The sequence below is a fragment of the Calliphora vicina genome, chromosome 3, assembly GCF_958450345.1.
Source record: "Calliphora vicina chromosome 3, idCalVici1.1, whole genome shotgun sequence".
Classification (NCBI taxonomy): Eukaryota; Metazoa; Arthropoda; class Insecta; order Diptera; family Calliphoridae; genus Calliphora; species Calliphora vicina.
The window spans coordinates 59,631,192-59,775,370 of NC_088782.1; positions in this window are offsets into that span (position 1 = coordinate 59,631,192).

Consider the following 144,179-nt stretch of genomic DNA (forward strand, 5'->3'; position numbering starts at 1 on the left):
CAAAATGGAAACTAAAAGGTTTGCAAGTCAATTTTTTTGTAGATTGTTCGGGAGTTAATCTGATCAGAATATTTCTGTTGAAAATTTAATGATGGACTTTGTTTTCGAATGTTTTTGAACATTATCAATACTTGAACTGTTAATTTTAACGTTATTTTTTGTTTTTCTTTAACAATAAAATATTAAAAAACCGACAACAAAACTTCATTCTTTATATTTTTTAAAAAAAATTATATTATTCGAATAATTCGATTAATTTTAAACGTGTGATCGAATTATTCGAACAAGTTAAAATCTCTTATTCGAATTATTCGTTTTATTCGAACGAGAGAAAAATCGAATAATTCGAATCTATAGCAATGTATTGTAACTAGTATCTATACAAATTGTTCTTCCCGATGACTCCATTGATCTCCACACTCTACGTCGTGTGGAGAAAAGAAAAAAAAAAGAAAAAATAAAATAAAATTTTATCAAAATCGCATAAAATTGTTTATATCCAAGCAAAAGTCTAGAAATTTGGTACATACATTTACTGAAACAAAAACGAAACGCATGCCGAGTTTCAATAAAATCGGCCACACCCAACGCCCACGAAACTCATATATAGATAAGATTTTTTTTTGATATTTCGTTTTATATTCGACAATAAATTTTAACTTTTCGTCCACTCCCGAAAACAATTTTTTTTTTAATCGAAACAAGACACTCCCACCTTTCATTTTACTAAAAAAAAACAGCTTAGGGCTACATTTTTTTTGCCATGGAAAATCAAAAATAAAATAATTTTTAGAGACTTATAGATTTGGGCATATCTTGTTTATGACATCCGCATAATTCTTATTTTATTTATGGAGAAATGTTATATTTTTCAAATATGTTAAAGGTAAATGGTATTATTAGGAAAATTATACATAATTAAACCACTGAATTGCGTGAAAATATAAGTAAATTTTTGTTTAACACCCTTGCATGAACTTTACATAAATTTTTTAAAAATAAAATTAAATTTTTCTTATAACTATAAATGCACATTTCATCTTTAAACATTTCTCTACAAAACTTCATCATTTGATTTTTGAAATTGAGTGTTTGAAAAATTGACTTTTTGACACCAAAATCCTTCTGTGCGTCGCACAGTGGCGCCCGTGGAACAAGTGATGTTGCTAAAATCATGCATGTGCCCCTAAAAAATAAACGATTTCAAATATGCTACTCTTATTACAATCAGATTTTTGGTTTAGAAGATATAGCCCTTCAAAGTTGACTGATTTTCAGTTTTCAAAAAAACAGGCCATCTTTATGTAATTTGGTCCGCTTTCAGATACAATATATCGAAGACTATGTAACGGATCGTCACTATTTTTGATTCTATTGATAGATATATTTATTAAGAATAGAATAAACAAAAATTATACTGTTTGTATTTGTTCAGATAAATCGATATTTACAACTATCCATTTTTTTCAATATTTCTAAACTTTGAAGGAAAAAAAAAACTATCAATTTCTATATTTTGCCATATTTTCAAAATAAGTTCTTTGATTATTCCTTTACCTAATGCAAAATTGTCTAAGTGACCGTTCTTGACCCATTTTTTGCTATAGGTAAAATTTTGAAAAAAGACATGTTTCCAAAATTGACATATAACCGTGAAAAACCAACCAAAAAATGTTTTTTTAATCTTTTCTAGAATAATTTTAAATCATAAAACCTTTAAAATGAAACATAAAAAATGAAAAAAATTTTAAAAAATATTTTATTTCCCATAAAATTGATTTTCTACAAATTTCAACTTTGCTAACCTATAAGTAGGCACTTGAAAGGCGTAGAACCATTTTCAAACACTCATTTCATAGACTGATCAATTATGTACCATATGCTTTTTAAATTTTTTGATTATATCATTTGGTTCAAAAGTTATAATTTTTGCAAATGAAAAAACTCAAATGACACCACTGTGCGTCGGTCTTGCTGCGATCCACTGCCCAGTTGACCACGAATTGATGACCCCTTGCCGAAGAACGTGTATTGCGTACAAAACTATGGGTTTCGGGTTCCCGAATTTCTGCAGAGCACATTCCATTGTAGTATAGATAGAACAGTTAGACACATCCCACATTGTGACGATATTCCAGTGAGTACCCCTGTCACCGATAATCAACTTCGCCATCAACGTGCCATTTTTTTGTTTTCAATGATTTTTATATTTTTGGAAGGCGCTCGGCTAGATCTGGTGCAAAATGTTTGAAGGACGGAGTTTTAAAGTGGCATATTTTTGAATCTAACTGAGATATTCACCCCTATCGGCAATAACATGTGAAATTTTGTTCCCATGAAATATTCATTTCCCTCGAAGGGAAAATTGCTATCGGGAATATCATGATGAACTTTACATTCACAATAGTTGATTTTGTTCGTAACAGCTGTTTATTGTTTACAAAATTCCATCTAAAAATTTCACAACAAGGGGAATTTTTTCACGTGAACAAAGTTGATGAACGAAAAAAGGAAAAGGGAAAATATTTCATGTGAAATATTGATTCGCGATAGGGGTGATTGACTTGAATTTTTTTTGTAAGACTAAAACTTTACTTATCTAAAGAAAAACAAGTAAGAGAGCTATATTCGGCTGTGCCGAATCTTATATACCCTTCACCAAATTATACTTCAAAATACAAACTTTAAATATTTTTAGGTAAACAAAATTTTTTTTTTTTCCAAAGTTGTTTTTTGGATTTTTTGGAAAAATATTTTTTTGGAATTTTTGAATTTTTTTTTTTTTAAATTTTATAAATTTTTTTTTTAAATTTAAAAAATTTGGTTAAAAAAAAATTTCGGGTTAAAAAATATTTTTTCCGATTTTGACCCATTGTTGGTCCAACGTATTATGGTCTTATATACGTCGTTGCAAAGGTCTTTCAAATATCAATCATTAGATATCCATATTGCCTATATTAATGACTTGGTAATCCAGATATAGGTCAAAAATAGATCAAAAATCAAGGTTGTCCTGTTTTTTTCCTCATATTTCAGTCATTTCTGGACGGATTTTGCTGATTTTAAATGGGAAACCTTGGGAAAGCATGTCAGGCAGAATTATTAACGATTTGGATCCCGAAGATATCTGGGGTCTTCAGAAAATTGATTTCAAGAAACAGACGGTCAGACAGACGGATATGGCTTAATCGACTCCGCTATCTATAAGGATCCAGAATATATATATGCTTTATAGGGTCGGAAAATTATATTGTGGAAATTACAAAGAGATTGCCAAATTTATATATACCATTCTCACGAAGGTGAAGGATATAAAAAGTTAATTCGGAATAAATGTGGATCTCGTTTCTACTATTTGCAATCCTATTAAAATTTTGATACAAATTTTAGTTTTAGAAACTCAATAAATATGTAATAAAATCTTTATTTATTAACAAAACTCAATGAAATTTTCAACGTTTTTTAAATTTGTCATTCTAAATAACAAAATAATATTTTTTACAATTTTGCTCATAGGGTCCATATTTCCTTTGGGGCTGGGAAAATACTTTGGGGATAAATAGACAACACATCGAGGTATCCAAAGCTGCTTTCCGTTTTCTGATCCAAGCTTTGGGATTTTAAAACATGTGGTCCAAAGATGAAATTTTGATAAAAAATAGGTCAAATTACAATGGGCGTAGAGGCTACATATTCGAAAAATAGGACAAATTTTTTATATTAAAATGTTCTTCGTAAATATACCTTACAGAAAAATATAAAATTATTATATGTTCCTAATGAACGTTTTTTTAATAACAAAAGAGATCAGTTTTAATCTTCATCCAAAAAACAGCAAAAATTTACAATTTTTTGAATTATTAAATTGAAAATCGTTTATTTTTATACCCTTCACCGTCGCGAGAAGGTGTCTAAGTTTGTCATTCCGTTTGTAATTTCTACATTTTTCATTTCCGACCCTATAAAGTATATATATTCTGGATATTCTGTCTGTCTGTTGAAATTAATTTTCTAAAGGCCCCAGATATCTTCGGGATCCAAATCTTCAATGATTCTGCCAGACATGCTTTCGAGAAGTTTGCTATTTAAAATCAGCAAAATCGGTCCATAAATAACGGAGATATGAGCAAAACAACGGGACAACCTCGATTTTTGACCTATTTTTGATCTATATCTGGATTACGAAGTCATTAATATAGACAATATGGATATATAACGATAGATATTTCAAAGTCCATTGCAACGATGTAGATAAGGCTATAGTAAGTTGGACCTACAATGGGTCAAAATCGGGAAAAATATTTTTTAACCCGAATTTTTTTTTCATTAAAAAATTTTTTTGTCATACATTTTTTTTTCAAAAAAAAAAAAAAAAATTAAAAACTAAAAAAAAAAATTTTAAAAAATTTGGAAAAAACTTTTAAAAAAAAAAAATTAAAAAACAATTTAAAAAAAAAAAATTTTGGAAAACAATTAAACAAAATTAAATTTTGTTTACCTAAAAATATTAAAAAAAAATTGATTTTAAAGTATAATTTGGTGAAGGGTATACAGTGGTGGCCATGAATTTAAGACAAAAATTGTTTGCTAAATCCCACGTGATTGTCAATTATTTTTTCAAATATTTCCACAAATTTGTATGCATGAGGACTGTTTTAACACACAAGTGTGTTTTATTCGACTGTGTCAATTCATACATATTCACCACGAACACATAAAATTTTTCTACAACTTGACCACCATTTTTTTTTTTTTTAAATAAACATATTTTCTCATATTTATATCATTATATTTTTATTATTATCAAATATTCGGACCAAATTTCGTATTTTTAGTTCCATTAGTTTCGGTCATATCATGTTATTAACAGCGGATGTTCGCTGAGGTGGGTCAACGTATTTCCACATATCTTTGTCTATATATCTATGTTTTACCGATTTTTCCAAACATTTTTCAGAAACTAGAAACATTAATAATAAATTTCATACCCTTAGAGGTCCTTTTATTTTGGCTCTATCGCACTTAAAATTCAGTTGATGAAAAAATTCAAGTATTTGTCTTAAATTGGTGGCCATCACTGTATAAGATTCGGCACAGCCGAATATAGTTCTCTTACTTGTTGGATCTATAATTGTCTAACTAACAAAAAAAAATTCGAGTCCATTCCGTCCAAAAGTACGTCCAATATTTTTAAAAAGTAGATCAAGGTATGGCCAAATTTTAAAATTTCAATTTTGAAACGCCTATAACTCGGAAATTATAAGAGAAAAATTCTTTGAAATCGGATGGGCAACAACAAAATGGCACGTGTTTATATATTTTACATGTCGAAGGAAGCCTACAATTTTAATAATTTAAACTCGAATACTCCTTGTCTACGCTGACGTCAAATCGGACTAGCCGTTTAGAAACGCCAGATTTATTTCCAAAACATTTTGATACTGCCACACTGCGCTGGAGTAGGATCATATATGGGAGGAATGCCCAGTTATTGACTGCTCCGTACAAAATGTTGAGGATTGATTTATTCTTACATATAGCTTTTAATTTAGGTAATTTTTGGCTGATAAATTCTGATTTTGGGAGGACATTTTAAATTGGATTAAATGAAATAATGGACCGATTTCTACAAATTTCAATGGTTTCCTTAGTCTCTATTCAACCTTAAAAAATGTGACTTGAACAAACTTTGATTACAAGGTTTACAGAAAGAGGTACTTAATCGATTGGCATACTCTATAGGGTATAAGAGCATTCTTCCCCTTTTTGTAAATAAAAATAACAATTGCTGAGCGCAACATTAAATTCGTTTCAGTTGAATTTATTATTATTTATTTTTATTTAATTACAAGTTTTTTTTTTTTTTTTTGAAAATAATTATTTATTATTTTTGAAACAAGACGACACCCATGGCGTTTCGATTAATTAAATTAATTGTAGATTTTGGTGTTTTTTTTTACAACACTACTTAATTAATATGCGGTAATAAATTATTTTGAAAACGAAGCAAAAACCAAACATAAAGTCTGGTGACATTTAAAAAATTGTATACAACTTTGTTGCAGGCACAATGAATAAATAAAATGTAGCTGATGTGTAATTAATAAATTTTAAACAAAATGTTGTAGTTGTATTTTTTTGAATTGTTATTAATAAGAAGCATAAGTATACATTTTAAGAAACGATTAGCTAAGAAATTAATTTAAAAATATTAATAGGTTTTAATAGGTTTTTATAATTTTTTTTTAGCTCATTCAATTCGTCACAGTAATAAAAGAAATTTAGTTTTTGATTTTATTAAAATAATTTTATAATTTCGAATTTCAATTTTAACATATAACATGTGTATGTATGTACATGAAAAAATAAACAAGTTTTGGTGATTTATAGAAACTAAATTCGTAACAGATTCGTTTTTTAAAGAATCATTCGTTTAGAAATTCGACAATTTTATAAAAACAGGCTGTAATTAGTTCTCTTTAAGTTTTAAAAGCGTATATAGGTTTCGAAATTTGGTCTCAATTTTCCATTATGGGAAAAATTAACAAAAAACGGATTTGAATAGTTTACTTTAATATATGTCTATTTATTTGTTTGTACCTTTTAGGAGGCTAAATCACTGAATTGATTCTCCTAAAATTTTCACTGTATGTTCCTCTATATTTATAAAGAAACAATAATATACTTTTTTATTTTAAAATTTTAAGTAGGCGTGGCTCCTCCCATACAAATTAAATAGTTATTATAGAATATCTGTTGTGACAGTCTTAAAACTTTATACGAATCATTTTCATTCAGCATGAAGATTAACCGAAAATGGGACGGATCTGAACAGTGGGCAATGTAAATGGTTAATTTCGAATATCTAAAGAAGTGCAATTGCAATAGTATTTAAACTTTGTACGAATTAATTATTCTATACGAAGTTTGGCTGAAAATGGACGGGAATAGATTAGTGGGCGTGACACCTATAGATTTCTTATCACTGCATGAAGATAAACCAAAAATGCGAGCTATCGGAGCAGGGAGTGAGTCACCTCCCATACAATTTCTAAATATCTTGAGAACTATAATTGCGAGATTCTTCAAAATTAGTCCGAATAACGCTCTTATCATTTTACTCAGTTTGACCGAAAATGGTCGGGATTAATTAAGTAATTAATTTCGAATATCTTGAGAACAATAATTGTAAACTTATTTTTATACCCTACACCACCATATTGGGGAGGGTATTATGCGTTTGTGCCCAAAAATATTAGTCTAACAGCCACCTAAAAATGTTCGCTGTAGTGTGTTATGCGGTCCACTGGCAAATCGACCACAAAGGTATGTGTTCTTGATGAAAAACTACACGTTTTATTACGTAAAAATCTACGGATATCAGAAACAAGTTCCCTAATTTCATCAGAACACATTTCATTGTAGTACCGATAGAACAGTGAAACTCAGCCCAGCGAATCAATAGAGTTGGATACACTACTGTCACCAATAATCAACTCGCTCTCTTCTGTACGCGGACAAGAACCTCCAAAATAGACTTTGAAGCACCATTTTCGGTCGGATATAGGTGGTTTAAATTGTGAGGAGATCAGATGGAGTGAAGTAATTCCTGCACCCTTTCAGAAAACCGAGATAGTTGCATGCTTCTTTCGACACTTTCACGTTGTATTCTCATGCCCAGAACTACGAGAGCATCTGATTCAAAAATATTTACAGATGAAGTGACATGGTCTGTCGTTCGTTTTTGTGTTAATACGGAGGCTTGCGAGCGTTGAAAGCGACCCTATTCGCACATGCCCATTCAGAAATTGTCAGAAGGCCCCGATTTAGGAAATAATTCATGTTTCGCTCCGACAGCCTTGTTGTGTAAGAGCATGAATATGAATGGCAAATGTTACTGTCATCTGCAAAAGAATAGATAGTATTGGAAGTTTGACGTAGAAGATCGTTTAGAAAAATAAGCAATAGAGTAGGATAAAGAACGTAGCCTTGAGCTACCCATGAATTTATCTTGGACTGGTTTGCAATCTCTGAGGAAGATCGATGTAAATTGAGAGAATTTAATACCGACACCAAAAGCAATAAGTTTTGATAAAAGTGCAGCATGCCACACTCTAAGGAACGCCTTGGAAATATCTAGAGCAGGGAAAGGCAACCTATACTATTGCATTTTACGATTGTATTAGTTATACACTCTCTCCGCTCTCACCACGAATCGGTGTTGCCAGTAAACTTTCGTCTCTTTTCCCCAATTAAAAATGTAAAATCTCATATTGTTCATCATACATCTTCAAAAGTTGGGACATTTTTTTTTCACTGGCAACGCTGATTCTTAAATTGTGCGATAAAAAAACGATACACAACCTGCTTGTTTGAGTTCTCAAGCTAGACTGATTAAAAGTTGTTTATTTCTCTACAATGCGTGTGCACACGTACGTAAGAGAAGAGTAAATGAAAAACGCGGCGCCCATGTTTTGCCTTTCCCTGATCTAGAGCCACATTTTTCCTTCTGCCAACACGATGAATGAAACGGCATCATTTATCCGATATCGATGCTTATGGAGCTACCCCGGATAGCAATAAAAATAATTCTTTTTATTTTTAATGCTATATTACGACTTGAATATTATCCTCCAGAATGGAAGGTTTCACTGGTTACCATGATACCCAAGCCGGGAAAAGATCACACAAAAGTAGAATCATACAGACCCATCAGCCTATTGTCTAATATATCAAAGCTATTTGAGAAGATACTTATGAACAAGTTGTACCCGATGTTAACTGAAAACAATTGTATTCCGAATCATCAATTTGGATTTAGAAGAAAACACAGTACTATCGAACAAACCCATAGACTTGTAAATATGGTGAGAAAAGCGTTTGAAGAAAAGAAATACTGTTCTGCACTCTTCATCGACATCTCTCAAGCGTTTGATAAGGTATGGCATGCTGGATTAATATACAAATTGAGTCAAAATTTACCGGCAAACACACATAAGCTGTTGGAAAGCTATTTAACTGGTCGAACATTTAAGGTTAAAGAGGGAAACTTTTTAAGTACTGCACAACCCATTGAAGCTGGAGTCCCCCAAGGCAGTATCCTGGGACCTTTTTTATATTTGATGTATTCGTCTGATATGCCAACTAACAATCGCACTCATACATCAACATTTGCTGATGATACTGCTATTCTAAGCATTCATGAAAACCCTCAAGAAGCGTCTCGTTACTTACAAAACCACATATTTGAATTAGAAAAATGGTTAAAACAATGGAAAATTAAAGTCAACGAGCAAAAATGTACACACATAACATTTACATTGCGTAGAGAATCATGCCCCCCTATTCATATCAATAACCAAACAATAATTCAACAATCGGAAGTGAAATACCTCGGAATACATCTCGATCGTCGCCTTACATGGAAAAGTCATATAGATGCAAAGTTGACTCAAATGAAATTGAAATCAATTCAAATTAATTGGCTTATTGGCAGAAACTCCACGCTTAGTTTAGATTGTAAACTTCTACTTTATAACATGATCATAAAACCGATATGGTGTTATGGCATACAGTTATGGGGCACGGCCTCAGCGTCAAATGTAGAAAAGATCCAAAGACGCCAAAACAAGTTTCTAAGAATGATCACAGTTGCCCCCTGGTATATCAAAAACGCGAATATACACAAAGATCTAAACGTGCCCATTGTAAAAACTGAAATCTCGAAAAACGTACAAAAATATTTAAAAAAACTTGAAGTTCACCCAAACCCGCTGGCCCGCAACATATTAGATAACCGTGGCCACACTCGATTAAGAAGGAGGGACACAGCAGACCTAATCTAGAAGGAAGAATGCCAATTTAACCAAAACAACCATGAACACAAAATTTTTTCGTCCGGCACTGGCTGGACTAATTAAATAATAATATTAGATATAAGATTTGAACCACTTATTGTTAGTTCATTAAATAATGAAGATACAATAAATAAATGATGAAAAAAAAAAAAAAAAAAAAAATTATCCGATAGGATGGCTAGCATCCTGGCATTTCTAAATGGCTGGTCCTATAGGGACCTTCGTCGTAGCCATGGAGTATTCGAGTTTAAATTTTCCAGGGTCGGCGCAATAGGTGCTCAAATAATTTTTCAAATCCGATTTCAATAATTTTTATATTTTGGGAATACGCTTGGCTAGGTCTTAAAAAAACATGTTTGCGTGTACTATTTATCTCTTATAATTTCCGAGTTATAGGCATTTCAAAATTTCACTTTTTTAAATTTTGCCATACCTTGATATGCCTATTTAATAATGTAGGGCGTACTGTTAGACCGCATGAATTTGAATTTTGTTGTTAGTTAGACAATTAAATTACTAATAATATACAAATGATTTCAGAGCAATATCAATTATAGATCCAAAAATAAACTGTTTTCAATTTAAAAATTCAAATAATTTAAAAATTTGTCTATTTTAGCTGGGATCGAAAAAGGTGCATTAACTCTTTATTTATTAAAAATATACTTTCTTTAAGAACATATAACAATTTTATATTTATCTGTAAGGTATCTTTACGGAGAACATTCTGGTATAAAAAACATGTCCCATTTTTCGAATATGTCGCCTCTACACCCTTTGGAATGTGACCTATTTTCTATAAAAATTTCAAAGCTGGGATCAGAAAACGGAAAGCAGCTTTTGAACTCTGATGATTTCCCTATTTATCCCTAATGTATTTACCCAGCCCCAAAGGAAATGTGGACCCTATGGGCAAAATTGTAAAAAGGCCATTTTTGAGATTTTCGCTCAAATTTTTAGGAATTGCGGAATTCCCTTTGACCTTTTGACAAGTTTTTTTACAATTTTTATGTAGAATAACAAATTTAAAAAAACGTAGAAAATTTCATTGAGGTTTGTGAATTAATAAAGATTTTATTACATATTTATTGAGTTTCGAAAACTAAAAGTTTAATAGGACTGCAAATATTAGGAACAATTTGATCCACATTTGTTTCGAATTATTTTTTTTTTGTTTAGATAAGTTAATTTTTGGTCTTACAAATTCAATTCAATATCTCAATTAGATTAAAAAAAAGCCACTTTAAAACTCCCTCCTTCAAAAATATTGTACTCGAATACTTCTTGTCAAATATTATCCCGATCCCGACCTGTTTAAAAATGCCAGATTTATTTTCACGGTATGGTGTGCTGAACAGATTAGCTAATCGAGCTAACGTCCAGCGCTGGCATGCCATCTGGCCCAGGAGACTTATTTATGTTGAGATCCTATAAATATCTCTAATATCTGGTGATCTGTATAGAGAGAAGGATTTTTATACCCTTCACCATGAGTGCCAAGGGTATATATAAGTTTGTCATTCCATTTCTAATTTCTACATTTTTCATTTGCGACCCCACAAAGTATATATATTCTGGATCGTCTGGATCAGCTTTCCGTAGCCCCTAAATATCTTACATACATGATTCATACATCATACAAAATCGGCCCACAAATAGCTGAGATATAAGGAAAAAACCGGGAAAACCTCGATTTTTGGCCTATTTTTGATCTACATCTGGATTACTGAATCATTAATATAGACAAATTGGATATCTAATGATAGATATTTTAAAGTCCATTGCAACGATGTATGTATATAAAGCTATAGTAAGTTGGACCTACAATGAGTCAAAATCGGGAAAAATATTTTTTAACCCGAATTTTTTTTGTCATAAATTATTTTTTCATCAAACATTTTTTTTTGTCACAAATTATTTTTCGAAAAAAAATTTTTTTAAAAAAGTAAAAAAAAAAAATTTTAAAAAATTTAAATAAAAATTTTTTAAAAAATAAAAAACAATTTCGAAAAGAAAAAATCTTAAAAAAAAATTTTATAAAAAAAAATTAAAATTTTGTTTACCTAAAAATATTTAAAAAAAAATAGTTTTAAGTATAATTTAGTTATATTTTATAATATTCATATTAGTTATATTACTAATACTTCTATTTAATTAAAGAAAATTAAATTTGGGACATTTTAAACATAATCTAAATACATACAAATGTACCTATATTGTACATATGTTCGCATAAAGTGTGCTGTATCCTATTAGTATAAGTAACTGTGACCGTATTTATGTATTTTTTGTGTATTTCTCTTTATTTTAGTGTCATTACACTTTATGTACTGAGAGTGTAATAAAATACCCAACCACATCATGTTTAGAAAAACTATTAATCAGAAACTAAAATACAAAACTATTAATCAGAAACTAAAATACAAAACAGAAAAAAAACTAAACAAAAGAATTTTAGCTAAGAAGGTAAATAAACAAACCAAAAAAAATAAATAAAACAACAAAAAATATATAAAAAAATTCGCAAGGTTGTTGACTTTCAGTTCAAATGCGCAAAAAAAAATACAAACGAAATTGTTAACAACAAAAATATTTTGTTTGTGTTTTTTTTTGCTGTAGATTTTGGACAAAACTTAGAAAGCGTTTTAGTTTCAGCTCGTGTTTGTTTTTATTTATGTGTGTTTATTTGTTTGTTTTTTATTTTATTTTTATTTTGTTTCTTCTTAACTGACTGACTGGTTTTTTTGTTTGTTTTTAATTTTGTTGTTTTTTTTTCGTTTTTATTTTGCTTCCATGTTTTACAGAAGTTAAATTAAAGACATAAAAATAAAATAAAAAACAAAAATGGAATAAAATTATAAAAACAAAAGAAATAAACTAAAATTGTATACCTTTATACATAAGTATTTCGTTGTTTTGGTTTTCTAAATAGAATAATGAAAATATTAAATTAAGTTTCGGCCATAATAAACCAACAAATAAAATAAATAAACTTTTTAAAGTAAGAAATTTGTAATTTGTATGTATTTAGTATATTAGGGTGGTAACAAAAAAGAGGTTTTCTATGTTTCTAATAAAATTGTCTAGGGTAAGTGTAGCACAACTCGATAGTTGGTATAACAATTAAATATTATATATACAGTGAGCCTCAAAAGTGCGTATACACCAAAAATTATTTGATTTTTTTTAAGATAATGAAAATCCTAAAATTTATCTATCGATTAAAATTTAAAAGTTTCGGTTTGTTGGAGAATGGGTTAAATAATATACCTATTCGGTTGTGAAAAAAAAGAGTTAAGTAGGACTATAATGATTTTCGTGATCTTAAAAAAATCAAAAAATTCGCTGGTGTTTACTCACTTATGAGGCTGTGTGTACGTGAATAATGGTAGCGTTTCAGATTAAATGAACTTTACGACCAATAATTATAATCTGAAATACACATATAGTTTGCTTTAAATCAGTTAATGTATTTTTTTACATACTTACTTGTATGATTTATAATGATAACTACAAAAACTTTCGCCTTATTTAACTTTTTTTACACATATCTCATTTGCTATTATTTATTTTGCATTTCTGGTTGACCTAAGTGAATTTCTAAAAAGTGGACTTAGAACGTTTGATCACCAATTTAACAATATGTAAGTATAACAAGTAAGAGTGCTATATTCGGCTGTGCAGAATTTATATACCCTTCACCAAATTATAATTCAAAATTTTAAATGTTTTTAGGTAAACAAAATTTAATTTTTTTTCCAGTTGTTTTTTAATTTTTTGGAAAAAATTTTTTTTCGTTTGTTACTTAAAATTTTTTTTTTTTTTTAAATTTAAAATTATTTTTTTTAAATTTTAAATTTTTTTCTTTTTAAAAATATACGTCGTTGCAAATGTCTTTGAAATATCTATCATTAGATATCCATATTGTCTATATTAATGTCTTAGTAATCCAGATATAGGTCAGAAATAGGTCAGAAATAGGTCAAAAATCGAGGTTGTCTTGAATTTTTCCTCATATCACAGCCATTTGTGGACCGATTTTGCTGATTTTAAGTAGCAAAATTCTCGAAAGCATGTCTTAACCAGTACTAAGTACACAAACTTCTCCCTTTAGAAGGCAGCTAGGAATATTAAGCCACCGGTAGAGGGTCAAAGTCCGATAAGAAAATCTGATGGTTCCTGGGCACGTAGTGCAAAGGATAAAGCCGTAGTTTTCGCTGAACACTTAAGTAATGTGTTCCAACCAAACCCCCCATCAAATAATTTTGTATTGGGGGATTTACCTGTTCGGATAGGAACAGACTCCACACTAATCAATGTTAGTATAGAAGATGTTCAGAGGATCATAAAGGACAATCTTAAACTAAGAAAATCTCCAGGTTATGATTTAATTACACCTTCCATGATTAGAAACCTACCAGATGTGGCAATTATTGTGCTCACAGTATTATTCAATGCGATCTTGTCTCTAGGAGTATTTCCGAATGATTGGAAAATCTCCCAAATTATAATGATACCCAAGCCATTTGACATTGGCATCATCCTACAGACCTATTAGCCTATTGCCTTGCTTGTCTAAACTATTTGAGAGAATAATCCAAGGGAAAATTTTAACATTCTTAAATAGTCAAAACATTATCCTAGATCATCAATTCGGATTCCGTAAATATCACGGAACACTTGAGCAAGTTAACCGCATACACGCAGAGAAAAAATATAGTTGGGCATGGTTTCTGTAACCATTTCAATATTGTTACAAGTTTTTTAACAATATTATAGTCACAGTAACCATTTACATGATTCTGGTAACCATAATATGGTTAATTTACGATTCACATGATTGTGTCAACCATATATATGGTTACAGTAAACAAATATATGTTTGTGACAACCATTCATATGATGAAGGAATTATCATATTATGGTGCTCTCGGCTTAAGGCTTATCATAATCTGAGAACAACATATTATGATAAAATTATTCATCATAAATATGGTTGCCACAAACATATATTTGTTTACTGTAACCATATATATGGTTGACACAATCATGTGAATCGTAAATTAACCATATTATGGTTACCAGAATCATGTAAATGGTTACTGTGACTATAATATTGTTAAAAATCTTGTAACACTATTTAAATGGTTACAGTAACCATGCCCAATTATATTTTTTCTCTGCGTGTAACTGGAGAGATACGAAAATCTTTCGAACTAAAAAAGTACTGTTCGGCAATATTTCTAGATGTTGCCCAGGCTTTTGACAAGGTATGGCATAAAGGTCTAATACACAAGATTAAATGCCTACTGCCTTCTAGTACTCACAAAATACTAGAGTCTTACCTATCGGATCGCTTGTTTAGGATAAAATGCGGCGATTATGTGACAAGCGACTATGCGATCAATGCTGGTGTACCTCAGGGAAGTGTTCTAGGACCAACCCTGTACTTATTATACACCTCAGACTTGCCCGAGTCCAAAGAATTAACCATTTCCACCTTTGCAGATGACACTGCAATTCTTAGTTCTCATGTGGACTTAAATGTAGCATCTAGAAACCGTGATAATTATCTCAGACACGTGGAGACGTGGTTAAAAAATTGTAGAATACAAGTGAACGAAATGAAAAGCAGGCACATAACGTTTTCACTTAGGAGAGGAAGTTGTCCACCAGTGACACTAAATAGTGTGAACATCCCACAGTCTGACCACGTTACATACCTTGGCATTCATTTAGATAGACGTCTTGGCACATAGAAGCCAAGCGGCTCCACATGAAACTAAAAGCTTCTACTTTACACTGGCTAATCCACCACCAATCGAAATTAAGCCTTAACTGCAAAGTCATCCTGTATAAGACAGTCTTAAAACCAATTTGGACATACGGAATCCAATTGTGGAGAACAGCAAGCAATACCAGTATAGATCTTATACAGAGGGCACAATCCAAAATTCTAACGAATCCAAAACGAGAACATCCACAGAGACTTAGATGTACCCTTGGTCAAAGATGGATTCAGAAAAACTCGTGAAGCTTATTTATCAAAATTACATCATCATCCGAACCCGCTCGCAAGGCTACTTACAGTAACTCAAGACAGCTCGAGGCTGCGTAGAGCTGATTTACCACTCATCTAATTTTCCAAATATGATTCTCCACTGAGAGAACAATAATTGTTTAGTTTTAAGATTTAATTACATATTGTAAGGCCTAGAAATTAAAGGCAGGAATAATATTATAATAAACGTATATAAAAAAAAAAAAATGTCTGACAGAATTATTAAAGAATTATCCCGAAGATATCTGGGGTCTTCAGAAAATGTATTTCAACAGACAGACAGACGGACATGGCTTAATCGACTCCGCTATCTATAAGGATCCAGAATATTATAGGGTCGGAAATGAAAAATGTAGAAATTACAAACGGAATGACTAACTTATATATACCCTTCTCACGAAGGTGAAGGGTATAAAAATGCGGATGGCGTAGGTATCTTTTGTATGACGAAGAAACAAATGCAAATTATTCAAATAATTCGTAAAATTTTGAACATGTAATCGAATTATTCGAACAAGTTGAAATCTCTTGTTCAAATTACATATTCGTTTTATTCGAACAAAAAATAAATCGAATAATTTGGATACCCTAGTATATTGTACAGTAGTTAGGGCCTGAAAAAACGTGACAGGCGTATAGCAAAATCGAAATCTACACAAAATTCTAAGAAAATTACCAAAAGAAAGTATGGGTCTAAAATCAAAACCTAGCTCCCGCTGAGAGTCTTCAAAATACACGTTTATGAAATTTCATTGTGCAACAAATTGAGACTTTTTGATTGGAACAGAATAACGACCCCATAATTCCGAATGTTGAGTAGATCGTTTTTGTAGAATCAACTTATTTATAGTCCAGCTAGTCTGAATCTTTTTTTTTTTTTACAGTGTGTGAAAATTTTAATTTTTTGAACAAAGGGAGTATGATACTAACTGAAAAAGATGTTTTAAGTTAATGTCTGAGAGATTCTTATTGGCAGACTTAGATCGTGGAATTTTATGTGGATCATTTATGTGGAAAATCTTAACCCTCTATCTCCACTCTTTAGGGGTCAATTTGACAATTTTTTCGAGAAAATCAAAAAAAGTCCTTTCAAAAAGGTCATTTAAGGATTAAAATATTCTACAAAAATGTTTGTCATAAAATTTCCGTGGGGGTCACCAAAGATACAAAAGTTGTAAATAAAGCCCTTTACTCTTAATTAGCAAAATTGCACGACATGGGTTCTCACATTTATTAAGAATATCTCCAAAAATCCAAGCATGATCCGAATGAGCTGATATTTAAAATATAAATAAGCGTAAAGAGCATGTTAAGCCAGCGATATATTTTCTTCAGATGTCTCATTATTTATTGAGAAAGGTCTTAAGTGAAAATATGGTTGGTCACTGACGAATGCTTTAGATTAAGCAAGAAAAGTTTTAAAAATTGATTTATCGATAGAAAATCGATTTGTGGCATATGTTGACTACAATGCCCAATTGATGAATCCTCAGAATTATTAATTTATAGATTCTAAAAAATTGATAGATCGTGCAAGGCTCTAGTACACAATTAAAAAAATTGCATATGAGACTTTCTGTTTGCTTAGCAACAATATGATTTTAATTATTTTGTTGAGCAAATACGATTAAAATTTTTGATCTATCTCACCAATTACTAGAGGTGGATCATAGATGTTAAAAGACGGGTACAAACGGGGCCCCCTAATGTTCATGTATTTAAACCTAAAACGAAGGCTAATTGTTAAGTTACCAGGGTAATAAATGTAGAAATTGAGCGCAGTATGAAAGACATTTCGTTTGACAGTTAACACTTCCGTAAGTTATATCGGGATTAAAAAATCGCTCTTTAAATGGAGTCGTGGAAATTATACTGAAAGATCAAAGAAATTCAATTTATTGCTGAATTTCAAGCGCAAAGTTCACGTAAAGTTTATATATAATTTAATAACCAGTAAAACGAGCAAGTGGCCGATGAGAAACATGATTGGAAAAGAAAATATTTTGATTTACTTAACCCAATCTACCCATCCTAGTCTGGTTCCAACAATTGGAAAAGAATTCCAAATAATTTTAAAGGTAGAATTTTTGGATTTCCTTTTAATCAGCTATTACCTCATACAAAAATACCGCCCTAAAGAGTGTTAAGCAACTAAACCTACCCAAAGTCTAATCAATCCATTTACCACTGAATTTGTCGAATTATTAAGGTTAATTATGAATAAGCCCCAATATACATATACATTAGGGTGGCCCCAAAATTTAAGTTGCGGATGTTCCCACCTAAAATGAAAATTTAATTCATTCTAAGACTACGTTTTGAATTTTTTTCGTCCTGGGGTCAATATTTGGCGAGCTGGATCGAAGGATAAAAAGGTCCTTTTTTGAGGTTTTTTACATTTTTTCCATATTTCTTCCAAAGGAAGTATATGTAAATTTGGTATCATATGAAAGGTCTTTGAGAGACGCATTCAATTGGTTAAAAGAAATTTAAAAAAAAAAAATTTTAATTAAAAAATTTTAAAAATTTTCGACAAAATTTTAGTTTTTTTTAATTTTTTCATAGAATTTATTCAAATACATAGATGAAATTTCTTGATCAGAAACATCATGTAATTTCACCGAAATGGTTTTTCTCGTTTTTTAAAATTCAGTCCAGTTCAATGTTTATTCAAATTTGTTTAAACCCAATTTCATCCCTATCTGTTAAGCAGTTTTTCACATGTTACTTAAAATTAACAACAACATTCCAAAGGAATAACATTAAAATAATCATTATAGCGCGATGTATAGTAAATGTTTTAGCTTAAATTTAAATATTCGTAGTGTAACAAAAGAAAAGTATAAGAATTTATACATCGATGGAAAGCTTATAAAATTTGAGTTATTTTGATGCCCATACATATACTATGAATTGAGTACAGAGATTGTCAGATAGGGATGAAATTAGGTTTAAACAAATTTGAATAAACATTGAACTGGATTGAATTTTAAAAAACGAGAAAAACCATTTCGGTGAAATTACATGATGTTTATGATCAAGAAATTTCATCTATGTATTTGAATAAATTCTATGAAAAAATTAAAAAAAACTAAAATTTTGGCGAAAATTTTTAAAATTTTTTAATTAAAAAATTTTTTTTTTAAATTTCTTTTAACTAATTCAATGCGTCTTTCAAAGACCTTTCATATGATACCAAATTTACATATACTTCCTTTGGAAGAAATATGGAAAAAATGTAAAAAACCTCAAAAAAGGACCTTTTTATCCTTTGATACAGCTCGCCAAATATTGACCCCAGGACGAAAAAATTTCAAAACGTAGTCTTAGAATGAATCAAATTTTCATTTTAGGCGGGAACATCGATACCTTATTTTTTCTCCATACAAACGGGGCCACCCTAATATACATACATATGTATATATTTCCAGCTACAAAAAGGGGCAGGCCTGTGTTTACGAGTAAAATTTTCAAACAGAGGGCAGGTGTATTTAGGTTGTTCTCATTATTAAGCACACATGTATTGTTTACGATTTAAGCGTAAAATTTCCACAAAAAAAAACAACAAAAACAAATATGACTTAGAAATTTATGTTGTTGTTTTCTTCCTTTTTATGTTTTTATTTTTGTTTTCATTTTTTATTGCTGTTCTTGGTTGGTTAAGTTCAATGAATTTATGAAATTCGTATTTTTGTTTTTGGGTTGGATTTCTATATAAAAATTAAACGAAAAGTTTTGTTACTCTTTCGGCCTTTAATGATTTGTTGTTATTGTTTTTTAAAAGTGGCCGAAAGTTTAATAACACACGGGTAGTGTTGCCAGAATGATATACTTTTTCTTCTTGCCAAGAAGTACTCAAGTTTAAGTTTTGACTAGGAGCTGCGCTATGGGATCTCAAAGCTTTTCATTTTTATCGAGAGCTGCAGAGATACTCCAACAGCATATCGAAATACTAGAAACCAATCGCTCCGGAATGGCTCAATTTATGGTTGATGACCAGACGAACAAGATTTCCATATTTTTTTCACCCCATATGAGATCTGGTCACCCTAGTACTTATAGATATCTGCTATAACTTTGTCATATAATCAACTAATCCGTCGTCATAATTGTTTCGGGTGAGAAGTCTGGTCGGGGGAGTCCGTGCTTTAGTTTTATCCGACACTGTATATTAAAATCGAGATGCAATAAAAAACAGATGTTTTTTAAGGGCCAGCAACGCGGAACCGTTTCAACTAGTTTATGTATATGGGGAATTTCATGTCAAGTGAACCAATTTTGAAATCGATGTCTTCCGATCGGGATGAAAGTAACTCAGACAGAATTTTTCAACAAGATCGGTCTGGAACTCTCTGAGTTAGAGGGGGTCAAAGTTTGACATTTTGGTCAAGCAGGTGTTTTTTCTTATCCATGTAACTTATTACCTATTGTTCTTAGCAAAATGTGTCCCAAATAGCTTAGTTAGCTCTTTCTTCTATCTTTCGAAAAAAAAATATTTAAAAAAATAAGAGACCAAAATTATCTTAAAGGAATGGACCTAAGCTTTCTTTTGAGCAAAAAAAATTTTGAAAAAAAGGGCCCATATTGGAAAAAAGTTCGATTTTGCAAAAAAAAGTAAAAAATTGTATGTCTTGAGTTACAAAATATTTATTTTGATAGATATGCCACTCGCATCCCACTAAGCAACCAAATAGGTCTTCAAGGAAAATATCTAAGCTTTATTTTAAGAAAAAAAAATGGCTCATTTTAAAAGAAAAGTCTAAAAAGTTTTTGATTTCGGAAAAAAATATAAAAATAATAAGATACATGGATAAGAAAAAACACCTGCTTGACCAAAATGTCAAACTTTGGCCCCCTCTAACTCAGAGAGTTCTCGACCGATCTTGTTGAAAAATTGTGTCTGAGTTACTAATAGAACTAGGATAGGTTGGGTTACGTGGGTTGCTCGCAATTTAGCGAGTTCACTCGGAGGCCGTGTGGCCCATTGTGGTACCCTTAGAAATACTATACCCTTATGCTGAAATTTCGTACATAAAGTTTCCCTCCCTAATTTCGTTGACAATTTGATTCCTGTGGTCCTCGTGGGAACCAACCGGTACTTCTAATAAATCTGATCATATTTACTAGTGACACATCTCTGAGACAGTCCAGATCATGGAAAAGAGCTCTACCAAGATGTAGTAGTCTATGCTCTAGTAAGGCTGGGCATTCACATAGAAGGTGCTGTAATGATTCCTCCTCCTCCTCCTCTTCATCTAAACAACTTCTACAATAGCTTCAACGTGGGTAGCCCATACGTTCCGACATATGTCCAATCATACAGTGCCCAGTAATTATACCCGTAAGAAGCCTAATCGAATTCCTGCTAAGAGACTAAAGAGTCCTAGTTCTATCCTCTGTCAGATTGGGCCATAGCATTCTGGATATTCTACAAGTGATGATATTTGACCAACTGAGTTCCGTCTCGCTCAAAGCCCATTCATCTATCAATTTCGATACTGTCACCAGGGGAGTGTGAATATCCCTTTGCGCTAGAGATACGTCCAGGGACGAAGCGTTGGGTGCGCACTCATCAGATACTTCATTTCCCCGGATGCCCTCGTGTCCTGGAACCCAAATCAACTCGACGTGATGTTGTGTCAGTTGTGCCAGTGATTTGATACAATTGAGAAGACATTTCGACCTGATCACGTTGGAGTTAAGAGCCTTGATTGATGCAAGGCTGTCCAAGTAGATATGTATGTATGGTCGAATTTTCGAGATTGAGTTCCCGGATTCTTCTCGCGGCTGTATCGATGGCATAAATCTCTGCCTGGAAAACCGTGCAGGTATCGGGTAATCGAATAGACATCAAAAGGTCCAGCTCATCTGAGAAGATTCCCGAGCCCCTGCCTCTTTCTGTCTTTGAACCATCAATGTAGATTGAGATCACGTCATCCCTAATATCACGTCTAATAGAACTAACCATGGTGCAAATTTCATCCCGATCGGAAGACAACGATTTCAAAAGTTGGTTCACTTGACATGAAATGCCCCATATATAATTCATTTAGGAAAAAATCATAAAATTCTAATATTTTTTTGGAGGGATTATAGGATTTTTGCCTTTAATAGGTCCTGCCTAAACATAGGTATACATAGTTCCTTAATCAGAGAATCGATGGCCTTTGTTAGAAAATGTAAAGTTTTTGTGGATATAAATAAACTAAATTGAAATCAAATTTGACAATTGTGACAAATGTCAAACTAATCATACATTTTAGATGATTTTTATCACAACTTTTCAGTCAATTAATTTAAATTTTTTTTTAACAAAACTCTGTGGCAACGCTAAATACTAACTACGAGTACAACATAAATAAAGGTAATAATTTTGAAAGAACACACGTGCGTTACTCTAACGATTATATCCAGTGTCAATAACATTAAACTTGAGAACTGGAATATACGATATATTTAATGATATGATACGAACATGAATACGACCATAAAAAACAAACGATACCAAACTGTATGAGCGTTTGTTTGCGATTCCCAAGTAAATGATGATGATGAAATACTACAAGTATAATAAATAGTAGTACGTAGATACATATTTATACTACGTCCATTATTTAATAACCCAACAACAACTAGGTATCTACTACTATTACAAGTAAAAAATAAAGCACGTAAATTACTTCTGACGTAGTGAAAATTGTGCTCATATTCAAACAAAACCTATGTATGTATGTCGGTCTATCTGTTCATCCCCTCTGTGTCTTTATGTAAATATTAACCAAGTACGAGTATGTATTCTAGTGCGATTATTTCTATATAAAAAAACCAAACTAAACTAAAAATAAAAAAAAAATGTTATAAAAATAATAAAAATAAATATAAAATTGCGTAGTAAAAAGATTGTTTTAATGACTTACTTGACTTTGCACTTGTAGGTTCTCATTTACTGTTTGTAGTCTGGCGGCCGGTATTCTCATACTCAACGTATATTTGTACAACAATGAGTGACTGAAGACTCAATGACAGACTGACTTACTTGCTGATGGATTTATTTGGTTCATACTTAGTCGTTTGTGTTAGTAGTTTCTTATTTTTTTTAATTTTAAAGCCAGACAGAATGATGATATTGAGTTTTGATGTAAATGCATATTTTGTTCCCTGAGAAAATATTGTTTGTGCTGCAAAAGTGTTACCCAATATGCAGTTTTTATTTATCGTGGGAGTCATACACATACTTCAAAGCTGATTTACATAAAATACTTAAGTAGACAGTAATTTTCTCGAATGTCGTTTTTTGGGTCAATTTACATGTATGTGCCTTTTGTAATTCAAATGGTAGTCAATTGGTTACTTTATGTATCCCAGGTATTCTAGCGAGAAGTCAATTGTCAATTTAGTGTCTCTAAGTCTAGGTTACAGTCACTTTAAACTTCTTTTTTTGTACTGCTTTTAAATAGTGGTTTATTTTACCTACCAGAAGTAACGGACACTAGGTGTGCTCTTATAGTCTTTGAAATCTTTGCAGGGTTAATTTATTTCCGAGAATTTACTTTATATTAAATTAACTAAATAGCTAATTTTGTAACCAGTGGTGACAATAATGATATATAAAACAAATATCTAGAACTGCTGATACTATGGGTGATTTTCGGAAGTAGGCTTTATATGGGAGCTATGGTGAATTATGGATTGATCGCCATGAAATTAGAATTTTATGTGGATACCAACATTTGTAAGAGACTTATGCTCATTAAGGTGATTTTGGAAGTGGGCTTGAAATGCCCATTTCCTTTAATATAAAACATATACAAATAAGTCTCTGAAAGTGATTATGAGTCGATTGGAATAATCTCTGCGAGATGATAAGTTTCCGCTATTTAATTTGCCACGTAAAAAACATAAGGTAGGCATGTATACATCAATGGATAGGTGATTTTGTCTGTTTTTCAAAAATATATATAACATTTGACAATTAAAAAATTCATGGAATATTTTTTTGAAAAATATGACAAAAAATGCTTTCTATAGAGTTTTTGCAAAGATACAGGTTTTTCAAATTGAAATTAAATTTTTATTTATGAGTATTTTTTTTTATGAAATTTCATAGTTATAAAGATTTTTCTATTGAAAATGGAAAAATAAAAACAAATTATGAAATTTGTAATCAGGAATCCCGCAATTCCCAAAAAAGTCTTGCAAAATCCCAAAAATATATTTTTTTAGTTTTTTAGCTATACTATCCATACCAGAGGCGGGGTTATCGGAACCCTTTACAAAATAATTAAAAACATATTTGGCCATCTAAAATGGGTTACTATATTTTGATATCGACTATGCGATTTGAGAATTTTTGCTCTAAAGTTGATTTTTACATAAAAAATAAGCGTTTTTGGGTGGACCTGGTCCCCTCGGTATCAACAATTTTCAATTTTTTTTTTCATTTTAAATATTTGATGTAAAGTTATCCTTTTAAAAAGTATAAATTTTTAATGTATCTTCTTACAATTTTTTTAAGATAACTTAAATAGAAAACAAGTAAGGGTACTATATTCGGCCGTGTCGAATCTTAAATACCCTCCACCTAAATATGATGGTATAAAAACTGAAATAATATTACAATTGTTAGAAAGACTAGTTTACGCAGAAGATATTTTATTTCAAATGTACAAAAAATTGTATCTAATTCCGCAATTTATAAATGAAGATCCTATTAGAACGTATGAAATTTAACAATTTTTATACTCAATAATTAGTTAATACGTTTGGATCAACATTTTTCCCTTTTAACCTCAAGTGAAGAAACAGAGTATAAAAAAGGGTATACAAATATATTTAGACAAATTTCAAAATATTTGGTTGTGGGACTTATGTGGGAGCTATGACCTATTATGATTCGATTGTCATAAAATATTTTTACGTGATTTTTATGTATTTATATGTGAGCTGTGGCCAATTGTGGACCAATATTCACAAAATTCAGTATTATGATTTTTGAATACAAATTACTGATCTGTGTACTATTTTGATTTAATATATGGATGCTATGACTTATTATGGTCCTAAGTATTTAAAGGCTATTTTTGTAGAATTTCATATAAACAACGCTATTAACAAGAGTGGACCTTATATGGGAGCTATGCCGAATTATTGACCAATATTTAAAAAATCTTGTAGTACGATTCTTGGATACAAATTACTGATCGGTGTAAAATTTTGGTTCAGTATAGATTTTGTTGGATATTTGTGCAGGTTAATGTGTTTTTGTCGAATTTTTGCATGAAAAATTATTTATAAGAGATTTATGAGTACTTAAATGATTTTTGGAAGTGGACCTTATATGGGAGTTATGGTCAAATATGGACCGATATTCACAAAATCCAGTAGTATGATTACTGGATACAAATTACTGATCTGTGCGTAATTCCATTTTGAATTTTAGCATGATAAATGTATTTATAATGTACTTAACTGATTTTTGGAAGTGGACTATATATGGGAGCTATGGTCAAATATGGACCGATATTCACAAAATCCAGTAGTATAATTTCTAATTATAAACTACGGATCTGTGTGAAATTTTGTTTTGATATTGATATTTTTTAGATATTTATGTAGGTTATTGTGTTTTTCGGAAGTGGTCCTTATATGGGAGCTATAACCAATTATGGGCCGATCTTCATAGAATTAGGTACAGCGATTTTGGAATATATGGGGATTATTTACGTCGAATTTCAACTTGATAGCAACATTTATAAGACATTTATGCTTATTTAAGGGATTTTCGGAAGTGTACTTTATATGGGGGCTATGGTCAAATATGGGCCGATGCACGAAAAATTTTGCAATATCATTTTTTTACCACAAAACTTATTTTTGCTGAATTTTCTATGGATAGTGCTATTCTGTAGGCATTTTTAGACCATAGAACCATATTTCGGGAATAAATTTGTATGGGGGCTAGGAGAAATCATGGACCGATTCTTATAATTTTCACCAGAGTTACTCCTTTTATCATAAAAGTAACGAGTGCAAAATTTTATGATATTAGCTGCAATATATTTACAAAAATTAACAAAAATATGTGAAAAATATCAATTTTTTTTAGGTTGTCCCACATTTTAATTCATAACTTTGGTTCCACTATACCGATTTCGCTGATTTTCAATACCAAACTGCTTAGGACAATAATAAACATTTTTCTCGCAACTCTACTAAGTTTGTTTGCGTATTTTGGACGTGAGCGTGTTTTACACAGCCGGACAGACAGACGGACATGGCTCAATCGACTTAGAATTTCATAAGGATCAATAATATATATACTGTTGGGTCTCAGATGAATATTTCTCAATGTTACACACGGAATGACAAACTTATACATACCCTCATTCACCACTTATGGTGGTGGAGGGTATAAAAAGTACTTTTTTTTCCAAAAACTAGCGAAAAATCTCCTTTTTAAATATTTTTTAATTCAAATTCATATAACTTTGGAATAGTTCACGATTTTAGTTCTTATTTTGTTTGACATATACATTTGTTGTTAGTCTATTAAAAGAAAAATGGAGAAAATCAGGAAATATTTGGACACGTTGTTATAAAAAAACTGTAGTAGTAAAATGTTGAAAATTAAAATTTCAATGTGAATATCTCCTAAGTTGTAAGAGATAATTGATAGCTACGACGAGCTTTTTGTAGATGAGGAGATTCTACATATGTAATTTTTTGGAAATCGGAACACAGATAAAGAAATAGGATCGTTTTAAAAATTGAATATACCCGAGGTGTCTTACTTTGGGGACCCCTGGACGAACCCCTGGTGAGCCCATGCGGTCAAAACATAAACAATACTTCTTCTTTGCGCGTGTCAAATTGCATTCAAAACCGAGTAATGTTTTAGAAGTTACTGATTTATTTCCATCTTTTTTCTTTACCACATGGCCTTTTAGAAAATTTATATTTTTAAAAGGCCATTTTCTAGCGGAATTTCGTGTTTTTTTAAAATTTATTCAATAAACTAACTAAACCGTTTTTGAGTTACGCGAATATATGTTGTGCAACCGGTACCGTGAAATAGCTCCTAAATGAAATAACTCCCTATGAAATAATTCCCATCAAAAATGAAATAATTCCCAAACTTGAAAAATGAAATAACTACCAAAGGGTAAAATTAAATTACTCCCAATAATCGGCGGTTTCATAATTTTAAAAATATTACTCCCAAAAAAGCGAAATAACACCCAAAAAAAAAGTTTTTTGCATTGCCGGCCTTCGGCCGGGCTCAAAGGTTGGTTCTGCTTTTGCAAAGTAGAACCCAACAAAAATTAAATAACTCCCAATACAGTGAAATAACTCCTAATTCCGAAAATAAAATGAAATGAAATAAAACTAAACAAAAATTTCATTGGGAGTTGTTTCATTCGGAGTTATTGCATTATGAAATAACTCCCAACAAAAAATTATGAAATAACTCCCTATGCGTTAAAAGCTGTTTCATACTGCAATAAGTCCTAAGTTGTATGAAAAATTTGTTGGGTGTTATTTAATTTTCTCGTGGGGAGTTATTTCATTTGGGAGTTATTTCACGGTACCTGTGCAACCTCCTCCATTTTCGATATAACGGTATAACTCGAAAACAAGAGCTAACATAAAAAAACGGTTAGCACCACTGGATTCAGTGTACTCAGTTGCCCCGCTTGACAGAAAAAATAGTTTCAAATTCGAGCACAGTGTAATAAGTCCTTAGCCGACCGAGAGCCGAATCATTTATCTCGTCGGGTTAGCTAGTATTAGCCAATACGTTTTAGTTAGCCCATACAAATTTGTCAAAGGGGGCAAGGTTTATGGAACTTCTGAGGAGTAAATAAAGGCATTTTATATAAGTATTTGATATTGTTGAAAACATTATGACTTGGGGATTGATAATTTAGTAAAACTAAGTAATTTTACAAAATTTTGGGACCTTATTTACCTTAAAAACTAAAAAAATTATAATATGGTGATTTTCCACGAATAAAAATATAAAATTTTAACCGTTAAAGATATCATAACAAAATTTGGAACCAATATAAACTCAAATGTCCTTAATCAGTGGCATTAGAATTTTTGACATTCCTTATTTTCAAATACCAAAATTCCTAAAACGGGGAAAATGTGTTCCAAAGACTGAGTTTTTTTAGAAAAGTGCCTACTGTAACGTTATTTACCGTGTGATAGTAAAAATACTTAGTAGGTATTTAAGAAACATGTGGGGTTATACAAATATGGAGCTTTTGCCTTTTTAGAATTTTTTACTCAAACCGAAATTTTTTTTTAAAATTGGCCAAGTTTGGATAGGTCTCGGGGGTGATATGTCTGCTAAAGTGAGACAAATTTTTCTTTACACGCTTTTGTATTAAGTTATATTTCCGGATCATATAAAAATTCTATATAGTCTAGAAGAAAAATATATGGACTTTTTTGGGAAATAACGTAGAAAATACGGCACTTTTTACAAATTCCGAATTTGATGCGTATAACTTTTTATAGGGAGGAAATAACTGTTAGCAAGTTTCTTTTATTTAATTAAGTATTTTATCGCGAATATAGCTGATATTTTAAAAATAAATTTCGACCCTCCGTATGCCCGCCATATCTAAAAAACTATAAAAAGATCGACCAAAATTAAAAAAAAATAAAGCAATAAACCTGAATATCTCTTCAACTAATTGAGATAACCTACACTTGTTAGCATATTTTTTCTAGATCTTCTCATGGAATATATACATTTAAAATTTCAGCTCATTCGGACCATAAATGGATTTTTGGCGATTTTTTTTAATATATTTGAGACCCGAGGTGACCAAATTTGAGGCACTACGCACTGGCCTTCATTAGCGCTAGGAAACTGAACGAACGTAGATCATCTCGAAAACACCTCAGCTCAAACCATGTGAAATTTCGTAACAATATCTCCAATAGTTCCCAAGATACCGAATTATTTCCAAAAAAAAAGTTTCTAAACCACTGTGAGTAGCTCGTTCTAACTTATAGAGCCAACGAATTCAGCTCCTTGGTTTGCATCCTTTGCATTTACTTTATAATAATAACTGGTTAGCCGACTAAGAGCCGAAGTGTTTATCTTGTCGAATTCTCTATTAGAAGTTTTACCCATTAACAAACATATGACAAAGATACAAGACATCTCTGTGATAAAGAAGATTTCAAATGAAACAAACCTGGACAGACTAAGAAGACCGCGGATGGAAACAAAAACTGCATCCCAATATATTAGGAAGTGTATTTATTAATCCTTAAATAATTTTTTAGAAACTTAAATAATTTATTGTCACGAAAAACTGAAGCTCGCTTTCCTGAGTAGAGCTGACTAACTTATTTTCTGCCTTCAGGGAAAGTCTTTCATTTAACGACAACACAATTCTCGAACCTCCCAAAATACACAACCTTGAAAGTGTCTTAATTAATCCTTAATTAATTTTGTCAGAAACTTAAGTTATTCCTTAAACCTTTTTGTTCCAAATATAGCTGCTTATTATATTTACTTCCCTTAGAGAAAGTTTTTCATTTAACGACCTTTGAGGACAACAATATTCTTGACCTTGAAACTTTGTGTTTATGTTAGCGTTTTAAAATTAAATTAAAAAAAACACATGTACATTAGGTTGGCCCCGTTTCTATGGAGAAAATAATAAGGTTTCGATGTTCCCAACTAAAATTAAAGTTTAGCTTGATTGAGAGGACTATTTGTCAACATTTTTGTGCTGGCTTCAGTATTTGGTGAGCTGGATCATAGGATAAGAATGTCTTTTTTGAAGATTTTTTTAAATAAAAAAAAAAACTTAAAAAGGACCATTTTATCCTTTGATCTCACCAAATACTGAACTCTGAGGACAAACATTTTGTGAAACGGTATCTTAGCATGAATTAAACTTTTATTATACCCTACACCACCATAGTGGGGAGGGTATTATGCGTTTGTGCAGATGTTTGTAACGCCCAAAAATATTAGTCTAACACCCACCTTAAAGTATACTTAGAATCACTTTCTGAGTCGATTAAGCGATGTCCGTCCGTCCGTCTGGTCGGCTGGCTGGCTGGCTGTCCATGTAAACCTTGTGCGCAGAGTACATGTCGCAATTTTGAAGATATTTCGATCAAATTTAGTACATATTATTTTTTTGGCTCAAGGACCAAACTGGCTGAAATCGGTCCATTATTTCACCTAGCCCCCATACAAATGTCCTCCCGAAATTGGACTTTATCGGTCATAATTGTTTAATTTATATATGTATCTCCACAAATTCCGCTTCAAATAAGTTTTATATACACAAAATTCATGTCACCAAATTTTGTTACGATCGGTCCATAATTAGTCATAGCTCCCATATAGACCCGCTTCCGAAAATCACTTTAACGTGCATAAATCGCTTAAAAATGTTGGTAAACACACAAAATTTATCATAGTTAACTTTAATATAGACATAAATCACACGACCTAATTTCATGGTGATCGGTCCAAAATTGGTCATAGCCCCCATATAAGGCCCACTTCCGAAAATCACTCAAAAATATAAATTATTGAAATTTTAAAAGAAACATTTTTTTTCTCTTTTACTTAGTGTAGGGTATTATATGGTCGGGCTTGACCGACCATACTTTCTTACTTGTTTTATTTGGAAACATCCAGAACAATATTTTTTTGTGGAGCCACCCTAATGTACATAGATCTCATCTCCTCTTCAATTGTTTACAAATTGTTGAAAAAGTCCATTGAAATAAACTTATTACGCAGTTTATTATTTTGTCGTTGTTGTGTTCACACACATTCTGACAATTTGATTTGCTGAGGCTTTTACTACTTAACTTTATTTAGTGTAAATAATAGTAGTTATTTTTGTATTATAAATTATTTCTTTTTTTTATTTTTGTCGGTTTTGAATGTTTCGTTGTACTCATATGTTGAAATATGTTTGTATGAATTTCAGATGATGGTGAAATTTGGGTTATTGCGTTGTGCGAAAAATATTCACTCAAACAACAACATTTTATATAATTTTTTTTGGTTGGAAGAAAGTCGACATTAGAGCAAAAAAAGTATAAATAAAACAATTTGGTTTGTATGTGTTTTTTTTTTGGTTTAATTATACACTTTTTAAAGTGAAAATAGAAATATAGATATTGTTTATCTAATGTAAATTTGTTTAAATTTGAAAGTGTATTTTTTTCCTATTTGATGAAATTTGAAAAAAAAAACAATCGAGAAAAACGACGACATTACTTTAATTGGACCTGACATAATTATAAAATCTCCAGCTGTTCTGGGTAAATATTCTGAACTAGTGATTTAAGTTATCATTAGGGTCAATACTGGTTATAGACTTAGCTATCAGATTAGTTATTTTAACAAATATATATGTCCTAGATGAAAGTCAATTGACCCTACGTAGATAAAAAATACTATAATCCGGATTAAAAAAGAACACTTAGTGAGAATTGACTCTTCAATATATTATTTCAGGTGTGCCCTTACTTATAAAATAAATTATAATGACTACACTAGATTAGTATATACTGACCTTATAATTTTGACGTACTTTAAAATGCATATTTTTGATAACTAGCATAACCCGGTGCACTTCGCTACCCCTACCCTGGTAAAATTAAAAGAATATGAATGGAAATACGAAAATAAGACTTCACTTGATATTCGAAAATAACTAACTAATTTTGTATGGGAGATACCACTCCACTGCTCTGATCCCACCCATTATGAACCTTTTATGTAAATATCAAGCTTTACTTTATCTTTCCTTTATAAGGGAGGGATCATTCCTACTACAGGAATAATTTCGTTTTTAGCTAACCTCCGTAGAATGGTAATAAATTGATTGATACAGAGTTTAAATTTTTTTAGAATTATAGGTCTCCAGATATTCAAAATTAATTATTTACTTTGTGCCACAAGCACTAATGCAATTCCGACCATTTTCAGCCAATCTGTGTAAAATGGTAAGAGAGCTTTGCGGACAAAGTTTGAAGAACCTTGAAATTATTACTACTAACCTCCTTTTCCGATCCCTCCCTTTTTGGTTGCCCAGATATTTGAAATCAATATTTACTCTGTATGGAAGGTGCTATGCTATATTCAGCTAAACTCCGCACAGTAATAAGAACTTAATTCACTAAAAGTTTAAACACTTTTACAATTATAGTTCTACAGATATTCGAAATTAATTATATACTTTGTATAGGGTGTGCCACGCCCCCTATTCCAATCCCCAACAATTTCAGCGAAACTATGCAAAATTATAAAAGAGCCATTTAGACTAAGTTTGAAGAATCTTGCAATTATAGTTCACAAAATATTTAGAAATAACTATTTACTTTTTATGGGATGCGACTCACTATTTTTCCGACCCATCCCATTTTTGAATAAAATTCAAGCAGTGATAAGTAATTGATTCCGTCACAATTATACAATTACATATTTACCCTCATATGCATAAACAGTTTTTAAATTTGTCAAAGGTTTATAAAACAAATTTTGAATGGAAATTTTGTTGTATAAACCTTTGATAAATTTAAAAATTGTTTATGCATATGGGAGTTAGAAAATAAAAAAAAACACCTTCAAAACATATATTTTTGTGACTTTAAAATTTAAATTTAAGACTTTAGTAATTTAAAGTTTAAATTACTAAAGTCTTCTTCTTTGTTTTCTATAACAACTCTTACTTAAAACAGAGCGAAATCAATACTGTTTAATTGTTTCTCTTATTTATTTACAACAACAAATTGGACAAACACGATTTGCTTTGTTTACTTTTTAGCTTAAGGTTCACATGTACACGTTTTTGCATATGTGTTAGTAACATCTTTAAACGCTTATAACTCCTAAAAAACTGAACCGATTTCAATAAAATATATATTCTGCACTTCTGTGAATAAATCCCTTTAAAATGGTATATTTCTTGCCCAAATTGAATGTATAATGTATTAATATTATGATGATTCCGTTTAAGAGCAAAGGATTTTTATATGTACAACGTTTGAGCAACATGTATTTTAGTCAATAGTATCAACCAATACTATTTGTATTCTTTGATAAACAGAAGAAAATGTAACTGACCTTATCATTTTGACACCCGGTTGATAAAGCTAACCTTTTAGCTGAATTATTCACAACTAATTATCAGATGCCGGAAAGTGATCAGCCACTGCCCGAACTCGAAAATGTATTACAGTAGTTTTGACTTACCTGCCTTTCACTTAAGAGCATTTTGCATATAAGTGCACAAAACTTGTGTTTTCTATATTTATTTACCAAGCTCCATATAAATTCGTTAATATAAGTGCATTGTTCATACCTGCACATTTAAGATAAGTGCATAATACTTTTGGAAGCTATAACTGGTTTTCATGAAAAAATTTTCATTTAGCTGCCTAATACAAAATTAAATCAAAACAAACTAAGGAAAATACGATTTTGAAAAAATGAGAAGTTTGCAACTTCTTAATAATTTGAAACATAGCTAAAATAACAAATTTGTCGTTATGTTTAGATGGAAAAATCACAAATCTTCATGTAAATTATTTGCCGTTAGCTGCTTTTTTATGCAGTAAACTTAAATGCACTTACCAGCATCAATGAGCACGTAAGTGCATTAAGGTTAACTGCATTTTTATCTTACCTGCACAAAATGTTGTGCAAAGTTGGTTGTGCAGGTAAGTCAAAATTACTGTATTGACTATGCCAAGTATTTTCATTCGAGCTCGAGCTGCTACAAGGGTTTTATCGGATCTCAACGTAAATAAGTCTCCTGGGCCAGATGGTATACCAGCACTGGTCTGGAGGCAGTATTATTCGACGCTAGCTCGTCCCTTAGATGAACTTTTCAGAACCTCATTCCGTGCAGGCTCTTTTATCAAAACTTATTGCTTTTGGTGTCGATAATAATTTCTCTAGATTTATATCGAGCATTCTCAGCGATCGCACTATACGAGTTGTTATAAATGTGATCTCATCAAACGAGTTCAAGATAAATTCAAGGGTATAGTAAGGCTCCGTTGTTTCTCCTGCTCTATTTCTTATTGTTTTAAAAGACCTTCTACGTTAGTCCCTATCTTTTATTTTGTAGATGACAGAAACATCCAGCTCTATTGATTCGCTGGAGTACCGACGCAATGTGGGCTGTGTTTCACTGTTCTATCGGTACTATAATGGAATGTATTCTGATGAAATTAGGGAACTTGTTCCTGATACCCGTACAGGGAAAATTCGTTCTTTAGTCCTCCCCTAAGTGCTGGTCCAAGAAGAAAAAAATTTTTGAGGTTGTTTACCGCTTAGGATATTTTTCATCTCCGGAAATATTAAAAAATAGAGCTGTGCCGAATCATATTACCCTTCACCAAGTTATACTTCAAAATAATAATTTTAAATACTTTATTAAAACTATTTTTTAAATTTTTTGGAAAATTTTTTTTTCGAATTGTTTTTAAATTTTTTTTTTTAATATTTAAAAAAAGATTATTGGTGAAAAAAAATCGGGTTAAAAAATAATTTTTCCGATTTTGACCAATTGTAGGTCCAATTCGGTCTTATATATGTCGTTGTAAAGGTCTTTGAAATATCTATCATTTGATATCCATATTGTCTATATTAATTGTCTGTCGCATAAATCAGACTGAATTTGACCGAAGCCATGCGTAATGTTGGCTTTGAGGGCCGGGTTATTGTGGGTTATTCGCATAGACTTTCGACTTAAGAAACCCCTACAAATCACACGATCTCGGTGGCCAGTTCATATAACCTCCACGTGGCCCCTCAAATTTGGACACCTCGGGTCTAAATTTTTTTAAAAAATCGCCAAAAATCCATTTATGATGCGAATGAGCTGAAATTTAAAATATAAATAGTACTTGAGAAGATCTACTAAAACTACTTATACGTGAAGGTTATCTCCATTAGTTGAAGAGATATTTACGTTTATTGATTTATTTTTCTTAATTTTGCTCGATCTTTTTTTGGTTTTTTAGATATGGCGGGCCAACGGAAGGTCGAATTTTTTTTTTTACAAAATCTGCTATATTGTTGATAAAATTCTAAATCAGATAAAAATAACTCGCTAACAGTTATGTTGTTCCTATAAAAAGTTACATGCATCCAAATTTGGAACATGTAAAATGGGCCGTATTTTTTACGTTTTTTTCCCAAAAAAGTCCCTATATATTTTCTTTTGTAGGAACAAATTTTCTTCGGAACTATATACAATTTGTATATGATCCGAAAAGAGAACTTAATGCAAAAGCGTGTAAAGTAAAACTTGGCTCACTTGAGCGGACCTAGTCGACCCAGACCTATCCCACTTGGCCAATTTAAAAAAAAAAAATTTGGATTGAGTAAAAAATTTTAAAAAGGCAAAGCATTGATCCCATATTATTATAGCTCTATATGTTTCTTAAATACCTGCAAAGTTTGTTTACTATCACATTGTAAATAACGTCACAGTAGGCAGTTTTCTAAAAAAAAACTCAGTTTTTGGAACACATTTTCCCCGTTTCAGGAATTTCGGTATTTCAAAATAAACAAGTAAGAGTACTATATTCGGCCGTGTCGAATCTTAAATACCCTCCACCTAAATATGATGGTATAACAACAGAAATAATATATCAATTGTTAGAAAGACTAGTTTACGCAGACGATATTTTATTTCAAATGTACAAAAAATTGTATCTACTTCAGCAACTTATAATTGAAATTCCTATTAGAACGTATGAAATTTAACATTTTGGAATTCACCCATCGGGTGAATTCCAAAATGTATGTATGCAATGCAGTCGTATCTTTATCAAGACAAAGCAAGCAAACGCGTAGTTAAAATTAAAAAAAAACTTATCATACTCCCTGTTTTTACTTTTTCATACATTTTGCGATATGAAACATTATCAAAGTTTACATGGTTGCGTTAAGAATCGCTCGACTTTTTAAGGTTGCATTGCATACATACATTTTGGAATTCACCCGATATTTTATTTCAATTGTACAAAAAATTTACAATTGAAATTCCCAATAGAACGTATGAAAATTAACAATTTATATACTTAATAATTAGTTAATACGTTTGGATCAAAATTTTTCCTTGTTAACCTCAAGTGAAGAAACAGAGTATAAAAAAGGGTATACAAATATATTTGGTCAAATTTCAAAATATTAGGTTGTGGGACTTATATGGGAGCTACGACCTATTGTGATTTGATTGTCATAAAATATTTTAACGTGATTTTTATGGACTTATATGGGTGCTGTTGCCAATTATGTACCGATATTCACAAAATTCAGTATTATGATTTTTGAATACAAATTACTGATCTGTGTACTATTTTTGTTCAATATATGGAAGCTATGACCTATTATGGTCCTAAGAATTTGAGGGCTATTTTTGTAGAATTTCATATAAACAACGCTATTAACAAAAGGGGACCTATGCCGAATTATGGACGAATATTTAAAAAATCATGTAGTATGATTCTTTGGTACATCGATTTTTGTATATATTGAATAAATTTGTTTCGAATTTCAACCTGATAACTATATTTTTAAGAAATTTATGAGGATTTTAGTGATTTTCGGGAGTGGACCATATATGGGAGCTATGGTTAAATATGGACCGATATTCAAAAAATTCAGAAGTATGATTACTGGATACAAATTACTGATCTGTGCGTTAATTCATTTTGATATCGATATGTTTTAAATATTTTCTAAGTTTAATATCTTTTTCGGAAATGGGCCTTATGGGGAGCTATGACCAATTACCGGCCAATCTGCATACAATTTAGTACAGTGATTTCTATGTATATGAGTATTATTTTTGTCGAATTTTAACATGATAAAGGTATTTATAAGAGATTTATGAGTACTTAACTGATTTTCGGAAGTGGACCTTATATGGGAGCTATGGTCAAATATGGACCGATATTCACAAAATCCTGTAGTATGATTTCTAAATGTAAATTAGAGATTTGTATAAAATTTTGTTTTGATATTGATATTTTTTAGATATTTATGTAGGTTAATGTGTTTTTCGGAAGTGGTTCTTATATGGGAGCTATAACCAATTATCGGCCGATCTTCATAGAATTAAGTACAGCGATTTTGGTTTATATGGGGAATATTTATGACAAATTTCAACTTAATAGCGATATTTATAAGATATTTATGCTTATTTAAGTGATTTTCGGAAATGAACTTTATATGGGGGCTACGGTCAAATATGGGCCGATCCACAAAAAATTTGGGGTTGTAATTTTTTTAAGCACGAAACTTATTTTTCCTGAATTCTGTGTGGATACTGCAATTTTGTAGGCATTTACAGACCATATAACCATATTTCGGAAAAAAATTTGGTTATCCCTTATTTCGGCTAGGAGAAATAAGGGACCGATTCTTATAATTTTCACCAGAGTGTGAATCTATATTTGAGTCTATATTAGTTCCTAATATTGTTATGATATCTTTAACCATTAAAATTTTACATTAATTCAAATTTTATATTTTTCTTCATAGAAAATCACCATATAATTTTGTTTTTAGGTTTTACATGTTCCAAATTTGGATGAATGTAACTTTTTATAGGGACGACATAACTGTTACCAAGTTGTTTTTATATTATTTAGAATTTTACCGCCAATATAGCTGACTTTGTAGGCCCGCATTGGTAATAACATGCTTGTGAAGCAAATTTTTCCTAACTTTTTTTTAGTTTTTTATACCGGAATTGCTTAGAGGCAAAAATTGGAGAAAATAAATATTTTTGGACAATTTATAGTAGCAAATTTTTTTTTTTAATTTTCAAAATTTTTTTTATTTGCATATATATCATTTATAACATCCAATTGTATAAAAAAAATCATTATAATGTCATTACAAGAGTATTTTAAAAGCGTGAAGCGATAAAAGTTAGCATATATAATACGGTAATTTCAAACGCATTCACTTAGGTCAACTTTGAATGCCCCTGGACAAAAAAGTAATAAAGATATAAGCCTAATACTTTTGGTACATGATAATTAGACTGTTTATTACAAACTGTATAAAAATCAGGTAGATCAGAAGACATAAAAAAAATTAATTAATGCCGCCCTTGAACCACTGTGTGTCGTGGTTGTTGAACGCTATATGTGAATACTAAGGTGAGTCAATAAGACCGCCACTATTTGAATTTCCCGCCTTATAACAACACTTCTCCTGTCCACAAGCATTTGTCAGTTGGCTCTTGTCAAAATTTGAACAAACTGCGTCATTTAGTTTGTTTAGTTTGTGACTTGAGGAGAAATTGGAAAAAGTGTATTTCGTCTGCTCATTAATCCTTTTATGCCTGACCCCCGAATCCGTTGACCGATTTGGATGAAATTTTATACAGACAATATTTGGGGCATTTATACTGCCCTCACAATTTTTATTTTTTTTATCTGACATACCTGAGCTGCAGAGTCTGGGTATTTTTCTACCCACTGCGGCATATATGGGTTAAGCATTACTTTGTTGAAAAAAAAAACATCACTCAAATAAAGGATAAGCTTGATAAATGCTATTAGAACTACGTTGGCAGATCTGAGATTGAGAGTGCGAGAGATTGAGGAAGCCATAGGCATTTCACATGGCTTAGTGGTTTCAATTTTGATTGATAACTTGGTTATGAGAAAGCACAAAAGGTGCACAAAAGGCTTACATATTTACAGTTTCCATGGCAAAAATCCATGAAAAATAACTATTTGATAACCTCGACAAATCTTATTTGTTGGAAGGAATAACAAAATTGGAGAAAAATAAAATAGTTTTTTTTATCCAAAATCCTGTGTTCCATTCCAGTCACGAACTTTTTGACCCACCCTCAAAAATGACAGCCAATTTGACAGATGTAGCTTAAACAATATGACCGCTACCAACTATCAAAGTTTGGAAGTCCTTGTTGGAAGACCCTTTATATAAACTTACTGTTCTTTGTCGAATTGGTTTTATATCCATTTTTTATATATTTTTCTCAATTTCAATTTGAAATGTTGTTGTAAATCTTTATTTTAAAAATAATCCAAATAGATAAATTTGAATTTCGAGCTAACTAGCAACAGTGAACGATGCCTTAGATTTATGAATTCTGTAGAGGGCTATTTAAAACTAATCTTTTCTATTTCTTTATACGGAAACCAGAAATTTTCTTACAATTCGATCGCTTGGCCTACAAACTAAATAAATCTTTTGTTCAACAAATATTGCCCGGTGATAATCGCTTTTTAAATTGAGTTGAAATATTTTTTTTTTAAATATGCGTATTGTCTAATTACTTTTAATGTTGCCAAAATAGAAAAATGTGAAAAATTATATGAAAAACAATTTTCATTTGAAATTAACACACACACACACGTATGCACTTGCTTTATCTGTTTTGAGAAATTACTTTTGTGAAAATTGAAAACAGAAGACAACAAAAAAAGACAAATGGCAACTATAATAATACATACAACATTATATCAGGGATTCCCAAAGTGGGTCTAAGTTTCGGCTTCAAAATGTGGGATAATCAACTTGACAAATTATTCAATTTATACAACCCTAAATTTGTATACCCACCATCAAACAAGATGGGGGTATATTGATTTTGTCATTCCGTTTGTAACACATCGAAATATTCATCGCAGATCCACAAAAGTATACTTATTCTGGGACCTCGTCTGGCTGTCCGTTCGAATATGAAAATCACGAATGATCGATATCATTCTGCATTTAAGAAGCATAGTTGTGAAACAAAAAAATATTTGAGACATTTTGTCAGGAAAAGTTTCCACGAAATTGTGGGCCATTTAATAAAAAAAACTGTTAGGGAAACACTGCTTCATACATAGAACAATTTGTTTCTATTCACATTCAACTCAGAGTCTGCGTCATAAATGGCCTAGATTTGGGGCAAAAACAATAAAAACAACTAAAAAACAAGCATGACATGAACAAAAACACCAAAACAAGCCACCGCAACACAGACAACAACGATCACTTGTCATATCCGATCAGTTGTTGGTTTAGGGGACTACAACTACATGCACCTAAGTTTACACGTACAACATACTACATATTTCTATATACAGATACAGATATATATATTTACATATGCACATAAACATCTTCATAGTTTAGTGTAAGTGACTCATTCATTGGTGACTAAAAAGACCAGATACCATAGACAATAAACTCCCACGATATGTTTAGCATGTGAAACAACAAAGAATGCAAAAATTAAAAAAAAACATTATGAAAACTTCAAACACCTTAATTTATTAAAATAAACAAACAAACACTCATGCAGAGACGATGAGAAATGAACCAGCGTTTTCAGAATTCTAGATTTTGCATTTAATTAAGAATAGCAGTATCCATACAAAATTCATTAAAAAATAAATTCCATATAAAAAGAAATCACAAAACGAAATCTTTTTTGGAATGGCCCATATTTGTCCATAGCCCCCATATAAATAGAAAAATTTCATTAAAATCGGCACAAAAATAAATAAAATTTCGCGCTATGTTTAATTTAGAAATTCCAAATATTGAAAAATTTGACATTTGACCTTCACGATTTAAAGTTTAAAATTTACCAATTTTAGTGAAACTTTCAGACTACAATTAAAATACCTGGACTATAACCGCCCTTATCGTGGTTGGCGTAAACATCTTACATCTACGACAGTTTCGTACTAGATTAAAGATAAAATGCAAACTGTTTCTTGGCTCATTCGCCAACAAATGGCCAAATAATTTTTTTTTCTCGAAAATCGCAAAATTTAAATCGCATCTACGGAAAAACTGTTGGAGGTATTGACATAATTTTTTCATAATTTTATTCCCTAATATAATCTCAATAAATCCCAATGTGATGATCAACAAATTCTGAAATTTTGTTAAACAAAATTTTGAAAAATTTGAAAATGGAGATTTGAAACTGCCGTTAAAAAATTTAATTTTGTTGGTAGTACCTGCGAATAGGTTAGAGGTATCCTACGAAGACAAAAACTCTTATACAAGTAAATACGGATATATTTTAAGTAAAAATTAACTTTTACTTTAATATTTCTCAAAATATGTTAATTTTTTTCCTAAAATTCTTCAAGTTCAAGTGGCCTGAGACACGTTAATGGTCTGGGAAATTTTTAATAACTTTAACATTTTTTAACCAATTTTTGTCATTTATATCTCATTACAACGAAAATTCAATTGCAAAAGTAATTATTTAATGGCAACATTTTAACAAAAATTTTTTTTTTGAATTTAAGCTATAATACAGTTTGTGGGTCATTTTGAGATATAGGGTTAATCTCCAAAAGATTTTGTTACCATAATTTTCATTAACATAAATAAATCTACATATTTCTGAAAAATAATGAAGAATGTTAAGGAGTTCCACAAATTTATTTCATATAAATAGTAAAGTTTTGCATATATCTGACCTTTGACCTCGAACAACAATTTTTTTTCCATACAACTGAACTCTAATATATGTAAATACATGGTTCTACGACCAATAATTCGATATGTTACAAACGTAAGGAAAAAATCTCTAATATATGTAAATACATGGTTCTACGACCAATAATTCGATATGTTACAAACGTAAGGAAAAAATCAATATACCCCCATCTTTTTTGATAGTTGGGAGCTAAGAGTGGAACAACTCAAGAAAGAATTGAAGCAGTTGGAGCTACCGACACACAGTGGGGCAGAATCAAAATTTTTGGAAATAAATTTGACATTTATAAATAAAATTTGACCTGGGCGTAACCAAGGAATATTCGAGTTTAAGTTATTAAAATATGCCCTACAATTGTTCCAGGGTCGGCGCTATGGTAGCTCAAAATAGGGTACCTTCGACATGTAAAATTTTTAAACACGTGCCATTTTTTGTTTCCCATCCGATAGCAAACATTTTTATATTTTTGGAAACATGCTTCTGTGTGCTAATTATCTCTTATAATTTTCAATTTAAATTTTAAAATGTTGCCATAACTTGGTCCGCTTTTTTTTGAATATTGGGCGTACTTTTATACCGAATATAGTCGAAATTTGTTGGTAGTTAGACAACTAAATTACCAATAATATATAAAAGATGTCAGAGCAATATCAATTATAAATCAAAAAATAAACGTGGCTACGCCCACGTCAAATTTTATTTCGATCGCACCAGCCGTTTAGAAATGCCAGATTTGTTTCCAAAAATTTTCGATTCCGCCCCAATGTGCGACAGAAGGTAACAAAGCGGAATTGCAAAAGAAGCGAAAAAATGAATTCAAGAGGTGTGCTATTGACATCGTAACGAGTATAAAGAAGAAGTATGGATTTAAGCACAATGTTTGCTGTTATCAAAGAAAAATTCAAAGAAACAAACGAGAAATTTCAAGAAACTTCTAGAACTAATAATGAGAAGCTTTTAGCTGAAGTTCAAGAAACTTTTAGATAAGTTCGAGAAACTTATAAAGCCAACAACGAGAAACTTCTTCCAGAAGTTAAAGAAGTCAAAGAAGAATTTAAAGAAATTTCTAGAGCCACAAACGAGAAACTTCAGGAAATTTCGGAAGTTATAAACAGCAGTCAAAAAGATTTCCGACCTAGAGAATGGCATATAAATACAAGCGATTTTGAGAATGAAATAGCCAAAGGTGTTGATAATAAATTGCTAGATCTGGAAATGAAAATTAATAATCTTTATTGGTGCGAATTATTTCAGAAGCATCTGCACACCATTCAATGTTTTCAAGTTCCAGTTTGATAAAGTTGCCAAGAGAAACTTATAGAACAATGAAGAAAAATCTACAGAGTTGATTTTGGCTTTGGAAGTGCATCAGAAGATCTGGAATGCAATCCAGTGAACTGCTGAAATAGTTATGAAGACATAATGGCTGATCTGCGACGTAAATATGGTAGTGAACACAATAAATAAATAAACCTAATGGAAATACGTGGCAGAGTGCAGAAAGCCAATTAGACGCTGCAGGATTTGCGATGGATTTCGAACGTTTGGTATACCGTTGATAGATCAATTCAAGATTGAAGCATTTGTGATAGGCATTCATGATCTTGACGTAAAACATGCGGTATGTGATTCAATGAAGCCATCGTTTGCAGAAACCATCTCATTCGCATTGAAACAAGAAACCGCCAAGATAATCTCCACTCAGCAAAGATGTGAGATGACAGATCTTGAAGTTGTTGCTGAGAAGAAGAGAAATATGGCGAATGCTGTAAAATAGGGACTTATGAAGCCATTAGATAATAAGCGTAGCAGGATCATAATTAAATGTTATAACTTCGGCAATGTCGGTCACATACATCGTAAATGCGAAGCTCCAATTAAGAGAAAATGGCAAGAAAAAGACAGGAATGATGAAAAACAAAGACACACTCTCAAGACAACCTTGCACCCAAGAGGTCAAAAAGAGTACAAAGCTCAGAGAAAAGGAATGCATCATTAATGTTCGACTGATGCGTGCGGTTTCTAGTAAAGATGGCTGTGTGGGGTAAAGAAATTACCTCTTTTTTAAAAGGTAAACAGATAACAATATATTGGAGAGTTAACTGTCACTTTTTATTTTCATTTCGCTTTAGATATAAGCCATTTTAATCGCTACAAATTACACAGGTCAACAGCAAAAAAGGCAACACAAACCACTATATAGATTTGATGCATCATGGTTACCTAAGTAGAAATGGTAAAATTTTTGAATTCTTGGATAGATTTTTTTTAATTTTTTTTTTTCTAAAATTGTGAATTTGTTTAGGTGTTTCTCCACATAATGGAAAAACATTTTTATTATAGCCAAACATTTCCTGCAAAAATCCAAATATTTTTCAATTTAAATCTGGAAAAGCGGAAAATAATAACAACAAAGAACACAATTGATCAACATTTGATGAATATTATTAAGTGAACGTGAAGGCGCTAAACATTTGACATTAAAATAGAAACATTTAAATATTTCTACGAAAAACAAAATAACAACAAAATACCTACAAAATTTTGAACACAAAAGATCCAGCAAATGAATGATAAATGACTGCCACTAAAATATAATAAATTTCATTTTTCAATTTTAAAGAAAAATTAGCAAGAACATTAAAATTAAAAACAAACAAAAAAATAAATAAATAAAATATTCAAAAGAAAATTTAAAATTTATTTTTAAATGAATTTTCTTGATATATTCACTGTTCGACTGCAAGGAGGGGTGGGGTAGAAAAAACATTAAAATGTCTTTTTTTATTTGTTTTAAATTTCAAGGCGGCAATATTTACTTTCCTCGATCAGCAATATTTCTGCTAAGATAATTAACCTAAATAATGTTTTTAAAACAAATTGAGTGCGTTAAGTGAATTTTTACAGATACCATTTTGCACTTGAATATGTGAACTCATTCATTCATTCATTCATTTGCTTTTGTATCGGGTTTTGTTTTGGCATTAACTAAATGACGTTCATATTTTGTTGTTGATGTTGTTTATTGTTGTTTGTTTTTTATTTTTAACATTATTTTGTTATTATTTTGCATTCTTGCTTGATGAATTCCTTTTTAAAATTCTGTCATATGACAAAATATTGACGTACTTCCGACATTTTTTTGTAAAATTTCAAAAACAACAACCCAAATTTTAACTTAAATTTTAGAAATTCTCAGAAATAACGTAACAGTTTTGTTCAGCTTAATGACAGATATGAATTTTAATGAACAAAGTTTTATTGTGTTATCAGGTCCAGTACAAAGTATAAAGTCTTATTAATCACATTCCCAGCAGTTCTGGGTATTTCAAATGCACCTCTCCCTCTATTGCGACTACCAAATCTGACATCTTTTTATACCCTTCACATTGGTGAGAATGATATACATCAGTTAGTCATTACGTTTGTAATTTCCGCAATATAATTTTCCGACCCTATAAAGAATATATATTCTGGATCCTTATAGAGAGCGAAGTCGATTAAGCCATGTCCGTCCGTCTGGCTGTCTGTCTGTCTTTTTTTTTTTGTGTTGGAGGTTGAAACCTTGCATAGGTCCCAATTGGGTATGTCGGCTTTGCCTTGGGCCTCCTATATTTGGCAACATCCTGGCCAATGCATTTACGACTTTTGTAGCCTTTTGCCATGAGTACTCAGCATGCCGTCTGTCTGTCTGTCTGTCTGTCTGTCTGTCTGTCTGTTGAAATCCATTTTCTGAAGGCCCCAGATATCTTCGGGATCCAAATCTTCAATAATTCTGTCAGACATGCTTTCGAGAAGTTTGATCAGCAAAATAGGTCTACAAATGGCTGAGATATGAGGAAACAACCAGGACAACCTCGATTTTTGACCTATATCTGGATTAATAAGTCATTAATATAGACAATATGGATATCTAATAATAGATATTTCAAAGACCTTTGCAACGACGTATATAACACGTATAAGGAGCTACAATGGGTCAAAATCGGAAAAAATATTTTTTAACCCGATTTTTTTTTCACCAAAAACATTTTTTTTTAAATTTAAAAAAAAAATTAAATTTAAAAATTTTAAATTTAGAAAAAAAAATTTTAAATTTAAAAAATTTAAAAAAAATTATTTTAAAATAACAATTCGAAAAAAATTAAAAACACAACTTTTAGTTTACCTAAAAATATTTAAAATTTGTATTTTGAAGTATAATTTGGTGAAAGGTATATAATATTCGGCACAGCCGAATATAGCTCTCTTACTTGTTTTAACCTAAAATAAGTTAATAAAACAGAACAGAAAAGGCTTTTCGCAAATCGTTTGCTCTCTTTCATTTTTAATAAATGTCACTTAAAGAAGAAAATTAAAGAAAAAATCAACCCAAAAAACTAAAACGTGACCTGACTTTGAATGTAAGTATTTTCAAATGAGTGAATTTGAAAAACAAAAAATGGCAACCACGAATACTCGTGCACGGGATCCCACTCTTCGACAGGAAATATTTGTTGTTGCTTTGTTTAAATTGTTGACAACATATCATTGGTAAACTTAGGGGTGGCTTAGTTGTATTTTATTCCTGTTCCTGTCTTTCTACAATTGATAGATGTGGCACGAGTAACAAAGTATGCTACTGACTATGACTCCGACTGAAACTCTTAACTTGAGCATTAAAAGACATTTCACTAAGAAGTTGTGTTGACAGAAGACATAAAGCTTAAACATGATTTACTATTTTCTATTGGAAAGGGGGGAATCAAATCAAATAAATTAAGGCTGTTTGAGGGTGGGGACAATTGGGGGGATTTCTTTGCATTTAATATAGAAAACCAACAGAGACTACCAACAAAACCAACATGTGTAATTGAATACAACAATTCATCCATACAGCAATTCATGTAGTTTTACTCAAGATACAGAGAGACATTGAAGAATTCCAAATAAATAATTTTAAAAATTAAATGTTAATGCAACAATTTGTTGTCAGTAAAAGCCAGATTAAAGGTAATTCATAGACAAGCTGAATTGCTGATTTTAATGCGAACAGCAGTAAATTTAAAAATAGGGATGAGGAAGATTTTGAAACGAAAGCATTTTAAATACATAAATTAAATTAATAATAATAATAATTTACGTCATTGCGTTAATAATTATAAAAAAAACTTCAAGTTTTTATTTGTTTCTGGGAAAATTTTTGTTTACGTCTTTTCTAACCGCAAAATAATATGCAGTTGACTTTGTTTTGTACAAATAAATCACACATTTTTTCCCATTAAAATGCAAAAAACCCCAATATGAGTAAGTAATGTTTAAGGTGGGGTCGAAAAGTGAACCCCCTAAGGAAATAACAGGTGAAACAATTATAAAAAGTACAAAATAAAATATTTGACGTCTCCGATACCATGATTAAAGATAAGCTAAGACTATAAAAATAGCTACGATTCAAGCTAATCTTTATCCATCTTACACGATTTCTTGCAGTTGTTTTCGCATCTTCCCATGTAAGATTGCACTGTCCTAGTTCTTGGAGTATCGTGTATCTCCATATATTCTTTGACCGATCACGGCTTCTTGAGCCTAGAGCCACTCTAGCGGCTTTCTTGTTATACTGTCAGGATTCTTGCTGATAGTAGGGCCGATCCATCTCCATAAAAAGAGCCACGATTCAAGCTAATCTTTTTCTATCTGACACGATTTCTTGCAGTTGTTTTCACATCTTCCCTTGTAAGATTTCACTGTCCTAGTTCTTGGAATATCGTGTGTCTCCTTGTATTTTTTGGCCGATCACGGCTTCTTGAGCCTTGAGGGTTCCACTCTAGCGCCTTTCTTGTTATACTGTCAGGATTATTGCTGATAGTAGGGCCGATCCATCTCCATAAAAAGAGCCACGATTCAAGCTAATCTTTTTTGATCTTAGACGATTTCTTGCAGTTGTTTTCGCATCTTCCCATGTAAGGTTGCACTGTCCTAGTTCTTGGAGTATCGTGTATCTCCATGTATTCTTTGGCCGATCACGGCTTCTTGAGCCTAGAGGGTTCCACTCTAGCGCTTTCTTTTTATACTGTCCGGATTCTTTCTGATAATGGTGCCCATCCCATCCAGAGTAATTCCTCTCCAGTTGTTGCAAACTTTCAAGTCGCCATTTTTCGGTAACATAACGAAGATGCATTCTTCCAAGTTGGAGGAAGCCTTTCCTCCTTCCAGACTGATATGATGTGAGGTCGTATTCATCTGTGGTTTCGATGTCAACCCTAAGAATTTTAGCTGGTATTCCATCTTTACCTGCTGGCCTGTTAAAGCTAATCAAAGACTACAAAAGACTATATAAAGAGCAACGATTAATGCTAATATAATAATGCATAGCTGTTAAATAATGATTACTAATCATAATAATTAGTAATTAGATTATTTTTTTTCGAAAGGTGAAGTAATGATTAAATTACGATTATATTCAGATTTGCACGATTACAAATAATCAAAAAATAATCAGGATTACTTTCGATTACGCGAAAATAATCAATAATAATCAAAAGTAATCAAAAAATAATTCGACTATTTTCAAAGATTACTTTTGATTATTTTAGATTATTTTCCAAAAATTTTGCATTTACATCATTTTATTTTCAAAAATTTGCATTTATAACGTGAAAAAATAAAAAAAATAACAGGCCGCCCACATTCGGACTCGAACCGGGATTTCTAAAGCGATAGAGCAACACACATACATTTGACCTATCGAAAGAATTCGTATTGTCAGAGTTATATTGTGGAATTTTATGGGGATAATTTTTGTGGAAGATCCCTCTATCTCCTCCGTTAGCAAGTTGTTTTGATTTTATTCAGAATTTTATAGCAAAACTAGCTTATATTTTTAAAAAAATTTCAGCACTCCACAGGCTCACCATTCTTAACATTTCAACAGAGTTTGTCATTTATATATAGATGTTGAGCGAAACGTGTAATGTTAACCAATTAAATATTGTTAACATCACACGTTTGGCTCAAAATATTTCCTTATTAACCTCAAGTTTAAGAAACAGTGTATAAAAAAGGGTATACAAATATATTTAGACAAAGTTCAAAATTTTGCATATTAAAATGAGTTATATGACAAAATTTTAATATATATTTGCGATTAATGAATTTTCCTGATATGAGCCATAGTCACAAAATCAAGCGGTATGATTTCTGTCTACTTGAAACTAATTTCTGTGGAGTTTTTTAATGTTTATATGCGTTAATGTATTTCTGGATTTATATTGGAGCTACGACCTATTGTGATTCGATTGTCATACAATATTTTTACGTGATGTCTATGTACAAGGTGGCGCAAAACTAATCCTCCTATCAGAAAATGCTATAAATTTTGCGATTGGCCCCTAATGGCCCCAAGTTCTGTTTTGACATTTGTGTAGTAAACACATGCGAAATACACGTTAATAAACAATGTTACGCTACACTGCTCCAGAACGCGGAATATTGCTGACCAATTGATCACCACCAAGAGGAAGATGATTTTTTATCAAAAATAATCATGAGTGATGAGGCCCATTTCCATCTTAACGGGTACATAAATAAGCAAAAATTTCTGGGGCACTGAAACCCAAAGTCACTGTATGGTGTCAAGAATATAGCTCTTAAAGACAATATCCGTCAAGAATGTGAGGATCTATCGCCGGAAGTTTTGGCCAAATTAATGGAAAATGCCATAAAAAGGGCTGTGGCGGCGGCCATTTACAAGACATCATATTCTCGACTTGGTGTAAAAAAAATTAAAAGATAAAAATAATCCACAAGAAGAATCAAAGTTTTTAATTTTTTTTAATACAGCCAAAAAACATCGGAAGTTTACTTTTGCGCCACCTTGTATTTTAATCGAATTTTATCTTTACAATAAAATATGATTTATTTTCGCAAGTGGAACGTGATTTCTAAGTATTTGAGGGCTAATTTTGTAGAATTTCATTTAAATAACTCAATTATCAAGAGTGGACCACATATGGGAGTTATGGAATTATGGACCGATATTTAAAAAGCTTGTAGTATGATTTTTGAATACAAATTACTCATCGGTGTAAAATTTTGGTTCAGTACAAATCTTTTTTTCATATTTGTGTAGGTTAATGTGTATTTCGGAAGTGATTTTTATATGGAGGCTATGACCAATTATGGGCCGATCATCATAAAATTTAGTATAGCGATTTTTATATATGTATATTGAAATTGTTTGTTTCGAATTTCAACTTGATAACCATATTTTAAAGAAATTTATGCAGCGGCTATGGCCATATTAATACATTTTAAACAAAAATCTATCAGTTTTTATTATCTTTTGGCTGATGCTGACCCAACGGTTCCAGGTCCTTGCAGGTCCTCCACAATATTAAAATTTTGTAAATAACTTCCTGAAGTCCTTATTTTCAATATTTCATAAAAAATATAAAACTTTTTTAACGATTTAAAGCCTTGGTCAACTTTTGTTTTATTTTTTAGAATGCAAATTTTTGAAAATAAAATGATGTAAATGCAAAATTTTTGGAAAGTAATCTAAAATAATCAAAAGTAATCTTTGAAAATAGTCGGATTATTTTTTGATTACTTTTGATTATTTTTGATTATTTTCTCGTAATCGAAAGTAATCCTGATTATTTTTTGATTATTTGTAATCGTAATCAATTAGTAATCAGAAATTGTTCTAAAGAGAATTATATAATCAATTAAATTATTTTTGAAAAATAATCTAATTGATTACTAATCGTAATCCAAAATTAACAACTATGTAATAATGTGATATATAAGGAATAACGCTTAATGCTAATTTCGGACTACACTAGGGTGGATCAATAAGTCCGCGACTTTTGAATTTCAAAATTTGAACAAGCTGCGAAGCTGCGTCATTTATTTTGTGTTTGACAGCCATGGATACCTCGTGACTTGATGAGAAATTGGAAAAATGCTTATTTCGTCTACTCATTAAGTGGTTTACTGAATTCGATGACGCTGAACGTTCTGGACCACACCCGAAACAATTAAAAAAAAAATCGTGATATGGTGTTGGCCGATCGGAAATTGAAAGAACGAGAGATTGTGGAAGCCATATGAATCTCACATGACTCAGTGGTTTCTATTTTGAATGATCACTTGGGTATGGGGAAGCTTTCCGGAAGATGGCTGCCGCATTTGTTCACAATCTGGTAAACAAAGGGGAACACACATGTGCAGTTTCCATGGCAAAAATCCATGAATTAGGCTACGAAATACTTACTCTTCCGCCCTATTCACACGATTTAGGCCCAAGTAACCATTTCTTGTTTCCAAACCTGAAGAAATGTCTCGGCGGAAAGAGATCTGACTCCAACGATGAAATCATCTCACAAAATAGCTATTTTGATGACCTCCACAAATCTTATTTTTTTGAAAGGGATAAAAAAAAGGAGAAACTTTGGACAAAGTTCATAGAGCTCAAAGGACACTATGTTGCAAAATAAAAAAACATCTAGTTTGTGCAAAGTCCTAGAGTATTTAAATAGTGATGTACAGTGCAGAGGATCTAATATTACCTCGCGTTTACCTTCCTACGAGTAGTCTTTGGTGATCTTCTAGTTTGTGCATAATCATAGAGTCTCCTCCGAACCAAGTAGTTCGAAAAATGGTTCCGTGCTGTTTTCAATGAGTACCTTATATACCTGTCCTCTTTGAAACACCCTACCATTAATAAATTCTCTTTGGCTTACTAACCACACTAACATTTATAATCGCAAATTATCGTCGCCGTCATATCATACATTTCAATTTAAGTTGCTTCATACTCGTACAACAACAATAATAACATCAATAAAACAAAACAAAAAAAAAAATACGAATTTTTACAAAATTCCAAAACCAACAAAATTGTACCAAGAAAAACCCACATATTGTGGTAAACTTTTATAAAAACAACAAAAATTTTTGTCTTCCAAAAAAATTCACACGAAATTTAAAATTATTTAGAATTGTTTTTAAACAAATTTTTACAATCTGAACGAAAAACAAAATAATAAAAAAAAAATCACACATAAACAAGCCATTAAATAATCGGCAAAAATTTTTAAATAACGCGACAAATGTAAATAAATGTTGAAATTAAGTAAAAAAAAACACAAAATCCAAAATAAATAATTTTTTCTTTAACGCAAATGCGTAAATTACCCAAGCGCCCCCAATGAGTCAGATTTGGTATTTGTTGTAAAAACCAAAATAAAAGTGAAACAAAGACGAAAGACACACAGCACCAGCTAGCTAGCAGCTTCATTCAGTGGAGAAATATAAAAAACCATAGATATTGGGGGACGGACGGGGTATGAACGGACGTTTAGCCAGACATACAGTTAATCGGACAGGCGAATAAAATGACACACTGAATGGGGCGACCAGCTGGACAACTACTTAAATTGTCATCTGGGTTGCTAACATTTATGTGGGAAATTTATTTTTTTTTGTTTAAAAACAGATTTTATTATAAACAAAATACATTCATACGTAAATGAAAGTCATAAAACGTAATTCAATTTGTCTGTGGAATTAACAATATGTATGTAGAGAATAGTGTTCCAAATCTTTATTTTCTGAAATTTCTTTAAATTTTTGTAAAAAGTAACTTTCCTTGATATTAGATTATTTTGTACTTAGCTTTAGGTTTGTTCATGTAGTTTAGATAGTTAGCTTTGAAGGGGTGTGAGGATATGAAATTGGAAATAATAAAGAAATAAGTCAGGTGTCATAAATATAATTAAAGTAATGAACCCAGGCCAAAGAAAAAAAATGGGATAAAAATAAGAAAGACAGGATATTAGTATACACTGGGATTCATATAGTCCCGTTACCTAAAAATATCCAGCCTATTCCCCTGATAAAGCCTAATGTATTTCTTAGATCATATCTAGCTTTATTCTCATTATTGTGTGATGCTGTAGTCCTGTAGTCTAGGACAGTTACACAGAATATGTTCCACTGTTTCTAGTTCCTCAATATCCTCGCACAAGCTACATAAGTCCTGTGCGCCCATAGTCCAATGAAGGCTCCAATTGAGAAGTGCCCGTTATCACTCCTACTAAAGACTTATCAGGATCATTCCGATCGATGACTGCTGCCTGAAAATAACTATCCTGGCTCAAAGATTTCTTAGTAAATACCCTCCTTTTGGGTGCCTTTAACTGGAGTTGAACCATCAGTCTTCACCGGTGCCGGGATCTGTAGTACCTTCGTCGTGGAATGCTAGCAACTGCCTTTAAGGTCCCCTTTACGGAGTACCTTAGGGGAACTAGACAGACAAAGATGACATTGATGCCCTACTATCAACAACAGCTCTTGCTGAAGCCCCGAGCGCTTCAGAAGTTGAAGCACCACCGTTCTTAATTTTATCTAAGCGACGTGCAGATGATGTCGACCGTACACCCTTATGCCTGCATCGACTGGTCGGCTTCAGCATCAGCATGACACTCCCCAGATCAATGTTATATCTTGCTCCACGTCAGAGTGCAGAGCCATTTCCTCGAACTTTTGAATGGTACCGCATCACGATTGGGCCACTCTGGGCTGATTTATCTGGTGTGGTGTCAAAGTTTCTTCGTTATTGGGTGCTGCATATAGTCAGAGATAAGCAAAGCGATTTAACAGTAAATCCCAGAAGCTACTATCGCTAAATAAGGCCAACCTTAGTATATTTACGAGATTATTTACTGGACATTGTGATCGTATATACCAGCAACCCACAGAAACTACCCAAAGAGCAGGGTAGTTTCTGTAGGTTGCTTGACGAAACCTCAGAACAATTTCTTGGAAACGCTATCTCCTGGTGATGTTTTTAATCAGTCACCACAGCGCAGTGATTGTAAATAAAATGTAAACAAGTAAGAGTACTATATTCGGCCGTGCCGAATCTTAAATACCCTCCACCTAAATATGATGGTATAAAAACTGAAATAATATAACAATTGTTAGAAAGACTAGTTTACGCGGAAGATATTTTATTTCAAATGTACAAAAAATTGTATCTTATTCAGCAATTTATAACTGAAATTCCTATTAGAACGTATGAAATTTAATAATTAGTTAATACGTTTGGATCAACATTTTTCCCTTTTAACCTCAAGTGAAGAAACAGAGTATAAAAAAGGGTATACAAATATATTTAGACAAATTTCAAAATATTTGGTTGTGGGACTTATGTGGGAGCTATGACCTATTATGATTCGATTGTCATAAAATATTTTTACGTGATTTTTATGTATTTATATGAGAGCTGTGGCCAATTATCGACCAATATTCACAAAATTCAGTATTATGATTTTTGAATACAAATTACTGATCTGTGTACTATTTTGGTTTAATATATTGATGCTATGACCCATTATGGTCCTAAGTATTTGAGGGCTATTTTTGTAGAATTTCATATAAACAACGCTATTAACAAGAGTGAACCTTATATGGGAGCTATCCCGAATTATGGACCAATATTTAAAAAATCGTGTAGTACGATTCTGATCGGTGGACCAATAAATTACTGATCGGTGTAAAATTTTGGTTCAGTATAGATTTTTATGGATATTTGTGCAGGTTAATGTGTTTTCCTGAAATGGTTCTTATATGGATTTTATGACCAATTATGGGCCTATCATCATATAATTTGGTACATCGACTTTTGTATATATTGAATAAATTTGTTTTGAATTTCCACCTGATAACTATATTTGTAAGAAATTTATGAGGATTTTAGTGATTTCCGGGAGTGGACCTTATATGGGAGCTATGGTTAAATATGGACCGATATTCACAAAATCCAGAAGTATGATTACTGGATACAAATTACTGATCTGTGCGTAATTTCATTTTGATATCGATATGTTTTTAATATTTTTTAAGGTTAATATCTTTTTTCGGAAACGAGCCTTGTAGGGGAGCTATGACCAATTATAGGCCAATCTGCAATTCTACTAAGCTTGTTTGCGTATTTTGGACGTGAGCGTGTTTTACAGAGACGGACAGACAGACGGACATGGCTCAATCGTCTTAGAATTTCATAAGGATCAATAATATATACTTTGTTGGGTCTCAGATGAATATTTCTCAATGTTACACACGGAATGACAAACTTATATATACCCTCATTCACCACTTATGGTGGTGGAGGGTATAAAAATGTACAAACAAGTGTTAAAAATTGGACTTTTCGCAACTGAAATTGTAACAATTTTTATACCCTTCACCTTCGTGAGAAGGGTATGTATAAGTTTGTCATACCGTTTATAATTTCCGCAATATAATTTTCCGACCCTGTAAAGTATATCATCATAATATTAATAGGCAAGTCGATTTCTTTAGACCCCTTTTACGCTCACATTATACATTAAATTTGGGCAAGAAATATACCATTTTGAAGGGATTTATTCACAGAAGTGCAGAATATATATTTTATTGAAATCGGTTCAGTTTTTTAAGAGTTACAAGCGTTTAAAGATGTTACTAACACATATGCAAAAACGTGTACATGTGATCCAGAAGCTAAAATTTAAACAAAGCATTGCGTATTTGATGTTGTAAATAAATAAGAGAAACAATTAAACAGTAATTCAAAGTCACTTAAAAAAAATATATTTTGAAGGTGTTTTTTTTTTTTTGTTTTCTAACTCCCATATGCATAAACAATTTTTAAATTTATCAAAGGTTTATAAAACAAAATTTCCATTAAAAATTTGTTTTATAAACTTTTGACAAATTTAAAAACTGTTTATGCATATTGGGGTAAATACTTCATACGAATCAATTTCTTATCACGGCATGAAGTCTAATAAAAAATGGGACGGGTCGGAACAAATGTTGAGTCACCTCCCATACAAATTAAATAGATATTTCTAAATATTTTGTGAACTATAATTGCAAGATTCTTCAAACTTAGTGGGCGTGGCCCTATACAAAGTAAATAATTAATTCCGAATATCTGTAGTACTATAATTGTAAAAGTGTTTAAACTTTTTACGAATTAATTTCTTATTACTGTGTGGAGTTTAGCTGAATATAGACGGAATTAGATTAGAGGGCGTAGCACCTCCCATACAGAGTAAATATTGATTTCGAATATCTGGGGAACTAAAATGGGAGGGGTCGGAAAAGTAGCTGAGTCACCTTTCATACAAAGTAATAATTGCAAGGTTATTGAAACTTTGTCCGCATAGGTCTCTTACCATTTTACAGAGATTGTCTGAAAATGGTCGGGATGTCAAAAATGGTAGTGGTTGTGGTACAATGTAAATAATTAATTTTGAATATCTCGAGAACAATAATTCTAAAAATATTTAAACTCTGTATCAATCAATTTATTACCATTCTACGGAGGTTAGCTAAAAACGAATTTATTCCTAATCCCTGTACGAAGTTCAGCTAAGCGTGATCCGCGTAGTAGGAATGACCCCTCCCTTATAAAGGAAAGTTAAAGTAAAGCTTGAGTTATTTCTTTACACAAAAGATTTAAAAATGGGTGGGATCAGAACAGTGGAGTGGTATCTTCCATACCAAATTAGTTAGTTATATTTTGCATGTATTATTTTCGTACCATTGTACGTAGTTAGGTTGTATCAGAAATCATTCATATTTTTTTAATTTTACTAGGGTAGGGGTAGCGAAGTGCACCGGGTTATGCTAGTATATTATGGATCCTTATAGATAGCGGAGTCGATTAAGACATGTGTCTGTCTGTTGAAATCAACTTTCCGAAACCCCTAAATAACTTACGAAGCCCCCAAATAACGATTCATACATAAATATCTCCGGAATTCTTCCGGCCCGGTTGCTATTTAAAATCGAGAAAATCGGTCCATAAATTATTGAGATATAAGGAAAAAACCGGGACAACCTCGATTTTTGATCTATACCTGAATTACTAAGTCATCAATATGGATATGTAGGTTGGACCTACAATGGGTCAAAATCGGAAAAAATATTTTTATCCCGAATTTTTTTTAAATATTAAAAAAAAATTTAAAAAACAAAATAAATTTTTTTAAATTTAAAAAAAAAAATTTTTTTAAAAACAAATCGGATTTTTTTTTTCCAAAAAATTAAAAAAACAACTTTGAAAAGAAAAATTTGTTTATGGTATATAAGATTCGGCACATCCGAATATAGCCTTCTTACTTGTTTTTATTAAACTCAAATTTAGGTTTTGACAAAGCATTTCCTTTTAAGTTTTAGCTTGGAAATAAATTTATTCGAATATTGGATTATTCGACAATTATTGATCGGTTAAATAAATAGTTATATAAGTGGAGAATACACCTAAGTAATGCAGAGGGCATGTCAAATAGTAACCAATGGCTGAGTTTGGATTAAAAAATATAAATTCTGGAGGCTCTAATCTGTCTGAAATAAAACACGAAGTTGAATGGTCTACAAGATTTGTTATTAATAAAAAGGACAACAATCTCACTTGTTTTCCAAAACCAATTACGTTTATTTAAACTAAAATAAACCATAAACAAAATAATCCTTTTGTAAACCACTCACCGTTTAAGGTGCAACTGTACTACATACATACATATGTAGTACAAAAAGGACCTCAGAGTTCAACAGGCAGGTGTTTCCTCAACTCAACTAGTTGTTGCTCGTTGTTGTTATTATTTTTAAATGCTCCCTACGCTATTGGCTGCCATATTTTGTGGATCTTTAACATCTGGCGTTTATTTCTTTAATACTTTTGCTGTTATCGTTGTTTTAGTACAGTAAATAATTACAAACAAAAAAGTATTACTTACTTTACGAGCATTTTTATAGCATTTACTACATATTTTTATTTGAAAATAATTCAGGAAACAAACAAAAAAAGAAAAGAAATAAACTATAGAGAACAAACGAAATTGCAGATGTCAAATAATCCTTGTTTAATTTATTCCTTGGTTGTAACAATACCATCTTTACAACAGCAACAACGAAGCGTGTAAACAAACCAGAAAAGCAACCAGCGGTTCTGGGTGACTGTCCTGAATTAGTGATTTTACCTGTCACTTAGGGTGAGTCTTTTTGATAGTTGGTCCAAAGTAGTCAACGCATTAGATTCACATACCGGTTACATAGAGTAAGTTATCTTACTAGCTACACAACTGGTTACTTGATCTGCTACATAACTAGTTATTTTAACATGTACTGCTGCTAGTTGATCTCAAAAAAGAGTCCAATAACCGATTGCTTTCAAACAAATCTTACTCCCGACAACTCTCCAAAAGATTACTGCTGGTGGGTAGAATAACTACTTTCTAAAGTGCAGTAGAAAATAAACGTTTAAAGTGACTACACTCTATGTTACTTAGAGACACTAAAGTGACAATGATCGATTTATTCACAGAACAGTGCAGTACAAAGTCAACGTTTAAAGTGACCACACTCTAGACTACTTAGAGACACTTAAGTGACAATTGTATTCACGATAAAATACATGGGATGTGTAAAGTAACCAATTAACTTGTCTCTGCTCTAAAAAGAGCACATACATGTCAAATGACCCAAAATATATAAACTGGTGTCAGTCAAGTGGTCACACAGGGCTACATTGACTACTTTCTTAACTGCTGGGCAATTGTTCACATTTACACATTCTTAATCAGGGCAACCAACATGTGATTTAAAATATAAAAAATCTTACAATATCATAAGGTGCAGGTGTAAGCGAAACTACTATTTTTAGCACATTTTTGTTTGACCTAACATGACCTCTGTAGGAGCATTTAACTGCATATTTTTTTGGTTGCCCTGCATATAAGTAAGTGTACCAGTGAGTATGTTTTTTGTCTGTCTGTCTGTTGAATAGTAAATAAAAATACAAAAGTGTTTATTTGTGTTAAAAGTATTAAAATGGATTTTTCTTCATCTGGCTTGTGTTTTCAGTGGCACCTGTTGATCACAAAAATAACAACAATGAAAATGTTAAGAAACGTGTTCACTCTAAATGGCTCGTGTTGCAGAATTCTTTTATTTTTTTTTCTTTTACATAAAAACAACAGCTGTAACAACAACAATTACAATTACAATAATGAAATAAATGAATAAAACAACAAATTGCTGTTGTTTCTTTTAAATAATTACTCAGAAATTAGCAGTATAAAATGAAATTAATTTGATGTTTTTTTTTTATTCAATAAAATTAAAAATACATATTTTATTTATAAAATATAAAGAAAGAAGTTGGGTGCTTAAAATATGTTTAATATCGGTAACACTTATAGGTTTTATTTGTAAAGTTACATGTCAATTATATTGAATTATAATTGTTTATTTCATGGTGTCAAAATTTCATCTTTTTTAACAAGACTGACTACTGCTACTCTAAAATATCCCTTTAGATCGACTACCGTTATCGAAATAACTGTTAACATGTTCTTACCGAAATAATCGAAAATACCGTTGCTCTATAAATAATTATAAATTATGAAAATAATTTTTTTTTTATTTTCTATGATTGAGTTTATTTTTTTCACCAAAAAATTAAAACAAAAAAAAATTTTAAATTTTGTTTACCTAAAAATAATTAAAATTTGTATTTTAAATTTTATTTTGGTGACTGACAAATCAAGGCTGGCTCGGCATTATTAAAGGCCCAATCAATATCAGAAAAGCCAACTAATACATAATTATTTTACACTAGAAGGTTTTCATTAATATTTACTGTCGACAGTAAACTGAACATGTCCGTGATCCTAATGTGGATGTTAACCCTCCGTTAGGCGCAACTGATATGGTTGATACAGGCAAAAATTGTTTTATTGTAAATTTTTTTAAACACCCTATGTGTTAAGCTATTTTTTGATAAACATAAGTTTTACTGAAATTTTATTTTTATTATTCTTTCAAATGCTTTGAATTTAATATTGTTTTTATGTTTTCGAAATAAAAAGTGAAGAGATTGTTTTCAAACGCGTCTTTCTTTTATTAATATCAATTTGATACATTGCGACTAGTCTCGATTGAAAATGATTGCGATTAACGGAGGGTTAAATTGGTCTAAAGTTCTTTGCCTTAGTATGTGATTTCTATTCAAACATATGAATGAAGCTCACTTTATATCATATCCTTTGATTTGGTAATACCGACCAGGACAGATAAGACCACTAGTAACCAAAGCCACATTTAGCTATAATTAGGCCGGATTTATACCATTTGGACTCGCAGCCTTGACGATGTGTGGAAGATTTTTATGTATTTATTTTCATTGTCTAACGAAATCCTTATATTGCATAATTAATTTAGAGCTTATTTTCATTAATTTTTTTCACACCGCAACAACGTCTCCAAATTATACAGCCGTATTTAGGGTATTCAATCGATTAACCGTCAATCGGTTAACCGATTAATTTTGGACGGTTAACTGTTCGAATAATTTGAAATTGCCGATTTTCAAATAACAAATAAACCGATTAATATGTGTCGATTAACCGAAATTAATTTTTTTTGCACTTTAAAAAATAGTTTTGCATTTATTTTTCTGTTTCAATTCAAATACAAATTTCAAATTAAAATTAGATATTTTTTGAACATCCAATAAACATGATTATTGAGTATGTATAACAACTGATATATTTAATTTACATGTATTTGAAACTTTGTTTGTATTTACATGTATAGACGAAACTTTTTTTTAAATGAGTCTTTTATCATAACTAAACGAAACTATTATATTAATCAAAATCTAAAACAATCCAAAAAGGAATATTCTTTATCATGCTTTTGATTTCTCCAACAATCAGCGAGAGAGTTTTTTTACCAAGAAAAGTTTTATTAAATCTAAAGAAAAAATCGTTTAAATTACATACATATATTCGTTTTAAAAAAGATTATTTCAGAAGATCTCACTAAAACCCTAAAAAACTCACACATCGCTCATTTTCTGCAACAACGTCATAATTCAAAAAAAAGGCGTTTCGAGAAAAATATTTTATGACATTTTACTATTTCTTAAATAAATGTTCAACAAATCATGCGATTTCAGAAATATAAATAGTAGATGTTAATATCTTTCTAATCTGTATTTAACCCAAATTTTTACATACCAAATATACGAGAAAACATGAATTTTAATTTTGATGTTTACAACAAAAAAACACTCTCACACAAAAAATAATTGACTTTTTGAAAACTGATGAAACTATATGAAAGCGCATATTTTGTATTACTCAGTTCATAAAACACGGATTTTGAGTTATGACGTTGTTGCAGCAAATAGGCGATATGTTTACAAAAACGATTTTTTTTATGTTTTTGTACACAAAATTTGTTGTTGTATTTTCAATTTAAAATGAAAATAGAAATTATTCGGTTAATCGAATAATTTTAAATTAACCGATTACTAACCGAATAAATCTAAACCGCGATTAATTATTTGCTCGATTAACCGATTAAACCAGAAACCCGATTAATTGAATACCCTAGCTGTATTACGAAAATCAGCGTTCTGTGAGAAATGTTCTGAAATCATTTTGGTGAGCAGCTAACTTTGGGTTTCAGATCTGACAGCATTCCGCCCAGATCGTGTGATATCACACCCCTGGATTTTTCTTTGGAATTATGTGACTTCGCGAGATAATTAGAGTAGTATTAATGAAGAGTAATCACAAATTGGACCTTTAAAATGGACCACCAATATTTGAATGAAATGTGTTCTATTCGGCTGTGCTGAATCTTCTATACCCACCATCAATATATAGTTTTGGCCTTCTAAGGATAGCTGAATCGCTTATGGTCCGAACTGTACAGAATTTGATAGACTGATTAATGACTTACTTACTTATGTAGTAATTTATGTTAATACTAGCTGACCCGGTGAGCTTCGCCACCCCAATTAGAAGAAAGAAATAGTACTATTAAGTCTCCCGCTCACTCCGGTCCATATAATCTTTATTTCATGTTTCTAAATTCATTGGTGAAGAAATTACTAAAAGTACCATTCGAAAAAAGAAATAGTACCAAAAAGTCTACCCCTAGAATCCTAACTCACTTAGGACCATATATGTTTAATTTCATGTTTCTAAGTCCATTGTTATAGAAATTTCAAAAAAAGTACCATTAGATTAATGAAAAAGTATCATGAAGTATCCCCTTGAATTTTCACTTACTTAGGACCATATATACTTGTAGTTTCCCACTCACCTGGGTCCATATAAGCTTTATTTCATGTTTCTAGGTTCATTGGTGAAGAAATTACAAAAAGTACCATTAGATTAAAGAAAAAGTATCATGAAGTATCCCCTTTTTTCCCTTTTTATATATGCTTAATTTCATGTTTCTAAGTCCATTGTTATAGAAAATTCAAAAAAGTACCATTAGAATATAGAAAAAGTACCAGAAACTCCACACTTGTGGTTTCCCACTCACTCGGTTCCATATAAGCTTTATTTCAGGTTTCTAGGTTCATTGGTGAAGAAATTACAAAAAGTACCATTAGAATAAATAAAAAGTACCAAAAAGTCTCCCCCTAGAATTCTCACTCACTTAGGACCATGTATGCTTAATTTCATGTTTCTAAGTCCATTGTAATAGAAAATTCAAAAAGTACCATTAGAAGAATGAAAAAGTACCTATAGTTCAGTTCTCACATTTTGGTACCTAAATATAATCCCTTATTTCTAACACTAACTTCACTCATATACATATCAGCTAACTTTAATGTCAATAAGTGAAATAATTTAAAATATTAAAAAGGTACCATTAGGAGAAAAGTACCAATTTCCCTTTTCCTCCTTGAACACCCCTCAAGTTTGAAATTTAATAATATTCCATTTTGGAAAATTTTTTTTTGTATCGGCTTAATAATTTGCAATAAAATGTATTTTCCCGATTTTATCCCCTTTCTGGTACCTTTTTTATCCCCATTGCGGTGGTAAAATATTATTAACATAATTTTCTGTATCGTGGTGGGAGAATATTCGAATGTCTATGTCAAATTATAGAAAACATATTTTATGAAAAAGTACCAAAAATAAACACAATTTTTGTCCCTTAAGGGTTCGAATTTCCAAAAAGTACCAAACTTGTATTCTTTATTTTTTGATAAGTAAAGAATACGATTTAAATTTTGTTTCTATGTTTATTGGTTTAAAAGATACATAGGGTGCCAAAAAAGTACCAAAATACAGTTTTTACCCGTTTTCTCCCCTAAAAGGTTCGAATTTCGAAAAAGTACGAAACACCAGCTTAATTTTTAAATGGAGTAACATGCAATTTCAAGTTTTTTTGTATCTTTATTAGTTTTGAAGATATAAGATTACCGGATTTACCCGTTTTTACCCTTTTTTACCCCCTAAACGTTCGAATTTCCAAAAATCCCTTCTTAGTGGATCGTTTTGGGGAGGGAGGAACCCACAGTTAAAATTTCATGATTCTAGCTTCAGTCGTTTGGGCTGTGGGATGATAAATCAGTCAGTCTGTCATTCAGTCAGTCAGTCAGTAACGTTACTCTTTTATTTAATATAATTATACCCTACACCACCATAGTGGGGAGGGTATTATGCGTTTGTGCAGATGTTTGTAACGCCCAAAAATATTAGTCTAACACCCACCTTAAAGTATACCGATCGACTTAGAATCACTTTGTGAGTCGATTAAACGGCTGGCTGGCTGTCTATGTAAACCTTGTTCGCAGAGTACAGGTCGCAATTTTGAAGATATTTCGATGAAATTTGGTACATATTATTATTTCGGCCCAAGGACCAAGCCTATTGGTTCTTGGCTGGCTGAAATCGGTCCATTATTTCACCTAGCCCCCATACAAATGTCCTTCCGAAATTGGACTTTATCGGTCATAAATGTTTAATTTATAAATGTATCTCCACAAATTGCGCTCCAAATAAGTTTTATATATACAAAATTCATGTCACCAAATTTTGTTACGATCGGTCCATAATTAGTCATAGCTCCCATATAGACCCGCTTCCGAAAATCACTTTAACGTGCATAAATCGCTTAAAAATGTTGGTATACTCACAAAATTCAACATAGTAAACTTTCATATAGACATAAAACACACGACCTAATTTCATGGTGATCGGTCCATAATTGGTCATAGCCCCCATATAACGCCCACTTCCGATAATCACTCAAAAATATAAATTATTGAAATTTTAAAAGAAAAATGTTTTTGCTCTTTTACTTAGTGTAGGGTATTATAAGGTCGGGCTTGACCGACCATACTTTCTTACTTGTTTTTCTGATATAGATGTTATATGGGGTCGATTATGGACCGATCCTCACAAAAGCTTGTAGAAAGATTTAGGTTCATATAAAACTTGTTTATGTCCAATTTCATCACGATATTAATTATTATATGATAATTATGAATGTTTAAGTCATTTTCTGAGGGGGGAGTTGTGGCAAATGATATTGGTTTTCGCCATACTTTCAGTATAATTTCTGAGTACTTAGAAATATTGGGTGTATGACTTAAAAATGAACGCATTTTTTTGAAAGGTATATATCTGTGATTTATTCTCACTTAGTTATTGAACATTATAGTGTAAAGGGCAATGTTTTTTTTTTGCTTCGAAAATGTCGAATTTTGTGCCAACAAAGCGTCAATGCGGGAAGGTTTGCTTTACTTCTTTAAATTGAAAAAATGCCGCTGAAGCACACAGATTGCTCACCAAAGCTTATGGTGAATGTGCTGCATAGGTTTTAATGTGCGCGAGGTGGATTGTTCGGTTTAGAATTTATGATTTTGACAAGGAAGACAAATACCGCCCAGGCCAGCCAAACATTTTTGAAGACCAGAATTGTAGGCATTACATCATAATAATTTGTTCTCAAGCTCAACAAGATCTTGCAAAATAAGTGGCAACTACTCAGTCAGCAATTTCAAAAAGTTTACGAGCAGCAGGATTCATCCCAAACCTGGGAAAATGGTTACCATACGAATTGAAGCTGAGACGCCTTTAAAGACGATTTTGTATGTTTAAAATGCTACTTGAAGGCTATAAAAGAAAATCACTTTTACACCAAATCATTACTTGCGATAAAAAATTAATCCAATAAGAAAAACCGAAGCGTAAGATATCATATGTGAGTCCGGACAACCTGCCGAATCTTAACCAAAGCCAAATATCCATGGCGCTAATGCTATGTATTTGATGGAACCAAAATGCTATTTACAGGGGACCTATACCGAAAGCAACTGATTCGTTTTAAGCGTGCATTGGCAGATACATGTCCAGAATATGCAGCCAGACATGAAACCGTAATATTCCATCATGACAATACCTGTTAAAAGCTATTTAGAATGAAATGATGGGAAGTTTTACCTCAAACGCTTTTAGACCAGACCGTAACCAGCCCGTTTTGTTTCGATTGATGCAGAACGCTCATGGCCTCAAAAGATGAGCAGAGGAATCCATAAGTTGCCAGAAGGTTGAAAAAAATTGAAAAAAATTAAAATCAATATTCTCATATTATTTGATACCTTTAGATACCTACATTGTCCATCAACAGTAGTTTCCAACTACTCTGTATAGGGCCATAATGAAATACTATAATATTTTAATTGGTAAAATAATTCAACTAAATTTAATAATGAAAAATTAAAATTTATTATTATTATTAGTAATAATTGTTTATTGATATAAATCTAATGAAATTACTTTGCAATTATTTCCAAATACAATTTAAAATAATTATTTTATTTATTTGTATTTTGTTTTGTATGATAGAGATACATTTCCACAACAAAGCAATTTGTCATTGACATAAATTCTTACCTCAATTACGTTTTGGAAAACACGGTATTTTTTTTCATACATTCATTCGTTCGTTCATTCATTCATTAATTTATTTTTATTTGTTAGTAATTTGTTTGTTATTTTACAAAAATAAAATTGTTTTTAACCATAATTACACTTGGACAAATAGACTTGCATTAAGATCGATAAAATATTCTAAAAATTCTAACTATGAGAAATTAATTAGAAAATTACAATTATTTCAAGAATTCCAAAGACATTAATAAGAAGCAGATGTTAGGAATTTATGTTTATTTTCATTAAAAAATTAATGCGAAAAAAAAAATGTGAAAAAAATTCTTTAATTTTCAACAATCAGAGAATTCTTGAGAAATCATAAATATTCTTATAAATAATTGTAAAAATAAATGAAAGAAAAATTCACTTAATGACTAAGTTGTTTCCATATGAAATCATTAATTGTTTAAGAATTTAATAGTATTAAAATTTAAAAAAAAAAACTAAAAAACTTGACCCAGATGATTTTGTATTTAAAGTTGCATCATGCGATGAGTAATTTTTGTATCTATAGAAATAATTTTAATAGGAAGAAGATTATGACAATTAATAGTTTCAGAAAAAGATTTAGAATCGAATTTCGGTTAATGTTAAGTGGTTTTCTCCATTGTATTGGGGGGTTTTTAAGCTGAGACTTAAACATGATAATATTTATACTGCCTTTATTCTAATATTTACATACGATTTAAGATATTTCCTGCTAAAAGTGTCATCACAATTCGGAATGTCCAACATCTGTTTGCCATGAATCACATTAATATGAGCTTAAGCTGCCCAAAATATCCCAGAATTTTACACTCCTGTTTTATACATCTGAAAATAAACAAAACAATCAAAAATAAAATTAAAATTCATTCAAATTATACCTTCAAACATACATAATATTATTATTGTTGTTATTAAACACTTTGATGTATAAATATATATGAAAAAATGCGCCAAATCATTATTTGCACAAAAATGATTTTGTTTATCATCAATTTTGCATGAAATTTTTGAAAAATTACGTTGTATGTGAAACCATAAATTGTTTTTGTCATTTTCAATCATTAACTCCAATTGTTTTGTTCGTTTTGCCCCCTACTTCAGATTGATTGGTTGTTGTTGTTGTTTTTTTAGTTAAAAACTATTTTGGAACTACACCTGGGAGCAAATGAATAGGGTATGGATTTTAGGAAAGTTGATCATCCTACATCATCACTTTTTAAAGAAACTAGTCAAGATAGTAAAGGTTGTTATATTTTAATTAAAAATAACACTGTGCTAGTTGAAAAAACTGTCAAGCGGGGCACCCGGTGGGTTAAGCTAATTCGGGTATGCTGAATTCAGTGGTGCTAACCGTTTTTTATCGTATTTTCGAGATATAACGAGCAAATCGGGAAATATTTGGACCCGCTGTTATCAAAAAACTGGAGTATGGTGGGTAAAAATGTTGATGTTGCGAATATCTCCTAAGCTATAAGAGATAGTTGATAGCCACGATGAGGTTTTTTGTAGTGCTCGATGAGGAGATTCTATGTGTGTAAGTTTTTTGAAATCGAAGAAAGAGGATCGTTTTAAAAATTTATCATACCCGGGTCCTACTTTGGGGACCCCTGGCCACAATTCTGGTAGACTCATGCGGTCAAACCTTCAAACCTTCAACACTTCTACTTTGCACATGTCATATTTCATTCAAATCCGACTAAGGGTTTAGATTTATTTCCCTTTTTTTGTCTATACCTTTGTGAACTGCACGATGTAGCTAATTACTACGAGTTATGTATTTTGATAAAATATTAGGGGATATTTGTATTATTTTTTGTGAATAAAATGAAAAGTTGTGGACAGAATTTAATTATTTAGAGCTTATTTTATTTGGAACTTCGTTTTCTAAATGTGTTAATGTTTTAATGCCGTTTTAAAAGCTAAAAATTTCGAAATTTTTCTAAAAAATTATTTTTTTTTCCAAAAAAAATTATTTTTTTTTTCCAAAAAAAATTATTTTTTTTTCCAAAAAAAAATTTGTATTTCTAAAACGACTGCGATTATAATCGTTTACAAGGGATTCAAAGCCGCTGATCTAACTGTCTTTTTCAAAATAGTTATTTTTGTGAGATGATTTCATCGTTGGAGTCAAATCTGTTTCCGCCGAGACATTTCTTCAGGATTGAAAACAGGATATAGTCAATCGGGGCTAAATCCGGATTTTTGCCATGTAAACCATACATGTGTGTACTCATTTGTGCATCCCATTGTGAGCAAACGCGACACCCATATTGTCTAAAGCTTTCTCATACCCAAGTGGTCGTTCAAAATTGAAACCACTGAGCCATGTGATATGTCTATGTCTTCCACAATCTTTCGAACTTTCAATCTCCAATCGGCCAACACAATGCACAATGGGGCAGAATCAAAATTTTTTCGAAATAAATCTGGAATTTCTACACGGCTCATCCGATCGGGATAAAATTTGAAATGCGAGTAGCCAAGGGTATTTGAATTTTAGTTATTAAAAATGGGCCCTACAAATGGGGGCTCAAAGTAGGGTACCTTCGACATGTAAAATTTTTAAACACGTGCAATTTTTTTGTTTCCCATCCGATTTCAAAATTTTTTATATCTTTGGAAAGCCCTTGGCTAGGTCTTGAACATGCTTGAGTGTGCTATTTATCTCCTATAATTTCCATATTATTTTGCCATACCTTGGTCCCTTTTTTAAAAATATAGGTCGGACTTTTGAACCGAATGGACTCGAATTTTTTTGTTGCTTAGACACCTAAATTACGAATAACATAGAAATGATTTCAATATTATTTATGGATCGAAAAATAAACGATTTTCAATTTAAATATTCAATAGTTGAGTTTTGCTGTTTTTTGGGCGAAAAGGTGAGTTAACTATTTTTATACCCTACACCACCATAGTGGGGAGGGTATTATGCGTTTGTGCAGATGTTTGTAACGCCAAAAAATATTAGTCTAACACCCACCTTAAAGTATACCGATCGACTTAGAATCACTTTCTGAGTCGATTAAGCGATGTCCGTCCGTCCGTCCGTCCGTCTGGTCGGCTGGCTATCCATGTAAACCTTGTGCGCAGAGTACAGGTCGCAATTTTGAAGATATTTCTATCAAATTTGGTACATATTATTTTTTCGACCCAAGGACCAAGCCTATTGAAACTAGCTGAAATCGGTCCATTATTTCACCTAGACCCCATACAAATGTCCTCCCGAAATTGGACTTTATCGGTCATAAATGTTTAATTTATAAATGTATCTCCACAAATTCCGCTCCAAATAAGTTTTATATACACAAAATTCATGTCACCAAATTTTGTTACGATCGGTCCATAATTAGTCATAGCTCCCATATAGACCCGCTTCCGAAAATCACTTTAACGTGCATAAATTGCTTAAAAATGTTGGTAAACACACAAAATTCAAAATAGTTAACTTTAATATAGACATAAATCACACGACCTAATTTCATGGTGATCGGTCCATAATTGGTCATAGCCCCCATATAACGCCCACTTCCAAAAATCACTCAAAAATATAAATTATTGAAATTTTAATAGAAAAATGTTTTTGCTCTTTTACTTAGTGTAGGGTATTATATGGTCGGGCTTGACCGACCATACTTTCTTACTTGTTTTTATTAAAAATAAACTTTCTTTAAGAACATATAACAATTTTATATTTCTCTATAAGACATCTTTACGAAGAACATTTACTAGTATGAAGCCCCTACGCCCTTTGGAATTTGACCTATTTTTTTTATCAAAATTCAACTTTGGCCACATGTTCGAAAATCCCAAAGCTGGGATCAAAAAACGGGAAGCAGCTTTGGAAACCTTGATATGTTCCCTATTTATCCCGAAAGCATTTTCCCAGCCCCGAAAGACATGTAGATCCTATGGGCAAATTGTATAAAATTCCATTTTTGGGATTTTCGCTCCAACTTTTAGGAATTGCGGGATTTCTTTAGACATTTTGACAAGTTTTTTACATTTTGTTATTTAGAATGACAATTTTAAAAAACGTTGAAAATTTCATTGAGTTTTGTTGATAAATAAAGATTTTATTACATATTACGTACACTCTAATAAATTATCATGTAAATTTGCTCCATTTATAGTAGGTAACTTTTTTCCTTCTATAATTATGGTAAAAATACATGTTGTGTGTAAATTCAAATACGTAAGCACATTGTATGTAAAACAAATAAGCAAAAAGTGTGTAAATTTACCTATTTATGTGTCTAAAAAATGTTTAGAAACATACCGATTTCATGTAAATTAAATTTTCTATGTCTAAAAAAACATTTTTAATATGTAAAGTTACAATTAAACTGCTTCAAACTACATGTAATATATGTATACATTACAAATGTTTTATATTAAACAAATCATATGGTTCCAATTTCCATTCAAAATATATAAAAACGAGACATTTGTTTCAATTGATTAGATGCAAGAATGTTTTATTAAAAATTTAGAAAATTCTTTCTAGGATATTCGCATTCGGCAACTAATATAGTATGTATACAGATGTTTAAAATATAAATTTAGAGGCATCTTGAAGAGACGTGATCCATATTCTAGATAACGTTCACATTGAAAATTAATTTGAGTAGTATTCCATAACTACATATGTATGTTATCAGATATCTTCGGCAGCATGTTTGTTCTTCTTATATCAATCGAGCTGTAAAGATAGTCTTCCTTTTATACTCTATTTCTGGCATACCAACACCGGTGGTAGGTAATATTTCAAATGTTTATGCACGATTCCCTTCGCAACAAATCGGTAATGTTATTGATTTCCATGCGGCCAATTTACAAAAACTCACAGATCTTGACAAATTCTTCCTGACCGCCGATGCTATTGAAAAACTGGTGCAACGATATATAAATTGTATTAAAGGGCGCATGAAGGCTGATCTACATGAAATATATGTATTCTTTTATATTGTTTACTGAAATATTTATATAATTTTTTTTTTATTAATTTGTCTCTGTTTTTTCACATATTTTTTATAATAAATTTTATTGTATCCGTTTTTTTATGTTTTATTATGTAGAAACAAAATTTTTGACAATTAATAACTTTTTGTGTAAAACTTTCATTTACATACAATATATTTAATTTTAAAGTTAAAATGCCTATTATATTATAAACTTGTTTAAAATTATTCAAATTACTATACTTTATATGTACTTTTGCAGATAAAAGTATGCAACACATTTCGATAAACATATTGTGCTTAAAGTTCCGCATATTCTGTAATTTTACACAAAAACTTACTCGCTTTATGGTAGTAATTTTACATGCATTTTTTAGAGTGTATATATTTTTTGAGTTTCTAAAAAAGTTAATTTTTGGTCTTACAAAAAAAATTTCAAGTCAATACATCAATTAGATTTAAAAATACGTCACTTTTTCATATTAAAAAATTTGTATAAATTTTCTTAATATTTTATTCAACACAAGTTAATTTCAGTTTGACCAGATGATGGAAAGCTTCATATCAATAATGAATTCATCTGCATTCTGCATAGAACAATTTTTTTTTTTTTTTTTTTTCATCATTTATTTATTGTATCTTCATTATTTAATGAACTAACAATAAGTGGTTCAAATCTTATATCTAATATTATTATTTAATTAGTCCAGCCAGTGCCGGACGAAAAAATTTTGTGTTCATGGTTGTTTTGGTTAAATTGGCATTCTTCCTTCTAGATTAGTCTGCTGTGTCCCTCCTTCTTAATCGAGTGTGGCCACGGTTATCTAATATGTTGCGGGCCAGCGGGTTTGGGTGAACTTCAAGTTTTTTTAAATATTTTTGTACGTTTTTCGAGATTTCAGTTTTTACAATGGGCACGTTTAGATCTTTGTGTATATTCGCGTTTTTGATATACCAGGGGGCAACTGTGATCATTCTTAGAAACTTGTTTTGGCGTCTTTGGATCTTTTCTACATTTGACGCTGAGGCCGTGCCCCATAACTGTATGCCATAACACCATATCGGTTTTATGATCATGTTATAAAGTAGAAGTTTACAATCTAAACTAAGCGTGGAGTTTCTGCCAATAAGCCAATTAATTTGAATTGATTTCAATTTCATTTGAGTCAACTTTGCATCTATATGACTTTTCCATGTAAGGCGACGATCGAGATGTATTTCGAGGTATTTCACTTCCGATTGTTGAATTATTGTTTGGTTATTGATATGAATAGGGGGGCATGATTCTCTACACAATGTAAATGTAATGTGTGTACATTTTTGCTCGTTGATTTTAATTTTCCATTGTTTTAACCATTTTTCTAATTCAAATATGTGGTTTTGTAAGTGACGAGACGCTTCTTGAGGGTTTTCATGAATGCTTAGAATAGCAGTATCATCAGCAAATGTTGATGTATGAGTGCGATTGTTAGTTGGCATATCAGACGAATACAACAAATATAAAAAAGGTCCCAGGATACTGCCTTGGGGGACTCCAGCTTCAATGGGTTGTGCAGTACTTAAAAAGTTTCCCTCTTTAACCTTAAATGTTCGACCAGTTAAATAGCTTTCCAACAGCTTATGTGTGTTTGCCGGTAAATTTTGACTCAATTTGTATATTAATCCAGCATGCCATACCTTATCAAACGCTTGAGAGATGTCGATGAAGAGTGCAGAACAGTATTTCTTTTCTTCAAACGCTTTTCTCACCATATTTACAAGTCTATGGGTTTGTTCGATAGTACTGTGTTTTCTTCTAAATCCAAATTGATGATTCGGAATACAATTGTTTTCAGTTAACATCGGGTATAACTTGTTCATAAGTATCTTCTCAAATAGCTTTGATATATTAGACAATAGGCTGATGGGTCTGTATGATTCTACTTTTGTGTGATCTTTTCCCGGCTTGGGTATCATGGTAACCAGTGAAACCTTCCATTCTGGAGGATAATATTCAAGTCGTAATATAGCATTAAAAATAAAAAGAATTATTTTTATTGCTATCCGGGGTAGCTCCATAAGCATCTTGTTGCTGATCTTATCCATACCAGGCGCTTTCTTGGGATTTAAATCAGCAATAGCATTTTCGATCTCTCGAATCTCAAAACGTAGGGGTACAGAGGCATAGAACAATGAGTTGCTATTTTCTAATAGAACACCATTAATTTTAAAAGGTGTGGTAGGATCTGTGTTTATACGGAGATACTTTGTCTTGTCTATGTTGATCTTCAGATTAGCGCGAAAAGCCGTTTTATATTGAAACAATTGTTAGCTATGTTCATTTCCCATCTTTCGGGCTACATATGGTTTCCGAGACGAAAGAACTGTTCATCTTTTGACGCCAAGAACGAATCAAGCCAATATTGTATGCTCTGTTCCAATGTGAAGCGCATCCCAGATTGTGCGTTCTGCATCTATTGGGGCTTCAAATCGTATTGCAAGGTCTCTCGGCTTCAATTCAATAAAAGCTTTGGCGAGCAATCGCTGTGCTTCAGCGGCACTTTTTTTTGCAAATTAAAGAAGTAAAGCAAAACTTCCCGTTTATGACGATACGTTGGTACAAAATTCGACATCTTCGAGGCAAAAGCAAAACTTTGATGTTTCCACTATAATGTTCAATAACTAAGTAAGAATAAATGACAGATATGTAAGTTATTAAAAATCACATTCAAATGATACGCCATCTATTGTAAATCCCGCATTTTTAAGTCATACACCCAATAATTTTTACCAAGGGTATTCATGTTTTCAAATTTGTTCATGTATTGTCTCAAATGAAGCCTTTTTATGTATTTTTGATTATTTACCATTGAAAATATTTTAAAATTACGGTTTCCCAGAAGAAATTGTAACTTTGGACACATTTTCACCACATGTGCGTCGTTCCGAAAATCCAATAACAGACTTAGCTGTTATTGAAAGTTATGGAGATGAATACTGATGTTGAAATAATTTATAGTAGTATATGTACTTTCTACTAAAAACAATTAATTTAGGCGTATTTGTTTGTTATATTGTATCAATTCGAGGCAATCAGTGCGATTTTACCACTATTTGTTACAATTAACCAAAGTCATTTGTATTTTTCCGATCATTTAATTTTCCAGCAACAAATTAATTTCGTTTCCTTAAACAATTGGCAAAGAGTATACATAACATAAGTACATTCATATTTTGCAAAATAAATAAATAAATCCCAGCAGTTCTTGTTGACTGTCCCCAACTATTGATTTTAACTATCACTTAGGGTGACAATTAGTTACATAATTAGTTACGTGACTAGTTATTTGAACACTTGCATTTCTTTTGAAACTGTCTAATAGCTGGTCCAAAGTATTCAACTCATTAGATTCACATACCGGTTACATAAAGCCAGTTACCTAACTGGCTACCAAAGTGGCTACTTAAACAGGTAAATAAATAGTTATTTTAACATTTACGGCTGCTAATTGATTTCAAATAGTAAGTTAAAAAGACAATCCAATAAACGATTGCTTGTAACTTTCCAATAGTTTACTACTTTTGGGTAAAATAATTACATACTTTCTAATGTGCAGTACAAAATAAACATTTAAAGTGACTACATTCTAGATTACTTAGAGACTCTTAAGTGATAATTGTCTTCACTCTAGATTACATGGGATGTATAAAGTAGCCAATTGAATTTTGGTCAACTGACCAACAAATTAGTAACATTTACTGTTTATAAGGGATACCTTGACTACTTGCTTAACTGCTGGGATGTGGTGATATTTTTTTTGTTGTACTCTCATGAATGAGTGTGTTCGTGGGTATGTTTTTGTATTTGTAATCGTATTCACATTCGCGTACATTTTAATGTACTCACATGAATTCGCAATGACCCACATTTTTTTCATGTAAACAAACATGACCCGAAAATGAATGAAATGAGAAAAAAAACATACAAACACTCACACACAACAACAACTAAAAATTACCGACTGTTTGTAAACAAAAATATTACTGCTCTAAAGCAGCCATTAAGTATACAGCAACAACAAAAATAACAACAACACCAATAATGATGATAATAATAACAATAACAACTTTTAACTGCCTGTTTTACCAACAAGTTTAACATCAAAAACTGCAACAACAACAGCAAAACAATCACAAAAATCAACCAAAAACAGTGTTCCGAACCAGCCAACCAGCGACAACAGCAACAACAAAAACAATAACCATCCAACCAGTCAACCATTAAAGTTTGTAAGTGAACAGTCAATAATGCCATTTAGTCAGCCAGTGAAGCAGTCACTCAGTCAGTCAGTCAAAACAAAATGAAATGAAAAGAGCCAGTTATTTATTCCACAACCAATTCATTCATTCACTCACTCACTGGTTACAAACTATCAAACAATAATATAGTTGTTGTTATTATTGTTGTTGTCTCCTTATTCATTTGTTATTGTTATGCTTGATGTTGTTGCTATTATTTTTTAATGTTTTTATTTTTATTTTTTTTTGCATTTTTTTCTGGTTTTTTGTTTTGATTATTATATTTTGTCAGTTATTTTCCACATTTAGCTGTAAAAAATAAAAATAAACTCATACAACCGCCTGCTATTACTATCAATACCATAAAAAATTCAAAAATCACACACGCATGTTGGACCGACCTACTACAACCCAGCAGTTCTGCAATGTTGCCCTTTAACATAGCAATTTTCCCTAATGTATTTTCGGGAAATTTTTGCACTTTTGCAACTTTCAATTCTCCCAAGGCCTAAAAGTGATATGTTGGAAATTTGAGAAACTCATTTTAAAATTTCAATATTTTATTTCGTGAGTGACTTTCGGAAGTGGGCATTTCGAATGGACATTTGTATGGGGGCTAAGTGAAATAATAGACTGATTTTAACCAGTTTCAATAGAGCGTATGATAAATATAAATGTGATGTAGGTAATAAATAATATTAATCATGCGTCTATGAGAATCGCAATGAGCGAATTGATTAACACGTATAGTTTCAGTAAGCTTAAGTAGCGGAGTATTCAACAAGCACGTTCGTGTCATAATAAACAAAGATATGCTTAGTGAAATTCTCCAAATTTTTAAAAATTTGGGGATAAGGAACATCAGAATTCATTTTAGAGGTATGGTTCCTTTGGCAAAGTTTTTTATTTTGATACCTAAAATACGATTTTCCTTGTCACTTTTGCGATTTTTTTGCGTCCCACAGAGGGTTGAAATGTACCAAAAGTGGCGATTAATTCAAAAGCTGAACTTTATCTGTTTCAGTCATTTTTGGTATTGGGTTAAAGTGCATTAAATAATACATTACAAACTGCTAAAATTATAGTTGTGAGTAACTTAATTTATTGGCAGTGAGCGGTCAAAGTCAAATAATTTTTACAAATTTTGCGTGCTGTGGTTAAAATTGAAAATTGTGATATTTCGAGAGCTTAAATTTTTTGTTAAATCTGTTAAAAGTAGAAATATTAAAATAGAACCATCAACTTTAGTTATTTGAGAACATAAATAAATAATTTTTGTTTAGATAAATGTTTTGAAAATATTTTTTAAGATTTTTTTTTTAAAGTTCTCCATTATTGGGGTTTTTTCGATATATAGATTGAGTTTAAAACAAATCAGGGCGAGATCGGGTAAATTCCATTAAATGCTCTTAAAATATGAATATATAAATATGAAATTTCAGCTTCTATAAAAAAAATGGAAAAAAAATGGTGCGGGTTTATTGAGGTTTTTTACTTATTTAAGTTATAGTGAAAGAACTCCTCTTGCTAAAAAACATATTCTGATACAAAATTGGTTGAAACATTTTTTTCTTACATTTTTTTTAAAGTTGTGTCTTTATGTATTTATGATTGTTCATTACAAAAATTTATAATATTGTCTTTTGTGGCTTTTTTTTAAAAAAAATTTGTACATTTATAAAATTTTGTGAAAAACAAAAATTAGATTTTAAATTAAATTTATGCTAATGTAAATACATATAATAAATTTATGTTTTGTATTTTTTAATAGCATATTAAGTATGCTTTTATTTCCAATTTAATTCATTAATTTATCGCTTTCTATTCCAAAGTTACAGCATAAATTGTGAACTAAGGTCTTTTTTTTCCAAAAAAACAATAATGCGCTTAACGGGTTAAATTTTTTTTTAATTTTTTTTATTTTAAATGCTGTGTTTTTATGTATTTATGATTATTCATTACGAAAAAATAATAATATGATTGACCATAAATAGCCCGTAAGATTGGAATCTTAAAAACTAAAATTGTCAACATCATTGGTCATAAATAGAAAACTAAATAATATTCTCTTTTGTGACTTTTTTAAAAAAATTTTTACATTTATAAAATTTTGTGTAAAACAAAAATTGGATTTTAAATTAAATTTATACTAATATTATACATATAATAAATTTATAATTTTATTTTTTTAGTAGCACATGAAGTATGCTTTAATTTAAAATTTTATTCATTAATTTATCGCTTTCCATTCCAAAGTTATAGCATAAATTGTGAGCTAAGGTCTTTTTTTTCCAAAAAACAATAATGCATTTAACGGGTTAAAAATTTTTTTTTTTTTATTTTTTTTTTTTTCTAAAGTGCTGTGTTTTTCTGGATTTATGATTATTCAGTACTAAAAAATTATAATATTCTCTTTTATGACTTTTTTGAAAAAATTTGTAAATTTATACAATTTTGTGTAAAACAAAAAAAATATAATATTTTAAAACTACGGCTTCTATGAATTAATCGCCACTTTGGGTACCATTCAACCCACTGTGCGTCCCTACAAATCCAGCCAGACGGACTGACATCGTTAAGGTGACTCAGAAAGTCATTCTGAGCCGATCAGTATACTTTAACTCCTTCGGTTTCATCGTGCGGAAGACAATTTTGAAGACAAAGAATTGGAGGCATTACTCTATGAAGATTGTTGTAAAACTCAACAAGAGCTTGCAAAATTATTGGGAGCTACTCGAGCAGCAATTTCAAAATGTTTGCGAGCAGCAGAATTCATTCAAAAGCAGGGAAATTGGGTATCATACAAATTGAAGCCGAGAGGACTTGAAAGACGATTTTGCATGTCAAATCATTTTTGCACCGAATCATTATTTCTGATGAATAATGGATCCATAAACCGAAGCGCAAGAGATCGTATGTGAAGCCCAGTCAACCAGCCGAATCGACACCAAAGCCAAACATCCATGGCTCTGTATTTGGTGGGACCAAAAGGGTCCTATCTATTATGAGCTGCTTAAATCTGGCCAGAGCATCACATGGATCCTGTACCGAACGCATCTGAATGTTTGAAGTGAGCATTGACCGAAAAATGCACAAAATATGAGGCCAGACATGAAACCGTAATATTAAATCATGATAACGCTCTGTCACATGTTGCAATACCTGTTAAAAACTATTTAAAAATAAGTGGTTGGGAAGTTTTGCCTCACCCGCCTTATAGTCCAGACCTTGCCCCGTCCTACTACTATTTGTATCGATCGATGCAGAACGCTTCCTCTGGGATACGCTTCACTTTTCATCAGAACGATTCAAACCGATATTGGTTTGAATCGTTCTTGGCCTCAAAATATGAGCAGTTCTTTTTGCTCAGAATCCATATTTTGCCAGAATAGAATCTAAAAATTTAAGAAAAGCCCGACTCGTCGTCTCGAATTAACCGACTTCTAGGTGCAGGTCTCTGCTGCAGCATGCTGGTTGGTTACGATAACACAATAAATATAGCATATAGAGTAGTATATTATTAGAAATTGTTTTGCTGGAAAGGCAATAACAACATTTTGAAACCATTGCATTATGAAATATTATAACATTATGACATGATAAGATACGTTTTGATTCGAAGTTCACTCTTTGTTATTTATGTAGGGTCAATTGAGTTGCAATTGGTTACACGGACCTTTAGCTAGAACTGCTGGGTATATTAACTGTTAATGTGTGGTAAATAATAAATAATGATTGTTTGTGTACTCGTATGAAAAACGTTTATAAACACGCATCGTTATTTTTTTCCGTTTCCATTATCTATCCACGGCAGTGGGTGTACTTTGTACATTAGGGTGGATCAAAACTGTTGACCTACTCACCTCCCATGATTAAATATTAGATGGGATCTCATCAAAGCAGTTCGTGATTAATTCAAGGGTACTTCAAGGCTCCGTTTTTTCTTATATTCATTATTTTTTTAAACGACCTTGAACGTTAAACAAGTACTTCTCTGAGATACTTGGTCTCTCTCAGACTGCTCGATACCTCCACCGTCTTCAAGACATAAGTCTATGCAATTGACACAGCTGCGAGAAGAATTCGGAAATTTAATCCCGAAACATAAATCATGTAGTCTTGCATAAACCAAGGCTCTCAACCCTAACGCAATCAGGTCGAAATTTCTTCTCTTGCATTCTCTCACTGGTCCACCGGTCCATAGAGAACACTTTGTCGAGCTAATATGGGTTCCAGGTCATGATGACATCTGGGGAAATAAAATCTCTAATGAGTGCGTAACAAACAGGTCGTTCATTGACGTGACTGTTGCTCAAGGAGGCCTTCACATCATCTGAGGCTGAGATATCGAATTTGATAGCTGAATGATCGTTAGGAGAGAGGGAACTCATATGGCCCTTCCGAAATGAAAGTCGTTTCTAATTATAAACTATTGGTTTTGTTTTTTTAGATAGTTCTGTTAAAATTTTGGTTGATAGAAACCATTTTATTTAAATTTTAACTTGAAAATCAATTTACTCTAAACTACTAAATTGAAAAATGTTATTCATTCGAATAAAAAATATATTTTATTCTCGATTATTCGAATGACAAGCTTAACTGTTATCACTTGTTCTGGCCCTCACTAGCGAGAGAAAAGACCAAGACTAGTAGGAATTCGATTAGGCTTCTTATGGGTATAATTACTTGATTGGACATATGCCGGAACGTGTTGGGGTGGCCCGCTCTAGAGGAGCGTATACTAAGATATATTGTTACAGGCCTCATGAAAGCGACATGAACCTGACATGTGTCGGATTTTTTAGAAGTGCCGGATTAGGTAGGTAGGGCAATTATTCTTTGTTTATGCATAGACATTAAATAATGTCTAAAGGTATCACAACGGACATTGATGGCCTCTGAGTGCACGTAACCCAATCTGTCCAATACCTGTGCCAAATCTGTTCTTCTAAATGGTTGTAAATCCAAGAGGGCACGATTTACGCATTTTCTGGCAGGTTTTTGAGACATTAAAGTCCTTCATGTATTGTACAATCGCTTTCAATGTAGAATTATACCCATTTTTTGCCCTAACACCATCTGTATTATACGGTTATGGGAGTTCTCTAATCAAAACCTAATGGTAATAAATTGATCAGATGAAAATATATGACTAGAATCCTCAAGGAAGCCAGCAAAATCACGCACATGGCCAAATGTAAACCCAGTTTGAAGATTTATATTATTGATCGCTTGTGATTAGGGTTTTTATCCCGGGAATTCCCGGTACAAATTTCCCGGGAATTTTGCCAATTTTTCACTACCCGATTCCCGGGATTTTTAGCCGGGAATCTCGAGTATTAAAAACTGACGAAAATACATAGAAAACAAGTTAGAACTCTGTTTTTTTCACCAAAACACAGTGAAAAGTTTGTTTTACAGTTTTTTGCTTATATCTTGGCAATAATAGACCGCTTATTATTATTTATTTGGGGTTTTTCGTATGAAAATTTAAAAAGAGAATTCATTGTTTATAGAATTTATTTCTTATTGAATCATTCTAATTTCTTCTTCAAATCCATAACAAAATAGCTTCAAAAATTTATTAATTGATTAAATTTTTCTTCAATTCAAATCTAGTACAAAAAGAAAATGTTTTCAATTAATTTTGTAAATGATTTAATTTAACAAAAATTTAATCATTCAAAGTTTGAATAAATTCTGTTATTAATTAACTTTAAAATTAATTCATTTTAAACAAAGGCTTTGGAATGAATCTAAAAAATTAAATATTAGGAATGGACTTATGGACGAAAGGCTGACATTTTTAATTACGGATTAAGATTTTAGTGAATAAGCTAAAATTATTATTATATAATTCGAAGCTCTGATATTTAATAATTATAACACTAAGTTTTTATATGAAATTTTGCTATAATATTCATAGTTTACAGTATTATTACATATTTCGGGAATAGCCGGGTACCCGGGAATGTAGAAAAAAATTTACCGATTCCCGGGAATCAAAAAAGGTCGGGAAATTAAAAACACTACTTGTGATTTATTTAGCAATAATACACTAAGGGAAAAAACGTGCTAAAATCAAGGTTTTACGACCAAAATCAAAGCATTTCAATCTTAATAGTCTGTTAAATGCGAAAATTCTTAATTCAAGAATAAAATCTTATTTTAAGGTCGTATTTAAGATTGAGTTCTTATTTACCATCTTAAATTAAGAATAAATTTTGCAAAATTTAAGAATATAATCTTAACGAAGTTCTTGATTTGAGATCGGTTTTAAGAACATAGTCTTGTTAAAAAATCTTAATTTAAGATTGTATTCTTACAGCACACTGTATGTGAGTTCCATTTATGACAAACTTCCTCTCAATCAGCACTATCTCTGCTCTAGTATAGTTTATAAGCAGCTGCAACTGATTCATCAATTTCAAAACTTTGCATTTGATTTGTTGACCCCATTTCAGCAATTTATTCTTTATGCAAACGAGATGAGCTTGTATCTTGGATATTTTTTTGTTGAATGATGCAGCTATAATAATAATAATTTTGTAATAATATCTATAACGAAATTACCTTAAGTTCATTCTCAGTGGGAAAAACTTCGCAAATATCGGCCAAGTATGAAAGTGTATCCTTTCCTTCGGCGTTCTGCTCAAATCTTCACTCACTCAGTTCTCACTATCTATTACACTATGCAACAAATGAAGACTTTTGGAAAAGCACAAGATCATGACAGTATAGGTTCGACTCTACTATCAAAGGGTAGTAAAACCCTATACTCAGTTTGTTCATCTTGGTGACCGATTTTTTTTTATGGGCCCCCAAAGTTTCTGAAAATCATTGGGGCCTCTAAAAAAGGTGTCATCAGTTTTTGGTTAACAGCTAATACAGACTTTGTGATACGGCTTAACTTTATATGGCAATAATATAGCTAAGAGTCCGCCAAATAAATTTTGTTAAAAATTTTTTACCAAAAAACAGCTTTTTCGTAAACTTTTGTTGAAAAAATATAGGAAGAACAATTTTTTTTTTTACTTTTTTTAGAATAACTTCCAGGGATTCCTAATTTTTCAATAGCAATATTTTGCAAAGTTGTAGCTACGGTAAATCTGAATAACTCTTGTGAACATATCAATGCAATCTGAACATATCTAGGCATTCCAAATAGCTGTCAAAAATAACTTTGTAGCTTAAAAATTTTTGTTTTTTTTCTATTTTTTGACTCTAAAACAAAAATTGTTTGTTAAAAATGTATGTTCGAGTGTATCTATTGTGCTGGAGTAACGAAGAATGGGCAAATCTTAATCGGTATGATCCGGGCGCATCACTTTATCCAATCTTGATCACGCAAGACCGGCTTGATGCAAGATATGAAAAAACTTTAAAATTTTTGAAAGTGGTCAAGGTTTGTGGAGTTGCTGAAGAGTAAATATAAGCTTTTTATATAAGTTTTTGATATCGGTGGAAACCTTATGACTTCAAGATTGACATTTTGGTGAAATGAATTAATTTTGTGTTTTTTCGGACGTCATTTACCTTAAGAACTAACAATATTTAAAAATGGTAATTTTCCATTTAAAATAATTTTTTTTTTGAATTAATGTAAAATTTGAACAGTTACAGACATCACAATAAAATTTGGAAGTAATATAGATCTAAATGTTCTTAAGGCAATGGCATCACTAATGTTGCCATTCTTTGTTTCCAAACATCGAAATTCCTAAAACGGGGAAAATGTGTTCCAAAAACTGAGTTTTTTTTGGAAAATAGCCACTTGGACGTTATTTACAGTAAGATAGTAAAAACGTTTTGTATGTATAAAAACAACATATGGGGCTATACAAATATGACGAGTTTTTAAGGATCGGTGCATTGCGCTTTTAGAATTTTTTACTCAAACCTAAAAGTTTGTTTCAAAATTGGCCAAGTTTGGATAGGGCTTAAGTTAGTCAGATTTTACTTTATACGTTTTTGCATTAAGTTCTCTTTCCAGATCATAAAAAAATGTATATAGTCCCGAAGAAAATTAGTTTTTTATAAAACAAAAAAAATGGGGACATTTTTGGGAAAAAACTTAAAAAACACACGCATACAAAGTTGAAATATATAAAGAGATGCTTTAACTTTGGATGCGTAGAAATTTTTATAGGGACGAAATAATTGCTATCAGCTTTGTTTTACTTTTTTTTAGAATTTAATCGCAAATTTCGACCTTTCGTAGGCCCATCATATATAAAATAAGAAAAAAGATCGAGCAAAATTTAAAAAAAAATCAAACCTAAATATATATTGAACTAAAAGCGATAACTTACAGATAAAAGCATATTTTTGGTAGACCTTCTCAAGGACTATCTATATTTTAAATTTCAGCTCATTCAGATCATAACTGGATTTTTGGCGATTTTTTTTTAAATGTGTGACATTGAGGGTCCACCCACTGATCCCCATTCCGAACATCTCAGCCGAGTAAATAATACAGCACAACATAGAAGTGTGGACTTGTTCATACTATTTTAACAAAAAATCTTTGTTTTAGCGTCAAAAAATATTAAAAACGAAAATTGTTAAGGTACAAAGTGATCTTTATGTGCTATTTAGAGTGACTAGACACGTTCAGAATGCATTGATATGTTCGCAAGAGTTGTTCATCCTTGCCGTAGCTACAACTTTGCTAAATATTGTTAGTGAAAAATTAGGAGACCCTGGAAGTTATTCTTAAAAAAGTAAAAAAATAAATTTCTAAAAAATCAAGATTTTAATCTAAACTTTGAGAATATCGAGCCCTTAGCGCCAAATTATCGTAAGCGACAAAAACACACATTTTACAGGAGAAGGTTTTTTTTGATTATTTTGAACTTTATAAATATAATAAAAAAGTGTTATGATGCGATATAATATAATTTCAAACTATTATTTTATTGAATTTTTGCATAGATACAAATTTTTCGAATTGAAATTAAATTTTTATTTATAAATAGTTTTTAATGAAATTAAAACGAATTTTGAAATTTATTATCAGCAATCCCGCAATTCCCAAAAAAGTGTTGAAAAATTCCAAAAATGGTAATTTTTAGTTTTTTCACTATAATATCCACCAGGGTCGGAGTTATCGGGACACTTTACAAAATTATTAGAAACATATTGAGCCACCTATAATCGGTTACTGTATTTTGATATCTGATACGCGATTTGAGAATTTTTGCCCTAAAGTTTTATTATACATAAAAAATAGGTGTTTTTTGAAAGGACCTGGTCCCCTGGTTCCTTTCAAATATTTTATGAAAGCTTAGCTTTCAGAAAATAGAAATTCCTTATACATCCTCTTAGAAATTGTTTGCTATAACTTAAAAAGAAAAAAAGTTATTTTTTCCCAAAAAATTAGAGAAAAATCACCTTTTTAAAATTTTTTAAATTCAAATGCATATAACTTTGGACTTAGTCATTATTTTTAAACAATTCTTTTTCCATTTGACACATAAATATATTGTTAGTCCAATAAAGGAAAACTGGAGAAAATAGGGAAATATTTGGATACGCTGTTATCAAAAAACTGGAGTAGGGTGGGTAAAAATTTTGACAATTTAATTGTCAAATGCGAATATCTGCTAAGCTATAATAGATAATTGATAGCTACGAGGAGGTTTTTTGTAGTGCACGATGAGAAAATTCTATATGTACAATTCTTTTGAAATCGGAACTCAAACCAAGAAATAATATTGTTTTAAAAATGTAACATACCCAAGGGCCCTCAAACCAATCTAACCATTTAGAAGTTACAGATTTATTTCCCTCTTTTTATTCTATACCACTGTGTGTCGCTTACGATAAAATTCGTTTACTGTAAAATATAAACATTGACTTACGATAAAATCTTACCCCCTATATTTTTGCTGTTATTAACAATTTTGATATTCTGAGAATGCTAAAATATCAGTCGGTTAATAAAATTTTAATTTCTGCAATAAAACAAAAATTTTAAAAATTTCGCTTACGATAATTTGGCGCTAAGGACTCGATATGTTTAAATTAAGATTACGTTCTTGATTTTTAGACTGCGTTCTACAAATCAAGAATTTATTCTTAAATTTGAGAACGTAAATCTTACTGACCATAATTTAAGATAAAAACTTGAAAAATTTTGCAAGCTACATTCAAGAATTTCTTAAATTTAGATCGTCACATTTCTCTTAGTGTAGAAACTTATACCTTAATATAGGAAGGCTCCAAGTCGTATTTTTTTAAGTCGAGATTTTGTTGGCTAAATATGATATATGAGCGGACCATTTATCGAAATAAATGAAAATCTGAGCTTAAAAAAACACGAGTTATTTAACCCTCCGTTACTCACAACTGATCTGGTTGTTACAGGCAAACATTTTTTATTTAAATTTTTTTAAACACCCTAAATTTTAAACTATTTTTTGATAAAATAATATTTTTACTGTAATTTTTTTGTATTACTCTTTTAAATACATTGAATTTAATATTGTTTTTATGTTTTCGAAATAAAAAGCGAAGAGATTATTTTCAAACGCGCCTTTTTTATTGATATCAATTTGATAGATTGAGACTAGTCTCGATTGAAAATGATTGCGAGTAAGGGAGGGTTAAAATTTAGAAAATTAAGTTAATTTAATTAACCGCCAATATGTAAAGTGGACTACAGGTGGTATGAGTAATATTTTTTGACAACTTGTATTGATATAAAAAATCTCTCTTTTAGAGTATTCATAATTGTTGCATATTTTTCGCAAAAATCTGAAATTTGTCAAAAGTTAACCAAGAATATAAAAGATTTTTTCTTTAGACATGAAAATCTCAAAAAAAAAACTATTAAATAGGAATAAATTCTATTCAAATTTAAAGTTCATATAATATTCTCGTCTAGAGTTCGGAAATCTTTTCAAATAATCATCATCCCATTGATGTAAAATTTCCATTTTTGTTAAATAAGTTTTAGTAGGGTATTATAAACAGGATTCAATATATTTTTTTACTGTTTGTATATCATATACAGAGTTGTTGTGTATGTTTTTTTTAAAATAATTGGAGATAATTGCAAAAATATTTATCATGTTTTTGTATTTGCAATCGTTTTAATCATTAATTTAAAGTTGTTTATCACTTAATATTTATTTTGTTAATATTTTTGTTTTGTGTGGCTTTTGTTATGTGTTATTACTCTGTTTTTAATTTTGTGTGTTTTTATTTCATTCATTCATAACGAAATTGTAAACAAATTGAATATGAAACAGACCTCGTAATTACTTAAAAATAAATAAACAACATCATTTGCCAGTGCGAGTAGACATCTAAAATGTAATTTGTCAAAATATTTACCTTGTAAAATTGTACTCGAATGATATAATAAACACTTTAATGTAAATTGAAGTACCACATATATTAGGGTGGCTCAATTTTCATGGATTCCAAAAAAAAGTGGCGAAGTTTGTAAATGAAATTAAAGAAATAACAATGTGTAAAAAAAAACTTGTCAAAAGGTCAAAGGGAATCCCTCAATTCCTAAAAATTGGAGCGAAAATCCCAAAAATAGTATTTTTTACAATTTTGCCTATAGGGTCCACATTTCCTTCGGGACTGGGATAAATAGGGAACACATCAGGGTTTCCAAAGCTGCTTTCTGATCCCAGCTTTGGGATTTTAGAACATGTGGCCCAAATTTGAAATTTTGATAAAAAATAGGTAAATTTCCAAAAAGCGTAGGGCCGACATGTTGGAAAAATAGGACATGTTTTTTATACCAAAATGTTCTCCGTAAAGAAGCTTTATAGAAAAACATAAAATTGTTATATGTTCTTAAAGAAAGTTGTTTTTTAATAAAAAAAGAGTTAAGTCACTTTTTTGTCCAAAAAACAGCAAAAATATACTATTTTTGGAATTTTTAGTTTTGGATTCGTAATTGATATTGCTCTGAAATCTTTTGTATGTTGTTGGTAATTTAGTTGTCTAACTAACAAAAAAAAAATTCGAGTCCATTCGGGTTAAAAGTGCGCCCTATATTTTTAAAAAAGCGGACCAAGGTATGGCAAAATTTTAAAATTTCAATTTGGAAATGCCTATAAGGAAATTAGGAAATTATAAGAGACAAATAGCACACGCAAGCATGATCTAGCGGAACAAGATCTAGCCGACCGTTTTTCAAAAATATAAAATTCTTTGAAATCGGATGGGAAACAAAAAAATGGCACGTGTTTAAAAATTTTACGTGTCGAAGGTATCCTACTTAGTGCCCCCATAGCGCCGCCCCTAGAGCATTTGTAGAGCCCATTTTAATAACTTAAACTCCAATACTCCTTGGCTATGCCCAATTCAAATTTTATCCCGATCGGACCAGCCGTTTAGAAATGCCAGATTTATTTCCAAAAAAATTCGATTTTGCCCCACTGTGCAGCACAAGACAAAAATGTCTTTTTGAATTTGAGATTAGGTGTTATTGATGTTTCTCAGGGAACTAAAGGTCCAATTATGTATGCAATTTTCTTTTATATTGAAAGTATTTAAATTAAAATATTGAGACATTTAATTTAACCCATTCTACAATTCCAATTTATTTTTTTGGCATAAAATCACATAAAACTGTAAAATAAACTTTTGGTTATTTGATTCTAGTCAACAATGGCTTATCCATTTTTTTATTTCCATTTTTGTTAAGAATATGAACACCATTTATGGGGTCAACCCTTATGTTTTTATTTTTAAATAGGTTTTTTTGTTTTGGTTAAATATTTAGATAATAGACACAATGTGGTACTTCCCCTGACCTAGCATAATAACAATAATAATAATAATATTAGAATTTAAGTTGTTTACCTCTCTAAAAGCATGTTTTCTGAGTTTCGAAACATTTACCACCATATTCGTAATTAATGTTTATATTTTTTAAAAGGTTTATTTCCATACAAAGCAAATTTTATAAACCTTTGATAAATTTTAAAATTTACTATAAATTATTATAGTTATATGCTTCCATATGTTATTTTATTGTTTATCTGTGGCATATTATAGTCCATACTCTCACTGGAGTATACGGGAGAAGGTCTTATAAGGGCGCTGTGACCATTTATGGTTCAATCCTCACAGAATTTTATAAAGAGTTTTGAATTTTTCTAACCTACACCAGCATAGTGAGGAGGGTATTATGCGTACACCGATCTATTCCGAATCATTTTCTGAAGCGATTAAACGCTGTCCGTTCGTCCGTCTGTCTGGCTATCCATGTAAACCTTATGCGCAAAGTATAGGTAGCAATATAAATGTCTTAAACATTTTCAAATCCAAATAAAATTTATCAATAATAAGTTTCATATAGAAAGAAATAATGTGATCTAATTTCAGGACGAAAATCTCTCACGAAAACAAGTTTATTGAAATTAGTAGGGCTTCACCGATTATACTTTCTTACTTGTTTTCATTTGAAATAGATTTTTTAGCGATAATTAAATTGTCGGGAATATTCCTCGTTACATGGAGGCTAGAGTCAAATATATATGAGGAGCCACAGAACAAAAGGTACTTTTTCGAATTTTTTTACAAATTGATTTTTTTGGTATTTTTATAATATTTGAAGATTTCAACTTCTAGAAAAAATCAATTTCCCAAAATTTTAAATTTTCAAAAAAGTACCATTTGTTTCTGCGGCTCCTCATATATAGAAGACTAACTGGCAGATTTACTTCGCACAGTTCAACCGCTAAAGCTAAGAGCATAAAATTTAAACTGTGGATTCACTAAGAAGGGATTTTAGGATATTCGGAAAAGGTTAAAAGAATAAAAAAGGGTAAATTAGGTAAATTTATATCTTCAAAACTAATAAAGATGAATCCATTTAAAAAAAGCTGCCATGTGTTTGGTACTTTTTCGAAATTCCCATCTTTTAGTGGAGAATGCGGGTAAAAACTGTATTTTGGTACTTTTTTTTGGCACCCTATGCATCTTTCAAACCAATAAACATAGAAACAAATTTTAAATCCTACTCTTTACATATCAAAAAATAACTAATATGAATTTGGTACTTTTTGGAAATATGAACCCTTAAGGAATAAAAACTGTGTTTATTTTTGGTACATTTTTCATAAATTTTTGTTTTTTTTTATAAATTGACATAGGCATATGAATATTTTATTACGAGCTCCCACCACGATACAGAAATTTATTTTAATCAATTTTTACCACCGTAATGGGGATAAGAAATGTACCAAAAAGCGGGTAAACACGGGAAAATACATTTTATTTGAAATAATTTTGATCATTTTTTTTGTTTCTGGATTTATACAACTAACAGAGTGTTATTTGGAACTCAAGTGCCAAGGTGTATTATATTGGGCCAAATACTGGTAAACAGTTTGGTACTTTTTTTAAAACATATTTTTTCACAGATTTTAATCGTTTGAGAAATTTTTAGCAAAATAAAGTATTTTTTAAAATTCAAACTTGAGGGGAAATTGGTACTTTTCTCTTAATTGTACTTTTTTTTTAATATTTTAAATTATTTAACTTATCGACATTAAAGTTAGCTTGTATGTATCTGAGTTTGGTATGGTATGTATTAGAGTTTCGAATATGGGATAATATTTAGGTACCAACTTTTTGAATTTTCTGAGGATATATCTAACAATCATAGTGGGAGACTTTATGGTACTTTTTTTTATTCCAATGGTACTTTTTGAATACATTAATAAAAATGAACATGGAATCATGAAATTAGTCAAATGTGATCAAGGGGGACTTTATGGTACTTTTTGACTATAATTATAATAATGAACCTTGAATCTTGAAATTAAACACATATGATCCTGAATGAGTAAGAATCCGCAAAAGTTGTATTTTGTGGTACTTTTTCTTTATTTTAATGGTACTTTTAAAATTTTTTTTAACAATGGACCTTGAAATATGAAATTAAGCATATATGGTTCTATGTAAGTGAGAATTCTGGGGGAGACTTTATGGTACTTTTTCTTTATTCGAATGGTTTTTTTTGTAATTTTTTCAGCAATGAACCTAGAAACATGAAATAAAGTTTACATGTGCCCGAATGAGTGTGAAACCACAAGTGGCTGTTTGTTTAGTACTTTTTTCATGGTACTTTTTGTATTTTTTCTGGTAATGGACATAGAAATATGAAATCGTATGTGGTCCTAAGTAGAGATGCTAATCATGACTAATTTTTGAAAATCTCGAATCCCGACCCGGGGTTTCGGAAAATCTAAATTCCCGAAAATTATAAGAAAGAAACGTACATAATTATGTCTTTACAATTGAAAGTAAATTTTTTCTTTGGCAATTAATTTTTATTAGACACTAAAAAGCATACTATTGCATCTATGGTTTCATATGCCGTTCTGGAATGAATTTTGTTTCCGACGTATGCTGCTGCCGAAAAACATCTTTCACATTGGCAAAACCGTTTGCAAATAATTATAACAAATCTGCAAGTATTTTCCTATTGTTCCTTCAGAAATAAAATGATGTTTTTCTTTTGCAAGTTTCAAATCTACATTATAACTTGGTTTCGCTATTGTTATTTGAGTATTTTTTTACATTTATTAATAATATCTTTTAGCCTTTGATCAATCGAAATATTTTCATTTTGTTCGAGCTCCTCATCTGAGATAAAATCAATCAAATTGAGTTTTGTTAGATAACTTACAACCCAAAAATACCGCTTTCCTTTATTAACTATGTTGTAGCTAGAGTTGAGCTTAACAACTTTGCTGAACATCACTTTGCGATATTCGGGCATGTAGAATGTCAAAATGCATGAAAAAGGTACACAAAAATTACGATTTCCCCTATTTATTTATGAAAAACGGGATTTGAAAAATCCCGGAATTTAAAATTAAAAAATCCCGGGATTTTCGGGAACGGGATTCCCCGTTTGGCATCTCTAGTCCTAAGTGAGTGAAAATTCAAGGTGATACTTCATGATACTTTTTCTTTATTCTAATAGTAGTTTTTTTTGTAATTAACCTATTAACATAAAACAAGTAAGAGTGCTATATTCGGCTGTGCCGAATCTTATATACCCTTCACCAAATTATGCTTCAAAATTTTAAATATTTTTAGGTAAACAAAATTTTGTTTCATTTTTTGGAAAATTTTTTTTCGATTATTTAAACTTTTTTTTTTAAATTTTAAATTTTTTTAAATTTTAAATTTTTTTAAATTTTAAATTTTTTTTTTGAAATTTAAAAATTTTTTTTTTGTTTTTTCAATTTTTTTTTTGTGAAAAAAAAATTCGGGTAAAACATTTTTTTTTCCGATTTTGAGCCATTGTAGGTCCAACTTACTATGGTCTTATATACGTCGTTGCAAATGTCTTTGAAATATCTATCATTAGATATCCATATTGTCTATATTAATGTCTTAGTAATCCAGATATATGTCAAAAATCGAGGTTGTCTTGGTTTTTTCCTCATATCTCAGCCATTTGTGGACCGATTTTGCTGAATTCTGACAGAATTAATGAAGATTTGGATCTCGAAGATATCTGGGGTCTTCAGAAAATTGATTTCAACAGACAGACAGACGGACATGGCTTAATCGACTCCGCTATCTATAAGGATCCAGAATATATATACTTTATAGGGTCGGAAATGAAAAATGTAGAAATTACAAACGGAATGACAAACTTATATATACCCTTCTCACGAAGGTGAAGGGTATAATTAAGCATGTACCGTCTAAGTGAGTGAGAATTTAAAGAGGGACTTTATGGTATTTTTTCTATTATCTTCACAAATGAACCAGAAATATTATGTTAAGCTTATATGGACTCTATGTGACATTATGGAAATTTGTCTTTATTCTAATGTTAGTTTTTCTATTTACTTCTTGGGGATTTGTCTCAAAAGTTGTGGATGTTGAAGGGCTTTTGGGGACAGAGAATTGCATAAGCTATATTTAAAACAATTTCTGGGAAAAAACTACTTACAATAACATTGTTAATATATTATTTACTTCGTTTGGAAACAGCGAACAAATTATCTGGCATCATTGTGTGCTTCATATTTGATCTCAGTACTTTGCTTGAGCGCATCTTAGCATTTTCTTCTCTTTTTATCACGTAAAAAACATCTGTTTCGATTTGCTAATTAAGAATAAGTCTCACCACTTAACTATCACCTGATTCTTTATACATTCTTCAAATATTTGTTGCTATCTATGACTTTCATTTCACTAAAAATTCTATTTAAATTTATGTAGTTTTTTTTTGTAATTTTCTCTGGAACTTTGAATTCTTTAAATTTTTTCCTAACTAACCATATTCCTTCTTTCTCTATTATTTCTACTCCTGTACAATATTACGAAGGAAGATCATTATTGTTAGCCTTAAATCAATGATTTCCTCTATAGATAAAGTAATTAGTTATACGATTTTCTATGCACAATTAACAATTATTTACATGATCTGTTTGCAAAGTATAAAAAAGGTTTGCAAACAAATGTAACAGAAAAACTAAGATGGTTTAATGCCATAAAAGATTTCATGCTCAAATTGGGTGAATTGTTACTTGTAATATGCCCTTTGCTGAAACTAAACTAGATTTTTAAAGAAATGTGTATATAGTTAAATAAAAGTAATTTTTGTTTAATTTTTATAGTAGTACAAACCCAGTTGACCACAAGTTTTGTTGGAGAAATACTTAAGCTTTATATATTTTTCACACTAAAACATTACAAAACGATCATCAAAGTTTCGGGCATAGACAATAACTAGATAGGTACCTGAGAGCCAAAAAACCTAATTCATTAGAATGCATTTTGTTTTAGTATCACCCGTATGTGTGAAAAGAGAGTCATTTTTTTTTCTCTCCTTCCGTTGTATGCGTTTATTCTATTGTTTCGGGTTTTGATAAAATTCTCAGCTAAAAATTTAAGTTAATTGTATTGTCAATTTCAACCCATATATTTCAATCATATGATATATATCTGGATACTTGAAAACCAAGGATACTTATATCCCCTATTACAGGATTATGTACCCTGAAGCAACTACTCTGACTATTACAGAATTTGTTTTGATAAAAACAACGAGGAAATGATAATAATCACACAATAGAACCACATTATTTAATACACCAAATTTTCTAATATTCTCTACAATTTCCTGAATAAATAGTTTTAGTTTCGAAAACTCTATTCACTTTGTCGACAGTTCATTTAGTTTTGAATTGAAACTTACATCAAGTGGGAGATTTCTATAGTTTTATATCATAATATTCATATCATGCTATTTTCCGGCTCAATAATATTTAATTATTCGCTGTAGTCTAGAATGAAAATGAAAAAACCATCAGACTATAAATGGTTAATCAACATGGTCGGGAAATAACAACAAACAACTGTAATGAAAAGATCACTGCAAACGTTCTGTCCGTCAGTCTGTCATGTACAGCACTCTGCATCACAGAAAAGTTGGTATTCCTGTATTTGTACACTGAAGAAAATCGTTACACAAGGAAAACAGATTCCTGATAGCAACCGAATCTGTTGCCAATCGAATGATTCGGTTGCACACATCGAATTTTTCAGTTCTATTAACAGAAAGTCAATCGATAAAGAAGAATTTCGGTTGAAGCAACCAAACTTTTGTTACCCTTTCCAAAATTTTGTAGCCACAACTGTAAAATTCGGTCACTAAGTTAGAATCATTCGATTGGCAATATATTCGATTGCTATCACGAATATATTTTCACTGTGTAGTATTCTAAATACAAAAACTGTAAGGTCAATTTTAAGTCCATAAAGTCAATAGATGGCGTATCTTTCTTTTGCTTTTTAATAACTTATCTGTCATTTTGTGTTGAATTTTGTGCCAACAAAGCGTCATATGCGGTAAGTTTTGCTTTAGTCATTTAATTTGAAAAAATGTAACGCTGAAGCAGACCTACTGCCCATTAAAGCTTATGGAGAGATGGTTTGTGCCGATCAGAAATGGTAATTTTGACACGGAAGACAAAGATCGCCTAGTCCAGCGAAAAAAGTTTAAAGTGGTGGGACCAAAAGGGTTCTATCTATTATAAGCTGCTGAAATCTGGCCACATGTAGCAATATCCGTTAATAACTATTTAGAAAGAAGTGGTTGGGAAGTTTTGTCTCAGCCGCATTATAGTCCAGACCTTGCTTCGTCCGACGACTATTTGTTTCTATCGATACAGAACGCATTCTACGCATTTCTCTTCTAGGGACACCTTAGTTATCTATACAGATGGTCTGAGACTGGGTTGGGTGGAGGCTTCTATATTCTCCGCTTACGGAAGGGGATTGGTTTTAGGCTAAATGATCAATGTAGTGTAATCCATGCTGAAATTTCGGCCATTAAAAGGGCGGTACTCTGGATGATGTACTATAAGTTATTCGGTGCAAATATTCGAATTTGCAGGGACAGCAAACCTGCAATCTCTCTGGTGTCTACTCTACAGCCAGATAGTTACATGAATTCCAGGAGTCTCTTAACGAGATGGTCTGCTCAGATCAGATGATCTATTTTGACCCGTTCTTGGTCATCAAAAGTCAATGACTTTGATGGAGATTTCTCGGGATCCGCTACGAATTCTGCTAGCCATGATTACAGGACACTGCTTAATACGGCGAATGCAAGGACACTAAACATTCCTTACAACGATTTATGTAAATGTTGTCACGATGATGATGAGGAAGGTTGTACACCTTCTTTGCCTTTATCGGGGGCTCGGACTGCAACAATGGGTAGTCCATTTCTGCATGGTCTAGCGGATCTATCGAGTGTGTATATTAGGAAGATAGATTCGTTTATTCGGGTTGTTACGGTTGTTACGGCATGTGAAGGATATGTTCTAAGGACCTCAACATGATCCTTTAGTGTATCACACAGGATCCTTGAATTGTTATCCAAGTGAGCTGGTATACCTGGCTGTCTTTATAATCTAACCTAAATGACCTTAACTTTAAGAGGTGAAATATTAATAACCTAAGATTTCGGATTCCCAAGTTTTTTCTATTGACTACCGACATGTATCACTGATTTTTTTTCACTTCGCAGCCCAAAAGAAATACAAGCCATCTGAATTCCGTTTCCATGAGTCTCCAAAATGTTTGATGTCTCTCACATATAACAAATTTCAATTTTAATTAGCTAATAATGTTAACATTAAATTGAAACACTTGCAATTGTCTTAATTAACAAATTCTCTAGAATTATATAAAAAAAAAAGTATAAAAACTCCTTTTTTTTCTTTCAGTGTGCAACAGTCTGTGGCGAATCGGGTGCGCTAAACAACAAAAACGCAAGACCGACACCTAAACAAACGATGTGCAACCAAAGAAATTAATGTAAATATAGTATTTATTGCAACAATGTTGCAAATTGTATTAAATTGTTGTTATTGTTGCAGTTGTTGCTGTTGTTGCAGCAGCTACATATCGGTAGTAGTGGTGGTAATGGGAAGTACTTGTACTTGATAAACCATATTTACGATTTTTTTCTATGCAGACCGAGAAGTAATACCGTACAACCAAACATATACATATTTCGATGGCAGGCATGCAGGCGGAAAATAGAGTTCATAAAAATTGTACACATTTGTACATTTAGTGAAATGAATAGAGTAATAGAAACAAATTAAAAATAATAAAAAAAAATAAACAAATCAGATACGGTACATTTTAGATGCATGAATAGACAATAACAGGGCCGATTCTTTAGGCAGTTGTGTTTTAGTTTGTTTCTCTTGCGGTTTGAATGTTTATAAAGTTTATAAATATTTAGTTTATTATATCATAGATAATAAAAATGTTGGCTTTTTAGGGAGAATAGCAAACCCTAATTCAACTATCCAATGATTGCAGTATTTGTATTCAGATTCATTATAAATATAAAATGCCTTTTTTATTACTTCTTCATTAAATCCATAGATCACTTTTAGTTAAGAACAATTTAATACTCGAAACCTGTGGTTTATCTACCGAACACATACTCTCTCCACTTAACTATAAGGAGCATAGGACCCCAACGAATTTTTCCCAGTTATTTCTGTTTGATGTTGTTGATTTCACTCCAGCTTTTCCCTGTTTTGGTAACATCGAGAGTTAGTTGCTTGCACCAACTATGAGTTGGGCGTCCGATTCGTCTGCTTCCCTGATGCTTCCAGTCTATGGCATTGCGGGTGATATTATTCCACATACGGACAGTACGGCTAAATAACGAATTTTCTCTGTAATGTGTGGTGCGATCCACTGTCCAGTCGACAACGACTTGATGTGCCCTTACCCACGAGTTTCGGGAACAAGTTCCCTAATTTCAGCAGAGCATATACTATTGTAGTATCGGTAGAACAGTGAAACACAACCCACATTGCGATAATGTTCCAGTCAGTCAATAGAGCTGGATACCCTACTGTCACTCGATAGCTCGAGTAACTCCAAAATAGACTTCGAAGCACCGGCCCACACATGAGAGTTGTATTCCATTTTAGGTCGGCTATAAGTGGTGTAAATAGTAAGGAGATCAGATGGAGTGAAGTATTTCTTACACCGTTTTAGAAAACCAAGGCACTTGAATGCTTCTTTCGACAGTCGAAAAATGTGTTTTGTCCAGCGGACATCGCACTGAATACTCATGCCTAGAACATCAAGAGCTTCTGATTCCTTAATATTTACACCACCCATAAAAACAGATGGAGCAACATGATCTGTTGTGCGTTTATGAGTTAACATACAACATTGAGTCTTGCGTGCATTGAAATCGACTCTATTCGCACAACCCCATTCAGAGATTGTCACAAGATCTTGGTTGAGCGTATCATTCATGTTTTACCTCATTGCCCCAATCTCCGACAGGCTTGGTCTATAATTGATTGCATGTGAATGGCAAATGTTGCTGTCATCTGCAAAAGAGTAGATAGGGTTGGAAGTTTGACGTAGATGGTCGTTTGTAATGATAAGAAATAGAGTAGGTGAAAGGACGAAGCCTTGCGGTACCCCTGAATTGATCTTGAACTCGTTTGATGAAATTCCATCTATGACAACTCGTATAGTGCGATCTCGAAAGCTCGATATAAATCGAGAGAAGTTATTACCTTCAACAAAAGCAATAAGTTTTGCTAAAAGTGCACCATGCCATATCTATCAAACGCTTTAGAAATATCTAGAGCCACCACTTTACTTTCGCCCAAAACGGTGTATGGAACGATACCATTTTTCCGATAGGAAGGCTAGCAAGTCTCCCGTAGAGCATCCTCTACGAAAGCCATACTGCCGGTCGCTGAGTAAATTGTTGGACTCTAAATATTTTACAAGATGGTAGTTAACCACTGCTTCAATACCAGTGCTGGTATACCATCAGGCCCAGGAGACTTATTTAAGTTGAGATCCGCTAAAACCCTTATTTCGACCATTTACAAATTTTCTACCATATCTGAGTGATTTTGTGTGAGTAGGCATATGTTGTCTGCATTGTGTTCCTCATTACGATATCCAAAGCTACGTTGAATAGTAAAGGTGATAAGACGCCACCCTGCCTTAAACCTGCTCTAACATTCACCGTATAACTTACAAAGTTCTCATGTAGTTTGCATTTCTATAAAGCTTCTGGATGATATAGATTATTTTTCTAGGTACACTTTTTCAAGTAAGAACATTCCAAGTGACAGGGTGGAAAAGTGTGTAGAAAGCCTTTTCAAAATCGATAAATACAAAGTAGAGGCGATCAATATTCTACAGATTGTTCAATAATGATTCGAAAGCTTTAATTTGATATATGCATGATTTTCGTGCTCTAACTCCCGCCTGATCGCACCTGAATTCTTGATCGAGGGAATCAGATTGCGGACGATGTTTGCAATGACTTTATTTATCAAGCTTAGAAGTGTTATATGCCTCTCCAGTTCTTATATTCGGAGAGATCACCTTTTTTCGATATGCTGGTAATCATACCTTTACATCTTCGCAGAGTTCATTGCGATCCCATAAGTTTTACAAATCAAGAAGGCGTTTGTAGTTGGATCAGCTTTCAGAAATTCTGGGTTGATGTTATCAGAATTGCGTTCGCTATTTCGGTTTGACTGTTGCAAAAGCTCAATGATTTTGTAGAACTATTATTCCCTGACAGTATACCAGAGTAATGTTGGGCTGATTTTGAGGTTATAAATTCTCCGTTGCGGTTTTTCAAAGGTTTAGATGATAAGGATTTTCTGTTAGAAAGTTTCCTGGTGATTTTGAACACGTCACGACTTCTGTTAGTTTCAGCTGCAGTATGTGCTTCTCCGAGCACTACGTTTGCTTTATAATTTTATTGGAGTTTAGAGTTTTCCGTTCGGGTCCTTGTAGTGTTTAATTGCGCCTTCATATCCCTTCTGTTGCTAATAAGATTCCAAATGTCATCAGATATGCGTCTCTTTCGTTCAGGATTTCATTAATTACCACAGTAATTAATTAGCCATTGCTAAAACTGGCCATTCTTCAAGCTTGAACTCATTTGCGGTGTAATTAGGTTGAAATACTTCACTTAAATGTTCAGCAAAAACTGTAGCTTTTTCTATAGCACTTCGTGCCCAAGTACTGTCAGATTTTCTTAAAGTGTGCCCTACAAAGAAATTTTTGTACCTTGTACTCGTCAAACTTTTAATATATTTTTCGTTTATGCGATCCACTTCTAAATGAAGGGCTCTTTTCAGTTTTCTTACAGCTGTGGACAGCCTCTGCTTTGCAGCAGGTGATCTATTATGTTGTCATTCTATTATGAGTCTTTTCTTTACGAGAAGAAGTCCTTCAATATCCTAATTTGAAAAAAGCGTATTCGGTTTTGGAGGGATTTGACACCTAGATTATTCCAGAGCCGAAATTATCAATGACGTGAAGTCATTGACGTTTTTATCAAAATCTTCCTCACACTGTAAATTAGGATTAGTGTGGATATGACTTCTGATATATTTCCTATATTTTAGCCAGTTTGTCTATTAAATGAGGAATTTCTCTACACGCAGAGAAAAAATATAATTGGACATGGTTACTGTAACCATTTAAATAGTGTTACACGATTTGTAACAATGTTATAGTCACAGTAACCATTTATATGATTGTGGTAACCATAATATGGTTAATTTACGATTCACATGATTGTATCAACCAGTAAACAAATATATGTTTGTGGCAACCATATTTATGATGAATAATTTTATCATAATATGTTGTTCTCAGATTATGATAAGCCTTAAGCCGAGAGCAACATAATATGATAAGTCCTTCATCATATGAATGGTTGTCACAAACATGTACTTGTTTACTGTAACCATATATATGGTTGATACAATCATGTTAATCGTAAATTAACCATATTATGGTTACCACAATCATGTAAATGGTTACTGTGACTATAATATAGTTAAAAAACTTGTAACAATATTGAAATGGTTACAGTAACCATGCCCAACTATATTTTTTCTCTGCGTGTAGGAAACACAGAATTTAAAATATAATAAAATACTAACTTTGTGAACTTATTTTTAGTTTATGAAAATTTTATTAACAATTACCGTTACCGAAATAACAACAAATACCGTTACCGCTAATTCACCAATACCGAAGTAATCTGAAATAGCGTTTACCGTTACCTTTTTAAAGGTTTGAATCGGTAGCCAACCTTGTTTAAAAGTAATGGAAGATCAACATATGATGGCAGATTACTGTTGGATTATCACACAAGAGTGTCTTAACCCTTTGACGACCACGGGGACACCGGTGTCCCAACACAAAAATATTGAATAAGTAAATAACGAAAAAAAGAATGGGTGTCGTTTTAATTTTAATTAGTTCGTAAAAGTGTCTCTTATTAATGTGTTTAGATTAAAACAAGTTCGGTTACAGCATTTATTTTTTATTGAATATGAAAATTGACAGTTTTATTTTGGTACTGTGTTCAAGAATTGTGCAAAAATGTTTTTAAGTGTAAAACTGATTTTTTAAATTTTATATTGCGATATATATTCGACCTTGAAAGTGCATTTTTGTTACAAAAAGTTATAAAATCATTATTCATGTTGCGTGAATTGATATCTAGTCAATAAACATGAGTATGTGGAACGAAAGTTTGAACTTTACGACCAAAATTCGAGTAAATCCGTTAAATTTTGTTTGGTCTTATTTTCAAAATATGTTTTTTTGGCGCTAACTGATTCACATTAAATAGTCAAAATGATTACTTTTATCCAAATAGTCTTCGGGGAAATATCGATCTAGGAATCGATACTAGGAATATTGATCCGTCCATACTAAGCTTCCATATTTATCCCACTTCCATAACTCTCCAACTATTTAATGTAGCGATACATATGATCGGTTTCGCCTGAACATTCCCTTTTACGTGTTTTGTTTTTATTTCGTAAAGATTTACAACCTGGGCGGTCATTTAAGCAGAGGCATCTTTAATTTTGTATAAAACAAACCAAAAAAAAAAAACAACTCCAAAAGCTCTGTGCAAAGAAAATTAAAAGAAAAAAAAATAATAATATTGTAAGGTAACAAAAACCGTTTATTGTTATGTTTTTAATTTATTGGCGGGTTTTTCATGAAAAGGCGGTAAAAGAGCAGGAATTGAAAAAAATTCCAATAGACACATAAAATTTTACGAGTATTTTTAAGTAAATCAAGATGCAAAAAAGTAAAGATATTTTTGTGTTGTTAAATTAGAAAGTCATTTATATTTTACAGCATTTTTTTTTTTGCAGAAAACTCTACAGGAAATCTAAAAAATGTTAAATATAAACTTAAATTAAAAACTGATTTCATTAAATGCCTACAAGAGTGGCAGTTTTTAGTGTTTTTTAATGGTCCTGCTGGTTGGGAATTGGAAAATTTTAGTTAAACAAGAATCATCTCTCAATAGAGCAGTGTTTCTCAAACTTTTTTTGGCAACATATCCTACTTTTTAGTTTTAATATAATTTATTAACATTATTTATATTACAAGATCTTATATTTCGAACTAGTTCTAGATGTTGTCATTTGGAATGGCCTTCTTGTGAACTAATTCCTTCTTCAGCGAAAATATATAGAAATCATTTTCTGATTCTATAAATAAATTTATTCTAGATGCTGTAAAATAAATAAATATATAAAGTATTTGTTGAATTATTAAGTTTAGAATGAAATGTTAAGAAACTCTGTATTAGAGAACTATTCAAAAGAAATTGATTTTCAAATTACAGCAGCATTAAAAATGTTAAGTATTAAATTGGTTACAAAGCAGAAACATTTTACAAGCTTTAAATTTTTAATACCTAAAGTCAGTTTAACATGAAATTAAACTAGTTGACATTACTTGAAGTTTACGGTGGAAAAATATAGGAAATATATTTATACACATGATTTTCTATAGAAAATATTATTAAATACAAGACTAAGATATCTCGGAATGCTTTATGATCAGTTTGGGACTTTCATTAACCACTTCTTATCTTTAAATTAAAATAAATCAAAGGCCTATGGCGATAGGAAATTTAAATAACATAGTAATTCATAAAAAGTATGACATTTTTATACCCTACACCACCATAGTGGGGAGGGTATTATGCGTTTGTGCAGATGTTTTTAACGCCAAAAAATATTAGTCTAACACCCACCTTAAAGTATACCGATCGACTTATCACTTTCTGAGTCGATTAAACGATGTCCGTCCGTCTGGTTGGCTGGCTGGCTGGCTGTCCATGTAAACCTTGTGCGCAGAGTACAGGTCGCAATTTTGAAGATATTTCGATCAAATTTGGTACATATTATTTTTACGTCCAAGGACCATTCATTTCACCATTTTTTCACCTAGCCCCTATACAAATGTCTTTCCGAAATTGGACTTTATCGGTCATAAATGTTTAATTTATAAATGTATCTCCACAAATTGCGCTCCAAATAAGTTTTATATATACAAAATTCATGTCACCAAATTTTGTTACGATCGGTCCATAATTAGTCATAGCTCCCATATAGACCCGCTTCCGAAAATCACTTTAACGTGCATAAATCGCTTAAAAATGTTGGTATACTCACAAAATTCAACATAGTTAACTTTCATATAGACATAAATCACACGGCCTAATTTCATGGTGATCGGTCCATAATTGGTCATAGCCCCCATATAAGGCCCACTTCCGAAAATCACTCAAAAATATAAATTATTGAAATTTTAAAAGAAAAATGTTTTTGCTCTTTTACTTAGTGTAGGGTATTATATGGTCCGGCTTGACCGATCATACTTTCTTACTTGATGTGAATGAAAATAACAGTGTTAGGTAAATTCTTTGCGAGATATTAAGATTTCCTTAATTAATTTGCCACTTAAAAAACATACGGTAGACATGTTATATATCAATGGATAGGGGATTTTGTCTATTTTTTAAAATTGTAACTTTTGACGATTAAAACATTCATCGAATACTTTTTTGGAAAATATGACAAAAAATGCATTTTATTGAAGATAAAAAATTTTCAAATTGAAATTAAATTTTTATTTATGACTTTGTTAACAGAAATTCCGAAATTCGAAATTCCCAAAAAAGTTTTGAAAATTCCAAAAATGATTTTTTTTAGTTTTTTGGCTATAACACCGTACGACACTCAATATTAGACACGAACCGGATGATATACGTCTGAAACAATAAATTAAATGGAGAAAAACTGCGTTTTCAGTTTTTCATTTTGTGATCCTGTTTCCTTTTAAAGGGACTTCAAATTTTCAGAGGACTACATTTCTAAAAAAAATTTATAAAATACTTCTGATCATCCTACTATGTCAAATTTGGTGTCAAATGATCAAGAAGAGTTGTAAAATATTTCGTATAATTTTTATTTTATCCTGTAAGGATCAAAAGATGTCAAAAATGTCCTTTCAAATTTTTATCCTTGAATATCCTTTTAGATTTCCAACAAAATTTGGTGGGATGAATTGCGAATATATGAAACATATTTGTGTTGAATTTGTATATTAATGAGATTTTCGAGAATATTGCTTATATGAGAGCTATGGAATATTGTTGATCGATCGTCACGAAATTTGGTCTAAAGAGTTCGGCTTACATAAAACTTAATTGTGCTGAATTTGGTTTGAATATGTTTATAATTAAGATATTTATGAGAGCTTAACTATTTTCAAATAGGCCAATTGTATGGGGGCTAGGATAAATAATGGGCTGATTCTAAGCAAATTCAATACCTTTGTCCTTGGGGCAATATAAAGGTTTGCGCCAAATTATCTCTAAACCTGCGGCCTGTAGTTTGATTACAAGGTTTACATGGATGGACAGACAGACGGACGGACATAGCTTAGTCGACTCAGAAAGTGCACCACTATGGTGATGTTGAAAATTTAATTTTCTAATGCGAATATGTCCTAAGTTATAAGAGATATTGATATCTAAGACGATATTTTTTGTAGTGTTCGACGAGAAGATAATATACATTTCATTTTTGGAAATCGGAACACAAACAAAAAAATGGGATCGTTTTAAAAATGTAACATACTCGAAGTTTCCTACTTTTGGGACCCCTGGCCGCGACCCTGAGGTCCAAATTCAAAACTTAAACCGGACAAACTTCTAAAGTTACAGATTTACTTCCTCTTTTTTTTCATACCACTGTGCATCATGCACATGTCCTCTGTGGTTTCGGTGTGAGGCGAGCATCCGAAATGCTAAATTTTCCATGACTCTATATTTTTTTTTTTCATTTTCATTTATTTATTGTATCTTCATTATTTAATGAACTAACAATAAGTGGTACAAATCTTATATCTAATAATTATTATTTAATAAGTCCAGCCAGTTCCGGACGAAAAATTTTGTATTCATGGTTGTTTTGGTTAAATTGGCATTCTTCCTTCTAGATTAGGTCTGCTGTGTCCCTCCTTCTTAATCGAGTGTGGCCACGGTTAACTAATATGTTGCGGGCCAATGGGTTTGTGTGAATTTCAAGCTTTTTTAAACATTTTTCTGCATTCTTCGTGATGCCAGTTTTTACAAGGGGCACGTTTAGATCTTTGTGTATATTCGCATTTTTTATATACCAGGGGGCAACTGTGTTCATTCTTAGGAACTTGTTTTGTTATTTCACTTCCGATTGTTGAATTATTGTTTGGTTATTGATATGAATAGGGGGGCAAGATTCACTACGCAATGTAAATGTTATGTGTGTTCATTTTTCTAATTCAAATATGTGATTTTGTAAGTAAAGAGACGCTTCTTGAGGGTTTTCATGAATGCTTAGAATAGCAGTATCATCAGCAAATGTTAATGTATGAGTGCGATTGTTAGTTGGCATATCAGACGAATATATCAAATTTAAAAAAGGTCCCAGGTTACTGCCTTGGGGGACTCCAGCTTCAATGGGTTGTGCAGTACTTAAAAAGTTTCCCTCCTTAACCTTAAATGTTCGACCAGTTAAATAGCTTTCCAACAGCTTATGTGTGTTTGCGATTAAATTTTGACTCAATTTGTATATTAATCCAGCATGCCATACCTTATCAAACGCTTGAGAGAGGTCGATGAAGAGTGCGGAACAGTATTTCTTTTCTTCAAACGCTTTTCTCACCATATTTACAAGTCTATGGGTTTGTTCGATAGTACTGTGTTTTCTTCTAAATCCAAATTGATGATTCGGTATACAATTGTTTTCAGTACAACTTGTTCATAAGCATCTTCTCAAATAGCTTTGATATATTAGACAATAGGCTGATGGGTCTGTATGATTCCACCTTAGTGTGATCTTTTCCCTGCTTGGGTATCATGGTAACCAGTGAAACCTTCCATTCTGGAGGATAATATTCAAGTCGTAATATAGCATTCAAAATAAAAATAATTATTTTGATTGCTTCCCGCGGTAGCTCCATAAGCATCCTATTGCTGATCTTGTCCATACCAGGCGCTTTCTTGGGGTTTAAATCAACAATAGTACTTTCGATCTCTCGAATCTCAAAACGTAGGGGTACAGCTGCTCCAAAATGGGGTACAGCAGGTGTCAACTGAATTTCTTCGTTTGATGTGTTCGGTGTAAATACTTTTTTTAAATGATTAACAAACAGATTCCCTTTTTCAGTATCATTTCTTGCCCAACCACCACTTGAATTTCGCAAGAGGAACTTACATATGACAGGTCTTTTAAGATTTTTTGTTGCTCGCCATAATGAGTAATCCGATTGAGGGGTTGCGTCCAGGCTTTCTAAATATTTATTCAATGATTCCATTTTTCGAAATTCCAAGAGCTTTTTAAGTCTTTTTATACAATCTTTAAGCTTCGAATTGAGTTTGGGGGGATCTGTGCAATTGCCTCTCTCTTCGAACTCTTCTTTTTTCATTTAAGAGCTTAAATAAGGCTAAATTTGAGGTCTGCTGTGGATGGTGGCTTGTTGGTATCGACTTGGCAAGAAAACCTACAAGAAAATGTCTAACGACTAACGATAATATCTCGTGCAGAATGTCCAATGTGGCATTCATTGTTGTGCATATCATCTAATCAGGTCAAATGAGGTTCGTAATCATCTAACTATAGCGTCGCTGTTAACGGTGATGGCCTGGCGTCAGCACAAAACCCACACCGAACTGTGAATTTTTCGGGATTCATTTAACTCTCTTGGATCTCATGTGGATTGGTATCGTCCCAAATTCTACAATTTTGTTTGTTGACGCATGCATTCATACAGAAATGGTCCTCACATTAATATTGACAAAGCGCTCGGAACTTGCCTGCATAGAACGCCCATTTTGATAATACAATTTTATATAGCTGAACTCGGACGTCCAGTTTAACCTAACCAAAACATACAATCCATATCAGTATTACAATTAAGGGACATTCGAAACTAAAATCATTCCAACCTACTACGTTTGGCAACATCTGTAAGAAATTATCTGTTGCATTCATAATAGCTACATATAGTTACTAAACATAGATTTGCAACAATGAAAATTCCATAGCAAATTAAAGCACTTCGCACAAAGTTTCAACATCAAATTGAGCGTGATTTAATGACTCTACGACCCTCTCTCATTTACATTGTCTTCTGGTGTTAAGATTGCGTTATTTATTTTCAAGCCAATCTCATCTTGCAGGCAGGCAGGCAACTTGGCATGTTGCAAATTATCGAAACGAATGCCCCCAACGTAACATGACGATGTTGATGATGATAATGGTCTCTCCCAAAAAAAAAAATAAAAATAAAAAAAACGAAGAAAACTTCGTTAGTTTAATTCTTCTGGTTAATGTTGTTTTCTATTGAATATTTAACAATGTTGCATTAGTTATATTGTTGTTGTTACATGTTAATTTTTGCTAATCCATCTTAAAGGTCATTTAACTTTACTCGTGCTTCAGCTCATAATCAAACTCAAACTCAAACAACAATAGACAACTGACAGATGGTTACAAGAGACATACATACCAATATATAGAAACAAGGACGGACAGAAGGACAGACAACTATATATACAATTCCCATACATTCAGACATTAACTAAAACATCATTATACTCAAAGTCATCGTCGGGTCTTTTTGTTTTTGTTTTCTGCTTGTTACCTCTACATCTTCTTCTTAATTTCTGTTCAAGAAAAACTCATCATCATTATATTCACATGCACCCAAGTGATGTTTAATACTACAACATGCATATGGATAGATGGATGGATGGTTGGATGAGTGGATGCCTGGTTGTAAGTATGTAGGTATACTATTTTACACAGTCATTCCATTTAACATCGAAAAAAAATTAAAAAAAATAAACGATTTTTTTCTTTTTTATTTTTTGTTTATTTGATCATGAGTGTGTTAAACAAAATAAAATAGCATTTTGCAACATTGTTGCAAAAAACTTAAATATATTTGTGTATTTTTTTGTCTTCCTACTTTTTCAATAATTGCAGGTGTGTATGAAAAAATAGCATAACAGATATTTGAAATAAATAATAGTTCTATACCACTGTGAGTTGATGATCAAAATATCATTAAAACGGCTGGATCTTGGCTGGAATGTCTATAGTTTTAAATGGTTTTAGGATCATTGATATATTGAGATTCCATGACATTATCGAAGTTATCATCATACGCCCTTGTCTCTCTATTTCTGGTTTTAATCTTTACTGAAATACCTCCTTTTTGTCTTGAGAAAGTGCTTTAAACTAAAGATGGTAAATTGATAGTTCAGTGAAAAGAACTTCGCGAAGGTTCTAGAATTCGAATGTACCTTAGTGGTTTGGTGATGTTTTTGGGTGGAAGTTGTGGTAATAGCTGTACAGCTCAGCCAACATTTAGTTGGGTTTGGAATTTCAGCTCATTCATGAGATGAAATTCCAAAGATCATCTTTTAAAGTGTAACATTTGCCTTTTTCGGATTGCCGATCCACTCTTTCTCATTATTCATTCATGTTGATTAATTGCACAACTAAAATTAAACAACAAGCTAAAGGCGTGTCACTTTCTGATGCAAAATATTAATCAACATCAATAGGCAATAATTAATAAATTTAAAGCCATGTGAAGCTATGAATTCCTCCCACTCAGTCGCTGTGGGAAATCAATATTAATTTCTGACAAGGATTACAAGTTCTCTAAGGTCAATTTGTGTTCTACGACCCTATCGGCAGAATTTTCATAGATGCTGATAATCTAATTTGAATATTCATCTCACTTAGATCTATTGGCACATTGTGATACAAAGGGAATGCTGCACAAGCACAGCCCCTAATCCAACCAAAACAGTTCATTGAAAACTGCCGATACCATGAAGATCGTTTGTTTCCTTGTCAACGCAAGCTTGTAGAATATAAAATTTTCAACGTTATCAGCATCGTTCTCAGTTCCATTATTCTGACAGAATTCGTTGTATTTAATTTCCAGTCACTGGTCATGTCGCTCAATAAAATAGTGTCCAACTCCATGTAAGGAGTTTTCAACGTTCTCCCTGTCCTTCCCTTCTACTTATAAATGAAATCGTTGTATTAAATCATACTCATGCCGTATATTAAAACTATTTTCCTTTAACATACTTATCTATAGTTCTAAAACTATCCCTGCTGACCCATTTCCAGTTGGAGTGACGACATGCGATTCCAACCACTCCGCCACTTTCTTGTTTCTCAGAATCTCTGGTTGGAAAACACTGCAGTTATTCGGGATCCTTCTTAATATATTGAAATTGAGTATGCCCAATAACCCACATGATGAATGCTATTTTTCCAAGCATCTTACGACAGTCTTATAGATGTACCTTCAACCTTCAGTACCTAGATCTTTACAATGGTCACATTTGTTTCTAGTAGATTTTGAAACACGAAGATGCAGTCCTACGCCGAAGTTTCTGGGACCCTTCTTGATATAATTTCCATCTTGATGATCGTAAAATTTGAGGAATACTATTTATTTCGTCAAGCATCCTGCGACTGCGACAGTCTTATAGAAAGACGTTCATGTATAACCACCTCAACTTTCAGTAATTCGAACTTTACAATGACCACAGTTGTTCCTAGTCCATTTACAAGGTTTGAGTCCTAGCCCGAAGTCTTCAGTCATGATGTATCGAGATTGAATATGCCCAATAACCCAGACAATTTGTTGAATGATATTTTTCCAAGCATCTTGCGACTGCATCAGTCTCATAAGGAATTGTTCATGCATCACTATAATCACTATGATGCTCCATCCAGCCATATCAGCATTCAGTACCTAGAACTTCACAATGGTCAAAGTTGTTCCTAGTCCATTAGAATGTTGCAGTCCTTTCCACTGTAATTCAATCGTTTCCACTGTAATTCATGATGTTTCGATGATATGTATCACAATTGCCTGTGGCACATATCCTTCCTTCTTTCCTAACAAATCCAGTGGCAGTAGGATTAGGAGTTATCTAGCAAATCGTAGGGAGTAGATCGAAGTTCAGCTATTCTTTGTACGATTTATAATATTCCAAAACAATATCCCATGCATAATAGTTGCACGAAAAATGCTCCAAACTCTAGCAGCAGTAAAGAGCGACTGTTGTCTTTTTCACTCGTTCCATTATATTCAGTTTGAAGATCAGTTTACTTTCCAGAATGATAACAAGATTATGTCGATGTTGTTCAGTTCGATGTTGTTCAGTTTGGTCAGATATTATTAAACAACACCTCTATGTGGCGTTCCTAGTTTCAAAGCGGCGAAAACAAGCTTCTCTATTAACCTGCGTTCTAATTCTCTATAATGCTGAAATTATTGCTTCAATATAAGGAAATAATTAGGTCCGTTGTCTAAAAAGGCCATATATTTGGACAAGACTTCAATGTTTAGTCAATAATTGAACCTGTTCATACAATCAAGGACTATCAATCAAGGGTGGTAAAGAATCAGAAGCTCTTGATGTTCTATTCATGTGTATTTAGTGTGATGCATTCAAGTACTTTGGTTTTCTCAAACGGTCCATTTGATCTCCTTACTATTTACATCACTAATATCCGACTAAAAATGGAATACAACTCTCATGTGTGGACCGGTGCTTCAAAGTCTATTTTGGAGTTACTCAACCGCGTACAGGAAAGGGCGAAGGTGCTTATCGGTGACAGTACGATATCCAGCTCAATTGACTCACTGGAACATAGTCACAATGTGGGTTTTGTTTCACTGTTCTACCAATACAACAATGTTATGTGCTCTTCTGCAGTTAGGGAACTTGTTCCCGAAACCCATAGTTTTTTCAGCAGTACACGTTCTTCGGCAAGGGCTCATCAATTCGTCGCCGACTGGACAGTGGATCGCACAATATGTTAAAGCATAGTTCCTCGCTAGCATTGTCCAGAATACGACGATTTTCATCAATTTACACGTACACAACCCGAATGTAAACAATAGAGAGTAAAAATAAAAATATTTCAATCAGTAGCTTGATGTTGTTGCGAATATTTTATTGTTTACCCATACATGCACACAAATTTAATGCCTCTATTTGCGGGACAATGCATTAAAGCAGGGAAGCGCAAAAAGAGAAATTGTAGTTTGTGTGCAAGTATGGGTTAAAAATAAAAAATTCGCAACAACATCAAGCAACAGAATGAAATATTTGTATATTTACGCTCTATTGTTTGCAACTAAATGAGTTATTTTTATTTTTTACGCTCTTGCTGTGTGTTTCTTTTACTTTCGGGATGTGTACGTGTAAATTCACGAAAATGTTCGTAATCTCAGCAATATGAACGCCTACCAATGCATTAAAGGGAAAATTCTTTATTTGGCGGTACTGTCAGTATGTGGAATAAGCTTTCTGCTGAAGGGATAGTGTCTGGTTATCAGGGAGGTTATAGGCAAAGGTTTCTATAACATTGTTCTGTCAATTGAAAATATTTTTAAGTTTTAACCTTTTCAAAACGCTGGTTTATTTCCTTTAAATAAATCGGATACTTTTGATTGCAAATAAAAGCCGTTTAGTAGTTTGAAAATTGTAACAACTCTTTATTTATTTAAAATGTACAACTCAGTGTTTTTTATACACGTTTATAAATTCGCAGAAATAAAGACACACTTTATAATGTGCACGAATTCAATTGAAAAACACAGCACACTTTAAGGCACTCAGTTGATGTTTATTCGAAAGGCGACTCTGATAAACTGACTCACGACTGCAACCTCTGCCACTATTTATAACACTGCCATCTGCACTCTAGATTGTTCTTTAACTGTCAAAATTCGAATATTCTAGATCTTACTAATACATACGCCATCTGTGGTGTACTTTCTACAATGTTCTTTAACTGAACATTCGAATACAGCGTTGCCAACTTACGATCAAATCAACTGAAAGCTTTTATTTAATAATGCCCACAGATATGTTACAGTTTGCTATTACAGCACTGTTATTTGAAAGAATTATGCTACTTTTAAATCAGCCCTTAAAATCGTTATATTTGAATTCAAGCATAATTTCGTAACAATATATTCTGTCGGTGCTCCTACTATAGATTAGAATTAGAAGGATTTTAATTCACAACATTTCATAATATAAAACAATAATACCCTACACTAAGTAAAAGAGTAAAAACATTTATCTTTTAAAATTTCAATAATTTATATATTTGAGTGATTTTCGGAAGTATGGGGGCTATCACTAATTATGCACCGATCACCATGAAATTAGGTTGTGTGATTTACGTCAATATGAAAGTTTACTGAGTTGAATTTTGTGAGTATACCAACATTTTTAAGCGATTTATGCACGTTAAAGTGATTTTCGGAAGCGGGTCTATATGGGAGCTATGACTAATTATGGACCGATCGTAACAAAATTTGGTGACATGAATTTTTTATATATAAAACTTATTTGGAGCTCAATTTATGGAGATAAATTTATAAATTAAACATTTATGACCCATAAAGTCCAATTTCGGAAGGACATTTGTATGGGGGCTAGGTGAAATAAAGAACCGATTTCAGCCAGTTTCAATAGGCCGAAAAAATAATATGTACCAAATTTGATCGAAATATCTTCAAAATTGCGACCTGTTCTCTGCGCACAAGGTTTACATGGACAGCCAGCCGACCAGCCAGACGGACGGACGGACATCGTTTAATCGACTCAGAAAGTGATTCTAAGTCGATCGGTATAATTTAAGGTGGGTGTTAGACTTATATTTTTGGGCGTTGCAAACATCTGCACAAACGCTTAATACCCTCCCCACTATGGTGGTGTAGGGTATATTTAAACGAATCAGACTTTCTTTCGAACAAGTTAAAAATATCGGTGTTAACCATTATTGGTCCAAGTAGTACCCTGGATCAGAGAAGATTCAATAGAAAAGATGTTCTTCATTTCACTCTGAAAATACTTGTATCTACAGATCGTGTGTGTCTGTAGTCTGATCCTCATTTGCTTCAAAATTGTACGATTTTCCATGCGCCAGAGTAAAATATGGTTTAAGTAGTTAAGTTATAATCTCTGGTCAAAAATCGAATACTCTCTAAGCATGCATCACTGCTGGACTAAATGGATGTATAATTGTAAGACAAGTTAAATAAAGATCATTTGCTGGAACAACGTCACAACTCACTTCCTAAGGTTTTTTAAAAATTAATTTTTTATATAACTAAATATAAATTCATTTTATTATAGTATATGATACAGAACCTCTCTAACTTTAATAAGAAAACCAACTTTAAAATATATATTGAATTATATATGTATTGGGATATTCACACGGTCTGCTATTAGTCGTATTGTCATAATGTCCTAATATATTATAATAGTTGTTGTTTTTTAAACAAAAAAAGTATTATTTTATGACAAATGTTTAGAACTTTTTTGTTTGAAACACAACAATTTGTTTAAACCATCATAATATATTAGGATATTATGATCATGTGAATATCCCATATGTATTTAAAACCCCTATCACAGAGAAATTATCTTCTCAAAAATCGTAAATTTTGACTTATGACGATCTAATCGCAAACAAGCTATATATGTATGTTAACTTGTATGTAAACTTTGTATATTTCAATTGTAATTTATTGTATTGTACACTAGTGTTCCAACCCATTATGCCGAAGGGGAACACCTCTTTACACAAAACGTAACTTTTGTTTCGTTTGTTGTTATTTCTCTTTTTTATTGTTTAACTTTTGCAACATTGTATTTTTGAATAAATATATAAAAAAAAATTCAAAAAAAAAAAAATAAAACAAGAAAACTACTCATATTTTCCAAGAAATTACACATAAGAATTTATTTTTTATTCCTAGTCATCTTGAACAGCATTACGATGATGATGATCATCATCATCGTCGTCGTAGTAGTCATCAGCAACAACCTCATAAGTTACCTTAAAAGGAACAAGTGTATAAATATGTGGTTCATCTTTAAAAGGCTCTCGACTCGTATTGACAGACACAACATGCAGAAGTTAAGTGCTTAAAAAACAGTCTCAAAGCAACACATTCCTCTTGCTTCAGCTGAAGGAACATTTTAAACGTTTTTCTTTATTTTTTTTTCTTGCTGTAATTGAAGCCCGGCAAGGGTTTACACGACTAATGATGGACAAGTAAATTGTTGTGTCTTATAACGACACGCCAATGTGCTTAAAAGTAATTTAAATTTGTTTAATTTTCTTTAAAAGAATTAACAAAATACAATTGTGCTTCCTACTTACATATGTTCTTCTGAATTGTGCTTAGGAAAATGTGTTCAAGTTGTTAAAAGTTTTTCTTTTAATTATTCCAAAGAAGTATGTTTTTAAGGAGCATTTATATGACTATGTTCAAATATGTTTGATGATTTTTCAAACTTGCAAGGGCTTTGATAGGATAGTCATATGACAGATTGATTATAATCAACAAATGTTAAATGTGACCTTTTAATCAAAATGAACTGCAATTTCTCCAATATGTCCTCAAATATTTTTGAAATCGTAGTGTCTTTTCAATCATTTTTTTGATACAGAATATGTCCTGGAATTTGCCTATGAGGACGGATCCAAGTTGAAATGCAATAAGACTAGAAAAACGGTGGGGGAGTATATAGATATATATGTTTTTTTTGTAATTAAAAAATCAAAGCAAATATTTAAATTTAATAAATAAAAAGTTCACTAAAGAGTTAAAACCAATTTTATACTCCAAAATTCCTCAATAAAATATTAATAACGTTTTTAAAGTAAAAATCAGTTATGAACACAATATTTTGTCGTTTAAAAAATGTGTTGTCAAATTTGATCAAAATTGTAAAATTTTTTTTTTATATCGTCCTCTCAATAAAACCTCTCTACATAACTGATTCTATATGTGGTCGAAATTTGCTAAAATTCTACTTCCACAAAGTTGGTCAAAATATTAATTTTGTTCTAGATGTTTACTAACACAAAAAATTTAAACTCAATTATTTCGAAATGGCAAAAAAAATATACACTACTAGCAGACCCGGTGCGCTTCGCCACCCCAATTAGAAGAATGAAATAGTACTATTAAGTCTCCCTTTGTGAATCTAATTGTAAATGTCTAATATCATATTTCTGGGTCCATTATTATAGAAAATGCAAAAGAAAGTTACCACTAAAGTCACCTTTTGTGAATTCAAATTCATTTAAAATCATGTGTGCCTAAAATTATTATAAAATATTCAAAAAGTACCATTGCAATAAACAAATAGTACCATTGATTATCACTTCTGAATTCGCATTCACTAAACCATAACCCGTCAATTTTGTTTCTATAACAATTAATATTTAAAAATTATCACAAAACCCAAAAAAAAAAAAACGAAACCGCGGTTTTGAAATTCTTTGGTTTTTTGGAAACGCTAGGTCCATTATTATAGTAAATTCACAAAACTACGTATGAGAACAAAGAAAAAGTACCACTTGGGACCATAGACGCCTAATTTCATATTTCTATGTCCATTATTACAGAAAATTCATAAAGTACCATTAGAATATATAAAAAGTACCAAAAAGCCCCCACTTATGGTTTCCCACTCACTCCCATATAAGCTTAATTTCATGGCTTTAGGTTAATTGGTGAAGAAATTACAAAAAGTACCATTCGAATAAAGAAAAAGTACCAACAAGTCTATCCCTAGAATTCTCACTCACTTTAGAACATATACGATTAATATCATGTTTCTAAGTTCATTGTTATAAGAAATTCAAAAAAGTACCATTAGAATAAAGAAAAAGTACCAAAAAGTCTCCCCCTGGAATTCTCACTCACTTTAGAACATATTCGATTAATTTCATATTTTTATGGCCATTATTACAGAAAATTCAAAAAATACCGCTACAATATACAAAAAATACCAAAAATCAGGCACTTGTGGATTCCCACTCACTCCGGCCCATATAAGCTTTACTTCATGTTTCTAGGTTCATTGGTGAAGAAATTACAAAAAGTACCATTCGAATAGAGAAAAGGTACCAAAAAGTCTCCCCCTAGAATTCTCACTGACTTAGGACCGTGTATGCTTAATTTCATGTTTCTAAGTCCATTGTTATACAAAATTTAAAAAGTACCATTATAATAAAGAAAAAGTACCATGAAGTATCCGCTAAATTTTCAATCACATAGGACCATATACGCTTAATTACATATTTCTAGGTCCAAGTACCATTATAATATAGAAAAAGTACCAAAAAGCAGTCACTTGTAGATGCCCACCCACTCTGGCCCATGTAAGCTTTATTTCATGTTTCTAGGTTCATTGGTGAAGAAATTACAAAAAGTACCATTCGATTAAAAAAAAGTACCAAAAATCTCTCCATAGAATTCTCACTGACTTGGGACCGTGTATGCTTAATTTCATGTTTCTAAGTCCACTGTTATAGAAAATTAAAAAAAAGTACCATTATAATAAAAAAAAGTACCATGAAGTATCCGCTTGAATTTTCACTCCCATAGGACCATATACGCTTAATTTCATGTTTCTAGGTCCTTTATTGTAGAAAATTCAAAAAGTACCATTATAATATAGAAAAAGTAACAAAAAGCAACCACGTGTGGATTCCCACCCACTCGGGCCCATGTAAGCTTTATTTAATGTTTCTAGGTTCATTGGTGAAGAAATTTCAAAAAGTACCATTCGATTAAAGAAAAAGTACCAAAAAGTCTCCCCCTAGAATTCTCACTTACTTAGGACCATATATGCTTAATTTCATGTCTCTAAGTCCATTGTTATAGAAAATTCAAAAAAGTACCATTAGAATATAGAAAAAGTACCAAAAACCCCACAATTGTGGTTTCCCACTCACTCGGTTCCATATAAGCTTTATTTCATGTTTCTAGGTTCATTGGTGAAAAAATTACAAAAAGTACCAATCAAATAAAGAAAAAGTACCAAAAAGTCTCCCCCTAGAATTCTCACTTACTTAGGACCATATATGCTTAATTTCATGTTTCTAAGTCCATAGTTATAGAAAATTCAAAAAAGTACCATTAGAATATAGAAAAAGTACCAAAAAACCCACACTTGTGGTTTCCTACTCACTCGGTTTATATATAAGCTTTATTTTATGTTTCTAGGTTCATTGGTGAAGAAATTACAAAAAGTACCATTCCAATAAAGAAAAAGTACCAAAAAGTCTCCCCCTAGAATTCTCACTCACTTAGGGCCATATATGCTTAATTTCATGTCTCTAAGTCCATTGTTATAGAAATTTCAAAAAAGTACCATTAGAAGAACAAAAAAGTACCTATAGTTCTGTTCACACATTTTGGTACCTAAATATTATACCCTATGCCTAACACAAACTTCACTCAGATACAAATCAGCTAACTTTAATGTCGATAAGTGCAATAATTTAAAATATTAAAAAAGTACCATTAGGAGAAAAGTACCAATTTCCCTTTTCTTCCTCGAACACCCCTCAAGTTCGACCTTTAAACATGTCTCAAAATATTAAAATCTGTTAATGTGCCCAAGAAAAAATATGTTTTAAAAAAGTACCAAACTGTTTACCCGGATTTGGCCTAATATACACCTTGGCACTCGAGTTACAAATAACACCCTGTTAGTTAATTATTGTATGAATCCAGGAACCAGTGTTAAAAAAATTATCAAAATTGGCTTAATAATTTCAATAAAATGTATTTTTCCGATTTTATCCCCTTTTTGGTACCTTTTTTATCCCCATTGCTTTGGTAAAATTTAATTCAAATAAATTTCTGTATCGTGGTGGGAGCTCATAATAAAATATTCGTATGCCTATGTCAAATTATAGAAAAACATATTTTATGAAAAAGTACCAAAAATAAACACAATTTTTATCCCTTAAGGGTTCGAATTTCCAAAAAGTACCAAACTTATATTTTTTATTTTTTGATAAGTAAAGAATGCGATTTAAAATTTGTTTATATGTTTATTGGTTTAAAAGATACATAGGGTGCAAAAAAAGTACCAAAATACAGTTTTTACCCGTTTTCTCCCCTGAATGTTTCGAATTTCGAAAAAGTACGAAACACCTGTCAGCTTATTTTTTAAATGGAGTAACATGCAACTTTAAGTTTTTTTGTATCTTTATTAGTTTTGAAGATATAAGGTTACCGAATTTACCCGTTTTTACCCTTTTTTACCCCCTAAACGTTCGAATTTCCAAAAATCCCTTCTTATCGGATCGTTTGGGAAGGGAGGAACCCACAGTTAAAATTTCGTGATTCTAGCTTCAGCCGTTTGGGCTGTGCGATGATGAATCAGTCAGTCAGTCAGTCAGTCAGTAACGTTACTCTTTTATATACAGTGGTGGCCACCAATTTAAGACAAATACTTGCATTTTTTTCATCAACTGAATTTTAAGTGCGATAGAGCCAAAATAAAAGGACCTCTAAGGGTATGAAATTTATTATTAATGTTTCTAGTTTCTGAAAAATGTTTGGAAAAATCGGTAGAACATATATGGACAAAGATATGTGGAAATACGTTGACCCACCTCAGCGAACATTCGCTATTAATAACTTGATATGACCAAAACTAATGGAACTAAAAATACGAAATTTGGTCCGAATATTTTATAATAATAAAAATATAATGATATAAATGTGAGAAAATATGTTTATTTAAAAAAAAATTTTTTTGGTCAAGTTGTAGAAAAATTTTATGTGTTCGTGGTGAATATGTATGAATTGACACAGTCGAATAAAACTCACTTGTATGTTAAAACAGTCCTCATGCTTACATATTTGTGGAAATATTTGAAAAAATAATTGACAATCACGTGGAATTTAGCAAACAATTTTTGTCTTAAATTCCTGGCCACCACTGTATATAGATTGTTTTATTAAGGGGACGATATATTCTAATACACAATACAATTGTCCTATTCACAATCGGTGTCGTAGTATTGTATCGTTGTATGTCGTAGTTTTTATACCCTCACCTTCGTGAGAAGGGTATATATAAGTTTGTCATTCCGTTTTTAATTTCTACATTTTTCATTTCCGACCCTATAAAGTATATATATTCTGGATCCTTATAGATAGCGGAGTCGATTAAGCCATGTCCGTATGTCTGTCTGTCCGTCCGTCTCGAAAACCATATTTGGAAAATATTTATGTGAATTGGACAAATATTTTTAAGTTTGCTTATTTTAAAATACAAATTTTGATCAGCCAAGGTTTTTTACCGTTAAAAGGTTATTCGGGAAAACAAAATTAGTATTTTAGTAAAATTGTTTTATGCTAAATTCCCAATTTTTTATTGATAAATTCACTGAAATTTATTGTTGGGGGAGAAGCTAGTTCCTATGCGCATTCACTGGTTGCTTAGGCCAGATCATCAGGAAACCTTTTCCCAAAAGGCTTTAGAAAAACTAAAGATATTATACAAATAAAACTATAGAGTGATTGAGAATTACAGACACTCAATTTTTATTTGTAAAAATATCAAAACTTAAACAAAACACCAACAATAAACCGTGATTTTATCTTTCCTTACATTTCCTTACTACAATTGGTTGGTTTCTTGCAGACACAAATTGTATTGTGTAAGTGAGTAAAGAAAAAACAAAAATATTTTATAAGTTTGGGGTCATTTTAACCCCAACTCCTATTGAGGGTTAATTTCCATTTCTGTGCTGTTATTACAATTACTAGACTTCATGTTATAGTTTTCTTAAGTTTCATCAAAATCGGCCCAAAAATAACATTTCGCTATCTTTCCATCCGAAATTCCAAATATTAATAAATTTTACCTGTGGTTAAGGTTTAACGTTTTCCAATTTTAGTAAAACTTTTAGACTATATTTAAAATTATCTGGGCTATAATATTGTTACGAAATTGTACTTGAATTCAAATATAACGATTTTAAGGGCTGATTTAAAAGTAGCATAATGCTTTCAAATAACAGTGCTGTAATAGCAAACTGTAACATATCTGTGGGCATTATTAATAAAAAGCTTTCAGTTGACCATTGATCGTAAGTTGGCAACGCTGTTTGCTGCGACCGTATATTCGAATTCGAATATTCAGTTAAAGAACATTGTAGAAATAGAGGTTTATAGATGGTAATGCAGTGTTATAAATAGTGGCAGAGGTTGCAGCCGTGAGTCAGTTTATCAGAGACGCTTTTCGAATAAACATCAACTGAGTGCCTTAAAGTGTGTTGTGTTTTTCAAGTAAATTCGTGTACATTATAAATTGTGTCTGTATTTCTGCGAATTTACAAACGTGTATAAAAAACATTAAGTGACTATTTAATTCTGTTGTTGTACATTTGAATAAATAAAGAGTTGTTACCATTTTCAAACTACTAAACGGCTTTTATTTGCAATCAAAAATATCCGGTTTATTTAAAGGAAATAAACCAAACGTTTTGAAAAGGTTAAAACGTAACAATATTCTGAATTGGTTTTACTTAAAATTCATAACAGTAAATAAATTGAGCTCATTAGCCAAAATATGGGCAAATAATTTGTTTTTCTCGAAAATCGTAAAATTTAAATTGCAGGTACGGAAAAACTATAGGACGTATTGTCATACATTTTTCAGATTTTTATTCCCTATCATATTCTCAATGAATTCCAATCCAAAAAATCTGACAATAGTTGAACAAAATTTTTTAGAAATTGGAAAATTTGTTTGATCATCTGCGAATAGGTTGACTGTATCCTACGAAGACAAAAATTCATATACAAGTAAATATTGATATATTTTGAGTAAAAATGAGGTTTTATTTTAATATTTCTTAAAGTATGTTAATTTTGTTATTTTATATATCACTTGAATGAAAATTAGGTATACATTTCTATTATTTTACATTAAATTGCAAAATTATTTTTTTAATGGCAAGATTTTTACAAAAACTGAAAAAAATTAATTTTTTTGCCTTGTAGATCAGCTCAAAACTTCAGCAGGCTCAGTCCCACCGATTAAACTGAATTTGATCAGCATAATTTTTTTTTTTACAAAAATTCACAAAACTGGGAGTGATACTGGGAAAAATCTTACTTTTTTATTAAAGGCTTGTCACATAGTTTTTTTGCTTCGAAGATGTTGAATTTAGTACCAACGAATCGTCAAATGAGGGAAGTTTTGCTTTACTTCTTTAAAAGCTTATGGTGAATGTGTTTCATTAGTTTCAACGTGCGAGAAATGGTTTGTGCGGTTCATATGTGGTGATTTTAACACGGAAGACAAAGATCTCGCAGGCCAACCAATAAAGTTTGAAGATCAATAATTGGAGGCATTACTCCATGAAGATTGTTGTCAATCTCAACAGAGCTATCAAAATAATTTGGAGCTACTCAAGCAGCAACTTCAAAACGTTTGCTGGCAGCTGGATTCATCCAAAACCTGGAAAATTGGGTACCATAAGAATTAAAGCAAAGAGACCTTGAAACACGATTTTGCATGTACGAACTGATGCTTGAACGCTATAAAAAAACTAATTTTTGAACCTAATCAGTACTTGGGTTGAAAAGTGGTTTCATTACAATAAGCCGAAGCGTAAGAGATTGTACGTAAAGCCCGGCCAACCAGCCTTATCGACACCAAATTCAAATATCTATGGCACTAATATAATTCGCTGTATTTGGTGGTCTAACTATTAACAGCTGCTGAAATCTGCCCATACCTTCACAGGGAATATGCGGCCAGACATGAAATCGTAATATTCCAGCATGACAACGCACAGTGGGGCAGAATCGAAATTTTTTGGAAATAAATCTGGCATTTCTAAACGGCTTGTCCGAGTTGGGTGTAGCCAAGTAGTATTCGATCCTTAAAAAATATTGCACTTTTTCAAATAAGCGCTTTCCAAAAATATAAAATTTTTTGAAATCGGATGGGAAACAAAAAAATGGCACGTGTTTAAAAATTTTACATATCGAAGGTACCCTACTTTGAGCCCCCATAGCGCCGCCCCTGGATTATTTGTAGGGCCCATTTTAATAACTTAAACTCGAATACTCCTTGGCTACGCCCAATTCAAACTTTATCCCGATCGGACCAGCCGTTTAGAAATGCCAGATTTATTTCCAAAAAATTTCGATTCTGCCCCACTGTGCAACGCTTGGCCATATGTTGCAATACCTGTTAAAAAGTATTTAGAATGAAGTGGTTTTAAAGTTTTGCCTCATCCGCTTTATAGCTATGTTTCAAAATAAAAGCTAAAAATTTGTACATTATTTGTGTATTATTATGTTATACACCAAATAATTTTGATGATGAAGAACAATTTTAGACCTTGGGTGCAAAGAAAATACAAAAAGCGTAAAAAAAAAATTTTCCTTGAAGACCTATTTGGTCGCTTAGTGGGATATATAACAAAATAAATGTTTTGTAACTCAAGATATACAATTTTTGATTTTTTTTTTTGGAAAAATCTAACTTTTTTCGACAAATTTTTTTTTTGCTCAAAAGAAAGCTTAGGTCTATCCTCTAAGAGCTTTTTGGTCACGTAGTGTGTATATTCTTGACCGATCTTGTTGAAAAATTGTGTCGGAATTACTATCCAATAGGTCTAACCTTGGCGTAAATTTCATCCCGATCGGAAGACATCGATGTTAAAAGTTGGTTCACTTGACATGAAATCCCCCATATATTAAAAGATATAACACAATTTTATACAATAGACTCAAATAAGGATATAACCCAGGTCATAACCCAGGTCAGCCATTTGTGTTGGCGAAATAAAGTAAAATTTATTTTACATTTTTCCTTTTTTCCAATATTTTTCAGATGACTTTATGCAAATATTGCGTAAAAACAGGGGCGATACAAATGTGACTGACATGTTTGCTAAAAACAAAACGAATTTTCTTAATTAAATTTAATTCAAATCTATATTTGCCAAATCAATCAAGTGGCTAAAAATACTACTGAATACAACAATTATTATTATGAAACATAAATAAACATAAAAAAACCAAGATAAAACATAAACAAACATCTCATAAATACGGTTAAAGAAACCTTGACCAAAGTCTATCTAAACAAAATCCAAACAAAACAATTTATATAAATACGAGTATGTACGTGTAGATATATGTTCTTTTAGTATTAGATATTGTGTTTATATGAACATAAAGATACATATTTATATCTATGTATATAAATATGTATTTTTTATGTCTTGTTTACATTAGGGCCATAACATTTTTTACATTTTTAGCAAATATGAAAATGGCTCTAATTTTGTAGAAAAAATCATTTAAAACTATTGAGAAACACTATATTATTTCATCGCGTTTGTTAAAAGTTTACCCACCAAATGCATTAAAGTTTGAATTACAGATTTTAAATATTTCCATTTACTTATCGTTTCAAATTAATTCAAATTCTTAATTTCAGACGTTTTGAATGATAGGTGAGGTTATAGCCCTAATATTCATACATTTGTATATATTTTCACTTATATATATGTTTATATCGCAAAATGATGTATTTATTAAGTTTTGTGTTATTTCTTTATTTGTATTTTTTATTATTTTTATGTTTTTGTTTTGTTTTCATTTATTAACTGCTAAACCACGAGTGTGTGAAATTCATTCACCTTTAATTTCATTATTTGTATCTTATTTTTTTTTTTTGTAGTTTAATTTAAAGTGTTTTTGTCTGTCTGTTTATCTGTTTTGTTTGCATGTTGTTTATTTGTAAAGAGGACCAGCAGAAAACAAATAAATAAAACCAACAACAACATAACAAGCCGCCTGAATTATTTATTAACAAAAGATCGACTGGAGCAGACTCTAGGGGACCACTACAGACCTCGCTACAAATGCCGTTTACAATAAATTATAAATATACATGATTTTCTATAGAAAATACTGTTGTACACAAGATTTTCTATGAACAACATTTTCTATAGATAACTCTGTTATAAACAAGATTTTTTAAAGAAAATACTGCTATACATATGATTTATATAGAAAATACTGTTATAAACCATATTTTCTATATACACAAGATTTTCTATAGAAAATACTGTTATAGACAATATTTTCCATAGAAAATATTGTTGTAGAAAAGACTTTCTATAGAAAATAATATCGAGCCCTTATCGTAAGCGACATTTTTAATATTTTTGTTTTATTGCAGAAATTAAAATTTTATGGACCGACTGATGTTTTATCGTTCTCAGAATATCAAAATTGTTAATAACATCAAAAATATAGGGGGTAAGATTTGATCGTAAGTCAATGTTTATATATTAAGCTAGGTACTCTGTTCAAAATTTCGTGCGAAATGCTGTCAAACTACATATAAAATATTAGGAATGAAATATATGCGAAATAATTTCGCAAAAGTTGTACTCTGTTTTTATTGTGAAAAACATGTGAAATACATCTGACAACCTTATTTTTCCACACGAAATAACATACGCAGCACTTCTTTCGCACGAAATTAAAAGCAACATCTAGCTGTCAAACAGCATATAAAATTTTTCGCATGAAAAAACCATGATTTTTCGCAAATATGAACAGAGTACTAGGCTTTACAGTAAACAAATTTTATCGTAATCGCACACAGTGGTATAGAAAAAAAAGAGGGAAATAAATCTGTAACTTCTAAATGTTTGGATTAGTTTGAATGAAATTTCACATGCGCAAAGAAGAAGTGTTGTCGAGTTTAAGTTTTGAACGTGGAGCTCATGGGCCCACCAGGGGCGCGACCAAGGGCCCTCAAAGTAGGACACCTCGGGTATATTACATTTTTAAAACGATATTATTTCTTGGTTGGAGTTCCGATTTCAAAAAGCACCACAAAAAACCTCGTTGTAGCTATCAATTATCTATTATAGCTTAGGAAATTTTCAACATTTTTACCCACCCTACTCCAGTTTTTTGTTAACAGCGTATCCAAATATTCCCCGATTTTCTCCAGTTTTCCTTTATTGGCCTAAGAACATATGTATGTGTCAAATGGAAAAAGAATTGTTTAAAAGTAATGACTAAGTCCAAAGTTAAATGCATTTGAATTTAAAAAAATTTAAAAAGGCGATTTTTCACAAATTTTTTGGGAAAAAATAACTTTTTTTCTTTTTGAGTTATAGCAAAAAATTTCTAAGAGGATGTATAAGGAATTTCTACTTTCGGAATTTCTAATTCTAATTTCAAAATTGTTGTTACCGAGGGGGCCAGGTCAAAAAACACCTATTTTTTATGTAAAATAAAGTTTTAGGGCAAAAATTCTCAAATCGCGTAACCGATATCAAAATATAATAACCGCTTATAGGTGGGTCAATATGTTTCTAATTATTTTGTAAAGGGTACCGATAACCTCGACCCTGGTATGGATATTATAGCCAAAAAACTAAAAAATTAAATTTTTTGAATTTTTCAACACTTTTTTGTGAATTGCGGGATTGCTGATAATAAATTTCAAAATTCGTTTTTATTTTTTCATTTTAAATAGAAAAATCTACATAACTGTGAAATTTCATTAAAAACTATTTATAAATAAAAATTTAATTTCAATTCGAAAAATTTTTATCTATGCAAAAATTCAATAAAAAAAATTTTTTGTCTTATTTTTTTTATAAAGTATTCCATGAATTTTTAATTGTCAAAAGTTATAAATGTTTTTGAAAAATAGATAAATAGCTTGAACGAAATTATATTATATCGCATCATAACATTTTTAATACTACGTATAAATTTCAAAATAATCAAAAAAAACCTTCTACTGTAAAATTTGTGTTTTGTCGCTTACGATAATTTGGCGCTAAGGGCTCGATATTATACTAAAGATTTTCTATAGAAAGTACTGCTAAACACAAGATTTTCTATAGAATATACTGTTATACACAAAATTTTCTACAGACAATTTCGTCAGACACAAGATTACACAAGTTTTATCATAGAAAATTTTGATATACAAAAGATTTTCTATAGAAAATTATGTTATAAACAAGATTGTGTTATTAAATTCTATTACACAAGGCAACAAAATCGAAAAATTTTAAAGGCTTTTTAAACCACTACACAATTTTGATGTATTGTGGTTCTAGTAGTACAAATACGTTCCAAATTTTAAATTCTATGGAGAAGTTTTTTTTTTAAATTTTTTTCTAAAATTGTTAATTTTTTTTAGATGTTTCTCCACATAATTTATGATAACTTAAAAAGGGTTAGTCCGATATAATTGAAGTAAACTTAGAAAAGTTAAAATTTACATAGCTTTTAATCTGTTTATATATGGACTTTTAATTCGGAGTTAGTTTCGGAGTTATAATAACAAATTGAAGCAAAAAATATATTTTTATACCCTACACCACAATAGTGGGGAGGGTATAATGCGTTTGTGCAGATGTTTGTAACGCCCAAAAATATTAGTCTAACACCCACCTTAAAGTATACCGATCGACTTAGAATCACTTTCTGAGTCGAATAAACGATGTCCGTCCGTCTGGTCGGTTGGCTGGCTGTCCATGTAAACCTTGTGCGCAGAGTACAGGTCGCAATTTTGAAGATATTTCGATGAAATTTATTACGTATTATTTTTTCGGCTCAAGGACCAAGCCTATTGAAACTGGCTGAAATCGGTCCATTATTTCACCTAGCCCCCATACAAATGTCCTCCCGAAATTGGACTTTATCGGTCATAAATGTTTAATTTTTATATATGTATCTCCACAAATTCCGCTCCACATAAGTTTTATATACACAAAATTCATGTCACAAAATTTTGTTACGATCGGTCCATAATTAGTCATAGCTCTCATATATACCCGCTTCCGAAAATCATTTTAACGTGCATAAATCGCTTAAAAATTTTGGTATACACACAAAATTCAACATAGTTAACTTTAATATAGACATAAATGACACGACCTAATTTCATGGTGATCGGTCCATAATTGGTCATAGCCCCCATATAAGGCCCACTTCCGAAAGTCACTCAAAAATATAAATTATTGAAATTTTAAAAGAAAAATGTTTTTGCTCTTTTACTTAGTGGAGGGTCAAGCCCGACCATAGTTTCTTACATTTTTTTTGCTTTAAAAAAATCATGAAAAATCGAAAACGGCAGAAATTGTTCAGATTCATTGCTTTATCGGAAAGCCACATGTAATAGGAATAAAATGAGATATCGACTATAAAAATCGATTCATTATTTTCGAATTTATCCCTCAAAAACCAAAAAGTTTTAATATGAAAATGGAAAAAAGCAAAATGTAAAATAAATGTCAGTTGTTTAATGCATCCAAAAGAGAGAAATGTCTATAAATGGCTCAACAGGTCGTGTAGTTCGTAGAAGAGCAATTTCGGACATACCATTAATTTTCTAGATGTATGTTACAAAGTGACAAATTTCTTTTGATTATTCTTAACATTCTTCAGACAAAGAAACATCTATGAAAAATACTTTTATCCCCGAATAATTTTGATCGAATAAAAGCAGAAACTCTATTAAATTTTTATTTAAAATTTTTTTCTCTTATTAAATTACTCTGGACTGTAGAAATCCTCGATTAAAGCTGAAACTGTTTTTATTTTTATTTGAGCGATCACTCTGATTTTATAAAAATCACAATATCGCAAGTAAAAACTGAACATTTGTTTTCGATTTTATTAAGCGAATTTTATAATTTCCAAGATGATTTAGGGCCACATTTTATAAAACGAAACGACAAACGTTAAACAAATTTTGTATGGAAAATATTCAAGTTTCAAACCCTTTTCCCAGTATTCTTCATACAAATTGCTTACGTTTCTGAACGCTTGGTTTTACAAAATGAGGCCCTTAAATATTTGTAATTGGTTTACGGTTAATAAAACATAATGTAATTCTTAGAGAACTGTGAGAAACATGAACAAATCGTAAACTAGTTGATAAACAACTACTTACTTGACATTTTAACTATAAACAATACCAAACAACTTCTATGTAATTGGTTGTGGTTCCAAATTATGATAAAACTGTTTCTGCCGAACTAAACTACATAACCAACTTAGTATAGCTAATGTAGCGAGCAAATGAAAACTGGTTACAGTTGTTTACAATATTTATTTCGCGTATGGAATTCTTTCACTCATTATGATGATGAGTTTTTATTTTAACAAAAACAACTTCAGACAACAACAAAATGTACAACAAAAAAAACCAACAATAACCAAAGAAGAAGTTGTTTACGATTTTCACTTTTTTCTTTAAAAAAAAAATTGTTATGCTAAATAACAACAATTTATAAAGAAATAAAAACACCAAGAAATAAACAATAAAAATTGTCATTCAGTCATTTAGTTAGACAAAAAAAAACAATAAATATTTTTATTTATTGTTGCATTTGTTATTTGTTCGTTTAATATTAATACAAATTGGAGCTGATTTATCAATTGTTTTTATTTAATAATTGTTTTATCTTAGTACTCAGACATTATGACAGGTTTTAGTTTTATTATTTCTTTTTTTTAATTATAACTGACTTAAAACTTGACGTTGTATTGTAACAAGCCTATCTCCATATTGAGAAGACCAATGACATTCTTTGACTTAAGGTAAATACAATATATTTTAATTCTTTTGTTTATTTCAAAAACTGTTTTTACTATTCAAAACTAATATTTAGTTTTATTTTATTTGAAGCTATTCGCCCATACAAAACTCTTGTAAGAGTACACAACGTTACCCCCTGGATTCTCGCCTGCTCTTTTTTGAGTAAATATTTGGCATGTGTGAACGACCCTACATTGATTTGTATGTATGTCAAATGTCAGCAGGTTTGCCACATTCATATTACAACAGTTCAAAACTATTGACACCAGCTTAATTTGTCCTACATTGGATCCAAAGTCAGTGTGTATCTTCCAATTTGTTTATATGGGTCATTAGCAATGTAAAATTTCCTACTGGGCATACAAATATTTCATATTTGTTTAAAAATTTTAAGTATTTTTTTTTTAATTAAAAACATATAAACGATTTATGACAAGATTATTAACACGGGTCAAATAAATTGTATATTTTGCTTACTAAATACAAGTATCATATTTAAACAAAAACGTGTATGAATATTTTAAAAAATAATTTTTGTTTACTTTTTTTTTAAAACGAAATTTAATCACATTTGGTGTCTAACATTAAAGAAATCTGCCGTTATACAAATTAATACATTAGAAATTCGAGAGCAAATGGTTTCAAAAAAAATTTTGTTTATTCAATACTAACTAACTTTGTTTCAGTACTAATCAGATTAACAGGTTTTACAGGAATCTTATCCGTACTTCGTAAATGTAATTTGTGGATTTTTGACTATTTCTTCGTAAACTTGAAAATTACATATTGTGTAATGGAAATTATAAAATTCTCAAGAAATTTACTGTAAACAAAAATTGTATTCCAACTTAAAAACAAGTAAGAAAGTATGGTCGGTCAAGCCTGACCATATAATACCCTACACTAAGTAAAAGAGCAAAAATATTTTTCTTTTAAAATTTCAATAATTTATATTTTTGAGTGATTTTCGGAAGTGCGCCTTATATGGGAGCTATGACCAATTATAGACCGATCACCATGAAATTATGTCGTGTGATTTATGTCTATATGAAAGTTAACTATGTTGAATTTTGTGTGTATCCCAACATTTTTAAGCAATTTATACACATTTCAAAACGTAGACCGGAAGCGGGTCTATATGGGAGCTACGACTAATTATGGACCGATCGTTATAAAATATGGTGACATGAATTTTGTATATATAAAACTTATTTGGAGCGGAATTTGTGGAGATACATATATAAATTAAACATTTATGACCGATAAAGTCCAATTTCGGAAGGGCATTTGTATGGGGACTAGGTGAAATAATGGACCAATTTCAGCCAGTTTCAATAGGCTTCGTCCTTGGGATAAAAAAATAATATGTACCAAATTTTATAGAAATATCTTCAAACCTGTACTCTGCGCACAAGGTTTACATGGACAGCCAGCCAGATGGACGGACGGACGGACATCGTTTAATCGACTCAGAAAGTGATTCTAAGTCGATCGGTATACTTTAAGGTGGGTGTTAGACTAATATTTTTAGGCGTTACAAACATCTGCACAAACGCATTATACCCTCCCCACTATGGTGGTGTAGGGTATAATAAATAAAATCTTCCGAATTAAAATGCGAGTTGTTTTATAATTTTGGGTTTCTTGAATAACATTTTTAGAAATTTATAATGATGGCATTCGTTAACAAGCATCCCAATTATTGGGTGTATGACTTAAAAATGCGGGATTTTTTAAAATTTTTAGCTTTTATTTTGAATTATTTGTGCAATATAAATTTATTTAAAGTATTTGCCATTGTTAGCTATGACATTTTCCCCATCTTTAATGTTGCCATAAAGATGGCACAAGAACTGCTCATATTTTGAGGCCAGGAACGAATCCAGCCAATTTCGGCTGAGCGTTCTGCGTCGATCAAAACAAATAGCAGTCGGACTGGTCATGTTTGGACTATAAAGTTTTCATGATGAAATACTACGGTTTCATCATGATAACTCTAGGCCACATATTGTAATACCTCTTAAAAACTATTTTGATAGAAGTGGTTGGGAAGTTTTGCCTCACCCGCCTTATAGTTCCCACCAAATACAGAACATTACCTAAGCGCAATGGATATTTGGCTTAGGTGTCGATTCGGGTGATTGGTAGGGCTTCACATATGATCTCTGACGCTTCGGGTTATCGTAATGAATCCATTTTTCAACAGTGATTTTCTTTTACAGCGTTCAAGCATCTTTTAAGACATGCATAATCGTCGTTTAAGGTCTCTCGGCTTCAATTTGTATGGTACCCAATTTCCCTGCTTTTGGATGAATCGTGCTGCTTGCAAACGTTTTGAAATTGCTGATTGATTAGCTCCTAATAATTTTGTAAGCTCTTATTAAGTTGGAGCACAATCTTCATGGAGTAGTTTTTTGGCTGGACTGGGCGATCTTTGTCTTCCGTGTCAAAATCACCACTACTGAACCGCGCAAACCATCTCCCTTATGTGGAAACCGATGAAACACATTCACCATCAGCTTCAATGAGCAATCGGTGTGCTCTAGCAGCACTTTTTTCGAATTAAAGAAGTAAAGTAAAACTTCCCGCAACAAAGCGTCATTTGTTGGTACAAAATGCCACGTTTTCGAAGCAAAAAAAACTTTGTTGTTTACACTATAATGATCAATGACATATAAGTTATAAAAAAACGCATTCAAATTCAAACGATTACGAATGCTAGAATTAGTCCCCTGGTTTTACATTTTATTTTAGTTTAGAAGGAAATTCCCTAGAACAGCAAACCTGAAAATAATAAAAAGTGCTGCACACCGTAGCCTAACATGATTACTGCTATAAAGCCACTCCAATCCCATAATGAAGCCGAACCAGGCCAGCAGGTTCCAACATCTTCCAATATCAGTTGGAATTGTCAACCTAAACACTGGCAGTGACAGATAATTTATTCCACAGATTCCAATTCCTCCGGTTTCCAAGTCACCAGGCACACTCTGCAATAATCCTGAGTGCCGCTATCCCATCTATTCGTCCTAGCACTAACCAGTAATCGAACCTATGATCAATCTAACACAACTCATTTTCAGGTTCAGTAATGTTCAGGTCCCTGAGGTATTCAATCTCGTCTACTTTCCCATGATCCGTTAGACCGGAGCAGAATCAAATTCAATACTGATGGCTGATTGGAGGTTTCATCGATATCTGCAATTTTATTCCCTTCAATATTACAATGTTCTGGCACCCAATACAGTCGCACTTCGACGTGATTCATCAGGCTTATTAAAGCCCTTTGACTGTCATGTAGAGCTGACCCTTTGAACATTCAGGGACGTTAATGCTGCCTGACTATCCAAGTAGAAAGTAATCCTGAATTTCCGAGTATCCAGTATCTCTACCTGCAAGACACTACATTCACCAGGAAGTCTGAACAACATTCTTGTGCCCGTTTCCGCAACGTGGATACATGAACCTGTGCCTACTTCCATTTTGGATAAGTCAGTGAATGAATGTTGAGATCTCGTCTATCAAAAGGGCAGTAAGCTGGCTTGAATAGCATTGGCTTTAGAATGCTTGACAACCCTGTCAGAGATACCAGGGCATGCTTACATGAAATAATCTTAAAAAAAAAACAATATAATTTAAATGCTTTTCTTTTAAACGATTTTTTTAGTTTTAATTAAACTTGACTTGACAAAACTCTTTCACTGATTGTGGATTTTTGCAAATGATTGAAATTAACTATAAAGCAAGTTCTATCCTTAAGTTAAGATGTCAAGCAATAATTATTTGCAGAGGTTATAGTTATTATGTCAACAGAAGTATTCGAAAATTCAGAATTTTCCAATTGTATTTCAGAAATTTCCATTTGTATTTCAGAATTTTTAATTTATATTTAAAATGTTTCTAATTGTATTTCAGAATTTTCCAATTGTATTTCAGAATTTTCTATTTGTATTTCAGAAATATCCATTGGTATTGCTATTAGAATTTTCTGAAATACAAATGGATATTTCTGAAATACAATTGGAAAATTCTGAAATACAATTGGAAGCTTTTTAAGTAGAAAATAAAAATTCTGAAATACAAATGGAAATTTCTGAAATACAATTGGAAAATTCTGAAATACAATTGGAAATTTCTGAAATACAATTAGAAATTTCTGAAATATAAATGGAAAATTCTGAAATATAATTAGAAATTTCTGAAATATAATTGGAAATTTCTGAAATATAAATGGAAATTTCTGAAATATAAATGGAAATTTCTGAAATTGAATTGGAATTTTCTGAAATATAATTAGAAATTTCTGAAATTCAATTGGAAATTTCTGAAATACTATTAGAAACTTCTGAAATACAATTGGAAATGGTGTAGTTTTAACACAGAATTAAAGATTAACTTATTGTCTAAAAGATATATCAAAATTAGCTGCCTTTTGGTGACTATAAACAAATGACATGAAAAAATGTTGAGCAACTCAGAAATTTATGAAAAAAAATTATCAAATTTTTTTTTTGATTTTGGTTGCTTTCATAGCTTATTTTGCTATGATAGCTTATAAAAATTTATACCTATATATAAAGTAAATTTAGTTCTAAACAAAACATTGTTTTATTTTTTTAAATCGCATGAAAATTGTAAAAGTTATTCAACTTTTCATTAACACCTTTTATAGTATTTTCGTTGTCTCTCCATAATGGTTTAAAATTTGGAAATCGTCTAAAAATATGTGAGACTTTTATACAAAAACTCAAAAAAAAATTGTATTTTTAACCGTTCATAACTTTTTTTTTTAATAATTCGATTTTTATGATTAACGCTTAAAGTCCCACCTATTCAATAAAAAAATCTTACAAAAATCCACATCCATTCAGTTACAAGTTACAGATTTTTGATCCGAAAATGACCAAAATTTTCCACTGTGCTCTTGAACGATTGGAAATATCGAGCCCTTTGCGCCAAATTATCGTAAGCGACAAAATACAAATTTTACAGGAGAAGGTTTTATTTGATTATTTTGAAATTTATACATAGAATTAAAAATGTTATGATGCGATATAATATAATTTCGTTCAAGCTATTTGTCTATTTTTCAAAAATATTGATAACTTTTGATAATTAAAAATTCATGGAATACTTTATAGAAAAATATGACAAAAAGTGTTTTTTATTGAATTTTTGCATAGATAAAAATTTTTCGAATTGAAATTAAATTTTTATTTATAAATAGTTTTTAATGAAATTTCACAGTTATGTAAATTTATTCTATTTAAAATGGAAAAATAAAAACGAAATTGGAAATTTATTATCAGCAACCCCGCAATTCCCAAAAAAGTGTTGAAAAATTCCAAAAATGGTAATTTTTAGTTTTTTGGCTATAATATCCATACCAGGGTGGGGGTTATCGGGACCGTTTACAAAATAATTAGAAACATATTGGGCCACCTAAAATCGTTTACAATCGTTTTGATATCGAATATGCGATTTGAGAATTTTTGCCCTAAAGTTTTATTTTACATAAAAAATTGGTGTTTTTTGAAAGGACATGGTCCCCTCGGTAACAACAATTTTGAAATTGGTTTTCCTTTAGAATATTTTATGAAAACTTAGCTTTCAGAAAGTAGAAATACCTTATATATTCTCTTAGAAATTTTTTGTGATAACTTAAAAAGAAAAAAAGTTATTTTTTCCAAAAAATTAGCTAAAATCGCTTTTTAAAAGTTTCTTAAATTCAAATGCATATAACTTTGGACTTAGTCATTATTTTTAAACAATTCTTTTTCCATTTGACACATACATGTGTTGTTAGTAAAGGAAAACTAGAGAAAATCTGGAAATATTTGGATACGCTGTTATGAAAAAACTGGAGTAGGGTGGGTAAAAATGTTGAAAATTTAATTTTCAAATGTGAGTATCTCCTTAGCTATAACAGATAATCGATAGCTATGACGAGGTTTTTTGTAGTGCTCGATGAGGAGATTCTACATGTATAATGGTTTTGAAATCGGAACTCAAACCAAGAAATAATATCGTTTTAAAAATATAACATACCCGATTTGTCCCACTTTGAGGGCCCTTGGTCGCGCCCCTGGTGGGCCCATGAGCTCCACGTTCAAAACTTAAACTCGACAACACTTCTTCTTTGCGTATGTGAAATTTCATTCAAACCAATCTAACCATTTAGAAGTTACAGATTTATTTCCCTCTTTTTGTCTATACCACTGTGTGTCGCTTACGATAAAATTTATTTTTATTGTAAATTTTAAAATTTTATTGTAAAATATAAACATTGACTTACGATAAAATCTTACCCCCTATATTTTTGAAGTTATTAACAATTTTGATATTCTGAGAACGCTAAAACATCAGTCGGTCCATAAAATTTTAATTTCTGCAATAAAACAAATATTTTAAAAATGTCGCTTACGATAATTTGGCGCTAAGGGCTCGATATATTAATGAATTTTACGTAGTCAGTGAGTGATGTTTTTGATTTGATTTGTATTTACCTTGTGATATCGAGCGCTCTAGGTCGATGATTACCAACATACAAACTGGCATCGATGGACGTTTCAAATGAATAAAAAATGACGATGATATCTAACTCACACTTAGTTTTATTTAAGCTAAAATAAAGACCCTTTGCAAACTAAGTTGCAATACTTCTGCTTTGTCTGGGAGTAGAGGAGCAGAGATATGTATTTATGGCAAGTCCTATAAGAAACCATTATAATACAAATATTTATGTAGGTACATATTCCCTTTTTAATAAACGCAATAACCCCATTTCTTTAAACAAAATTCTTAAATTTTCCAATACAAAATAAGTACATACTTATATGTAGGTACGCTAATTTGACACGTGATTTACGTACAAATAATCTAAATATTTAAATATTGTGTTGTTTTGTATTTGGGTTTTATTTTCTTTATTATAAGTATAAATTTATTATCGCTCCCATTGTATATAAAAATAAAAACATATAATTTATTCTTCATTATTTATCGATTTAATACAATAAAACAGCCATAAATATGTTTTGAACAAAACAACACACTGCAATTGACTGGCTGGCAATTGAGGTGTTAAAATTATGTCAAGCAGGCCCGTGCAGTGTTGAGGTGTTTTTTTTTTATTTTTTTTTGCACAAAATAAAAGTAATATTTTCTGCATATTGTTGCTGCTCTGTTTCCTTAAAATGGCAAAAACAACATATAAATGTCAACAACAACGCAAGCAACAATAGCAGCAATAATAAAAACAACAACAGGAGCAGGCAGCAGTAAAAAATAACGACAGTCACAAATTTTGTTCAGATCACACATTCATAAATCCCGCCAAAAGAAGTTCACTGATCGCATTTGTACAAGTAATTTTTGTTGTTGTTGTTGTTATTGTTGTTGTTGAATTATTAAATAAATAAATATGTAAATAAGAAAGTAAATAAAAAAATAAAACAATATTTATGTATGTATTTATGTAAGTATGTCTGTATTTATTCGAGTATTGTTGTTCATTCACTTTTCAACAGGTGTGGAAAGGAGTTAAATGCTTGTCCGAAGGATTTTTAAAAAAAAGTTTGCCATAAAATCAATTTATTGTATTTTTAATTAAAGCTCGGCCACATGTTGAAATACCTGTTAACCCTTTGACGACCACGGGTACAACGGTGTCCCAAAACGAAAATATTGAATAACTAAACAACGAAAAAAAGAATGGGTGCCATTTTAATTTTAATAAGTTTCTAAAAGTGTCTCTAATTAATGTGTTTAGATTAAACAAGCATTTATTTTTTATTGTCTTTTAAAATTGACAGTTTTATTTTGGTACTGCGCACAGAGGGTTGAAATGTACCAAAAGTGGCGATTAATTCAAAAGCTGAACTTTATCTGTTTCAGTCATGTTTGGTATTGGGTTAAAGTGCATTAAATAATACATCACAAACTGCTAAAATTACAGTTGTGAGTAATTTACTTTATTGGCAGTGAGCGGTCAAAGTCAAATAATTTTTACAAATTTTGCGTGCTGTGATTAAAATTGAAAATTGTGATATTTCGAGAGCTTATATTTTTTGTTAAATCTGTTAAAAGTAGAAATATTAAAATGGAACCATCAACTTCAGGTATTTGAGAACATAAATAAATAATTTTTGTTTAGATAAATGTTTTGAAAATATTTTTTAAGATTTTTTTTAAAGTTCTCCATTATTGGGGTTTTTTCGATATATAGATTGAGTTTAAAAAAAAATCAGGGCGAGATCGGGTAAATTCCATTAAATGGTCTGAAAATATGAACTTTCAGCTTCTATATCAGAAAAAAATCGTGCGGTTTTATTGAGGTTTTTTACTTATTTAAGTTATAGTGAAAGAACTCCTCTTGCTAAAAAACATATTCTGATACAAAATAGGTTAAAACATTTTTTTCTTACATTTTTTTTAAAGTTGTGTTTTTATGTATTTATGATTGTTCATTACAAAAATTTATAATATTGTCTTTTGTGGCTTTTTTTAAAAAAAAATAAAATTTTGTGAAAAACAAAAATTAGATTTTAAATTAAATTTATGCTAATGTAAATACATATAATAAATTTATGTTTTGGATTTTTTAATAGCATATTAAGTATGCTTTTATTTCCAATTTAATTCATTAATTTATCGCTTTCCATTCCAATGTTACAGCATAAATTGTGAACTAAGGTATTTTTTTTCCAAAAAACAATAATGCGCTTAACGGGTTAAAATTTTTTTATTTTAAATGCTGTGTTTTTATGTATTTATGATTATTCATTACGAAAAAATTATAATATTCTCTTTTGTGACTTTTTTAAAAAAATTTGTACATTTATAAAATTTTGTGTAAAACAAAAATTGGATTTTAAATTAAATTTATACTAATATAAATACATATAATAAATTTATAATTTTATTTTTTTAGTAGCACATGAAGTATTCTTTAATTTCCAATTTTATTCATTAATTTATCGCTTTCCATTCCAAAGTTATAGCATAATTTGTGAACTAAGGTCTTTTTTTCCAAAAAAACAATAATGCGCTTAAAGGGTTTTTAACCTTTTTTTTTCTAAAATGCTGTGTTTTTATGTGCTTATAATAACTCATCAATAAAAAATATAATATTTTAAAACTACGGCTTCTATGAATTAATCGCCACTTTGGGTACCATTCTACCCACTGTGCTGCGTTCAAGTATTGTGCAAAAATGTTTTAAGTGTAAAATTGATTTCTTAAATTTTATATTGCGATATATCGAGCCCTTAGCGCCAAATTATCGTAAGCGACAAAACACAAATTTTACAGTAGAAGGTTTTTTTTTGATTATTTTGAAATTTATACATAGAATTAAAAATGTTATGATGCGATATAATATAATTTCGTTCAAGCTATTTGTCTATTTTTCAAAAATATTGATAACTTTTGACAAATAAAAAATTCATGGAATACTTTATAGAAAAATATGACAAAAAATTTGTTCTACTGAATTTTTGCATAGATACAAATTTTTCGAATTGAAATTAAATTTTTATTTATAAATAGCTTTTAATGAAATTTCACAGTTATATAAATTTTTCTATTTAAAATGAAAAAAAAAACAAATTTTGAAATTTATTATCAGCAAAAAAGTCTTGAAAAATTCCAAAAATGGTAATATTTAGTTTTTTGGCTATAATATCCATACCAGGGTCGGGGTTATCGGAACCCTTTACAAAATAATTAGAAACATATTGATCCACCTATAATCGGTTACTATATTTTGATATTGCATACGCGATTTGAGAATTGTTGCCCTAAAGTTTTATTTTACATAAAAAATAGGTGTTTTTTGAAAGGACCTGGTCCCCTGGGTAACAACAATTTTGAAATTAGTTTTTTATTTAAAATATTTTATGAAAACTTAACTTTCAGAAAGTATAAATTCCTTATACATTCTCTTAGAAATTTTTTGCGATAACTTAAAAAAAAAAAAAGTTATTTTTTCCCAAAAAATTTGCGAAAAATCGTCTTTTTAAATTGTTGAAATTCAAATGCATATATCTTTGGACTTAGTCATTATTTTTAAACAATTCTTTTTCCATTTGACACATACATATGTTGTTAGTTCAACAAAGGAAAACTGAAGAAAATTGGGAAATATTAGGATACTATGTTATCAAAAAACTGGAGTAGGTTGGGTAAAAATGTTGAAAATTTAATTTTCAAATGCGAATATCTCCTAAGCTATAATAGATAATTGATAACTACAATGAGGTTTTTTGTAGTGCTCGAAGAAGATTCTACATGTGTAATGTTTTTGAAATCGAAACTCAAACCAAGAAATAATATCGTTTTAAAAATATAACATACCCGAGGTGTCCTACTTTGAGGGCCCCTGGTGGTCCCATGAGGTCCACGTTCAAAACTTAAACTCGACAGCACTTCTTCTTTGCGCATGTGAAATTTGATTCAAACCAAACTAACCATTTAGAAGTTACAGATTTATTTCCCTCTTTGTTTTCTATACCACTGTGTGTCGCTTACGATAAAATTCGTTTACTGTAAAATATAAACATTGACTTACGATAAAATCTTACCCCCTATATTTTTGATGTTATTAATAATTTTGATATTCTGAGAACGCTAAAACATCAGTCGGTCCATAAAATGTTAATTTCTGCAATAAAACAAAAATTTTAAAAATGTCGCTTACGATAATTTGGCGCTAAGGGCTCGATATATTCGGCCTGGTAAGTGCATTTTTGTTACAAAAAGTTATAAAATCATTATTCATGTTGCGTGCATGGATATATAGTCAATAAACATGAGTACGGATTTACTTGAATTTTCACTTTACGACCAAAATTCAAGTAAATCCGTTAAAAAATTGTTTGTTTTAATTTAAAAATATGTTTTTGTGGCGCTAACTGATTCACATTAAATAGTCAAAATGATTACATTTATCCAAATAGTCTTATGGTCGTGAAAGGGTTAAAAACTATTTAGAATGAGATGGTTGGGAAGTTTTACCTCACCCGCTTTATAGTTCAGACTTACCCCGCCTGACTACTGTTTGCTTCAATCGATGCGTAACGCTCTCTCTGGGATACGCTTCAATTTGGAACCGATTTTATTCCATAACTCTGGGTCTACTTTACCGATTTTACCCATATCAGATTAACAAGGAATATTTACAGAAACTTTCATGTCCTAGGTTCTTCTCTCGAGGCCCTATCGTGCCAACAAAAGACTGACATACTGACAGACATAGCAAGATGGTCTTAGAATTTTATTAAGACCCAAAATATATAAATTTTTTGTTTTACGACCTATATTTCGATATGTTACAAACGGAATGACAAAATTAATTTAACCCCTATTATTTTAAGGGGTGAATAAAAAAACTAGTACCTTTAAATCTCTGCCTCGCACATAATCTCCATTGACTGCATACGAACCATTCAATACATATTCAAACACGATGACTGCGTATTTGAATGCAGAAAATTCCATCACATACAAGTGACCAAAACAAATAAAGTGACAGACGAATGAACGGACGGACGGACAGTCAGAGAGACAGACAAACGGAATACGATGTTTATTTTTTTGTTTTTGTGTGAAAACTTTTCCATGAATGAAATGAAATTTTATAACATTCTGTTGTGCGGCGATTGGTCATCGAAAATACTTTTCACTTCAATAGAAATGCATAAAAATAAATTAAATGGAACTGTTAAAGGGAATTATTTTTGAACTTTTTTTAAAAGGAAATCGTTTTTTATTAATTAAGTAAACAGGTTGAGTAATGGGTATGGAAATATTTGCGTTATACTTATGAAAAAATTTGGTTGGATTGCAGTGATTGATATTGAAATTTAAATATTTGTGCTTAAATTTATATGCAGACGCATATTGGTTTTAGTTGGGGTTTTGAAGTGGCAAAATTGATTTGATAGACATATAGTGCTTTGATGTGTGGTTGGAAATTTGTTATATGTAGTTTTATTTATTTCTAATTGTTGCAATCGACAGAATTTTATTAATAAATGCTAAAGTTATACAATTGTGTTGCGAACAGTATAGATACTTACTCAGTTTCTCAAAGATTTGTTTAGTTTAACAGATTGTCGTACAGTTCACTTGGATCCATTAATTGGTCCCTTTGTCTTACCTAAAAAAATAAGAAATAAATAGAGATAAATATAGAATTAGGAAATTAATTCTTAAAAGATATGGTAAAAATTAGATTTTAAAACCTTCCAAATAGAAGAAAAATTATAAATAACAGTCATTGGAGATCACCATGATGCGCGATTCTGACATATAGTCCCGGTAAGCAGATACTATTCCCAATATAGACATCAATATCGATATTTCAGAGAGGCTACCGAAGGCGCGAAGTCCTAGAAACCTAGTGCGTATGTAAATCTTCTAGTGCCAGACAATGACAAAGAATAGTAGCCTCATTATCTTCCTCAATATGAGACAACCCAAGTATGAGAGCCAAAGTAACAATGCCCGGTGATTAGTACCATAATGTTTCTCAGTTGTGATCGTTGTAGTCCAATGATTAATGTCATTCATCTTCGGTTCAATTTATCATCCTTGATCCCGGTGATCACTGCTACCACGGTTCAAGAACGAATGCACCGTCGCACAGTGGCGCCCTTAGAAGTGAGGTTGCAAAAATCAAAAATTTAATGTGCTCCTAAAAAATATTAAATAAACCTATTTTACAGTAAATTGTCCAACGATTTAAAATATGCAACTCTTATTACAATCAGATTTTTTGTTCAAAAGATATAGCCCTTCAAAGTTGACTGATTTTCAGTTTTCAAAAAACAGCCCATTTTTAGGTAATTTGGTCCGCCTTCAGATAAAATATATCGAAAACTATGTAACGGATCGTCATTATTTTTGATTCTTTGATTATTTACCAACTATCCATTTTTTCAATATTTCTCAACTTTGATGGAAAATAAAAAAAAACTATCACTTTCTATATTTGCCATATTTTCAAAATAAGTTCTTTGATTATTCATTTACCTAATGCAAAAATTTCCAGCTGCCTGTTCTTGCCCCATTGCTAGAGTAAAATTTTTAAAAAAGACATGGTTCAAAGATAACATATAACCACGAAAAAACAAGCAAAATTTTTTTTTTTTAAAAAAATATTTTTTTTAATCTTTTCTAGAACAATTTGAAATTATAAAAGCCTTTAAAAAGAACCATAAAAAATCAAAAATTTAAAAAAACATTTTATTTTACTGCCCATAAAATTGATTTTCCCATAAATTTCATCTTTGCTAACCCATAAATAGGCACCTGAAAGGCGTAGAACCCTTTTCAAACAGGCTGGTCAATTATCTATCATATCGTTTTTAAATATTTTGATTATCTCATTTGGTTCAAAAGTTATGATTTTTGCAACGAAACGACTCAAATGGCGCCACTGAGCGTCGTTTCAATTAGGAGTCATCCTTGTGATTATGCAAACAGGTTCGCTCCCCCATCTTATCTGATCCTAGACAATGAATGACATCATATGACATATACGTCGGACATCGCCAAGCTATCAGCAATACAATTGTCTGCAATATCCTGTGCCTATACACCCATGTGATTACGACGGTCGAATATCTCGCCATCCCATTTAAGATCAGCATGGAAAATATCCCCTTTTATCAGGATTGACATTCATGTTAATACTTTCTCAAGGAATGTGTAGTTTGAGGCCTTTATAGAGAACCCATAGAATAATATCGGTCTAGTAACATCAAAGAGATAGTACACGTTTCTGAGTCTTATACCCCATCTCAAAATGATATCCATTCATTTTACGATGTACGAAAGTGTCAGTTCACTAGTATTTAATCGATGCAGTGTGAAAATATAAGTCTTGTATATCCAATACAAGTGCAGTTCTGCTTCATCAATTATGCGTTTTGAGTGCTTACTCCATTCGTAGTGATATCGTGCTCAAAGGAATCACTGAAACTGCCACCGCTACATAATTCATATATCCGACAGTTTTATAGTTGAATCCAATATTTTTTTACGCTGGTAGGTTTTTTGACAGGAACACGAATACACCTCCATGTGAAAATTCATGTAAATTATAAAATATTTTTGTTCTAACCTTAAGTATCTGTACCGGTTTTTTCAACAGATTCGTAAGCAACAAAGTAGTCAGTCTGTTTTACAGAAAAAAAAACTCCACCTTTCAGAAATTTCAAATAAAAAAATAAATTTGAATCATTTTATACCGCTGTGTTCAATTTGACACCAGATGTTACTTCTTCATATTAGGACCTCAGTCGAGTACGAGTTATAATATCATCCTATTTGTTTGTATATTTGCTATATATGAAACGATTCTGGAGGAAAGTAGGCTAGGTTCCATGGACAGCTATTCATCAAGCAGCTCACTTGGATCCATTCAAAACTGATCCCATTGTGATGCCCAAGAAGTAAACAGCAGGATATTTACCAGATTATCTGATGAAGGAATAGATAGGCCATTCTTCTTGCATGTGTTCCAATTATGCAGTGTCCTGTGATAAAACAAACAACCAACCTAATTTGCTCACGACGAAATTCTATAAGTAGATTCATCCTGCCTGCATCGTATACGGGGCCGGTCAACCTCGTGATAAAGGAGGATTACTGTACTGCTGTACAACCATCTTAAATTTTGCATAGGAAATACCAGAAGGCGTTATCCTAGAATGTCTCGCTATCTCATTTAGGGATACCCGGCATTCCTCGGTTAACCTAGATGTCGTGAATTTAAAGCGTCAACCACGTAGTGTCCGCGCAGCCATATATCCTTGTTCGGAATTATAATATGGAATGGCTTGTCAAAAAATGGTCTCGTGATGCAGTAATCGACATTGCTATGGATGTACCCATAATAATTCAGTATCAAAGTTGAGAGACATTTGTTTCACCATCAAATCAACTAGTAACCAGTTTAATATAGTAAAAAGTATTTTAGAATAGTCCTTAGCAATAGTCCTTAGAACTCCATCAACGGCATTCCGGTGAGAAGCATTCTTCAAGGTATGCCACCACAAAATTACTCCATAGAACAAAATGGGTTAAACAAGTGATTTGATGATCCAATTGATACCACTCGGCCCAAACCCCAGTTAGTACCAATTCCCATATTGCAGGAGTAGATGGACACATAGGCCTTTTTAATCATGTTCTGAATATTCAGCTTCCAGGATAATCTTTTATATAGAATGATGCCAAGGTACTTTGCATTATCCCTGATCTCAAGACTGATTCCATTCAGTCTAGGGATTTTAAAGTTATCTAGTTATCTAAAGAGAACCGGTTCCATCTTTTGGGGGTTCACACCAAGTCCACTCGAAACACTCCACTCACTCAATGTACTTAATGCAAATTCAATACATCTAGATATTGTATCCAGAAATTTACCAGATATTAATATGTCAGCGTAAGCGAATGTTTTGATCCTTCTGCTATCCATTTCGAGCAGAAGGGTATTTATAGCCATGGTCCACAGAAGTTTTGATACACCTCCCTGGCGAGTTCCACGATTTGCCACTTTTGAGACACTAATACCACTTTACGTCTCAAGTCCCTCCATCGCAGATAGGATAGCAACGGGACTGACATTATTAAAATCACCTTCGGTATCGAAGAAGATAATAACTGAATACTCCTTATGCGATAGCTACTCTTCAATGAAGCCAACTAGCGAATGTAAAGCTGTTTTCACAGATCTTCCCTTGGTATAGGCATATTGAGATTTAAAGATGAGTTCCGTTAGAATGGTCATTCTCAAGTGTACATAAATAACCCTGTCTAGGGTTTTCAACTCAAAGGATGCAAGACTAATCGGTCTATAATGCTTTGGATTAGTGTAAGTCGCCTTGTATTCTTTCGGAATGAAGGGGACTCTACATATCGCCCACCATGTAGATATATACAGGTCAATCTGATACACGCTAAGTATATATTGGTGAGCCATGGTACTACTATATATTCATTCTTCTGAAGATCAGCAGGGATGATGCCATCCGCCCCAGGGGATATAAACGGGCAGAAGCTATTAATTGCCCAATGGATGCTTTCCCTATTTACCGGAACATAGTTGACACACGGGACAACAGAGTCAGCAGCCCCATTCACAGTCTGATCAGTGACATGGAGGCTGTCCGGTGAATGAGTGTCAAGTAAGACCTCAAGTGTATCCTTACTATTCAGAGTCCAACTACTGCAGAGTTTCTGAATGTAGCTTGGTAGAACCGGAGATATTGATAGAATTTTACGTAATCGGTTAGTCTCACAGGACTAGTTTTACACGGAATTGTAATAAAGTTTAAATTATGATTTCAGACAAAAATAAACATAGAATGAGACGCATTTTATTTATTTTCATTTAATATCTGTCAGTATTGAAATGTATTAATATCAAACTATAATTATTTCCTCGACTGCAAAATATTTTTTTTAAACTATAAATGTCTGAATAACTGACAATATTTGAATGCATGTACGTATTTTATTATATTGTAATATTTATTTCGGTTTCGCTGATAACAACAATTACGTTTCTACAATATGAGTGCGGATGAGTAGGAACGAGCATGTACACGGCCACATACAATCATTGCTACATGTAGAAATGAATGAATCAACTTTTTAAAATTTTGTACAATATGCATGCATGAATGTGTTTTATTATTGTACCCTTCACCATAAATGGCAAGGGTTTGTCGTTCCATTTGTAACTTCTACATTCTTCTTTTGCGAACCCATATAGATAGCGGAGTCGATATATTCATGTCCGTTTGTCTGTTGAAATCAACTTTCCGAAGCCTCCAAATAAATTTTATACTTGATTGATATATCAATATATCCGCTATAGTCCAACTTAGATTTCTATTTGGAATCTAGAAAATCGACCCATAAACAGCTGAGATATAAGCAAAAAACCGAGACTACCTCGATTTTTTCATTTATTTTTACCAACACTTTTTTTCATTAACAATTTTTTTCAGCCAATTTTTTTTTCACCGAAAATAGTTTTTAATATTTGGAGAAAGGTATATAAGATTCGGCACAGTCGAATATAGCAAATCTTACTTGTTATACCCTTCGCCATGAGTGGCAAGGGTATATAAAAGTTTGTCATTCCGTTTGTAATTTCTACATTTTTCATTTGCTACCCCACAAAGTATATATAGTCTGGATCGTTATAGATAGCGAATTCGATATAGCCATGTCCGTCTGTATGATTCCGTCCGTCTTACATACATGATTCATACATCAATATGTCGGGAATTCTTCCGGCTCGGTT